The sequence below is a fragment of the Hippocampus guttulatus genome, chromosome 5 (genome assembly GCF_054856545.1).
Source record: "Hippocampus guttulatus isolate MCC_2025c chromosome 5, RoL_Hgut_1.0, whole genome shotgun sequence".
NCBI classification, from domain to species: domain Eukaryota; kingdom Metazoa; phylum Chordata; class Actinopteri; order Syngnathiformes; family Syngnathidae; genus Hippocampus; species Hippocampus guttulatus.
This window is the reverse complement of record NC_141265.1, coordinates 1723156-1852554: the sequence shown is the minus strand read 5'-3', so window position 1 is coordinate 1852554 and position 129399 is coordinate 1723156. Positions and strand designations below refer to the sequence as shown.

At 44.3% G+C, this 129399-nt stretch overlaps 1 protein-coding gene across 1 annotated transcript; it reads left to right on the top strand.

Moving 5' to 3' along the window:
- The first annotated feature begins 15989 nt into the window (after window positions 1–15989).
- LOC147204607 (transmembrane protein 132B) lies at window positions 15990–116491 on the top strand. The gene is made up of 16 exons (XM_086111740.1): window positions 15990–16616; window positions 56202–56617; window positions 57305–57873; window positions 74876–75019; window positions 94503–94689; window positions 99826–99969; window positions 109173–109390; window positions 110152–110215; window positions 110297–110428; window positions 110753–110830; window positions 111077–111139; window positions 111336–111464; window positions 112811–112939; window positions 113572–113871; window positions 113941–114191; window positions 114352–116491. Exons 1-16 carry the CDS (start codon window positions 16532–16534, stop codon window positions 114938–114940), a joined length of 3498 nt encoding a protein of 1165 aa, XP_085967866.1. The 5' UTR covers window positions 15990–16531; the 3' UTR covers window positions 114941–116491.
- The last annotated feature ends 12908 nt before the right edge of the window (window positions 116492–129399 follow it).

Sequence of the window (129399 nt, the reverse complement as noted above, 5' to 3'; positions counted from 1 at the left end):
AATACATAAAATCGGTGTAATACATTTAAATGTGCCCTTTAACGACATTTTTCTTTCGCGGGGGAGGTCATGATTAATATAATTTATTAATAATTAATAATAAAAAAATAATAAAAATTAATATTTTCTTGGTGGAGGTAATAAGTTTTGTCCTGGAAGGTTGACAAGAACATAAGTTGTGTCTGAAAGGACCTTGACAGCTTTTTCTCTCCTGGTCTTCTCCATGTCTCTGAATGGCGACATTTTGTGTGCGTGCGTGCATGTGTGATTGCCAGCCACTCATTTTGATTGACATGCGATTTGCCTTCAAGCGAGCTCTGAGAAACTCCCACTAACCTTTAGAAGCCCGGGTGCTAACACCTGTCAATCACCAAGGGAAAAAGGACTTTGGGAAAGAAGAAAAAAGACTGTTCAATGTGTACTTTGGGATGTTTGCATTTTGTTTCGGAATGCAACAAATTAAAGGAGCTCGCGTTGAAAGTGTCGCGATGGAATAACGCACTTTTATGAGGGTATGAAATTGTACAATAATGACTAATGACGCCTCGGTTGGATGTGGGAAATCGAGAGGCTCGTTGAGCGCCCTCATTACGCCGCCATTGGAAGACAACCTGAGCACTTTAACGCGCTGGCTGTTTTGGGAATCGCTATACTTTATTGTAAGTTGGCCAGTTTTGAGTACTGTTAGTTAGTCTTCGTAGTTAGTAGAGGTTATACGCGATATAATTTCATTGTCCAATGTATCAAAATTCCTTAATCGTTTCAGCCCTTGGGTCAAGTGTATGTGTGTAAAATCCCTACATAGTCCACTCAATACAAATCCCTACGTAGCATTTTGAGACGACTTCCATGAATCGTTTTTGCCTTAGTCAACTATAAAGTCCACTATGTAAAAATTATTTTGTGGTCATTCGGGAGTACAGTCGCAAGTTAGTTTTTTTTAGCGGTAACTACCTAGCTAACTTGGTAGTCACTAAATTAGTTTGTTAAGTTTGTTAGTGTACTAGATAGCTAACTAGCGGATTAATTTCTTATAGTATGGTAGCTAGCTGTTGTAAGTCTAGTGTTTGTTGTTTTGTGAGATGAAAGGAGTTTAATGATTATCAGTTTTTATACATTTTTCCTTATTTTTTTTGCTCTAGCAAACGGTTTGGCCCATTTTTCTGGGGGGGGGGGTTGTTTGGGCTCTCGTTTGCTTGTCAGATAGCTAGCTAATTTGTACGTTTTTCTTTTATACAGTTAGTCTGCTTGCTGTTGCTAGTTTTTGTGGTTTTATTTTTTGGGTTTCATTTGCTAAGTAGGTTGCTAGCTCGAAAGCCAATTTGGGTTGTTAATTTGCTAGCTAGTAACTGGAGGTAGCTAAATAACATGATAATGAGAGCAATAGTCAGTCAGTATGTGATTAGATGGCTTGTAACATGGTGATGGTGGGCACATCTTCAGAATTGGTCTGTAATGATGTTACAGAGGAAATAAAACTGTATTTCATAACAAATCCAGCTCCTAAAATGATACATTTACTTTCATTTTTAAATGTAAAAAATATATTAAAACATCTCGCAAATGGAGGTTAATATTAATCCTAAATTTCAAATGGGTTTAAAACATTTTATTGAGTTTTTTAAAATAGTTATCATTAATTTTGTTTTATAGAAGATATCAGTATATTTATTACAAATATGTCTATAAAGAACTGACAAAACAATTTGTTTTGATGTTATCCATTGGAACTTTTAGATCTGAAAAATACACTTTCACAAATATAATTAACCTATTAAAACTCCACGACAACCCTTTTTTTAACCAATTCCACATGTCAATCACGTCTTTCTTTTTATGGATTACGTCTCAGCGGGAGGCAACACCTCACACTCCCACTGTCACAGTTTGATTTTTGTCCTGTTTGCGTCGACACGTTCTTACTTTGCCAACTGTCAAAACCTCAAAGTTGACTCTTGCAAGGATATATATCTATATCTATATATAGATGTAGATATATATCTCCATTGGCATTGACATATCAAAGCCAATTGAAACGAATTAGGTTGGACAAGCCAACTAGTTAATTAGTTGGTCAGCACAATCTAATATGTTTTTACCTGCAAGTGGTCAACAGCAAGCGCTGTTGCTGTTTCAGTGTGTGAACTCGATTGATTTTGGAGTGTGTGTGTGCGGGGGGGGGGGGGGGGGGGGTTGACTATTTTCAATGTGTTTATTCAAACAAAATGTTTGTCCTTGATGGAATCAAATCCTCTGCCTGCTATATTTACTTCTTATGACTTCTCCTTACTTACTTCAATCTTTCCCACGCTCGCACTCCATTAGCGCGCTAACACATCGATCCGCGCGCACGCACGCAAACACACACCGATATGAGCTGGGCTTCCCCTCTTGCTATTGACCCACTGACTAAACTAAATAGACGCACAGTCTAAATTTGCTCACTCCAGTGTCTACACACAAACAAACACAGACACACACACAAATACAAAGTTGCCAGTCGCGTACGCATGCACCCGCACGCACGCACACGAGTTTGTGTGGTCTGTCCTTGCGTGACCTCTCGTTTCGTCCACTAATGTAGGCTCACCGGTCACTTCATTAGGTACACACCCTAATCCCATCCAACACACAAACAAGTTTTGAATGACAGTGTCAGAGAAGGATGAATGTGAAATAATGAAAGCATTTCAATTGTATTTATTTCTTTTCAACTTGTATTGTTTGCCGGTGTTTGTGAAAATCATTTACAAGCCTTTGATTTTGTTATTTTGTGAAAGAAATCAAAATATCTTGCGGCAAAACAGTATACAACAGATATGATAGATAGATTGAGAATATGATAATTGACAAGACAACATTTGTATTTCAGTTATCCCTTATAACTTTTTCATATCTGAATAATACACTTCCACAAATATTTTATTCTATATTTTCACGGGACAAGACAAAATGAATGACACTTTACAAAGTAGTAGCTTTTAAAATGGTGTACATTTACCACTGCCATCAAGGTCTAAACTGTTGGCAAAAAGTGAGTACACTCCTAGGTGAAAATGTCCAACTTGGGCCAAAACGCGATGTGCTGACAGTGTTGTCCCGCGATAATATCGATTCAAATATTTACAACAACAAAAAAAAAAGTGATGGCTGCGCACACATTAGTGAACTTGCAAAAGAAAAAAAAAATCCGCAACACACAACATGTTGGTGCTTCAAAAAACAGACAGACTGGTAATAAGAATTGAATCCATACGTGATAATAACATCGGTGATCCCTCTTGTGGGAGTTTTCCCCCACAAACGAGCCGCAGAAATCATTAGCGCGTGCGCGTGCGGCGAAATATGTTGGCCATATTAATCCGCTCTGCGTTGTGGGAAGATTTTCACCCCGCCCATCCAGTGTCTGCGATATGAACGTGCATCACCTCTCCCGAGACCTTTCGTCGACCCAGCTCAGATGCTTTCTTCTCCAACTTATTAACAATAACGCACCATAAACGATTGCAGCGACACCGCTAAACTTGATTTTTAATTTGGCCAAATGAGTCTCTTATTACCGACTCAATTATTTTGTCATTTAGAACACCTTTTATATTATTTGTAGAGGGGAAGTCAAGTCCAAAACTTTCTTGATGGTTGGATTCATTGACGAACGTTTGCATTGTTAGCGCTGTCAGAGCTGTTCATATTTTTCAAGCTAGGATAGCAAATTTACGCCACGTAAGGTCAAGGTGAGCGCTGCTTATGATATAGTTATTATTGTTATTAGTTACAATATGCTAGCATTAGCATTAGGATGGGCACGTACCGATACAAGTTATCGGTATTAGGCCGATTCCTGCCTTGTGCGTGTGTGTGTGCTGAGTGGTGAGAATAATGCCTTTGCTGTTTATTTTCTAATTTGTGTCATATACACACACACACACACACACACACTCACGCACGGACACGTTCACGGTTTGATCCAGACCAGGAGTGCAACAGCTTGCTATGAATATTCAGTGAAGGTGTGTGTGTGTGTGTGTTTGTGTGTGCGTGTGTGTGTATGCGTGCGCGTGTCAGTGTCTTTAGATTTGTGTAATCCTACTCAACAGGAAACATACACTCCTGGGACGGGACATTTTGTTTGCCGCGTGTGTGCGCACGTGCGCGCCTCAGGGATACACAAGGATGTGAATTAAGCAGGAAATGTGTGTCGCATCAACCACACACACACACTCACACACACAGATGTGAAGCATTTGGCTTGTAGCAGCTTGTCAAAAACAAAAGACAATAACAGAGGGGACATGCTAACACATACGTGATGAATTCTAAGTGTGTGTGTGCATATTTGTGTGTGTGTGTGTGTGCGTGTGTGTGTTTCGCAACTTGGACTCACACTGATAATGAAATTCTGCATGAAAAATTTGAGATTCTGCACTGAAAAAAGCAAAATGATGCAGCAACCCAAAGCATACGACTGTTTCCCCAGCAAAAGAAGTTTTAAATGTACTTTGTGGACCAAAAAGTGATGGCTACGTGACCCAAAACGTTTGTATTTCTTATTTATCCCCATATGTAGTGATGGCAAAATCACACGTGGGTCATGTTCTATTTGATATCATACCACACAATCGAATTTTTGCTATTTAGCTTAACATGCTAAATGACTAAGAATGTATTAACCGTCTAATTCTAATTTTTGAATGGTGGACGAGATCATCCATCCATCGTCATATTGTTGATATTCAGATGACACGCTAATGCTGGAAATTGGTATTGTTTGGTTCACCATCATTTACTTGTTGTCATTTTTAAACAGTGTAAAATTGTTGTTCTGTGATGATTGCTAAAAGTGCTTCCAGTGCTCATGCTGTTTCACCTTTGAATTTTTATGGGCCCCCTCACACCCACCCCAAAAATCTTGTAAGGTGCAACCACGGAGCTAAAACCGATGATGTCACGACATGGCCAATGGTCAAAGCGCTTTTTTAAAAAATACATTTCATTGTATCTCTAATGCTAATACCATTACTTGCTAATGCTATTCATTTTACGTTTTAGTTTTACCGATATATAATTTATTTATTTTTTTATCTGCTCAAACTAAGGATTTTCTTTTACTTGAACATTTTTAAACAGACTCGAACCATCGGTCTAACTATATGGTTTTGTTCTGCGTGTTCTTAGAGGTGGCAGCTTGACGGCCACAGCTGCGGAGGTTTAGCCGTTCTTTGCCGGAGGATTAGCGGCGACTTGGTGACGGCTGGCAGATGACGACAAATAATCAGCCCCCCAAAAAGCAACACAAAAAAGAGCCCTCTTATTTAGAAATGGCAAGTTTTAGCTGCAAAGTTTTTCCCCAACTTCTGGTGCGAGCTGTGTTAGCAGCATAGTTAGCATGACATAGCCTACTCACCTTTGGTAACCTGCTCAGCCTTTTGGTACCCTAGCACTCTGCTAATATGTCAAATAATTATTTAAAAAAAAAAGGGGGTAAGTAAATAATAATCAAAATGGGAATATAATAAATGTGTTAATAATAAAAAAAATGGATCAACACTATTTTGTATAGTTATGGAATGTAATTATAATATAAAATATATTATTACATCTACAAATGTAAAGACGGGTAAAATGTATAAAAAATACTTTGAAAAAAGCAAAACAGAATGATATAAAAATGTAAAAAATTTAATTGAGGTTATTGTCGACAATGTAAATAGTAAAATAAAATGGTAATTGAAATACTAAAAAATACAAATCGATGAAGTATTTTAAAAATGAGTCAAAACTGCACAGTAGTAGTTACACATTTCCCTCCACTTTGCATTTGTTGTTGGTGGAATGTAAATAATCAAAATTGTTTGCCAAGCATAGCTGACTAGCATAATTGCCCGTATCATTTTTTTTTTAAACTTAATGTGCTCGCTAAATTATTTTCTTTGTCCGTGTGGACACTGTCAAGTATTGTTGTCGATTTTTTTTTTCTCGAATTTTCCGATTACCTTTCCATCACAACAGCCTATGCTATTAGGCTAGCATTTATTTATTTATTTTTTGTCCATGAAGTACACTTGAGCGTTCGGCGTCGTGTAGATTGCGCGACGGACTCCAACTTGTCGTCGCCGTGCGAACGCGTAGGACGTTAACGCGAATGTAAATAAATCCTCAAAGTAGGATTTAATAGCAACACAACGCTCATTAGCCTCCACAATGGAAGAGAACGTGCACGCAAACGGCCTGCCTGACTTTGTTGTCCTCTAACGTTGTTTGCGCGCAAGTGCACTCTGTTTGCGTGTGTGTGTGCGTGTGTGAACGTTAGTTTCCACTTTGATTGTGTTCACAGTGTCAAGCACTCAGTCTGTAATTAGCACACAGCAGCCATCTGTCCAAACAAGCGCTGTCCCGCTCGCTTCGGCGCCATCATCCCCGACGCCGACGCGACGCTATTTGCCGTTCGCTCGCTCGCTGTCTCCATCTGCCCGTCTGCTTCTGTTGACAAGCACACCCACTGCCATTTTTACCTTTTTTTTTTTTAAACACGCACACCTCACTTTTTATTGCTGTTTTATGTTTTCATAATTAGTTTTTAGATTTTTTTGCGACAGATTTTTTTGTAATTACAAGCCAGATTTATCACATTTATTTTCATTTGTATGTATATATTTTTTAATGTTTTTGTCATTTAAAAAAAATTTTATTGCGTGAATGTTTGTTTTATTGAATTTGTCATTTTGAAATGTTTTGGTATTTATTCATATTATTTTATGTTCTCTCAAATTTTACCCCAAAAATATTTCCTCTTTTTTTTTTTTTTTTACTCTTTATGAAATATTTTTCGTGATTCTTTTTTATTTCTTTTATTTTCAAAATATATGTTTTGTTTATTAGATTGATGGATTCACTACCTTTAAAGGCTTTTTGTCTCCTGCTTTTTTCTCAGTTTGTGTTGAAATCTCTGTTTCTTAAAGGATTACACGACCACACCACCGGAGCAAAACTTTAGCCTCTCTATGGCATTTCCCATTCTGAGTTAGCATTACGCTAGCAGGCATGAAGGCACAACGATGTGGTGCTTTTGTATACACAACGTCTCATTCTTTTTTTTTTTTGGACAGTTACCCTTCAACTGGAATTTGCCAGCGACAGCGACAAGTCTTTTTTTTTTTTTTGAAGAATTGCACCCGCATCCTCAATGCGAGTGTTGCCTCATGTTGTGCCTGTTTTGGGTTCGAACTGAAAAGAAGGAGCTCAAAATTGCAAACGGAAAGATGACATCTGCGACAGTGACTCAATGATTAGCTGCGACGACTAATTGTCGCCTTTGGTCCTCGCGGTGGTGGTGGTGGTGGTGGTGGGGGGGGGAGGGTCGGTGGGGGTGGGAGGGGTTGATCCGCGATGGCAATATCCTTAATTCAGCATTTGGGCCAAAGAGCACTTAGGTGTGTGCTCGCTTCAGTGCATATATGCGTGTGTACGTCTGTGGTTTTTGCACTCCTGTGGGGCACAATCACAGTGAAATTAGTGTAATTAAGTTGCCAGTCGCAACGGGCTTCTGTGGAGAATTAATATTTACGGCCGTGTGTGTGTATGTGGAATTTTTTTATTAGCATCTCGCTGATGAGTCACCTCCCACCTCCTCTCAGCGAGGCCTCGCGGGTAATCCGCCCGGCAAATTGGATGTTTGTTTGAATCGTTATCCCGCCCAGGACACTTTGTCTGCTTGCGTGTTTGGTAATAAAGACAGATTGACTAACACTCTTTGGTGATTAGTTTTACTTTTACAGAGGGGACGTGTCGTCGAGAAAACGGCGCCCCGATGTATGAAGTGTTTATTTAATGTCATCACAGAGTCTATTATGTTTATTTGCATTTGTTTGTCGATTGAAGAAGCTATCGGAAACAACACGCCTAATTCAAATAAATCTGCCACGTGAGCATTCAGGAGATGAAATGGACTCGCTGACACTTTGCCAAAGTAGCGCAAGTAAGCGTGTCAACCAGTAGGGGGAGCAGCCACCATTTTTTTTTTCCTGGTCGTTTTGGTTTGACTGTCAGAATACACCATGCGACCAGAATCTGCCATTTTACTTTATTCACTATTTAAAAGTGTAAAAAATGTTGACTTTATTGATGTATCTCATCCGTCGTGGAAACGACACCCCTGATGTTTGGACGTAAACGTGGCCTCTCACAACAACTGGACTTCATCTTTAATGTCAGAACTAAATTTATTCCATTCACCCGCATACGTCGTTTCTGTCGTGGTGGCAACAGGACTTTGTCATGACCGACTCCGATTTCTCACCCAATCAAAAACGAAAATATTACTCTGCTGGCACGGTAATGATAAAGTCATGAAATGGATTCTGACACCTTCAAATTGGCCTCACCGGTTAAGAAAATAATTGAAATGGTTGCGCGTGGATCAATCCATATTTATCTAATAAGACGAACACAAAAACAAACACAACGAGAAATCAAATCATATTTACCCAAAGCCTGATTGATGAAATATGCTCATTTGATGAGGGTAGTTCGAGCGTGGGTTTTTTTTTCTCCCCCTCTCCCTCCCTTGTTTCTTTCTGACTTTCGGGTTGAGTGAACGCTGGCGCGTTTTGGCTGCCGCTGCTCAACCCGTATTGTTTTGTGTTTTTTGTTATTGTAAAGTGTCCTTGGGTGTCTTGAAAGGCGCTTATAAATAAAATCTATTATTATTATTATTATTATTTGTAGCAGATGCGCCTTGCGAGTTGAGCGCTTTTGCTCCAGGCGACCGACCAGAGGGTGGAAAAACGCTGACGTCATTGAGGGTGAGCGCTCTGGCCCTCCGAGGATAGATTTGTAATCTGATTATTTATACTGTATGTAGCAGAACACCCCAACAGGCGATTGGGACCACGTTGATATCATTTCAGTTTCAGACATTCAAATTTCAATTGTCAATGTAGTTGAGAGCTTGAGATCCACTGCCCAGGCCAGCAGAGGCTGATGTCAATCGGAATAAATCGAGTGCGGTATTCCACACACGATGCCGTCGTATGCCCGCATACCCCCCCCCCACCCCCACCCCCCACCGTGCCAAAGCTGGAACACTTTGCGGTTCTCCTCATCTCGTTTTTGCCTTCTCCTCCGTGCTTGTGCACGCGGCGCGGCAATCCCCGCAGATTCACTTTTTCACAGCTCGCAGCGTCGCAGCCTCTCAGCAACGCTTGACATTCCCGGGAAAAAAAAAGCTCACGGGACGGCTTAAGCCGAGCCTCCACCTGTGCGAGCCCGCCGTGCGAACGCGCAAAGCACCCCCCAGACCCCAACTGCCACCGCAGACCCCCATGGTCTGACTGACGAGGGCCTCATGCTGGTATCGCGAGCGCAGCGCAAGGAGGAGCAAGATGGTGGAGCCAATTTCAATCGTTGAGCGCCGTCAACCTTCTTGAATGTCATGCAAGCAGAAACTTGATCAGATGAAAATTGAAAAACCAAAACAGGAGTGAAAAACGGCTTTTGGGTGTCCGGGATTGAGTCCGTTTTTTTTGTTGTTGTTTTTTTTTTTTTTTTGACAGGACAGTCCGAATTGGTATTTTCTTTTGATTTGATCTAAAAAAATAAATAAAAATCTTAGATCCCCCCTCCCCCATTTTTTTCATCTTTTAAATTTTTTTCCCATTATTTTTGAACAGACAGTGCTGTATTATAAATTTGACCCAAGTAAATAAATTAAATACAGACTTTTATGTTTAGATTTTGTTCATTTTTCATTTCTAAAAAAATAAGCATTCCAATCAAGTTTTCATCTTCTAATAAACATTTTTTATTCCTCAAATTTGATGTCATTTAATAAAATGGTTGGATTATATATTTGTGAAAGTGTTTAATTAATCTTTTAAAATTTTTTTGTCATGATTCGGTTTGGGACCAACAGGTGGCACTGTAGGGCTCCCCCCTGCAGCTGCACACCTGTTGGTCATTAGGTAATTAGTGCTTTAAAAGGACTCCCAGCCCGACCGCTCATTGTCGGGTCATTGTTTGCTCTTGCTACTGTCATGTTCGTTTGTTTGCTGTTCCTTTGCTGCTGTCATGTTTGTTGCTGTCATGGTTCTGTTCCTGTTAGTTTTTTGCTGCGGTCATGGTTTTGTTTTGCTACTTTGGATTAGTTTTGGTTGTTAGCACTTTGTTTTGGATTTAGTTTTCTGTGTTTTATCAATACACTTCTTCAAGTTCACCCTGCTCCTCCCTCCTGCCTGCTTTTTGGGGTCCACCACCACCACGCAAACGTGACATTTGTAAAGTTTGTTCCGTTCATGTTTTCATCTTCCTGTTAAATAGAATACTGTCTAAAGGATTTCTTTTTTTCAGTCAAGTTAAATTTCTTTTAAAAATTTGGGCCCATATTTTTTTTGTCTTAGGCTTTCGTTTATTAATTAGTCAAAGTAATTTGTTAGTATTTTTCATCTTTAATTTTTTAATACGATGCTTGTTTTACTTTTGATAATTGTCTTTTTAAAAAAAATATTTTTACTTTTTTTTTTTTTTTCATCTTTCTATGGAGGGTTTCATTTATGGATGTTTCATCAAAATGTCAAACAGGATGTGCTTTATAAATACGCAGTCAAAATTGCTGTCAAAACCAAAAAAAGAAAAAAAAGTGCACTTTCTGAACGGCAAGGATTGGGTTGAGTGAGGAATTTCAGGTGACGAGCACTCTGACGCTGGCTACGTTGCCGTGGTGATCAGTGTTGCAATAGGAACCTGCTCAAAGGATAAAAATAATGCTCTAATTTAGAATCGCAACCACAGAATGGTCTCCATGGCAAGATGGCCTGTTTTGGAAATCATCATCATCATCATCATCATCAGCCTGTAATTGGTTTGCTGACTGTAATTGAATCATTTGAGAAGCAATATAAGAGTGCTCTGAGGGCTTTTCGAAACGGTCTCATTACAATCTTCTGAAAATTCAGCCCCCGAAACCGGTTGCACTTAGCAAAGTGAAACCTGGTAAATGTGTATCATGTATTTGAAAATTCATCCGCTGAAGCTCCTATATAGGTGTGCTAGTCATGGGAAGACTGACAAAAATACTCTCAAGAAACCGTGGCTGAAAACACAGCAAGTCAGCCATTTTGGTTCAAGGTGTCCCTCACAAACTAACTCCTCCTGGAAAAATTGGGAAACCTCTGCCCCTGAAGCCAATCGCACTTATAACGGTTCAATGTGGTCGACATCTTCTATCGGCTCTCAAGAAGCTAATCGAAATGTTCTTTTATTGTTAATTCTTGCTATGCTAATAGTAACTACCAGAAGTAACCTATTGAATTCTTAAGAGGCCCAATGGAACAAAGCTAAACTGGAAAACACACCGGAAGTCAGCCATTTTGGATGGAAATGGACATTTTCTTGGAGAGGGGGGGGGGGGAAATAAATAAATATATATATATATATATATATATATATATATATATACATACATACACACACACACACTTTCTTTTTCTCCAACCAATCTGCTGTCCTCCCCCATCCTTCGCCCTCCCTTGAACCCCCCTGCAGCACCAGCCATGCGAAATGGCTCTTGTAATTGATAGCCAGCGTGACTGTTATTTCATCCAGACGCTCTTGTAAACAAAATGTCCCCTGACAGAACCAATATGGAAATCTGCATCAGTGGGGGCAAGACTTATGGCCAATGTCGCGACTCTGTGTGTGTGTGTGTGTGTGTGTGTGTGTGTGTGTGTGATACCAAACATTCACAAGAGCCTCCGAAGATTAGATGTCCTCCACACCTGCAGATGGTCGACCGCGTGGAGGATCTTAATTTACATCTACAAGATTCAGTCAGGTGCACTCTCAACCTGCAGAGGGCGATCTCACAATTAAGAGTCGATGGGAGCTCAATTATCCCGAAGTGCTTAAGTTCGTTCATTCATTCCGTTCTGTTTTTGTTGAGGTTTAATTTGGTTTTGCTCCCTCATGTGCCCTTTTTTGTCTCCACCTGTTCTCTCATCCGTGTCCCTCGCGTTGAACCAATCAGCTCCCTCAAGCCTTCGGGTCTTGTCCAGGTGTTCCTCGTTGCCTCGTCACTTTGCTTGCATTTAGTTCCCCGAGTGCCGTCTGTCTTTGTTGAGTCATTGTGAGCTCTGAGTGTCAGTGTGCTCCTGTCACGTTTTGTTTTTTGTGTGTTAAATACATCTCGGTCAGCCAACTCTGCCCCTCCCTGCTTTTTGGGGTCCTCCAACTAACCACAACTTGAAACTTGACGCATTCATTTTCAGATTCCCTTTATCCTCACAAGGGTCGCCTATCCCATCTGTCTTCGGGCAGTAGGCGGGGGACACCCTGAACCGGTTGCCAGCCAATCGCAGGGCACACAGAGACAAACAATCACAATGAAAGACAATTTTCGAGTGTTCAATCAACCAGCCGTGCATGTTTTTGGAATGTGGGAGGAAACTGGAGTACCCGGAGAAAACCCACGCACGCACGGGGAGAACATGCAAACTCCACACAGGAAGGGCGCAGCTGGAATCGAACCTCTGCACTGCGAAGCGCCAACCACTGGATCACCGCGCCGCCAGTGCTTAAGTTGACCTGCGCAAATGTGCAGGCAATGAAAAGCATGTCACGTGTGAAATGTTTGGATTTTTGGACGTAGCTCCGTTACCCCGATCACCTGCTCGCTCACGGAAACCCCGACACACGCGAACCGCAGCTTGTCGTGAATCACAGGATGCAACCGGTAAGAAAAACAAACTTTAAAAGTGAATGTTGTGTTCTTCGTGGCTTCTTTGTTGAATTAGGAAGAGAAACACAAATGAGGGGGATGATTGTGGGTGTGCGGATTTGATTTCATGAATCATTTAGAAATCCTTGCTTAATTGTGAATGACTTTGCTTTGAGAATCCCGTGACTTTCATATTTATTCCTGGGTAGAATTTTGTGAAAAAGTGTTGTACAGTTCAACAGTTGTATAAATAAATAAAATGCATACCAGGTATGCCAACCTAGCTAAACGCGAAGCTCACGTTTATTTTTGTTGCGGTACAGGTTGACGAGCCGAATTGTATGGGTGGGCATGTCCGCAACAATCATCTCTTCCTATGTGGTCACAAATCCCGCCGAGTGTACAGGACGCTGTGCGTGACGCAGCACAACCCGTAGCCTAATTAGCTGCCGCGAGGCGAAGCGCGTACAAAGTTTCACTTTGGCGAAAAAAACAATACTCGCATGATGACGTTTCTGTTTAACTCATTCAGTACCAGCCAATTCTAGACCAAGTCTGAAAAGACGTCTAAAAACGTCTTTGGGAGTGATTGAGTTAATTACAATCATTGAATCATTTTTTAAAAAATCCAATATTTTAAGTTAGTTTGACAGGTATATTCGTATTAATCTGCAAAAAAATGAATGGCATGATTAAAATAAAAATGTCAAGCCCAGTGAGCAGTCTGAGAACTTGATAACGATTTGCGTTGTTTCATTCGTGGCTATCAGAGGAAGCCTGCATCCCAGAATGCTCATTCATTACGCGTCGCAAAAAGAAGCCATCCATCACTGTCGCCGGTCATAACCCGGCATAGATTTGTGATAAGAGATGACGGCGCACTTTTCAAGTCATCTAAAACCCAAACTCTGCGTCTGGCCCATTCGAAACGGCTGTTCTCCTTTTTACGGTGCAATCAGGCGCGGCGATATAAGGCCGACCGTTGGAGGCACAAATTGAAATGAAACCTCCGCCAAGGTCCAAGGTTTTATTTGAACGGCAGATGCTCCATCTCGGTCCTCTGGGTCGTTTGGAAAGGTTCAGGTTGCCGTGGTAACAGATCAAAAGGAGAGCCGGGTCCCGAAGCCCAAAAGCCAAAACAAAGAAAAGAACAGCATATCGTAGCAAGGAACGAGACCGGGGACCCCGCAGATGGCTCCGATATAGGCCAGAAATTGCTAACTCACTTCAGATCTGGAGGGAATTTACAGCATCCCATGGAAAACGGTGCAACGGCCGATTCCACGTTGTCAGAACCTGACTGAAGGTTACACTTGGCTGCTTGAAATTCTACTTGTCTTTTATGAGCAGACCCACAAAAAAGTTACAAGAAGACACACCTAAAAATACACATCATGTCCGCCATGCTGATTTGATTTGCCATGTTTACAACACTTTTACAAAGATAAACCTGTCCCTTGATTTTTCTTTTTTCTTTTAAACGTTGCCCTCGAAGCTCACTTTGAATCATGAAATTTGCTTGATATGAAAATCATGAGAAGACACACAAAAAGTCTCAAGAAGACATGCCTGAAAAAAACCCCAACCGATTCGGTTTGAAATGGCCATTTTAGGGAGATTTTGGTCCTGTCCAGGTGCTTTAAGACAAATTTCTCCAAGAGGTTCTGAAAATCCAGCTGCTGAAAGATGATAAAAACATTTTAAAGATGTTTTTCCTCCTCCCACATGCTTTCAACACATAAACTCATGAAAACATACTTTTTAAGATGAGCTAATAAAGTAACATAAAGGTGGCGTTTAGCTATCGTCTGAAATCTGTAAAAAAAAAAAAAAAAGTTAGATCGACTAGCATAAGCAACATTAGCCCGCTAAATGAGAACACTGGCAAGGAGAAGACGCTCACACCAAAATGACTGGTCGCGCCCCCTAAAAATAAAATCCAAATCCAGCACAGCAATCCTTCACTAGCTGGGTTATTTATAAAAAACAACTACAACAAAAAACTTCCTTGTGACAAATTAAAGACAAGACGAAGGATGCATGCATACCTGATGGCCACCAGAGGGTGCACTTGCTCCTCCCCAAAAGGTTCCCCAGAGTCTCTCAAACACACACTCACACACACACACGCACACACACGCACGCACGCGCGCACGCGCGCGCGCTTGTGAGAGTCAATCGAAAGTGGATGCGTTTTATTACAAAGTGGTTCACCGAGGCGCGGTCACGTGGTGCACGCTCGCCTGTAGAGCCGATCGATTACACGGAGAACAGGTGTCGCGCGTGTCAGCTGATGAATAATACAGGGAAGGCACGCGCGCTGCTCACGCACGCGCACGCGTTCCCGAAGACTCGATCATCTTATTGATCGTTAATGGGCACGTGACTGGCTATATGTTTTGACTTTTAAAATGGATTAAGAAAAGATTGCAATGGATTATTCAAAGATACGACGACGAAATACTGTACATCTTGGTAAAATATGAACAATGATGATGTCATTGACATTTATTCATAAGTAGATGTGTAATCAAAGAATGCAAATACTTTAAAAAGTCAGTCCTGTACATGCCATAATACCAATCGAAAAATTATTCAAATAAAGTATCGTTAAAATAAGAGTCAAAATAAAAATACAATTAAATGCCTGTACCAATGGAAAAGTGATTTGTTTTCAAAGTAAACTTATGAGCATAATAGCAAAGATCGAGAATACATAAAGTATTTCAAAGAGTTAATTAAATAAAAACCCATATAAATGAAAGTAAATCTAAAGTTCCAAAACCAGTAAAATATACATTTGTTATAGTATCCACAAATGAAATGTTTTTTTTAAGATTAACTACCTGTAAAAAATGTGTAAAATGCATTTCATTTCCTTTAATTATTTTAAAAAGGACTTGCCACAATTAATCAACATTATACAATGTAAATGCGCCCGAGCGAGCTCAATCAAGCTGAATTTCATCGGCAGTCCCTTGGGCAGATGTAAAAGTCAACCTAAAATGAAAAGCATTCAAAACAAAAAACCCGCATGATGCATCTTCAAAATATTAAAATTAAATAAACCTACAGGGACAATAAAGTCATGCTGAGTAAGGAAGAAAACAATTAGACAGGTTTCTCTCTCTTCAAGCTAAATGAACAATGTGTGTGCGGAGTGGGGGGGGGGGGGTGACACTCGCGCCCCCCTGTCTGAAATGTCAGTCAAACTGCCAAATTCCCCCCCCCCCCCCTTCATCACCACATGGACCCTCCTCTTCCTCCTCCTTCCATCCCGCGTCCGAGCCACGCTCGACTCGATAGACGCGCGCGCACGCACACGAGCACGCACTCGCTTTCGAACACGCACACGCACGCACAGAGTTATAGTCGGAGCCCCGCGCTGGAGCAGCACAGTGTTAGTTGGGTGGCGAGGAGGAGCGCACCATCTTCTTCTTCTTCTTCTTCATCGTCGTCGTCGTCATTGTAAACCCTTTCGGATGTATTCCAATCACGTGACTCACTTTTTGCGCGAGTTGAAGACCGGACTTGTGATTTTCATTGTTGTTTTTTGGTCTTGTCAACTTGCCGGCAGGTGTCTCAACTCTGGATTGTAAGCGCGAGGAAGGAGCTTCGCGCGTCTTCCCTTTGTCGGATCCGGTTCCGCTGCCGTTTCCCGAATTCGGAGCGTCAGCACTTTGGACTCGAGTCCGCCATGAGGTCGCCGACGGCTCCACGCAGCTCGCCGTAGTCGGCCACCGAGGAGACGCGCTGCCATCACCCCCGGGATCGAGGAGCCTCAGCCGGCCGTGCGCGCCGAGCTTCCCCGCCCGAGGAAGGATGGAGGCTCCGGGGGCGAGAGGAACGGGAGCGCCCCGGGGACGCGCGCGCTTCTGGAGGACGCTGCTGCTCGTGCTGTGGGAAGGTAGGGAAAAGTTGATCCCGATTATTTACGCGTCGCACGCACGGCGGTTGGACGCTTTATTTTGGTGTTGCTTTTTTTTTTTTTTTTCGGTGCACGCATTTTACGGTGCACGCCGGCGAGTGATCGCATTGAAACGAAGCCCTCAAATGCAACACGTGCCATTGTGGGGATGCATTTCACAAGTGTCTTTCGTAGTCACCGCGCGTTGGCGGAAAAAAGTCACTCGCGTGCGCGCGAAAGGCACTTTTTTCGCCGTCACGTGACCATTTGGCGACGATTGAAGCTTTGCCGTCGCGCGTCCGACGAAACGTCTCGGGCGTCAAAAGGTTTCAGTTGGACTTTTCGTGTCAAAATGTTCAACGCGCAAATACTTGAATTCACATGAATCGTAACATTTAAAATGCACGATTGCGTCATGACGCACGCCTTCACTGGGGGGGGGGGGGTTTACGCCAAATTAGCACGTGCACGTTCTAATGACGTGTTTGTAGTGTAGCCGTCAGATGTGACGTTGGCGTGTATTTATTTGTGTGCGTGTGTGTGTGCGCGCGCGCGCAACGTGCACTTTGCCCCAAGAACAGAGAATTGGTTGCAGGTTTTTGCGCGTGCTCTTTGCAGGGTGAAGGGTTCAGTTGTGTTCATGTGAGTCAGTGGTGGGAAGTAATCGAGTACAAGTACTTTGTGTTGCCACCTCCTGTAATTGACGCAACAAATTACATTGTGCATTTGTGATTATACAAAGCTTATAATGTACTTCTTTGACTTTTCTTGAAGGAAAGGAATTGACTCAGTTTGTATTATTATTATTATTTTTTTTACACTTAAGTGCAGTGTATGACATCTTTTGCCACCTCTGTTGTGTTTGCGCGAGCGTGTTAATGAAACCCGGTTCATGGTCCGGTGGAGACTTAACGGGACGTGCTGATGTGCACTGGCTCGAGACCGGAAAAAAAATGCAGCGATTAGATTGGGTGGGGGGGGGGGGGGGTTGTTGAACAGAACAGCTGGGGCTGAGTTGCATGAAGAAAAAAAAATTGAGCGCCCCCCTCCCACCCCAAAAAAAGAACATCTGAGGTCCGGTTTGGCTTTGGTGCTTGTTTGGATTGGCTAATTTGTCATTTCCAATCCACTTCATCTTCACGAGGTTCGCAGGCGTGCTGGAGCCTTTGCCAGCCGTCATTGGGCAGTGGGGTAGGGGGGCATACCTTGAACCGATTGCCAGCCAATCGCACGGCACGCATAGAGGAACAACCATTCACACTGAAGGACTGAAGGACAATTTAGAGGGTTCAATTAGACCGTCAGGCATGTTTTTGGAATGTGGGACGAAACTTTGGTTGCAGCGTATAAACACGACAAACCAAGTTGAACAAGGTTCAGAATCAGATTTGCTGTTGAGCGTAAACACCCCATGCAGTCGGCGTCAAACCAAGTTGAATCAAACCGGAAACGGATTTTTGCTCTTGACCGCAATGACGGTGCTACATGTAATGTCAATCCAGGTTGAATCCAGTTCCGAACCAGATGCAGTGCCTGTGAGCTTTCAGGCTGTGTTCATCAGCAACACATTTCCCTTAACATTAGCTTCACTTGGCTGACTGCGTGCGTGTGCGTGCGGGCGCATGCACGGTCGATCATTATCAGGACACGATGACTCAGACGGGGCTCGGAATGGATTCACGTTTAATTTTAATCGGTCGTTTATCAGCGTGTGCGACTCTTGACCGTGTGCGCGCGTTTAAGGGAGGTAACGGCTTTGTTGATTAAACGCTCAATCTCTCAATTTGAATTATTCTTATTTATTTCTTCATTTTTGGTCAGACGCCAAGAACAAGTGCCGTGTATGAACGGTTATGACTGACTCAAATGTCAGCTTTGAATGACTTCCTCTTAGATTTAATGCCGGTGGTGTTTATCCAGCGTATAAAACACAAATGGTGCAGCAACAAATGTACCCAGCAATTGACACCCCCCCACCCCTCACCCCAGCATATTGGCATTGCAGGTTTGCATATTTTTGATAATTTTTTTTCCAATGTTTTTTTTGGGGGGGTATTTTTATTTATTTATTATTATATTTTATCCCATTTACCTCCCGTTTTTCTCAGGAGACATATATGGAATGTTTATCAGCCTTTTTTTCCCCAGAATTTTGAGTGATTTTAATATTCCCTTTATTTATTCTCCCCCCCCCACAAATGTATTTCAAATATACGTGACTTTTCACTCGGCATGCCCCTCCCCGCGAATCGCGGCGCTTTATTGCACACCTGTATTAGTGCCGTACCAATGTGCTGAGAGAGGAGTTGAGGTGTTATGAGTCCCCGCCCCACTGCGATCCGATTGGCTGCTGCATCCAGACTGTGCTGCATTCAGGCCCCAAACTTGACCCGTGAATTTCAGCGTGAGAGTCCAGCAGCCCAAACTCTGGCGTTCCTCCTGCCTTTGGCATATCGATGTGGCAGCAAGTTGCCTCTGTAGGGCGTCGATTCTATCTGGATTTTGGCTCTTGATGGGTCGGCCGATAGCCGCGTTTATTTCTGTTTTCATGACTTTCTGTAGGAAGAAATCCGAGCGTCTCATATTGGACACTTGTTTACGATGAGCACAAAACAGCAGACTATTGATTTTTGTTGTTTTTTTTTTTTACTACACACATGTGCGCACGTAAAAAAAAAAAAGAGAGGCGCTTACATGGTTGCGAGGCGTTTGTCCGGCGAGATGAAGGTTTTCAATTTGATTAGCGTGATCAAATGGAGCGCTGTTAACAGGCGCAGGCTCTAATAGAAAATCATTTGGCTGTGGCGCACACTCACTCGCAGGAATGCCGCCGCCAGAGGGGCGAGGAGGCGGACGGTGCCTGCGAGAGGCGGGAGCCCCTCACAAAATGGATGGATGAGAAGAAGCGGGATGAAGGCCTTTTTTTTTTTTTTTTTTTTTTTTTTCTTGTTTGACGAGAAAAATACAAAGATAAAAGACGCCATGGCAAAAGGTGCAAGATGAGGACGGATGACCTTTTCCTCCACAAAGTTAACATCAAAGTATGCAAAAGGTGCAAGACTGTCACAGATGGTGTCTTCCCCCTTTGAGGGTGGCACAGTGGCATCCAACCCCTAAAAAAAAAAAATCCAAAGAAAAAGCACATCAAACACCTTCCATCAGAGTAAAAAGAAGTCACGCAGGCGGAATGTGAGGAAAAACATCCCCACTAAAGCAAAAGCATAAAAGTAGTGGACAAAAAAAAAAAAAAAGCGCAAAATATAGACCATCAGGAAAAAAAAACATTACAAGATAAGCCGACAAAATTTCACAAAGTGAAGTTGATGAAAATATGAAAGACAACTAAAATATTCGAATACGTGAAAAATCAAAGTGGGGGTTTAAAACATTTGAAAGTAATTCCAAACATTCGCAGAAGACCACAAAATGACAACAACTGAGGTCAAATCCACAAGTACCAGACAAACGGCTTGACCTGAACAAGCAAGCCACCGTGACACCCCCCCCCCCCCCCCCCCGGTCAGCAAGTCTGCAAAATGGGGGGGAAATGCGCAAGCGAAGCATAAACTAATCCCATTTGGGAAGTGGCCACGCCGTGTGATGTCATTCAGCTCCTTGTATTGAAGTGTGTGTGGTGGGGATCGGGGGGGGGGGCTGTAGCCAGGGGCCACAGGACAACACTCAACGGCATCCGCGACATTCCCGCAGCGCCCGAAGAGGAAGTAGAAGAAGAGCATTCGGGGGACATTAAAAGGCCAGACGTGGCCAACGAGAGCGAGCGGAAGAAAAAAAAATGGGATGAAGGGAGATGATGTTGTGGTGTGAAATGAGAATCGGGGCGGCGGAGGGGACGAGCCAAAAACTGGAATTAAAAAAAAAAAAAAAAAAAAAAAAAAAGAAGATTGAGGAGGAGGTTTTGAATGAGAAGCGAGGAGGATGTAGAAAAACAAAGGCAACGAGAGCAGCAGCCGGCGGCCCGCGCGTTTAAACTCGCGTCATCTCCTTCCGGACAACGAGGCACACGCACAGGCGGACAATTGTGAAGGAGGACGACTTGAATTTATCCACGTGGTCTGGCACGTTGCGGCGGTTGCCGTGTTGCGTTCGGCCACCTTGCTCAGTGGAAATGCGGACGTCGTTTTGCGCAAAACGCCAAGCCAACTTTTAATCCGAGCCAGCACCTCACACAATCGAAATGCTAAGCCAGCACTTGGTGACCAACAACCAAACGGTCCCAAACTGTGCAACTCACTTATTGCGCAATCAAAGTTCTCATTGATGAAAACGACCGGTTTTCTACGACAGATATTCTTACCCAGCCATCATTGAGCGCCACAAAAATGCAGTTGCAGTTAATGACCACCATCTTGCGCAATAGAAATCACCAGCCGGTTGCAAGTAATCACCATTTGGCACGATAACGATGATCTGTCAGCGAATGATAGCTGCCTCATATCACCCGTGGAGTCTCCGATGTGATTTGAAATTGGACCGGCAAATCGGTGCCGCCGTTGAATCCGGCTTCTTTCCTCGACGGCAGCTGGCTAGAGTCGGGCAATCCTCCATCAAGCGTCTCCAGCGGGTCCAGAATGCCGCCGCTTGCTGAGCGGCGGCTTATCATTCCATTCATTCCAGGTCGGGCCAACTACTCCTCGTTCTTTTCCATTTTGCGAAGAGACTCCAGCACCGCATCCACTTGTGATTGAGTTCGGTCAACACAAATGACGGAATATGTATTTCGTGATGACGAGCACCAACAATAGAAATTCTTCGCCTGCTCCTAACAACCGCCTTTAACATTAGAAATGACAGCCTAGTTGTTACTAACGACCCCCTGGCGCAATCCACGCTCTTTGCCGTTTCTAAATGATAACGGCTACCCAGAAATGCGTCGCCAGTTCTTAACGACAGCGATGACTTTGCACAACAGAAATGCGTACGCGGAACGGGGAGTGGGGGGGGGGGGGTGGGGGCGGGGTGTTTTCCTTCGCGCTCGTTTGTCAAGGAAGCCGAAAAGTGATTAGCATCCCGCTAACCGCGCGCACGTCCTCCTTAACCAATTAGGAAAGCCCGAGGGCGCGGCGGCGGGGCCCTCCTAATTAGATGCGCAAATAGGGGAGCTCGTTATGCAAATAGGGGAGGGAGCTCGTTAGCCCAAACGCTGGCGGCTTCACCTGAGACGGAAGTTCAAGCGCTATGCGCGCCGCTTAGCGCGCCGGCTATAAATAAACAACGCGGACTTTAGCAGGTCGTCCAGAAGTCCGTTGTCAAGTGTGTGTGTCTGTGTGTGTGTGTGTGTGTGTGTGTGTGTCCGTACGCGCGCCTGTGTTTGACTGCTTTTGGCTCAAGTGTTTCGCTCTTAAGCGTATGTGAGTGTGGTTCTGACGGCCTCGGCTGAGGTTGATGGTTTTGACCTCAGCGTGGCAGTGTGGCCGCTGATGGATCACCACTGCCCTCTCCAACACACACACGCACACACACACGCACACACACACACACCAGATATGCCACACGTTTATGGCCCCCTGCTGGACAGGGTGTTCCTTAAGTTGCTAGGTGAGAAAGGATAGAAGGATGGATGTCAGAAGAAAGGATGGAAGGAAGATGACATGGTTGGCTATGAAAGGACAGAAGGCAACAAAGAGGAAGGTGGGGATGGAGGAAGGGAGGAAACGACACTGCATGAAAGGAAAGGAGGATGCAAGGAAGGAAACGAGGAAGGGTGTAAAAAGAAATGAAAAGGATGTTAGTAAGAGGAAGTAGAAAAGGGAGGAAAGATGAACGGAAGGAAGCGTGGTCGCAAAGAACAAAGGCGAGGAGAGATGCAAGCAAATAAGGGTGATGTCAGGAAGGTGACGAGCGAACGAGTTAGGATGCTCGTGATGGAGGATGGAAGGAAGAAAGCCGGGGGAGGAAACGACCACCTGTCAAAGGAAGCGGGGAAGGGTGGCATGGAAGGAAGGAGGAAAAGGGAGGAAGGATGAGGGAAGGAAACGAGGGCGGGATGAAAGGAAGGAAAGAGGGAAGGGGTGAGGATGTTGTGAGGGGCAGGAAGGAAGGAAGGATGGAGGGAGGAAGCCAAACAAGGATGATATAAAAGGAAGAAGGAAGGAAGCTAAAATTGTGCATTGTGTGTGTGCTCAGCAAGCTGAAGAATGTTCTGAAAGAGTGGAAATGACTCGAGTGCGCGTGCGCGTCTGAGTCATTAGCGTGCTGATTATTTACCGTCTTGTCTGCTGAGTTGCGCCGCCGTCGGCAGCCTTTTTCATCCCCCTTTTTGAAAGCACACACACACACACACACATACACTTTCTAGGCAAATGGCAATGAATGTTGCACACTCAACTAGATTTTCCTCATGGAAATGGAAAAACTCCCATTTAAATGAATAAAATCTTCAAAACATGTCAACTTTTTTCAACTTGACCCACATATATTTTTCCTCCATCAGTAAAGTGAACAGCGAGTGTATTTTAGTTACCCATCCATCCATCCATTTTCCGAACCGCTCGATCCTCACCAGGGTCGCGGGGGGTCGCTGGAGCCTATCCCAGCCGTCTTCGGGCAGTAGGCGGGGGACACCCTGAATCAGTTGCCAGCCAATCGCAGGGCACACAGAGACGAACAACCATCCACGCCCACACTCACACCTAGGGACAATTTAGAGCGTCCAATCAGCCTGCCATGCATGTTTTTGGAATATGGGAGGAAACCGGAGCACCCGGAGAAAACCCACGCAGGCCCGGGGAGAACATGCAAACTCCACACAGGGAGGCCGGAGCTGGAATCGAACCCGGTACCTCTGCACTGTGAAGCCGACGTGCTAAGCACTGGACTACCGGGCCGCCGTATTTTAGTTACGTTTTTGTTTATTAATTTATTTTTCCAGATATTTTTCATCTCAAATGACATCTCAAATTTTTTTTTTTTTTAACCTTGTAATTCTCCCCACCAACTATAATTTACCCTGCAAAAACGATTATTTTCCTCATAAAAGTTCAGTAGAAAGTGCCAGTAGTTCAAATAAAATAAAATAAAAAATTCAAAAAGCAAGCAAGCCTTCTTAAGTGTCATGAGTGCGTCGTATCAGCGGGACACGTGGCCTGGCGTCGCCGGCTCCCATTTTGAGCAACAGCTGACATTTGCCTCTCCATCAGATGCATTACTGGACACGGGCGGCTGACATTTGCACGCGCATTCGCGCGCCCGCGCCCGCGCGCTCTTTGGGCTGCCCACTGTCCTCCCGTCTGACATTTTGTTGGATGTGAATGCTTATTCACGGCCTCAAAATGACACCTCTTGCTCACCCGCTTGGTTGTGTGTGTATGCGCGTGCGTACGTGCGTGCATTTGTTTTCCTGTTTTGTTGATGACCCAGGCGGGCGGGGCTCAGCCAAACATCCGTTTACCCAAGGTATAAATTCCACTCAACACGTGACACGGTTTGTTCGAATTTTAGCTGTGAGAAATGCAAATCCGTTACATGTTTTTCGGAAAACAGAAGTTAGCATCGACGTTGGGCTACGCGTAAACCGTCAACAACTGCGACTTCACACGCACGATGCGGCAGCGCGTACAAACGGCATAAAACATAATGCAATATTTTACATTTCAAAACCAAAATGTTTTGTCAAATGAAAGTCGGCTAGCTTCATGGCAACATATGATGCGAAGACGGGCTAATGTAAACTAAGCGTCGCTGTTTCGGTAACTTTAAACCTTTGAACTTTACACAACGAGCATCAACACATCCAAAAGGCCGCATACAAAAAAAAATCCTCGCGGGTATTTCTTGCGCGCTCAGTGCTGCCGGACGTGTTGTGGCACAACGCGGTACTGCACTGAAGACTTGTACGTGTCCCAATACTTTTGACTTTGAGTTGGGGATGTTTTCGTGCTATTATGTGGCTAATGGCTAACGCTCAGCGGTGTCACGCTGATGACTTGGTGCGTGTCTGCGTGCGTGCGTGTGTGACTGGGGGGCAGGCAGATAAAGGTGTCTGCTTTTTTCCGATAAGGACTCCCACCTCCACCTCTTCATCACTCCGGCGTTTTCCCCCGCGTCCTCTTCCTCCCTTTCCTTCGTCTTCAACCAGCCGCCATTTGCTCCTCGAGCTTCACCTTTGCTTCTTCCGTTTTTTTTAAATTTCACAATTTAGTATTTTCGGCGGATTGGTTAATTTTTTCTTTCCTCGCTACTTAGTTTGCATTCAACCACAAAGATGAAGGAAAATATTGAAACCGTCATCCGTTTTATTCAAATATTTTGAAATCAAAGCAATTTTTGGGCAATATTATGAATTTTTTTGGACTTCAATGTTGTTCCTGATTTGTTTGTATTGAATTTCATGACGATTGACATTTACACTTTCATTCAAGTTGAAATATGACATACGTATGTAGAAGAACAATACACAAATTAATATAGCGACCGTTTTTAAAAATAAAATTGAGCCAAGTGTACAAATGTTATAAAAAGGAAACGATTTTTAAAGTATTTAATATCGTTTCTAATGATTAAACAGACTGATAGAGCGCTTTCACAACCGCTGCAGCTATGCAAAAAAAAAAAAAAGAGGTGACATTTTGATGTAATTGAAAATTTTAGTCCTTTAACGTGATTAATATATTTTCTTGTAATTTTCAATTATTCCGTTTGTACTGAAAGGAACTATTTTTAAATGTAATAACTGTGAAAATGAAATTCCCTTTTGGGTAATGGAATCATCCGTCATTTTATTGTATGAGACACATTTTCATTTTGTAATTTGATTTCATGCTTTGAAATGATGGCGCCTCTTGAACAGAAAAAAAAAAAAGAATATCAATAATTACTTTTTATACATTGTTTTCTAATATGGCTTTCCTTCATTTTGTTCCGGTTCAAATAATGTAATTTCAGGTGGGGGAGGGGGGGGGGGGGTGAAAGAAAACCCCCAAAACCTTTTTTATTCATCACTAAGCCCAAAATGACTTCTCAAGCTCAGGATTGCTGTGCTACTCAACTGCAGAGGGTACAAGGCGTCAAGACCATCCCGCGTGACCTCTTTTGTCCCTCTCGCCGCATTCTTCCCTTTCTTTCCATTTTCCTTTCAGTGTTCTCTCCTTCCTTCCGCCATCCCTCCTCTTCCTCCTCCTCTTCATCCCAGCTGGCTGTTTAAGAGCCGTTTGCCATCGGATATTCCTGGGAGAGGTAATTAAAGCCTGACTCGCGTGCGCCACGCGCGCACGTGTGTGTGTGTGTGTGTGTATTCTTGTGGTTTTTCCTTGTCTGCTCCCTGAGGTGAATGACTTTGTTGTTGTGGTCGGTGCCTCGAAGACTCTCAAAGAGGTTTTGGTCACATGACCCGATTGCATCTCGTCTTGTCGGCCCGCCGCCGCGCTTGTTGTTATTAGTTGTGTTGCAGCCACGCCCACGCAGACGCTCATCCATCACAGGCGTGCGCGCGTGTGCGATTCTCCTTTCAGCTGTTGTCCTGCCGCCGCCGCCGCCGCCGCCGCCGCTGCGGTTTGCTCTGCCGAGATGAGAAAGCAAAAAATCAAAATAGAACCCAAAACCAGGCAACCGTTTGCGTTAGCATGGCGGCTCGTATTCTCTCCTTTTCTTCCCAAATACCACTTGTATAAATGTTATTGTGTAATGCTATTGTGAAAGGATTCGGAACCTGGCCAGCCCGCAAAGAGTGAAGATCTGAATTCACGAATCGGATGGAATACACTGCCAAGAAGCATTTTTGACCAAAAAGTTACAGCGTTTCGACGAGGTTCGGACACATACTACGTTCCCCCAAATTCCACTTAAAACGGCCCAAAACTGTTCGAGGCTAACTCAATGCAATGGAATAGAACTAATTGTGTTTTGGCACCTGTAAACCATGTGACGCGGACCGAACCTTTTGCACAGCAGCGCTGCGTTCAAAGAGAGTCCAGATTTCGCAGCCTTAGCTTCCGAGCTACCTAGCTAGCAAGACTGCGACTGATCTACCTACGCTCTACCTACCCAGTTAGCATCCCACCAAGCTAGCTATCTAGCTACTCGGGCCGTGCGATATATTTTTATTGTATCGAAATCGAGATATAAACGCACACGATATTACAGATATCAGTCACGTGACCTTGCCGTGCTCATGTGCAAATGTCAGTTCAACCAACCAGACCGTTGTTTTGGTCTGTGTTTAGTCCACAGTAGCATGTTGTTTTTTTTTTTGTTTGTTTGTTTTTGCATTCGTCCCCCACAAAGGCAAGATGAGGCGTTAGGTCCCTGTTGTTGTCGTCAACGTGCAGATTGGAGAAATGAGACGGCTAACAAGACGAATGGCTCCAGCGATATTAGCCGGGGTGAGCGCGAGGACAAGCGCTTATTCTTTTCCCTTTTTTTTTTTCTTTTTCTATCCGCACTTCTGTTGTCGTCTTGGCAGGCTGCGCCGCCGCTCATCCTTTTTTTTAATTTTTGTCTTCCTCTCCACTGATATCCACTCGGTGTGTTCGTGTTAGCCTTTCAAAAGCACCTGCGCTAGCTAATCCTCCTTTAGCGCGCGATGACATCTGTTGATTAGCATTCCGAACGCGTGAGACAAAGTGGCAGCTTAACCCGCTTGAAAAGTTCATCATGTAATGCTGTTTTAACACGAGCCACAAACGGCAAAATGGACTTTTGGAGTCTTGCGACTGGATTTGACTCATTTGTCACCATCAAGAGTTATTGCGTCGATTTACCAAGGGCTCAGTTGAAGTCCAGATTTGCACTCAAGTGGCAACGGTTGCAGTAACTGAAGTAGCTTGTAACTGAAGTAGCACAAAATGTTTTGGGGGGGGGGGGGGTTTGGGCCAATTTGGATCTCAGTTCTAGTCACTACCGATTCGTGCTTTATTCGGAACGAGGGTGACTGAGCTATTTTGTTGTTCTTCGATTCCTTGTGAGTTAAATCCCCACATTCCGATTTGGTGATTTAATTTTTTTTGGGGTGGGGAGGGTGTGCGGTTAGTCGGCATCGATTTGTGCACAGCCTAGAATGTAATAATGCACGCCGAATGGGGGACCATGACTGCGTATCGTTCGGTTTATTTCTCGACTGGAAAACGTTTCATAGTTGTTGCGCAAAACTAGGTCAGCATGAGCATTTGAATAATGTCCACAAATCTGTGGCTCGGATAATATTAAAACATTCGAAAATTGCATCGTCAATATAAATATAAGAATTTAAAAAATAGATATTGTGGCGCATGAGTAATAGAAAAAAAAAAATCCATTTGCTGAAACGGCGGCGCTAAATGAGCATCAAGGCACGCCGTGCCCACGAGTGCTGGCGCATATCTGCGTGCGCACGTTTGGACAGCAAACATCTGGCTCAAGTCGCGGGGGGCGGGGGGGGGGGGGGGCGCGGCAAGCGAACACGCAGTCCCGACGACCCGTTTTTGATGCGTCATGAATTCTTCATGGGCCCAAATTTCAAGAGGACAGTCGGCGGCTTTTTGCGGCCGCCGTAATCCTTTTAGCATCCGTCAGGCCGCTAATGCTGTGTGGCGCCTTTTCAAAGTGCTCCTTGAAATTACTTCTGCAACCGTCACACACACACACACACACACACACACACGCACACACACACACACACGGGCATTCTCGTCATCTTTCTATATCTAACAGATGTCCACACACTGATGTTATGTGACATTTTGATCATTGTAATCAAACTCAACATTGTGTCTCAAGCTAATCTAAATTCATGCGAGCGTGTGTGAGAGACTTCAGACCAACTTTTAGTGAACAAAAAGTTACCAGGCTGGTAAACGTTGACGGCAACCATTCATCCAAGTTAACACGCATACGCACGCACACACGCACGTGCATATTTGAAAAATTCTTAGCATGACGAGCTCGTGTTCACCTTTTGTTAACAACTGACAGGCATCGTTTTGGCAAACTTTACAATCCGCGCCTCTCGTCTGCGCTCCATCTTGTCAAATGCCACCAACAGATAAAACTCACACGCACCACGCCGGTCACGGAAAGGACCAATCGGAAGCCTTTGTTTATAAAAAAAGCCGCTGACATGACATCATCTGCAACTATTATGACACCGAAATGCTTTGGACAAAAGAATTCGGACATCTCTCAGTTTTTCTTTGCTTGGGGAGGTTGCTGCTACTTTGCACTTGTGCCACATTTGAAGATTTTTTTTTTTTTTTTTTTTTGTGCGCATTCAGCACCTGCCAGGCTGAATTGTTCTGCCTGGTGTCAGCCGCTGACACTTTACTAGGAACAGGCTGAGATACACTGTGTGTGTGTGTGTGTGTGTGTGTGTGTGTGTGTGTGTGTGTGTGTGTGTGTGTGTGTGTGTGTGTAAGTCCGAGAGAGAAAGTAAATCTGTCTTCCCGCTTCTGCCGACAGCCTGGGGAGAGGATGAAAAAGATTTAATACCTCTGCCAAGGTGATGCCCTACAGTGCTGCCTGTCTTTCACATGATCGCACTTACCCACGCAGACAGATAGACGCGCACACACACACACACACACACACACACACACACACACACTTGCACTCTTTTGCCGAGTACAGTTAGGAAGCAAAATGCAAAAAACAAACAAAAAGCAAATCAACTTTTCTGTGACTTCCTGATATATTTTTTCAGTTTTAACATTTGACAAAAGAAAAAAAAAAGTTTTTTTTCAGTGACGAGTGAGCCAACTGTGCGCTGCCATCTTTTATCCGCAATTAGGAAGCTTCTCTGACAGACGAGACGTACAGTCACACACTCAAACACACACACAAGATGATACATTGGCATGATTACGCCACAACATTCCCTCGCCAGCTGTGCAACAGCACACACACACACACACACACGCACTCAATCCCCGACACCCTGATGTGCGTGCGGACGTAACACCGCTCGAGGTGAAATTCATGAAAAGAAAAAGTAAGCAGGTGGCAAAGGCGCCTTGGCGGCCATCTTGCTTTCCTGTGACCTTCCGGTCAAATTGACACGCCAACCAAATCGTATCGCAAGCCTGCTTTCTTTTAAATATTCTTTAAAATGAGCATGAATATAAATTCCACCCCCAACCCACATCCATTGTGGTTATTATTTTTTCTGAACGCAGTCTTTCACACTGCATTCCGTGCATCTTCTCACAATTTGGGCCACTCTTTCTTGCGAGCACAACGTCACCTGTTGCCGTTTGCCGGCGTTTTATCGCAGCAATGTGGAACCAATTGCGGGTGGAGCGTGATGTTTGGCGTTTTTGCAGCTAGTGGGCGAGGAAGATGAGGAGGAAGATGAAAGAAAAGCTTCTTCCACCTGCTGGTCTGCGTTGTCCCTTATCAGAGCTCCTGGCTTTCTTCTTTTCTTCCTCATTTCCTTTGGTGGCTGACTGACCGGCTCTCGTTCATTGACTCTCATTTCCTCGTGTTATTGTGGCGACGGGCCGGCTTTTTGGCTCGCTCGCGCCTTCGCCTCCCCGGGCGGCAAAAGGGAACAAAGAAGGTGGAGGATGTTCCTGGAAAAACAACATCTGACGCCGCGTCTGCTCTGTCACTTTGCCCAATGCTAACTTGTTAGCCCGCGCCACGTTTCGTCTGCTCGTCTGGCCAAAAGACAAATTTGTCGCCTGATGTCGGCAAAGAGAGATTCAAATCACCGCCCTTCTCGTTTGCGTAGAGATTTTGTTTATTTGATGGTTTGTCAAAAAAGCGGATCCATTTTTTTTTTTTTTGAAATGGATACTTTCCCAATTTTGCCATTTTCGGCAGGAAAATTTTTCCCAATCATGAATTTGGTAGCTTCATTATTTTTCATGGACAATGAACAACTTCAAAAACGCATATTGCCACTTGCCGTCGACTAAAAATGACATCACAGAAAACAAATCGAACACGTAACAAATGGAATGAAATTTCGAAATAGAAAAAAATTTTAAAAAAAGGAGCGCCACCTGATGGTCATCCGGGCTCCGTCCAAAAGGTCAACACGGGCCCCCCTTCCCATGGGCTCGCTTAATGTGAGGGGGCCCATCGGGGTTTATGCGTCGTGAGCTGGGCGGTGGGAGGGGGGGGGCGGGGCTCCAGAAACTGCCTCTGCGGACTTGAACTGTCACCTCTCTGTCAGGGAAGCGCGAACAGGAAGTCCAAGTCGGTCGGACTGGAGTGCTGTCATCGCGTACCTCCGTGGACACCCCCGCTGGTGAGGCATGTTCTTAGCGTGTCCCGTGTTTACACCACACTACTGCGTGATTGTTGGTGTGTGTGTGTGTGTGTTTTAGTTCCACGTGCATGCGTGTGCACATCGATATTTTTAGCCGCGGCGACCAAGCCGGGCGCATCTGGTCCCCACTGCCCCGAGGGAGGCCAGGCGCACGCACACCCTCAGACCAGTGCCCTCCAAAAGCATCCTCCTTTGTTGCCGTGGTAACAATGAGACATCAAAGCCACTCTCGGTTGTTGTGAATTCCGATCTCTTTCCGACGCCACGTCAACTCCGGCTGAACTTTTCCGCCACAAAGTGTCGGGGAAAAAGTTGTCGGAGTCGGATGTGATAAAAATAAGACTAGTTCACAGGAAGTGGTTTGAAAGCACACACGCATTTGCCGACTCCTCCTTGTTAGTGCGGAAAGAGCAGCTGTCTTTTTCTTTCTTTCTTACTTTTTTTTTTTTTTTTTTTTTTAAACAAAAACAAGAAATTTGTCACGTCTTCTCCTCCCTGTTCTACTTTTCCGGATTTGTTGTTGGGATTGACAGGAGAACTTTGTTTATGCTGATTGGATATTGCGGAAAATCCTATCACACAAGTTGGATCGGCGTTTGGCATTTTTACAAGACAGGAAGTGAGCTCCTCTTAACTCCCAAGTGCATCGAATGAATCGAAATGGCTTCAATTCTGTCAAAAGGACACCGAAAAAAAATCTGCCATATGGTCATGTCTCCAGTTTAGTACAAAAGTAAAATCTGGTCTTATGCTCACTTTTTTTTTTTTAATTTAAGATTTCAGAATTTTAGACTTGTTGGACAAAAAGACTTAAATTTCAGATCGTTTAATTTCATTTTTGCATCAATAAAAAGTAAACGGACCTCCTTAGAAAACAGGTTAGTTAAATTTTAAGTTAAATTTTGTTGACATCCTGTACACATTTCATTCGTTTTTGACAAACAAAGTCCGATTGACACAATTTGCAGTCAAATGTCATTTTTCCCCCTATTTCTATCAAAATAGAAATTTCTTTTCTGTGTTTGAAGTTTCGTAAAATGACTTGACATTTTTAAAAGTTCAACCTCTTTGGAGACAGTAACAACCAAAAGTTTTGGAAAAAAAGATGTGCCGAGAGACATTTCTTAAATGTAATTGGATTTTCAGAGGAAAAAAAAAACATTCTTATTTTGTGGCCCCAAAAATGATTTGCCAAATGATCCACATGGCCACCGAGCACAGTTAGCATGACAAGCTAGCAACACGTCAGCTAGCGCGTCGTAACCCGATTCCACACACAAAAAAAAAATGCATCGCCACCAAACAGGAAGTGACAAGGACGGATCGACTTCCCTCCTCGGCAGCCATGTTGAAAGGCGTCAAATTGTCAAGATGGTTGTTTAAGAACATTTTATTCCCTGCTTTGTACATTCTTGGTTCCTCATTGTTTTTTTTTTTTGTTTTTTTCCCTTCCTGTCCTGGTTTTGCCACCTCCGCCTCCCTTTGCAGCTTGTGTGTCGGCATGTCTGTGTTTTGGCTGCGTGGGCACCATCCTGTCAAAGCCCTGCTGTGTGTGTGCTTATTTTCAATTGCTGTGCGAGAGTGTGTTTTGTTTCAATTGCTGTGTGTGAGTGTGTGTGTGTGGCTGTCAGGTTTGATAAAAAGCCTCTTCTTCTTCTAATTTTTTATTTTTTTTTTAAACACACCAGCTTTTCCCGCCCCACGCGGCGGAGCCCCTTTGATCGATTGCCTTCCTCCAATCCCGTCTTTGATTGCACGGTGCGCTGATCAATGGCTGCTCGCACGCTTTTGTGCGCACGCTCGTTCGAGCGGCGCAAAAGTCAAGCGGCGCCGCGCCGGGTTTCCTTCGACGGGCGAGACGGAAGCGAACTATTCCCCCTAATCCAAAGGCGAAAACCTTTGGATTAGCTTTCGTTTTGCCTGCGGATAAGGCGCGGTGGGGGTGTACGGCGGCGCCTCGAGATGCACGTGACTCCGGCTTCAAAATCTTTTGGGAGATACAGACCGTCGTTGGGTAAACTCCCATTTGGAGTGCAAATGTTGAGTTAAAACAACTGCATCGCTTTGCCTTAGGAAACTTTCTTCAATGCCAAAGACAAGCTAATGAATTTAGCATTAGCGCTTTGATAAATGTAAGCCCTCAAACGCCGGCGATTCGAACCGAAACGGTGTTAAACAAAAGCCAGTATTCTCGAGTCTTTTGTGACCACTGAGTCATACTCTAATTGCCCCACGGGGATCAATAACGTTTTCTGAATCTGAATTTGAATATCACTGCGGCTTACTGAGCAATTGTGACCGTCTCTTTTATGTCAACGTGTGTATGTATTATACTGCCCCCAGGTGGCCAAGGTGCATACATCAGAAAAAGCATCCCCATGTCTATTGGGGGGAATAAAAACCCCAAAACAAACAAAACCCCCCCCCCCCCCCCCCCACCTCCTGACTTTCTGTTTCATTATCTCATTACTGTACTGTATGTTTTTATATTATTGGAGAGCGCTATTGTTTGTACTCAAACGGCAAAACAACTTTTTTTGTTGGTTTGTTTTGGCAGGAAGGAGTGGCTGAGGGGCATTTTTATTCCTTTTAGTGCGGGAGCACGGGTGGAATAAAGTAAACAAGCATGAAAGAGATGGTTACCATTGCTCAGTAAGATGCGCTAATATTAGTCGTCCTTTATGGGGGATAAAGAATACGTGCCTGTGAATAATGTGAATTTGTTATATTGTCTTTTACATTTCTTGATCCATCGGAGGGGAGGGGGTGGGGGACAAACATTGCTTGCAGGGACGCAATGTGGTGTTGATGCTAGTTTCATTAGCCTGTCCATGGTGTTTTGCGTTGTGTGTTAGCATAAAGCTTAAGGCAAAGTTGTGGGGTTGCTTTAGGTGCGTAGTTCTTTTTCATATGTTTAAACAGCTTCAAGCATTTTTTTGGTGAAATGTTCAATGTCTGCTAAACTACTGCTTGATTTGAAGTTCGCCGGCCCTATTGAATACCTGCAACTCAAATGTTTGCTTGCCACTCAAGACAAAAAAAAATAAAAAAATTGACCTCTAAAAAAAACTAAGAAGTCAAGTGACACATCAATAAAGGGACCTCTAAACATTTAACCTGCAGTGTTCAACCTAAAAGTTTGCTAGCTTAATGCTAACACATAACGGAAAGTATCATAGACAGGCTAATGGAAATTTGCATCAATGTTAATCTTTAACAGTACAAATTTTTTGTGTGTGTGTGAACAAAATCTGCCAATGTAGGCAACACAAACGTGAAGCAACTTTGATGGAAGTGCTCTTGAAGAACTGGGTATTTATTCCAAGACTGAGTTGGGCGAGCGTGTGGCGGTTTGACCCGGCAACAGACCCGCGGTGTGAAAATGCAGCGAAAGTGTGAATGAACGCGAGCCCGCGTGAGCCGGTCACATTAACAATTCACAACGGTGTGTGTGTGTGTGTGTGTGTGTGCGCGCGTCTTATTTGAGACCAGCAGGAACACTTTGCTAAGCTCTCCGTAAAGTGAAGGAAAGGAAGGAGCAAAGGGGAAGTGACAACATCTCTCAGCATTCTTCTAGCTTGCTAGCTTGGTTTCTCTGACTTGGCTTCGTTTTTTTTAAATTTTTTTAGCATCTTTGTATCTTGGTTGCGTCATGAGAATATTAGTATGTTGGTGTCTTAGGCGGATTTATGTCTTTGCGTGGCAGCGTCTTTGTATCTCAGCCTCTTCGTATGGCTGCGGCTCGACAACCTCGCATCTTCGAATGTGGACTTAGTGTTTCGCCATCGTCGCATCTCTGTATCTCGGCGTGTTTTGATCTCGGCATTGTGGCATTTGTATCTCAGCGTCTGGGGATTTGTATGGACGCACCTACGGCGTACTCATTTGTTTCTCAGCATCTTAGAATCTCGTCACGTTCTGGATGCGCATTTATTTCTCGATCTCTGTATGTATCAGCATCTTTGGATCTCAGCACGTTAGAACATTTGTCACTCTGCTAATTTCTATCTTAGCACCTTTTACATCGTGGCTTTTTTTTTTTTTTTTGTGTGTCTTTGTAGCTCTGAATTGCGACATTCTTATCCGGGCATCTTTGAATCTCAGCACTGATGCGGATTTGTAACTGTAGCAGCTTCGCATCTTTACAACTTGGTATCTCTGGGCAACATATTTAGCTTATCAAGGTTGTACATCTGCATTTCAGCATCTCGGAATCTCTGTGTCTTGGCACCTTTGTGTTTCACCATCTTCAGATTCCCGCATCTTCCCATCTTAGCACATTTGTACCCTAGCATGGCTACATCTTCGTATCATCTTCAGCAGCGTTGTGCCTTTGCACCTCAGCTTTGCTTCGCTGTAGCTCCGCATCAAGGCACCCTGGCATCTCAGCATGGCCGTGCATCTTTATATCTTAGCATGGTCCTCTCTTTGCATAATTGGCAAGTGTGTGTGTGTGTGTGTATGTGTGTGTGTGTGTGTGTGTGTGTGTGTGTCTCTATCTATAAATAAATCCAGCTGAGCAATTAAATGAAGCTAACAACGGGAAGTATGGCTGGCCATATATATATATATATATATATATATATACACATGTGTGTGTAGCGGGGAGTCTTTTAAAAAGCATATTAGCGAGCGCCTTGAAAGCCAAGTGGCAGCTTTAATACTACCTCATAACCTCATGTGCACAAATGCACATTTTTAATCACACTGTGTGTGTGTGTGCGCGTGCGTGCGTGCACACGTGAAAGGCTGCTTGATGTTGATAACGCTGGCGTAATAGATGTGTCACTCTGCACAATTAAAGCAGCGCACTGACTATACAATTTCAAGAAGCAATATGAGTGCACACGCGCGCACACACACAGCTTATTTAGAGTTGTAAAAATGTGGTGCTTCAATGAAGGATTAGGTCACTGCCTGTCACATTTGCTCCTCGCTTGTAATTAAGCCTGAAGTGATGTCTTTTACACACACACACACACACACAGAATGTCCAACCAATCCAAGTAACCAATAAAGTCCTGTAGCTTTATGCTAACACATAATGTGAAACGACTTGGAGAGGCTAATGGAAATTAGCATCAATGTCGCAGCAATCGTAAATCTTCAAACAATGCTAGCTACCGAGCCATCTCATCATGAACACGCACAAATGTACACGCACGCATCCGTACACGAGCGGTCGCAACACTTCTCAAGCATTCAATCAGATCGTTCCGATTTTGTAACCATTTTTGCCGCCGTCAGAAATGATCTGTTCCTGGGTCAAGCTGTCCTGCAAGTGTTCTCAACTCAACTGTATTTCTCGAACAACGTTATTGCTACAACAACAAAGACACTAAATTAAAATCGCAGACAGTAGAAAGCACGAAAACGGTCCAACTAAAATTCAACTCATGCTGAGTCAAAAGCTAAAGAGTAAAAAGGACGAGTTTTAAAGATGGGCAGCGAGGGGGCAGGAAGCAGCAACCCAAAAGGCTCCCATCCCCTTCGGAGTCTCCGCTCAGGTCTCGCGACCGCTAATCGTGTCTGGTTGGCAGACCCGACTGAGCCACAGGGGCGGAGGAACTTTGAGAGGTCAGGTGGGGCCGGGCCATTTCAACATTTGGAAACGAATAAGAGGATCTTCAAAAGAACTCTCAAATGTAGCCAGTGAAGGGATGCCAGAGTAGCGGTTCTGTGCTCCCTCTTACGAGCACCAGTCAGCGGCATTTTGGACCAACTGCAGACGCTTTGTGGAGGAAAAGGAAAAAGAACAAAAGCTGTGAAAATAAACAAACTCCTTTCCGAACAAGTGCCACAACGAAGAACGTGGAAAAGAACAAAAAAAAGTGATGATGTCATACCATGGATGGATCACGCGGCCAATCAGACGACGGCAGTTGGGATTTCTGTGATCTAAAAATGAACGGCACAAAAAAAAAAAAAACAGCCCTCCATTAAAAGCTCTCCCTGGGCTGGCCGCCTTTTTTTTGTGTAAGAAAGACCAAAGTTGGATCGAAACGTGGCCACACAACACTTTTTCCAAAACATTTACAAATGAATGACTTTGCTCTCTTAATTTTGTGTTTTGTCTCGAAAATTCCTTGTTCTGACCTTGTTTTTACCCCCCGCCAAAGAGTTTCCATAATTTTGGTGTAATTTATCAGCTCCAATCTGCTCTCGGCCGCTACTGGGGATGCTTTTGCCTGGAAGTCAACTCGCTTTTGGCAAAACCGCAAACGACCTCGCCGTGGTTGAAGCTGACTTTGGTCCGCAAACTTTTCCATCTGATGACTCGTTTGTCCTGCCAGCTTTCGTTTGCCAGGTCAGCAACTGTGTTTGTGTGTGTGTGTGTGTGTGTGTGTTAGTGCGCGGTTAGCGACGTAGAGGACAGCCAATATCAACGCTGCAGGAGGGGACCCCCCCCCCCCCAAAAAAAAAAATTAGAACGATCCAGAGTCAGTTAGGCATGCAAGCCATTTAAAGAAAAAAAAAAGAAAAAATATTATCGGGTCTACTTTGAAGAAAGCGCTTTCGATTTGCATCAAAAAAGAGAAATAACAGCTTTTCAATCATTTAGTGGAAACAAAGACTAAGCATCCTTTTCTCGTAGCCTCACTCTCAATAATTTAGTGTCGTCTGTGTGTGTGTGTGTGTGTGATCTGCTTTGGCATTTGGCGTCAAAGATCAAATGGAGTCGTCACGCTCGCTTTGTGAAACAAATCAAGCATTTTTGAGGACGCATCGCGGCATATCGTAGCATGTCGGATGCCCAGTCAAGGTCATTGTTAGCATTAGCATCTTGTATATGAAAACAGAGCACCGTGGCATTTATGCTTCGCTTAAAATTAGCACCCAAAAATCATTTGCAGCAATAAAATATATTGATGTTTCAGAAAATGAGCAACATTTTTTTTTCACCATGTAGAAACACAGCAAAATCTAGAAATCATGAAATAAAATGCATCGAGAATGAGAGATGCATTGTCGGGCATGCTAGCACGTACATTGGTGGACTTAAAACAAAGATGATTGATCAATTAAAGTGGATATAAACGAAAAAAAAAATGGACTATGAGATATTTCCTCACATTCATTCGTGAAATTTCTACTGGGGGGGGCCATCGGGCCACTGTTTATGTCGGACCTGGATGGAGTTAGCCCGGAGTTGTTGCTGGAGGCTGCAGCACGTTTGCGTTTCGTCGCCATCCACTCCAAATAACGTCAGCCTTGATTCATCATCTTGCATCATTTGCACGGCTCATTAAAACCCGAAAAATAGCCAGCATTCTCTTCAATAGGCTCCGTTTACTATTGTTGCAGGGTTTAGTGTGTGTGCGCGTGCGTGTGTGTGTGCGTGTGTGTGTGTGTGTGTGTGTGTGCCTCAGCATGCCACTATGTGCCTTTGTTTGTAACCTAGTGTGTGTGTGGGGGGGGGGAGGTAGGATTACCGGTTTGTTGTTGCGAGATAGGTTTGGATTACGTGAGGTGCACACACAGGAAGGAGGCGGGACATGTGACACGAGCAATACGCACGCACACATATGCGGAGATGTGAGGTGCGAGCAAAAGAACGACACCACGAGGTCGTCGAAGGACATCCCAGTCGGGCTCAAGGCCCGAGCACCGTCTTGCTCTCTCGCGAATTTCGCTTTGTTGTTCATGATACACACACACACACACTTGGAAACAGTCAGGTTAGTTACCTGGTCAATAGGTTGAGCTTTTTATTGCGCGTAAGTTGTTGCGAGCCAACAGCAAAGCCGGAGATTTCGGAAGCATCCGCGATTGGTTGCACAGGGAAGCCACATTTGGATTTGACTGCCACGTGCGGACTGATGTTGTGTACCTGCTTGGTAAGGGTTACCGAGTTGAGTGGTTGCATCGTTGTCCAGCGAGTTGCTCTGTGAAGTAGTTGGTTGATTAGTCGCGTTTTGCATAGGGGGGGGGGGGGGGGAGTCCGCGGGACGTTTGCGGTCTTGAGGCAGAAGAAAGGTTCCCTGCAAAGAATGTCATTATGAAAATGTGGCGACCTGCAGCTTCTTATTAATGTTTGTTTATATTTGTCTGCAAAGTGACACGAATGCAGAGCCCGGCGCTAAAGGTGCGCCGCGGGTCGGCCCGCTGTTTTGCTAATACGCGCGCGCGCGCATGTTGTCTGTTTAATGTCATCCAAAAACGTGCACTTTTTGGCACGTCGTTTCGCAGTTCCAAGGCATTCCCACAGGAACTGAAACGATCAACATTAATCCATAATGATGAGTATCAATATTATTGATAGTATTTACAGTTATCCAGATAATGTTTCACTAATTCTAATAACAACAATGTCTGTGTTTTGAGACATTCTCTACTTTTAACCATGTGTGTGTTTGGTTAATCCGCAAACGGGTTCGTGTGTCATTTGCTAGCTCGGTTCGTCAGTTAGCAAGATGATCATTTTGTTTGTCGTCCGTTTGGTGGGTTTGAAAGACGGTCTGTCGCGTTACAAGGTGGTGATGGACCCCAAAACGCGTTCTGCAAAACAGAGACCCCAAAAAGCAGGCAAGAGGGACAACTTGACAAGTTGTATTGATAAAATCACGGAAAATTAAATCCTAAACAAACAAAGTCCTAAAAACAAAAAGAATCCAAAGCAGCAAACCAACTAACCAACCAAATCAGGTGGTTGGTTAGTTGGCTAGTTGCTTGATTGGTTGGTTCATTATTTGGTAGGATGGTTAGTTAGCCACTGAGTCGATAATGTGCTTGATGGGTTTTGTTGCGAACTGCCCAGTTGGTTGCTTTTTTTGGATAGTCTGCAAATTGTTGGGTTGCTAGCCTTGCTAGTTGCTTCGTTGGTCGGTTCATAGTTTGGCGGCTAGGTTGGTTAGTTATTAGGGGCGCTTCTGGATCAATTTCACTGAGGGGGCCGGGCTGGGGCCGGGGGTTTTGATGGGGGGGGGGGCACATTCAACCCAGGGCTAAAAAGACAGATTCGAAATCTTATTTGACTTTTTATTTCTTCAGACTTTGAAATTGTAGTCATAACATTACAGTGATGAGAAAAAAACAGTATTAGGAGGGCTAAAATGTCTGCAAGCGTAACAATACGTCTGTTGAGAATATTCAAGCCAGGGGATGATATGGTACCAGCCTGCCGGGGACAAAAATTGCAAATACACTGAAGCTAGATGTTTTACATGCATATAATTATCCAAATTTTAAAAGGCAATGTCTTATATATTGATCCTGTTAAATAAAAAGGGAGACTAAAAAAGTTACACACACACACACACGCGCGCGCACACACACACACTCACACGCGCACACACACGCGCGCTCACGCACGCACACGCACACACACGCGCGCGCACGCACGCACGTACACACACACACACGCAAATAGCACTCGTGTCGTGGTAATTTCCTTCTCTGCGGACTGCTTCTCATTTTCCCGCTCATTTTTAAATGGCGCAGCGCACTAAAGGGTCCGACTAGAATGTTAAATCACGTACTTTGGTTCCACCTTTCGCGTCGGCGACTCGGCACGAATGCGTAATCTGCGCTCGGAGGGGGTGCCACAGGGGGGGGCCAGAATCGGTGCTACAGGGGCACTGGCTCCCGTTGCCCCCCCCCCCCCAGAACCGCCACTGTTAGTTATTCAGTGAGTTATTGGTTTGTTAGTGGCGAGCTTGTTAGGCTGCTTGGTGTGCTTGTTTGTTTGTTTGAATGGGTAGTCTGGGAATTGGTTGCTTGGTACGTTCGATACTTACTTTAGCTGATTGGTTGGTTGGTTGGCTGGCGCAAGACTTCAAGATTTTGTGAAATAGTTTCACATTCCAATGATTGATTGAGAACGACGCCAAAAGCCCATCTTCCGAACACACGTTTTTCTTCATGTGACGATACTGATTTGGGGTTGTTGCCGTAGCCATGGAAACAAATGATGGGTTAGCATTTCCCGCCTACCAAATTTCACCGCACCAGTGTGTCATTTTGCATTATTTAGTGGGGGGGGGGGGGTTGTCTTTTAGACATACATCCGCCCACACGTGCACACACACGCACGTCACACCTGCAGGTGATACACCGACATGACAAGCGAGAGTAATCCCAGCCTCTGTCACACTTGGGGAAAGGTGAGATTTATAAAAAAAAAAAAAAAAAAGAGCAACATGTGACGAAAAGTGTTTTTGTTTGTGTGCGCGGGTGCATGCATTGCGTTTGAAATTGGAATGCGATTTTCTTCCCCAAAGGAAATAATAGAAATAGAAATTGAAAATGAGCCCAGAATAGAGCAAGATGAGACAGAATTTTCGACATTGGATCACGGCTGGTGTATTAAATGGAAAAGATATGTTTCGTCACCACGGTGATGATTAATGCACCCACCGCTGGCTATTTTGGCTGACCTTTTGCAACCCGCATAATATTGTGCTGTGAGACAATACAGGTACTAAAAGGAAGAATGGACTCGCCAAAAAAAAAAACATTAAATTCTCTCCCTTACCGATTTTGAGTAATCGGCACTCAGAATGTGGGTCGTGTTTGCCAAAAACATTGCTATTTTTTTTTGTAAAACACGTTCTGCAAAACAGAGACCTAAACATGATCATGATTTGTGATCCAAGACTGCAATGCTGGCTGCCACGTGGCTCCGGGTGAATGTCGATGCCTTTTTTTTTACATGGCGGTGCCCATTCACTCCAAGGATCGGTTGTCACCATCATGACACACTTTCTGTTAGCTCGATACCGAATATATACATACTGTACTTAATTTGCAAGCGAGATGCCAAGGTTGTTTGCATTCCGTGTTGGCATTTGGCTTCCTCATCAGTGACGTGACAGGTTGAGACTACCTTCCTAATCTTTATCTTCTTCTCAAAAGCTGTGCTGATCTCAAATCCAAAGCGATGGCACGTGCTGTTCATTACATTGGGTTGAAAACTGGATTGTCATACACAAGCTGTGCGAGACCCCTCATCGTGGCCTACCCGGTGAAAAACGATGAATATCAACAGCGGTGGCAGTAAACTGTTGGATTCCGGTGGACGAAAATAAACGTCCACGGCAGTGAATTAATTAAGGGACTGATGACAATGGTCATAAATAAATAAATGATCTCATTTATGAGATCATTTATTTATTTATGACCATTGTCATCATCATTATTCATTCATCAATTGTTGAGCTTTTTACTTTTTTTTTTTTTTTTTTTTTTTTAAACAAGTACTGACTGTAAAAGGTGAGCCTCTTAATTACCGTGGCAACCTTGCATCTTTGCGCCATCCTGCCCCGTTTAAAGGCACACACGTGTATTTTTAACACCCGTTATCTGAGCGACTGTGCTGACTGCTGTAAAGTCCAAGTGGCACCCCATCTTTCACACCAACCCCCATCCTACACATGCACACACACACACACACACACACACACACACACAGAGTTCTGCGTAAGCACCAACTGTCCCGCTAATGAAGTTTAATGAGCACAATGCCGGACCTATGCACTTTTTTTTTTTTTAAGGCCAAGATGCCCACCTGCCTTCCACTTCCAAGCTGCTATTACTTGCAAGGCAGTGCAGCAAAGACTCAACAATGATTTCCCCTGTAACACGCCTGAAAAATGGGCGAGAAGTCGCCATCGATGGTGCACGCTCCAGACCGCTGGGAAATGCTGTGCTATGAGTTATTGGAGTTTGCCATTTTACGGTGAATCATCAAAATTTTGCCCTTGTGGTCTGCTCACCCGGAATGACTCAAAGCCAATCCTTTGTAATTTGGTGTGGTCCGTCCGTTTTGGATACGTGGTAGAAAAGACTAACGAGACGAAAGCTTTCTAAGTTTGTCTTTGACGGATCCTTGGGAATAGTCAAGATGACTCAAAATGGCTTCTTCAAAGCTAAGGTAGACTTGTTGTGTCTTTTTGGTGAAACGCCCACCAAATATCACTCAGATAAGCTATACTGTACAGGCTTTGAGCAGTGCAGTTTCAAAAACCTCCCATAGGAGGAGCTCATCTTAAGGCATTCTACCTTAAAATGGCCACTTCATGTTTTTGTGGGTTTGCTCATGATAAACATGCCTACCAAATTTCGGGTTTCCATGTAAAATGGAACAGGATTTTGGGGCAGAACCCCCCCCCCCCCCCCCCCCCCCCCATCAGAAGCCTATTTTTGAAGGAAGTGGCCTCAAGAGAATAAAATGTCCTCTTCGAGCCCAAATGGCAGATTTCAAGTCACGTCAAGTACAACTTTATAAAATAAGATAACATTTATTTGTCCCACACTTTATACAGCACATTTGTAAACCTGATGCTAAACATAATATCTTGCAGATGTAAGATTGCTAATTTCAAAACCTCTTTATTTGCTTCAGTGACTTTTGGAAATGGGCTAAAACGGCCCCTTCAAACTAAAATGCTGGCCTTCCTGTGTCTTTTCAGACATGGCTTCTTGAGACTTCTTTGTGGGTCTTTTTATTTTTGATGATGTCTACCAAATTTGAATTTCAAAAAGTCTCAAAGTGGAGTTCATTTTTGTATTGTGGTAAATGATTGCAAAATGTCTGCTTCAAAGCCAAAATGGCACACTTCCTGCACCTGTCAAACCTTTTTGTGGGTACACCGATGCAAGACATGTCTACCAAACACGTTGCGAAATGAAACAGGCTTTGTGGCTGAATTTCAAAAACTTTGAAGTTTGTCTCTGCAGGACCCTGGTTGTTTCAAACCAAAAGGACAGACTTCCTGTACGCTTTTGGAGGTCATTATTTCTCCAGACTTTTGTTGGTCTCGTCACAATTGATAACCCCACCATGTTGCTCTGTGACTTAAGAGGCAGAATTTTCAAAAACTCGGAAGGACTTTGTCTCTATCGAACCTCAGGAAATTACCCTAAAATATTCACTTCAGACCAAAATGACTGAATCTCAAGCTCATTTCTTGCATGGCTTTGAGTCTTTTTGTGGGTCTACCAAGATCGACGTGCCTACCTAATTTCATGCGGTTCAGTTAAACAGCCTCTGGCGGGTGAATTTTCAGAGGATACATTCTGCTGTCGTGTGAGCAACCATAACAATAACAAAAACGGAGTCCTGGCATGCATAGTGATTACATTAATAAATATAATATACTGTATAATAAATTTTTTTTTTTTTTTTTGCTTTCCGAAAAGACAAATTGCGTCACATCATGGCATCTCTTTAGGGACTCGCTGACTCTGATACTAATTAACGCTGCCGCCGTGGTTGAAAGCATCCATCAACATCAGCGCTGCCTGTCGACACGTCTCGGCCATTTTTGAGGGATTAGTCGCAAATGAGCGCACGCACGCACACACGCACACACACACTTACGTAGTAGTCATCGCTGTGCATTAACGGGTGGGACGCACCAGTGTGGAATACAAATCATAACCTCTGCTGCCACTTAGAAAAGCACGCCAGCAAAATAAAACGGACTGCAGTACAATGCATATGTTCAATTTCATAGTCGTGATTCGCATGGCGTTGTGATTCATATATCTAAAATGTCTGCCTAGCAACAAGTGACTGAGAAAATAGTTGCATTCCATTCAATTGTTTAGTAGTTACTCAAATGTGGACTCTGTTTCCAAAACTTGTCTTGTGAGAATTGTGCTTGATTTGGCGTCATTTCCTGAACAGGATTTCTGCCTAGCAACAAGTGACTCTGATCAGAATTTGTCCGATTCTGTTGGTCTATGTTGATAAATCGTTTCTGTTTATTACAGCGTAGTGATTCAAATCTGGACTTGGTCTCTTAAATGTGTCGAAACACTTTTATCGTGCTTTATAGAAAAGATATAATCATTAATTTTCCATGCATGGTTTCCTGCTTGGCAACAGGTGAGGTTGATTCAACAGTTCTGTTGGTCTGCGTGGATGCTTTCCTGATAATAATACCAAGTCGAGATTTTTAACGGGGACTCATCTGAATATTTCATATTTTGGGGAAGATTGTACTAATTCTAACTGGCAATCAGTGGCGGGCGACCGATTTCAAACAATCCTGTTTATCTGTGTTGCTGCACCCTTGATATTTTCACTGTCATTCTGTTTAAATAAGTAGAGCTGAACTACATCACACATCCAACTTGTTTTTTTTTTTTCTCACAATGTCAATCAGCAGACTAATTATAAGTGCCGTCTTGTCATGTCTGTTTAGTTGCCGCGACGCTTGAAGGGAGGCAAACAAATCTACCCGAGCCGTGGCTAATGTGACGTGTAAGCTCACACCTCATGTGTGAAGAAAATTGCCCGTGGGCCACTCATGTCATTGTGCAGGCTAAATGTAAAATCTTGAAATCAATGCGGCAGATTTTTTTTTTTTCGGGGGGGAGGGTGGCATGGGGTAAAGGTCGGGATTGATTGGGTATGAATGCCGTTGTCGGGGCAAATGTCAATCTGTCGAAGTCAATGCGATGTCCTCTGTGTGCTTTTGCAAATACGCTGACAAAAAGGCCACGATGAGCGCTTGTGAGACAAATAATAATAATAATAATACATTTTATTTACAAGCGCCTTTCAAGACACCCAAGGACACTTTACAATAACAAAAAACACAAAACAATACAGGTTGAGCAGCGGCAGCCAAATTGACTTCCCTACGAAGATGGGCTGCCTGTGATGCACATTACCACCATTCGCAGGACCCGAATGGAACAGTATCGCCCGCTACGTCATGAGTGGTCAATCAAACAGACAAGTTTTGGTGAGCAGATACGAAACTGACATTTTCAGTGAGTGACCTGCTCAGACTGGCTACGTGCGATGTGTATTACAGCCACCCGCAGGACTGGAATGAAACTGCATCGCCTGCTGTGTCATGATTCGGCAATCGAAATGGCTGTTTAAGTGATGTTTCTGCTCAGACGGGCTGCCGTTAGCGCCACCCGCCAAAGTGGACTGGAACAAAATTGCCCGCTAGGTCATGATTTGTCAATCAAACAACACAAACATGTTTAACTAAGCTGGCATTTTAAATGACGTGCGGGCTTAGACGGGCTGCGTTGAATCTGCATTATCGCTACCTGCAAGACTCTAATGCGGCGGTATTGTCTTTCGCGGCGTGATATGTCAATCAAATGGACAGGTTTGGCTAAGCAGACGCCAAGCTGACATTTTAAGTAATGTAACCACTTGGACGGGCTGCGTTATGACGCACATCACTGCTACCGGCAGGAAATGAGTGGGACAGTACTGCCTGCGTGATTTTGTTCATCAAACGAGGCAAAGTGACGTTTTAGCCATGAAGTTGAAAATCGGACATTTTAAGTGACATACACGCTTCGACGGGCTGCGTTTAAAGCGCATTACCCTCACCTGCTATTGCACGTCATCATTTGTCAAGCTAATGAACATGTTTTGCTGAGCAGATGCAGAGTTGATATCTTAAGCGTTGTACGTGCTTAGACGGGCTGCATTTAATGTGCATTACCGCCACCTGTAAGACTGCAGTGGAGCAGTCTGTCTTGATTTGTCCATCAAACAGACGTGTTTTGCTGCGCAGACGCTAAGCTGTCGTCTTACCTGGGTATGATGTATCGGCTTAGACGGGTTGCATTCGATGCTAATATCTGCCACGTTAATTTGTTTGCTAGCGTCCCGTGGATTTTCATAGAGAGTTCAGCCCTCCACGTCAATTTCGGTTTGCAACTTCACATCCGTTCGACGTGTATAAGAACTACTGGTCAACCCACCAAAAAAATTCCCCGGAAAAGACACCGGGAGGTCTGCAATTTTGGTTGATAGTGACCATTTAGGTTTATTTCCAGAGGTCCTACAAAAATTCCGCGGAGAGAGTAGTTGAAAATTCGGGCCCGAAAGCTGGTTTCAGTTTGTAATGAAAAAAAAATTGGTAGACATGTCTGTCATGAGCAGACCTCCCAAAAAGTCAACAAATGTTTATGCACGAAAACACACAAGAAGTCTGCCATTTTTGGCTGAAAGTGTACCTTAAAATTTTTTTCCCCTCTCATCCTGAGATGAACTCCTCCTTGACAGTATTTGAAAATTCAGCCCCAGTTGAATCGGTTCAACTCAGGAACATGAAATTATAAGTAGACCCACAAAAAGTCCCAGAAAGCCAAGATGGAAAGTGATGGAAAATCTGCGGTTTTGCTTTGAAGCGGCCCTTTCAGAGTGACTTCCCGGGGTCCTACTTAGCGACGTGAAACTTTGTAGATGTATATCTTTAATCAGCAGACCCACAAAAAAGGTTCAGGATGCTATACACGAAAATGCACAGGAAGTCTGCCTTTCGGTTTCAAGTGGCCCGCTCACGTTATTTTAATGCCGAATGAATATGGATGTCTTGTAAATAGCGACCCGATCAAATCTCAGTCTCAGACTAGGCTATGACTCAAAATTCAACAACTTGTCGTTCAAGATGAGCAGATGTGAGATGACGGTTCTCCAAATGTTTTCTGATGAACAGGTAGCGTGAACTTCTCCTTGAGAGTGTTTGGCAATTCAATTTGGTCAACCTCTCCATGACGAGTAGACCCACAAAAAAAAAAAAAAAAAAAAAAGTCTGCCGTATTGCTTTGAACAGGTGTTTTTTAAGTGGGGCTTTTTGGATTTTTCTCAAGCGCTCCCGAGACAAAATCGACTTTTGTCTGATTGCGACCAAATTAAAACCATGTCAACATGCAAAACAGGCAGCCGACACTAATTTGCTAATAATGTTCATTTTCACCCTTTTATTGGTGATCTTATTCCGCTACCTTTTGTCCAAGTGCGACGATGGTGTTTAGCTCGAGAACCTGAATGGGATTATTCCAACCGGATTAGGTTTGTAAAACAAAGTACCATTATAGCGGGATGACCAGTCGACTTTGCATAATGTTGGCAACAATTTTGTCGATTCAGCTCTTTCAAAGTCTTGGTGGTCGTGAATGCGCAAGTGGTCGCCATCACTTCCTCCTCCTCTGATTGGCTCGCTTCCTGTTGGTCCATTAAATCGGTCCAGGCTGCGAGTCCTTTTTTTGGAATTTTTTTTTTTTTTTAAACAACCAACTTTTACAAGTTGGCGCTCTCCATTGGAGATGAATGCTGGGTGTTTTTTCATTTTTTTTTTTCCTTCCACGTAATTCGCGGCCAGCCAGGTGACGCCGGGCCTGACCCACCGCGCTCAGCTTGAGAGGTTCTTTCTCGAGCCGCTGCGTCGGCTGTCATGTTTGCTGAGCCTGAGGTGCTGTTGACTCGATTTATTACACATCCCGCTCCCTCCATCTGAAATCCTCCAGAGCATCTCGGTGAGCATGTTTTCCAAAACGCAGCCTGTCTGATGTGGCAACGTGACATTTGGTTAGCATGTCTGTCATGTGGAGACTCACAAAAAAAAAAAAAAAGTCTCAAGAAGCCATGCCCGACAAGTCACGTTGCCTAACATTTTGGTTTGAAGCAAACCCTTTTTTCGCTCATCTGATGAAATTCGTATCTTGAGATGCACACGTTGTACGTTGACAGATAGTTCCCAATGTTGCTGTATCGTGGCAGTCTTGTTAAAAAAAAACAAAAAAACTAACCCCCCCAAAAAATTTGAGTGACCAAAAATGCCACATTTTATTTTCGTTTGGTCTTCGTTGCTTTTTTTGGACGTGTGGATGTTGGCTGTGCGATTGTTGAGAGCGCACCGCCCAAATTTGTCTGCGATTGGTTTGTTCAAACAAAGTAAACACGTTCTAGTGATCTCGTGATAGGACACAAAAATGATTGATTAAAAAAAAAAGCAAAAAAAAAAAGCAAGATTTGATATTTACGCTTCATTTTGTATTGTTCCTTTAGTTGTTGAAAGGACAATTTGGGGGGGAATTTTCTGGCACGCCGACCCTTGGACGACGCGCGTGTTCTCGCCCTTGAGCAGCGTTTCGTCTCGCTCTCGTATGGCGAGCGAGTCGCCCACATGACACTTAAGTGATGGCGAGCGTGATCGCTGATGACACCTCGCACCCCCGCGCACACACATGAAAGCGCCCCCCCGCCGTGTAAAGGTCCTGCCGGGGCACACTGGGAAGCAGTGTGTGTGTGTGTGTGTGTGTGTGCGGGTAGCCGGACCGAGTCCGGGGAAATGTGACTGCACGGACCCACTGACAGGCGCATCAATCAACAAATGTAGTGTTTACGCCGCACGTAGATAAACATAAAGGAGTCGGGTCGGACGCGCACCCCCCCGCGTCCCTCATCCTCAGACTTCAAAATGTAATTTTAGACACACACGTTCCGATTCAAGTTTATTTTTCGCAAAAATACCCGAGACGCTTGCACCACCTTTGACATCTTCGATTGAAATGGCGCACCAACCCACCACCCCCTTCCCTCGCGCATGCTCACTTTGTGTGTGTTTTTGAGTGAAAAGGAAATGTTCTCATTTTGCAATTTTCTTTCGGGGGGGAAAATACGCTTTCATCGCACGCACACCTCTTAAAGGGCACACCCGGCATTGATGGCGCGCCTCCACTTTCAGTTTGTAATTTGGAATTAAAAACGTCACATGACGGCAACTGCTCCGAGTTCCCGGTCAATCTTTTTATTTGGGATCAATTCGAGAAGCGTGTCAGCCTGTCTGACACGTTTTAAGCCACGCATCATCGCCTTTCGCAACTTTGACCGAGTTGGCGCACCACCCGAAATATTTGTGTTTCAACTTTTTATTTGGGGGTGGGAGGTGCACACTGAATTCAGTTTATTTTCCACTCCCCTTGAAGGACGCTCCTGGGGACGTGCAAGTGTGTCACCGGCCGACATTTTAGCCGCAGCCCCCCCCCCGCCCCCCCCCCGCCCCCCCCCCCTCAAACATCTGAAGAATTTCAATGGCAAAAATTCAATTCCCCAATTCAGCACGACGGAGCTCTCGGCCACGCTTTCAGCAATTATCTCTAAACGTTGAGAAACAAAGGTTGAAATTCACTTGGCAGGCTCTCTTAAAATTTGGCCCTTTTTTTTTTTTTAATTGTTCCGATGCCCTTCTGAAAGGATGGTCGAGCAGGGCGCGGCACTTGGAAAGTTTGTCCGGTTGACACGTTTGTCCTGCCTGGCAAAAAAAAAAAAAAAGGCGCTGTGGATTATTTTGCACGGCCCTGCCCTGCCTTCTTACTTAACTTCTTCTTACATAAGATCTCATTTGCGGCCTTTCAAGCCCGGAAACCGAGCGGCCGTTTCCACAGGCTAACATTTAGCTTCCTCTTTGACGCGTTGCCATTCGTCACGTGAGTAGCGAGCGCAAAGAGAGGAAGAGGACGGCTGAGGAGACGGGAGACGGCCAAAATAAACCCCCTGATAAATGCCGGGGCTCCGAAATAGAAAGTCCATCCTTCTCTCCATCGCTCTATTATCTTTTTTTTTTTTTTTTCTTCCCTTGCTCTCACGTGGAACGCCGCTGCCTCCGCCGCCTCCGCGGTTGGAAGTTTCGCAGACAGCGCGCCATCTGCGTGATCAATGGAGTTCATTCTTTCAAAGAACATTGCGCCGTGATGGATCTTTTTCGGTGGCCGTTGTGAGCGTGGCGTAAACTCTTATTTCCTGGGCCAAGGTGATGCTTTGCGTCTGGCGTGCGTCGCTCTTCCGGTTTCAGAAGGCCACAATTTAACCCGAAAAAGGGGAGACTATTGAGGTACTTGTACGGGGCGTTCCCTCCATCACTTAACTGTTTTGCTGAATCCGGCACAGCGCACTCACCAAAGATTGGAACGGTAAAATCAAAACTAAAAAATAGCACCATTTTTGTGAACGAGCGGCATTTTATTTTGGACTTATTCGTTTCCTTGAATCCGGCACCAGATATCCAATCGGATATTTCAAAAGAAGGGAACCTAATGATTTGAAAATCACCCCCTCAGCACCTATAAAAATATTCTCGTTTTACTTGAGTTTGGCCAAAGATCCCAAGTAAGCATCCGAAGAGAAGTCAATGTAGAGGAAGGTCTGATAAACGGGTTGTTAAATGGATTTCGTTAGATAGCTTGGGCTAGTGTAGCTAGTGTGTGTGTGTGTGTGCGTGCGCGCGTACAATTGGACAAGAACACAGCCAGATGTACAGATACGACGAGGCCCATCTGTTATTCTTCTCCACACACACACACACACACACACACAATATCTGTTCTGTTTTCCAAGGATACGCACACACACACACACACACAAATACACACACACCACACAGGCGGCAGATAGCGAGAGGAGGCACAAAGTGCTACTCGATGCTGTGTTGGTTAAATATTGACACTTGGTTCTTTGACATGACATTATACGCAAGCACAAACACAAACACAAACAATAATACACCAGTGACGGGAAAATCCGAAGGAACGTTAGATTCAGTGATATATTTTTATTTCTTTCTTTATTTTTGCAACCGTGCGCCCATCAACAATCAACAGCCGCCATCTGTCGGTGTGGTGTCCTCGTGCTCCGCCCCCCCCCCCCCCATTATTTTGTTGTTGCTTTTGTTTGCCGGGAAACCACGCCCATGCAGGAGACGCCGTCTTGTGAATCCAAACCAATCCGCCGACGGGAAGGGGACGATGATGATAATTCTGATATTCTGGTAGATTCCGAAAACTTTATTCATCTCATGGGACCTTAAGCCCATTCACCGCCATGGACTGTTACGTTCGTCAAAATGAATCTTGTTTATTGCCGGCGACGAATCTCGCCCAGCATGTTTGGATAATTCTGCTTTGTAAACCAGTGTAATGACGGAGAGATCTCTTTGCGGTGTCAAATCGTTTGGATTAGAGCTGAGCACAGTTTTGGAGTAGAATAGTTTGGTTGTCACTGCAATTTTGAAATATGAAATTCGGACAATTCTTGGCACCCGACACTCCAGCAGAGTTTGTGTTTGTAGGGTGTAAACAGAATATGTGTGTGGGTAGTTAGTTGAAAGTGTGTGTTGGAGTGGTGGGAAAAGATGACGGTTCATGGAGTGAATGGCGGACACCGTGGAAAAAAAAAACACCCTCAAAAAAGCCACTGAGGTTCAAGTCGAGTCATGTGGCGAGTCAGCTTCACTCGCGGCGCTTTTGTTACTTGTTTACAGTGGCACCTTGACTTACAAACTCAACTGTGCCGTGACCCCGTTTGCAACGTGAAACGTTCATAAATCAAGGTAATGTTTCTCACTGGAATGGATGGAAATGTCAATAATCCGTTCCAGTCCCAAAATTAAGTGACACTTTTTTTTTTAACCAATGTGTAGTTAAAAAATTCGAATATAATAAAACACAACAAAACGTAAAAACAAACAAATAAACAAATCAAAAGCGATCAAAGGAAAACGCCAAATTCGATCAACAAGCCCAAATTGTGTCCATCCCGTGCTGACCCAAGATCAGATTTGTCGCTATCTTGCAAGATATGTAGCCTCATAAAGAGGGATGCTACGACTTTATCGCACTCACGTGCGCTGGTGTGCCTTATGTTCCGTCTGCTTAAAAAATAAATAAAATAACGAGTAGGACAAGTGAATATTGTGGCCTTTCAAGTGTTGAGTATTGTTGAGTGCCATCGCCATCAAGTGTGAGCAGCGACTCGTTTCAAAATGCCACCAAAAACTTGGGCAAGGGGTGGGTATGGGGTGGGGGGGGGAACAAATTTCCGCACTGGTGGATCCAAACCAGACACGCACACACACACACACACACACACACACACACACACACTCGCGCGCTTGTGCGTGTGCGTCCTCCGCAATGTGCCAGTGTAGCAGAGTGTGAAAATATAATGAGGGTGGGACAGTGCGGCGCCGTCTTGGGCAAACCATTCCAACGCGTCTTACACACATGCGCATACATACACATGCGCGCACACACACAAATAATAATAATACGAGAGATACCTCAGAGCACCGCAGGGCGGGTGCACGAGCTCGGATGGTGCGAGGGCGACGGTGAGTTAGTTGTATTGACAGCAAGAAAACAGAAGATGAGAAACTAGCCGGAATACGATTCGGATGTTTTTTCATGACATCCAGCACGGCGGAATACAAACGGCACTCAAAGAGTCTGTCTTGGATCCGTGCTTCAAAAATCCGAGTCATCTCCAGGACAATTTTGGCCTTGAAGAACCGCTTCGGACAAAACTGGGAGACGTCATGTGTCTTTTCAGGCATGGCTTCTTGAGACTTTTTTTTTTTTTTGTGGGTCTACTCATGATAGACATGCGTACCAGATTTCATGTTGCTACATGCGCCTTGACAGAACCCTGAAATGACCGGTCCAAGTGAAATGGCCAAGTGTCTGTACATTTTCAGGCTTTTATTTATCTATTTATTTTATACTCATATCCGACATTGCCACCAAATTTCACGTTCCTTCGTAAACAGAATACAACAATTCGCTAGGCGACACTCGCTTTTGCGGCTAAATTTGGAGGCGAAGTGATCGCTGGGAAAATGATCCCGAAATGGCTGCTTCACAGCAAAATGGCAGTTCTATTTCGGGATCTTTTCAGACTTTTTAAGACTTTATTTGCGTCTACTCATATTCTCAAATGTCATTTTGCTCAGCAAAACAGATTTTGGAGCCCGAATCTTCAGAAAGGGGTTAGTTGCAGTTTCTAGAATCGCTTTCACACCAAAATGGCGGACTTCCTTGTACGTTCCACTCATGATCGACGTTGCCTGCGAAATAATCATTTTGCTGAGTGAATCTGCCTGTGGGGGCGCACTTTTTAAACCCTGTGGTGTACTTTTTCAGTTAATGCCAGCTGTTTTTCTCAAATTGAGAAAGACAAATTCTGAGAAAAAGCTTTTTGTGAAAGAATGCATTTCAAGCGCAACTTTCACTTTGATGCTATTATTCTGATTAGTTTTTTGCATATGTGATACCTTAAACAATCTAAAAAACAACAAACACAAAAGAGGGCACCGTGATTCCAAAAAAACGACACCGATGCATGAACTTTTCATAAATGTTGAACGACAGCATATCCATGTTCTCACCACCACACTCCTTTTGCACGCCACCTCGCCACGTGCGATCGCGTACTGTACAGTAACCTTGATAATTACTGAGGAGCTGTGCGAAGCCCATTCTGATTTTATTTTGAAAATAAAAAAACCTAATTTTATGTTTTGGCACAAAATGAGCGAAGCATCTTGCCTTCTGTGGCGAGTCCTAAAACGTCACCAAGCGCGCTAAACCCACACGCGTAACCAACGCTCAAACCCCTGCGCCATTTACCGTCATCCATCTGCCTGTGGAGCATCTGAGGTAGCAATCGGAAAAGGAGGACTTTGTCTGTTGTGAAGGACCCCTTGGAAAACGGAACAAAATCCCCCGAAAATGGCTGCTTCAAACCAAAACCTGTTTGTGTGTGTGCGCTCGTGCGCGTTTGTGTCGGTGGGGATTTCATGAAGCATATGTCATACTCCCGTACAAGGAATGAGAGCAGCTGACACACACACACGCACACAGTAGCTTCACTGTGACCCCGGGAGGGAAGCATTAGCGCCGCACGAGCTAACGCAGAGTAGCGCCGAAAACCCCAATATTTTTTTACAAGCATTGGCCTTGAATGACATGCTTAAATATGGGCTTATTTTTTTTGGGTACTGTTCCTTTTGTGGAGCGGCAGATTGGTGTCACCTCAGCAGGTGGCGCTACGCCTGATGTCACAGCTTTGCGAGCTGGCAGCGCGATTGGCCGCCATCAAGGCTGGCATCGAATGCCGTCACTGGCACCAGAACGGCTCGAGCGATGACCCGCCGCGATACGTGCGGGTGCGAGTTGAATGGGCAGCAGCTACCACGGCTTTTACGACCGGTAAATACTTGTGAATGGATGCGCCCATCCACCATTTTATGGACGCTGCTAATTACAGTCGATAATCAATGATTCTGGGCTTATTTGGACCAAGAATGCATTTCACCTTCTGCTTCAAGCCAAAATGGCCGACTCGATGTTGATTTTTGGCCATGGCCTTTTCGTGGGTACGGTTCTGATCAACATCTCATTTTTCACGATAATACTCAAGAAGAGATCCAAAGTTGATCTCCCGGCAGAACGCTGTCACCTTGTCTTCTTTTGATAAGAAATAGGGCAGAAAAAGCCGCAGTAATCCTCCCTCGCAACCTTCCTGAATTGTATCGTAAATACTGGCGGAATTGGATAATAAAGTGCACAGGAATATATTGTGCGGGAGCGCCGTGTGTCATTTTGCCCGCGCGCCGCTGTAAATCCTTTTGGAATTGGGGATGGAAAAAAGCCACGAGTTGGGGGCCCCCCGCGCGATGCCGACGCCCGTGTCCCCACGGGAGCAATTTCCCCAGGACTGCGCCGCGACGTGGCGGAATGACGCAAAACGCGTTGGGTGACATGCATTTTTCGGCAACAAACACAGCTAGCAATGACAATGTGACACTTTTTACCGAGTGTCTGGTCTGCATGAAACTTTCATGGCTTTTGTCTTTGCTCCCCACTCAACGCGATGAGAAAGGTTCGAGGAATCGGACATTTTTGCATAATACTGCCAAATATGAACGAAGATCGGCGAAGACGGAGCAATCCCCCATCCGAGCGAATTCTAAAGGGCTAAAATTAGCTAGTATGGTTGGTATGGCAAAGTTAGCTTGTCGCCAAGAGAAATATGCTAATCGGGGGCTTAGTTTTCATAAACCTTCTTGGAGCAGGTTGGATTCTTGATGAGAACTCAAGACAAACAAATTTGTAGGCGATCAGATGAATTCCCTTGGAAGTTTTTGTTTTGCTCCAACTCCTGAAATGGCCCAATTCAAAATGTCTTTTCATTTAAACACGCTTCAATTAAATGTGCTTCTGATTGTGAGTCCTAGTAGCTTATTAAACCGGCTTAATGTTCTTACTGTCAATGAGACGTGCGTTTTTTTTTTTTAATTTCCCGTCATTTCAAGCTCAGTGCTAATGCGCTAACGCTAATGCAACTCTCCTCACTCCCTCTGTGCAGAATCGTTTGGCGTTTCTGAATGTCGTGTTGCTTGGTGAAACATTTGGCCAAGATCTGACCATGTGGAGTTATTAGATGTTCGTGTTTGATGGCGACTCATCACACGTTGCCACCATAAACTGCCCACACTGAAAGATGTTTTCAAATTTTATTTTGCAGTAATTCCACAAAATCGCGAGGACACGTTTTTGTTGGGGTTTTTTTTTTTTTTTTTTTGGTAAAATGATCATAAAATGGCGATCCTGAACCAAAATGGCTGCCTTCTTGTGTCTTCTTTTTTGCTCTGCTTACAATAGTGATTCCTACCAATTCTCATTTTGCTCCATGTCTTGAAATGCGGAATTTTCAAACAAGTCTTGTTTTCTTTGTTCCAGTTTTGGGCTTTATGGCCCGGTCGTCAAATTCACAACCATGCTTAATGTTCAAAATGATCCTTGAATGGCCTTCTTTCACTGAGCTTCTTTTCATCTTCTTTCAGTAAGCAGCAGTCACTCCGGATCATCTGGTCCCGGTCAGGCAGCACCGGACTTGGCCCAGCCTCATTTCTCTGCCTCACTGCCCACCTTCCTGCCGGCGCAGTGCCAGCTTAGCGGCGTCGACTCGGCCTTTTTCCTGCGCGACGCCAACCAGGACGTGATGCGAAACGGGAGCTTGGCATCACGCGCCGAGCCCTTCTTACTCCACCGGCTGGAAGCCGGAGTGGCCGCGCCGCACGCCCTGCCCGCCGTGGCGTGCGGCTACGGCAACCTGACCGCTGAGCGGCAGATCCCCGTGGAGCTGCTGCAGGGGCCGCCGCCCAGTCTGCAGCCCACCGCCAGTCACGTCACCCTCAACTGGAAGGTGAAGGGCCACGTGGTCGTGCCGAAAGTGGGGTCCACGCAGCCCTGGATACAGGTATTGCTTTTCAGAAGCGGACATTTTGAGGGCCTTTCGGTCGTCAAATATTCAACCCCTGAAGCCCTTTTCGCCTGGCAACAGGACATTTGGTTGATTTGTCACTTATGAGTAGGGCCACTAAAAGTCTTCCGAAGCTATGCCGGGAAACGATAAAGGAAGTCAGCCATTTTGCTCTAAATCGAGCATTTTTGGGTCATTTCCAGCGTACGACAAAGATGAAGCCCTCCTCGAAACTGGAAAATTCTGCCCCAAAATGTTATTTTGTTCCACTAAAAGTCTTCCGAAGCTATGCCGGGAAACGATAAAGGAAGTCAGCCATTTTGCTCTAAATCGAGCATTTTTGGGTCATTTCCAGCGTACGACAAAGATGAAGCCCTCCTCGAAACTGGAAAATTCTGTCCCAAAATGTTATTTTGCTTAGCAACATGAAATTAGGTTTACATACAAAACATCTCAAGAGTCCTTAGCTGAAAAACCCCCGCAGGAAGTCTGCCATTGTCATTTGATGCCGTCATTTTAGGGTCATCTTACCAATTTGCAAAGCTTGCCCGATTGCTGCCAAATTTGAACCGTAAACGAACGTGAAATGATCACGCTTCTTTGTCAACTTTGAGATCCCGTTCCAATCTTGGTGGATGTTGATTTTTTTTTTCCCCTCGTTCCATCATTTCATTTGGCTTTCAGGTTCTCTTTTACTTGGTGGGCCGGCGTTGGGACGAGCCTGACCCGCCTCCTCCAGGCCTCCTCCCGTGCGTCCGAGCCTTGGCGGTGCGAGACCCCAGCGAGGCGGCCCCCTCTGCCGGCTGCCGACTGATGGGGCCGTCGGGCATCTGCGTGGTCCGCTTGGAAATCCCCCCCGCCTGGTTTGTACCCTTGCAGGCCAAAAGACGGCCGGCGGAGGGGGCGTTGCCCTCCCTGGATGTGTACTACTCCATCATACCAGTGGAGGGAGCTGGAGTGGAATGCCCTTCTATTGTCAATGAACCGTGGAAGAGTCCGAATGCGAACGTCGGACCTCTGGGAGGACTGGGCCTGAACCCGTGGAGCCCCCTGGTGGAAGGAGGCCTTGAGGACATGCAGAAAGCCGGTTCGGTGGCCATGAGCGTGGGGCCGGTGGCACCCAAAGGGGAGATGCTGACTCTGGACCACAACGTGGACGTCCTGGTGCCCCCCAGTCCGGTCCGCCTGGGGAAGACGGTGACGTTCGCAGTCTACATGAAGACAGAGTCGCATGTTGAGCAGTTCACCCTGAGGTAGGATTGCAAAGGCTTCCGTTCTTTGTTGATTGAACTTCTTTCATCAGGAACATGAAATTTAGTGGACGTGTCTTTCATGAGCAGACCCACAAAAAAAAAAGTTTCAAGAAGTCAGGCCAGAAAAAAAAAAGTAAGTAAGTTGGCCATTTTGTTCTGGGGTAGCCATGCTGTCTTTCATAAGTAGACCCACCAAAAAAAGTCACAAGAAGTCAGACCTTGAAAAAAAAAAAAATGACAGGAAGTCGGCCATTTTGTTTTGCCGTGCCCATGCTCTGGGTCCTTCGACTTGTTGACTGATTTATCTGCGCAACATCAAATGTGTTCTATAGCAGATCCACAAAAAGTCTCTAAAAGCCATACCGTGTAAAAACACAGCAAGTCTTCCGTTTTGGTTTGACGGGCCTTTTTCATTGAGGTCATTTCGTTTCCTCCAAAGGTGAAAATTCAGTTCAATCTGAGGAAGGATTGCAAATCCTCCATCTCAGCTGGCTTTTTTATTTCCTCTCTCGTTGTTTTGATTTCTTTCCTTGACTCCCCCCCCCCCCCCCCCCCCCATCCACCTTTTTTCTGTCATCGCTCAATGCCACTGCCGCCGCCTCCTGAGCTTGATGGCTGTCACCTTTGTGTACTCGGCCTCTTTTCAGGAGCTCATGAATATGCATGCCGGGAGACCGGGAAAACAGAAAATGAGAGCGAGGCGAGGGAGACACTGACAGAGGAACATTTACGATGCGAACGGCTCGTACAGGACAATGCGAACATTTGAACGGCCATCTCAGATGGCGGCGTGGCGCGCTTGGCGTCGGTTTGCCGACCGATGGGCGGGCGGCATTTGGAGCGCCACTCCACACAAGCGACCCAGAGCCACGGCGTAGGCAACAAAAGCGCCGTGAACAACAACGGCGCGAGCAAGAAGTGGGACTGTTCAAAGAAGCTCCTTCAGGGACCACTTCTGTTGGAAATGTCAAAACATGTGTACAGAACTGCTCAGGGGATGTGAGGCTAGTGTGTGCAGCCAAAGAAATGTAAATGACAAAAAAAATAAAAATCTGAGAGACACACACGCAGGAAGAAATTAATACAGCAAAAACAAGAAATAAAGAAAATGTCGATAATGAGCATATATGAAAATAAAGCTGAGGGAAATTGGAAAATTAAGTTTAATTTCAAATGGATGAAAACGTAAATACAGAAACTACTGAAAATATAAGCACTGAAATGAATAAGTACCGCAAATATTGCAAATACTGATTTTTCTTCTCGAATAAATACATAAAAATCGAATAAACCACAACAAGAAAATACTGGCAATAAAGAAAACAAAGATGATGCAGAAAATAAATCTCCAAACTAAGCAAATGTTCAAAATGGTTTCATCTCACATACCTGTGTGTGTGTGTATTTAATATATCTATATACAGTACATACTATATAAACTTGCAAAATACTTCCTGCAAACAAAATAAATCCTGAAGTCATATAAATATGTCATCATCAACTTGTATGATGAAGTGACATCGCCAACTAGTGGCCTGGCCTGCGCATGGCACGCCACCCCCCCCTCCCCCACCCCCCAGCCCCTCTGATTTTGACCTTTGAAAAAGGTTGGCGCAGTTTTGTCGGGGGGGGGGGGAAACTGGCCTCCAATGGAGCCTTGGTGAAATGGCTTGTCAGGTGAGCTTTCGAGGGCTCATCTACGCGCTTGCCGTCCGTCATTATCCCGAGAAACAAATGTGTTCTCGCTCGGCCGCCTGAAAATAATCCACTCGGGGCGGCGCGTCGTATCGGCCGCTCTCGGCGTGACAAATGGCGCGCGTGTGCAAACAAACAACCAAAGAGATATTTCCATAACAATCAACTCTGATGCAGGAGGGCTTGGGAGGTCAGCGTCATTATCCAAGTGGAATCGCTTCCTTTTTAGGACGATTTTTTTTTTTCCCTTGGGGTGAGGCTGATAGAAGGTTCGGTTCATGGCAAAGGGCAATTTAATGTAACAACAGAAAATACAGTTAAAAAAAATGCATACAAATTTTAAACAGACAAGTAAAGCATCAATCGTACAGAAAACAAAAATTATTGATAAATTGCAGGAGGGAAACATACAGAAAATATCGTTTGTTTGTTTTTCAATTCCAGACAAAAACAAATCAATCAAATAAATCCAGAAAATAGAGACGTCAAATACACACCAAATAAATCATTGCAGACAACACCGATCAAATAAAAAAAAAATAACGAAAGCACCGATGACACTGAAAAATGTATCAAGACGAAGAAACGACTTCAAAAACCCAAAAGTACGAAAAAGAGAAAACCAAACCCTAACCAAAGAAGAGAAATGCAGGCAAACATCAAAGGCATGTCCTCTCCACTCCTCAATCTCCACTTTGCTGCAGTTTGCCCGAGTTTTCATCCGCACACTTGAGACTCACGCTAACACTTAGCTTAGCCTTGGCCTATTGCTGTGCCTTAGCGTCGAACGCTACGCCAACCTTCTCCTCTGCCCTCGGTCTCCTCTTGGATCAAAGCGTGTCTCGTCACGACGGCGCAATTGCAAGACGTCCTCGCCAGCCGGCCGGGCGAGCGCTTCGCTTTCCCGCTGGTGCCTTCCACGCGTCGTCTTTCTTCGTAGTAGTCCGCTTCCCGCTTCGGCTCCACAAGTGGATAATCGGACATGCTAGAAACACAGTCGCATATGTAATAAGGCTTAAGTGGAGCCCACCTTTTGTGTGTGCGTGCGCGTGCGGGTGTGCGTGTGTGTCCTAATCGGGCCTAAGTGTGCTCCATCACAGCGATGTGGATGTGATTATGCTAAACTGCCGCGGAGATGGAAGAGCACGCCGGAGCCGGCGTGGACGATGGCCAGGGAGCGCCATGAAAGACTCAAAAAAAAAACAAAAAAACCCCCATAAATAAATCTTTTTTTATGACACACGTGCTGCTGTCCATAAAACGTTATCATGCTGTTGAAATGTGAAAATCCATCACTTTGATGTCGGTTTGATATCAACAAATACGATAAAAAATGTTTGTTTCCTTTTGGGCAGCAGCGCCAAAACAAATCCGCAGCACAGTGGAGAGTTCTGGGGTTCGATTGCGGGCTTTTCAACTAAAATTGAACAATTTTCGTCAATGAAATCAAATGAAAATGCTTAAAAAAAAACAAAGTAACTGAAACTACATCTTACGTTGATGAAACCAACTCCATCCGCTTTGTTTTCATCCTTATCAATTAGTATCGTATCTGAGCTTGAAAGGCGATTTCTTTTGGTTTTGCTGTACGACCATTGCTACAGAAGAAGGAAGGGCAGTCCGTCGAGAATTGGAAAAAAAAAAAAAATCCGGAGATATGAAAACCAAAACAAAGATGCGATGATTTGGTTTTAAATGAGTCCGCTAGCTTAATGCTAACACAAGTGGAACCTCCATTTTCATATGCTGTCTTTTTCATGTAGTTTCATATTTAAAAGTAGAAATATTCGCCTCTTTATTCTCTTTCACTGTAAGCCTGTCTGTTACCGAGGACCAGGAAATACGTTAAAAAAAACACCCAAAACACAGTGTTTGAAAAACACTCAGTTAAACAACAAAAGCGCGATTTTTAGCAGGGTTCACTAGTACACAGCATACAGTACAGTATGTACGGGACAACCTAAACCATCATTACGAGCTTGTATGCTTTATTCTGAGCCCCGAGAGCCCATTTTCGTTGATCAACGTAATCCCGCGCTCCCGTCATGCTAGCCGTCATCGAGTGAATATTCATGATGCTCTTATTTGCTTCACGGTAGGACAAAAAAAAAAAAAAAAAAAAGCAAAAAGAGTGGGTGGCAGGCAAAGACGCAGCGTTCCTGCCGTCAGGTCAGATATTAGTGATTGTAATTAGGACGTCCACGAGTGCATTGACTTGTTGTTGTTGTTGTTGACGATAATTATATTTGATCGGGGCCTTTGGACACACAAGTTTACTTTGATTGATAGCGGGTGGGCTAACCGGCAATCTTTTAATTGGTGTTCTTGATATGAGAAATATGACCCCGCCTCCCTCCAAAAATAAAAAGTGAAAAATTGTTACTTTGCAGCCATAGCAAAGTGTTCATTGAAAATAGTGTTTCTCAATGAATTATTCTTAAAACAACAACACCAAATCATGAAAGCCGCCATAGAAAGTCATGAATTTTATTTATTAAAGATTTTGATGAGGCAAGTGTACTTTGTTAGACTTGCTCTGACTGTGTGGCGTTTTTTGTTTTATGGCGAGTCAACAAACCTCGCCACGAGCACTTAAAAAAAAAACAACAAACAGATTTTTTTTTTTCTTCACAGTTTATCATATCAGCTAGCTAGCTCTGTAAATAACCCTAAATGGGCCAATTCAAACCCAAATGACAGCCTAATTGTGACTTTTCAAGCATGGCTTCTGGAGACTTTTTTTATGGGTTTATTCATGACAGACATGTCTCCCAAATTTCATATTTCTACTTGAAGTGGGCTTTGGGGGTGGAGGGTGGTTTGAACAACTCTCATTCCTGCCAATGAGGTCGTCATTGAAAGAAACCCAGACAATGAATCTAAAATGGCTGCCTCAAACCCAAATGGAAGACTTCCTGTGAGAGAATTTTTACTCATGAGAGACACCAAAATTCATCTTTCGACATGAAACGGACTTTGGGGGCTGCATTAAAAAAAAATAAACCTCTCAAGGAGAAATTTGTTTTTAATTTTTTTTAAGTCTAAAAATCATCGCTTCGAACCAAAATGGCCGTCATCATGTGTCTTTTTGGTTTGAGATTCCTCAGACTTTTTGGGTGGTGTGGTTGTGATGGACATGTCCCAAAGTTCATGTTTCTACACATAACGGGCTCCGGGGGCCACATTTTTAAAAACTCTCAGGAGAATTTTGTGGCAAAAAGCCTAAAAAGGCTCTCTCTCCACACTGTGACGAAACTTCAATTCTTTGCGAGTGAGTGTTGCTCTTTGGTCTGGTATACATATTTGAAATGTTCAAGCAATAAGGCAGGAAAATAAATTCCCGTGTTTAACCGCGCATGTTCTGAACATATACCATCGTGTACGAAGGCTGGAGTGGAAGCCTCGACTTGTTCTTTCAGGGGGAGGGCGGGGGTGGGGGGGGGGGCTCCCCGATGTGCCGAGTGAGCGGCGGGATGCACAAAGAGAGAAAACGATTTGGCGAATTGCGTTTTACTTTTTTTTCCTCTCTGCCGTGAATTAAAGCGGAAAGAAGGCCATTGTGAGGAAATGGAACGGAAAGAAAAGAGTCGAGAGGAAAAAAACCCACGTGGAAGCCTGCGAGCAGATAAAGGCGCTACTTATAGAAACATGGCTGATGGAGATGAGCAAAAGCCTCAAGCACTTTTCTTTTTTTTGTTTTTTTGTATATCCTGGAGGGGCCGCGTTCGACACGGGCTCCATTCAGCCGTCAATGCACTAAATGGAATGTGGTCTTTATTCAATAAGCGCCATCACGAGCACATTTAACGTCTACGCGCGTTTCCCCAAAATATTCCCACAGTGCCAGTGCCAACGTTTTTGTGACTTTTTGCGCCAAAATGTGCCGGTGATATTTTTATCTGAAAATTTGGTGGATTTGCTCATTCTCACTCGGAGAATACCAAATTCAAGAAAAAAACCAACAACTTAATTGGCCTTTTTGGGAGGACGGGGTGGATTTGGCAACTTTAGATGTGTATTTTTCTCCCCAAAAATTTTAGCTAATGTTGATGGTAATTCTGAGTGACTTGCGAGGCAGATTTTGCATATTTTTTTTTGGGGGGGGGGTAACATTTGGTAGTTCTTTTTTTTCCTCTCTCAAACGTTCAGCAAAATGTGGCAGTGATTTGTGCTGCTTTTGTGAAAATTTGGACACATTTCGTGGATGATTTTTATTGGCCTATTTGTCAAACTATTGGAGACAATTCTTCCTGTTCTTTTTCCCATGTTTTGTGCAACTTCTGTTACGAAAAATGTTCGCCTAAAATGGTAGCTGGAAGTTTTATAAGAATGTTTTTGGCCAAATATTTTTGCCAAATATAAAGTTGAACTGTGGTATATGTCGTTTAAATTTTGTAGTCCAGGCGTTGCAAATTTTTGTCGCTTTTTTTTCCTGAAAATTGTTGATGTAATGGATAGTTTGAAGCCCTCGGACATCAGTGATAGCATTTGTATTCTTTGATTCCCTCACCGAATGGGAATCGAGAAAAGAATTGATTCGGAAGTGGATCGTTGATCACTAGTCAGGGATTCGGAGTGGCGTGAATTCTGTTCACTTCTCATTCCCGCCAGGCATGGTGAAGCAGCATGTGGCTCAGCATCGAAGGGGCTTCAAAATTCCACTCAACCTGTTCAGGACTTACTGTACCGTCTTGCTGAGGTTATTTCAGTTTGCGACTTGCTGGCAGCCACAGCAAAGAAAGAAAGGAAAAAAAAACACATTTGGAGATGGTGGCACGGCTTTAAACAAACTTCCATTTCAGACGCTTTGGGCCTTTGTGGCGCTTTCAAGAGGACTTTAATCGGCGGGGGAATTAAAGGCGAGCCGAGGTCCAAACAGCTTGCATCACGCTGCTAAGCTTGCTCACTCCCTTTCTTTTTTTTTTCCGTTTTGACTTTTTTTGAACAAAAAAAGCAAAAGGGCAAAACGGAGGCGCCCATCTGACGCCAACGGAGCCGGTCAGCAGTCAATTGCAGCGCGCACAACGGCGGGAATATTTCCACAGGCCGAATGGCAATCATGAAAGGGACCACGTGCTGGTGGAGCGAATTGGGCCGCAAGAAGGCGACAAAGACGACGAGTGGCTTTTGTTGCGACTTGCAAAATGTATTTGTGAATACTATTTGAGCATTTTAAAAACATTGTCAATATTTTGTAAATACATATGTTTCAAAAGTAGATATTTGAAAAAAAAAAATTCCGACGACTTCCATTTTGCGAATTTTGCACATTCCACAAGTACTTTTGCTAATTTTAAACCTATTCAAAGTCAGCAAATTATTGGAACATATTTGTAAATATATCAAAGTATTTTTGACATACTTATGTAATTAAATGAAAGACAAAAAATAAACATTTGTAAAATAGTTCTTTGTAAAAAAAATGATAGAATCTAATTTTTAAAAATAATTGTAATTTTATGTATCCCTGTTTTTTTTAAAATAAACATATTTTCAAAAACTAAAATATTTATCAAATCCCCTTATTTTTATTTAAAATTATTTTGGGAATAAACTTATTTGATTTTAAAAAACACTTTATGTATTAGAAAATTATATAATACTGTTTATAAAGTTAATTTAAAGTTGCTGCATTTAATTGAAAATATTGAATATAGATTTTTAACATTTTTGGAAATGCTTTAAACACATTTATAACGTTTTTGAACTATTTGATACACCGAAACAAAAAAGATGTAAAATTCTTGAACATCTCTTAGAACCATTTCTTCTCAATAGCCTGAAGAATGACTTGCAACATTTGCAAAATTCTGTATGGGGGGGGGGGGGGGCGGGGATCTAATCCCCAAAGTATGTTTCCTAGCTTCTAGGGTAACTTCGAGGTAAGGGCGGAACAAAAGCACACACAGACACATGCAAGGAGTAAAACGTGGCACGGCTTCAAGCAGCAGCAGAGTCCCCCCTGCCCCCCCCCCCCCCCCAAAAAAGGACGGGAGCACAGAGGCACGCCTGTGTTAAAATGGAGCGCTCTTCTGTAGTGCAACAAGCAGCCAGGCGCGTACACAATCAAAAGCGGACACACATTTGCATTTCAAGCGCACCCCAAACAAGCACAAGCGCTCTGGAAAAGCCGGAGGCAGCCGCCGGCTGACACGCACGCGCACGACAACGCACGCGCGCGCACGACAACGCACGCGCGCGACAACACAATGCGTGCGACGATGCTACGCGCGCGACGATGCTACGCGCGCGACGACGCTACGTGCGCGACACTGTAGAGTGTCATGCCCATTCGGCATTTTAAAAATATATATATATTGATTTTAAACTTGACTTTTAAAAAGGATTTAAAAATGAGAATCATAAAAAAAACAAAATTTAAATAAAAATTGCAGCGATTAAAAAAATTAAACACTTTCACTCATATTTTGAAATTCTAAATATCTTTTTCTCTCAATCTAAACATGTCAAATATAGTATCATAAAGTCATTTTAAACTGTTTTAAATTTAATTTTACAATATTAAATATTATTTTTGTTTGTCTTGCTCATGCCACCATCTGCCATTGCAGACAGCATCCAAATTTGCCGCATCTTTCAACTTTCACTCTGTTCACATTGGGCAGTGGAACTTCTTCATGCGCATGCGTCTTTGCATTCTCATCGAGCGTGTTCCTTGACGAGAAGTCGCTTGCCACTCGCCACGCGCCAAATTCGATGTCGTCTCTGTGGATCAGAGTCGAACCTTAGTGAGTGACATTAATTAGTGCGTTGAAGACAAGGCTGCAAGTGCCTGGAGGGGGCGAAGTGTGTGTGTGCGCGTGTGTGAGAACGTGTGATGAGTGTGTGTGTTGAGAGCGTGTTAAGGGGTGTTGATTGTCGTTGTTTTGTTGTTTTTTCTCACTGTCTTCAAGTCTTGCACTAATCCTGTGGCAATTTTTCCTCGACTTGCCTTTCTAGTTTATATTCAACCACCGTCTATGGCAGGGGTTACGTTTCACCCCCCCCTCCATAAGCGGAATCCACTAAATACAAATTCCCTATTTAGAGACTCCGTAGGCATTTACAGTCTTTGAAAAGAATTTAAACGCGTGTCATTGAGCGAAAGCAAGAGCAATGGATGAGAAAAGCGTATTGTACCGATCCCTTACTGAGTTTACAGTAAACAAATCCCATTTTTTAAAATCAAAACTCAAGTTATCATCTGGCAATCTACATCAATAATCAAGCCTAAAGGTGTACACTTTAAAATTAACCCACAACTGTTGCTTCTGTAGCTGTAAAAAGCAGGATTCAAGAGGACTTGGGATTCAATGATCCCCAGAGGAAAAACAAGGCTTCTTGTTTTCACTCTTCTTCTTTCAAATGGACCACTTCAAGCACAATAGTGTGCTGCCATCTTGTGGCCGACAGTGAAATTACACGCAAAGTAGACGGAAGGCAGAACAAAATAGCTATGAATAAGCATTTAGTGTATCCCATGCCAGAATGAGTAGAGCTTGCACAAGTTTCCAGAATTCCTGGTGAAATTTACTCTAAAATTGACACATGAAACAAAATTTGATGTTGTTTTTAAACACCAACATTTCGAGAAAATCATTTTCTAACATCAAGCCTCAGGATTTGACTTAGCGAATTAGGTGGACATTTTGAACTAACTGAAGAGATTAAGTCACCAATTCAAATAATTCTTTTTTTTTTTTTTGTGGGAAAAAAAACTAGTCCAGGTCCAACAAAGCGCCTAATCTGAATTTTCAAGAAAATTAGACCTAAAAAGTCAAGATGAGTCACTCAGGAACCCTGAGGTACACCAGTGAACTCTCACTGTACAGTGTGTACACTTTTATAGAGATGGAAAACCTGCAAACCTTAGAAGCAGCCCTATTGGAGTACCTGGTAATGATCCCTGAGGGACGCCGTTGGCATGTACAAATTTTCCCTAGATTGAAAGCTGTCACTGGTACTTTTTCTCAGTTGTGCTCATGTTTCTATTTATTCTCATTATGGGCTGTATTGCCTTTGCCAACAGGGGTGTAAAACCGTTGATCTCGAACCGGAAGCTTATTTGAAACAGCCGCTCGTCTCGCCTCCGTTACCAAACAAGTGACCCACCACCTTGATTCCTGCTGGCTGGTTCGTTGAAGCTAATTAGCCGCACTAATGTACCCATTAGGTTCGGTGAGGAGAGGACATTAGCTCGGCTGTTATGACTGACTAATGGGCCGAGATGGGAAGAAAAAAAAAATTGCGGTTACGCTTTATTTGGGTTTCATCCTCCTGCTTACATTTTCGGCCCTTTTATCGGATGTCACCCGCCGGACGTCAACAATGGAAATCAACAGAACAGTTAATCGTAATATTCCACAGTGTTTGGTAACTGTGTTCGCCAAAGCTAGGCTAATTCGCTACGAGCTTCAATCCAATATGCAACCTGATAATCACCAAGGTGCTTCCTTCGCTTTGACGACTGCGCAAAATGTAGCATCTGCATGCATCGGAATCGGAACACTTCGTGCGCGTATCTAACGAAGCGCGTAAAATGGCGACATGCTAACATCAAGGCGACATGAAAGAATGTGACGGTCGTGGGATGATAACAACTCCGCCTTTGAGGTTCCGATGCTACGGCTTTTGTTTTGGTGAACACAGGCGTGAAACCCTCGCGCCTACCTCTGCCGTGCTAATCTTAGATTCACGCGTCAAGTCCTTTGACGCCGTCTTTGTCGTCCTTTCTGTTGAAAGAAGATGGCTGGTGGCTATTGTCCGTGTCTATATGCGCCACTAAGCTCATTTATCCCGTCTTTATTTGGCTTCTCGCATTCTTTGCTTCCCTCAACCCCCCACACCCCCCACACACGCGCCCACCTCCTCCAATTAGCCTGATTAGTGTTTATTAGGGATGCGGTTAATTCATTAACGTAAGTACTGTACTGTCGTCATTTTGTGATTAGTAGGAAGGAGTCATCTCCGCGGAACATGATCCCGATACTTTACACACGCGCACAAAATGGAACACACACTCACATTGATGCATGCAAGCAAATGTACACTTCAACACACACACACACGCGCAACCCAAAACAAAGAGACACTCACGGATGTGCGCACACGTACACACGTTCACACCCTCAGGCACACGCTGCATTATTTGTAGTCATCGTTTTCGTCTATTTGTACAGCTCACGTCAGTGGTTAGCATGAGCGGCGCCTGGATAAGCGCAACCATGCAGCTCGGCAACTTTTTTGTCACTCTAAACGGGACGAGATTATTTCCTGCCGCCACGGTCCGTTTCTTCTTCTTTTTGTCCCGGTTCTTGCTCTGCTTCCTCGCGGCCCCGCCCTAGCAGGTTGCGCGGCCACGCTGTCGTCGCGGCTGATCAGCGTCCGCCAAATGTTCACTTACGGTCCCTGAGACCACAAAACGGAGGTTTGATCTGGCTGTACAGCTGCGTGTGTTGTAGTGTGTGTGTGTGTGTGTGTGTGTGTGTGTGTGTGCCATTAGTCAGAGATTAGAGCTGAAGAAGAAGAAGAATGTGATAATGAGTCCTCCAGTGGAGAGCGATAAGAGGCAGGCCGCTTTAATGAGCTGTCTGGCATGGCGGGACGCCACCCGACACGACTGGACGACATCGCGGGCCACAAACTGGAAGATTGGCTCGCAAGCCACAGGAGATTATTTTTTTTTCCTGCCTCAAAAGCACATGTAGTTGTTGTTAGTTGATCTTGCAGCTGCAGTTTTAGACTCCAGAGTCTCCACTTGGCTGCAGTGCGTCGCTTCCTTCCTCATGGGCCAAACTCATGAGGGCGCTCCGCTATTCATGTGTCTTGTTCTGATAGCTTAGCCGTCATATCAGCAGTATTATGATCCACAGTCTCCATTTTGCTGCATTATTCTGGTGCGTGGTTGCCCTTTGTCTTCTCTGTTAGTCTCAGTGCACTCTTGTTCCATTTCCTTGTTGTTTTTCAGCCCGGTTAACTGACATCTGCACGTTTATACACCACAGTCTCCACTTTCTCAGCAGTCCTCCTTTTTCTTCTTGCCCTCAGTCTCCTCTTTGGTAAAACTCAAGAGACCCTCGTTCTCTTTGACGTGTTCTTATGTTAGCTTACCATGTTATTATCAGCATTTGATTTGTGCCACAGTCCCCAATTTGCCGCAGTTTTCTGCTGCCTTGCTGCTCTTCTGGTTTTTGGTCCAATTCAGAAGGCCCGCATTCTCCTCCATTGTTTGTTTTGTTACCACTCTTCACCTTGCTGTGTTGTTCCTCTTTGGTAAAACTCAGGAGACCCTCGTTTCCGCCTCCATTGTTCTTTTGCTGGCCTGTCTTCTTTTTGTGTTGGTCTGCACTATTACCTGCAGTGTTGTTAGACAGAGTCTCCTCGTTGCTGCCCTTAGTCTCCTCTTGGAGTGTGTCATGCTCCTCCATTGTTTTATTTTTTATTTTTGGGGAGCGGGGCTCATGCTTTGTTTCAACACATGCTAATATCGGTTCACTTGTCAGCTGCGGTGTTACACTCCACAGTCTCCACCTTGCTGCAGTGTTCCTTTCTACCCTTAAGCTCCTCTCAGATAAAACTCTTCGTCCTCCTCCATTGTTGCTGTTTTAAGTACATCTCATTGCTAAAATTAGCACAGGTTTTTTGTTTTTTTTCCCCGACTTGAGAAAAGCGTCAAATGTCTTCCTGGTCCAAAGGGAAGGCCCGATACCAGCTGCGTGTGAAAGGGGATGTCCGGGCACGTCCAGAAAACCCCGTCAGAAAAGTCATTGCTTTGTCAGCCTGTCAGACTGAGCGGCGACAGGATCGGGAAGCGTCTGTGCGGCGGTTACGTAAGAGCAGCGCAGCGGGAGGAAGCAAGAGTTACGGGGGATGAAGAAGAGGAAGAAGAAATAGAAGTGAGGGACTCAGAGGGAAGGGAGGAGGAAAGGAGATGAGAGCAGCGAGTAGGTGTCTGTTGAAAGGAATCCGGAGGAGCGGCGAGAGGACGCCAAGTGCACCTTCCAGGAGGAGACGGCTCCCAACTCTGGAGACGGAACACTTTGCCTCAAATGCACATCTGTTCCTTCGATATCTTGAATTGAAGATGGAACAGTGAACAGGATCTGAAAAGCGCCTCCGAGAAAGTCCAACCAGGCCTAAATGTCAACCCGACCTGGTCGTCATAGCGGTCCCAAAAATTCCTTGAAAAATCCGAACAAGATTACCTTTTTGTTCGGGTTGGAATTAGGGCTCATAATTTGGTTTTTAACCAATCCACTTGAAAAACGATGACTCGATTCAGACCACCATTGGAGCAGTTAGCATTTAGCTTCCCGAGCATGTACACGACATGTGGCTAACAGACCGCGGAGGTCCACTGTGCTCATGTACTCATCTGCGTTTCGAGTAATAGAGTGGAGAAAACGTTAGCATGGCAACAAGACGTGCGTTATCACGGCGCGGCACCTGGACGGCAGGCGGACGGACGGACGGCGGGAGGAGGGACCGGCCCGTCCGTCAAACGCAATCGCCGGCGTGCAGAGCTAAAAGCAGCGAGTCAATTTGTTTAGCCGCCGCTGGTGCATCTGGGAAAGGTCGCCGCTGCCGCCGGGCTGTCATATTCTCTTCTGTCGCCGTTCGTCTCGCTGTCACTTGCCGCCCTCTTCACGCGAGAAGGCTTCTTTTGGCCTTGCGCGCTTTCACAAAGTGCTTCGTGGCCGCAGGGTGGGCACAGCTGATGGCACTTGTTTCAGACGTTTGTCACTACCATGCGAGCTAATGTTGTTGCCCATAGTCTCCTCTTGGCTAAAACTCAGCAGACCTTCATTTTCAGATTGCGTGCATCTGTCGGTCTCACAGTGCTAACTTTAGTCTCGGGATCAGACTGTCCATTCTCCACTTTTCTGTTACACTGATGTTGTGCAAATGCAATTAGTCTCCTCTAGGATCAAACTCAGGAGATCTTCATTCTCATCTATTGCGACTTTGTATTCGTTTGCCGACAAATTCGGATCTTACCGTGTTAGTAGCAGTATTATACTCTTTAGTCTCCGCCTTGCTGACCTCAATCTCCTCTTCGATCAAAGACATTCTCCTGCGTGATTGTTTTTAGCACTTTTCTGAAAAGCTCTGTTGTCTTGCCACCCTCATTCTCCTCTGGGATAACCCCTTACTCCTCCTGAATATTGTCTGCATGTCTCGCTTTGACACGTTGTCATTAGCCGCAGTAATACACGGTGTAGTCACAGCATTCCTGCAGTGTTTCATTGTCTTACTGCCCTCAGTCTCCTCGTGGATAAGCGCTATCTTGTCAGCTGTCGTTTTTTTGTTAGTGCATCGCTTTAGCCTCCACTTTTAGCTTCAGTATTATACTTCCAAGTCTCGGCTCTGCTGAATTGCTCCATGCCCTTACTGCCCTCAATCTCTTCTTGGATATATCCGAGGCAAACCTCATACTCGAGTGGTGTTTTTTTTTCTTTTTTTTTTTTCGTTAATGTGTCTTATGCCAATGCATGATAAAGTTTGCTTTCCCCGTTAGGTGCACGCCAATGGCGTTTTACTCTTTTTCTGCCCGTAGTCTCAGCTTGGATTAAAAAATAAAAATCACGACTAACCCTCTTTCTCTCCAAATATTGATTTTTTAAAATTTTTTTATTTGTTTGTTTGGTTGAGCATTTACAATATCTCATGCCGATCCAGGCACTCTCCTCTTCACCGAATCTTGACTTATTGCTCTTGTTCTCCTATTGGATAAATATCTTCAGACCCTGGATGTTCACCATTGTCGTTCTTGTTAGCATTTTGCTTTGCGACTGGGGCCTTGTCTGCGGTGTGCTCTCGGCAGTTTCTGAGGTCTTATTTTTCTCGTCAGCGTCCCATCGGATCGCTCGCATCTCACCCAAGTGCCTTTGGCGGCGTCTACTCGACTGCTCTGATGTGTTGCGAGGCTTTGGCTGGCGTTACTTTCAGTCGCCGTGATGCTTTTTTCTTTGCATGGAAAACGGAGGATGTGTTATTTGAGTTCTGTACATCTTCCAGCCTTTTGAAGTACGCCACTTACGCACGTGTCGTGCGCCTGTTAAGGGCACGCTCGTCGCCAGCTGCCAGGCGACGTGTGCGAGCGCATAAGCAAATTTCAAGTGTCGTTGAAGAACAGCCACCGAATGAGAGAATTTGCGGCTTTTTCGATTTTTGATTTTTTACTTTAAATGACTGAAATGGAACCTCGATGCGCTGCATCGTTTCCCGCAGGCGGCGACTGTTTTAACCTTTGAGCTGCGCTTTGGATTAGCGGTGTCGCATTAGCATACAGAGCAACTCACAAAGACTCGTGCTTTTACTTTTTTTTCCCCCCGTTTTTTTTTCTTCTTTGTATTAGTGAGAGCTATTGGTATGATATGACAATGAAGTACAACTAGAGCAGTAAACTTTTCTTTAAATGAACACGTCATGTTATTCGGCCCCACCGAAACAACAACAAAAAAATCCTTTAAATGTGACCATTTTTGCATCTACATGGACGTTTTTTGATAGGTTAGCCCAGGGGTGGGCCAACTTTTTGGCTCGGGGGCTGCATTGACTTTTAAAATTTGACAGAAGGGCCAGGTCAGCACGAGCTATGGTACATTAAAACAAAAACTGCATTTGTTGACAGTCCATATCAAACATCAACAGAACAAAAGCATGAAAGTACGGTATTAATATACTTTTTTAAAATGACAAGTGTTGTTGATGACCTATTTTAGCCTGTGCATCGCTGCAGATGGGTTGTGATCAGACCAGTAAAAGTAGAGCGATACAGAGGTACTAGGTGGTCGAAAAGATTGCCCCCCCCCCCCCCGTGTTCTGCAACTTCAAGTCAATGCGCCACCTGGCCTGTGAATGCCTGTCATTACAAGTCCAATTGAAATGAATGCAATCATTCACATCGAACCTTAATTGTGGACCAACCTTCGGTGGGCCGGATTAAAAAGACCAACGGGCCGGATTCGGCCCGCGGGCCGTAGTTTGCCCACCACTGGGTTAGCCTGTAAACGGACAAAACAACCCAACAAAAGGCCCCTTCAAAGCATGATGGCAGAATTCTGTTGTCTTTTTGGGTTTTGGAGACTTTTTGGTGGGTTTTCTCATGATAGACATGCCCACCAAATTCCATGTTGTGAAGTGGAATTGGCTTTGCGCATTGAATTAAAAACAAAACAAAACAGTGAGAGGAGTTGGTTTTTCAATTACCGGTGGAGATAAAAATGACTCTTCAAATCAAAATGGCAGACTTTCTGGGGGGGGGGTTGCGGGGGGGGGGGGCGACATGGCTTTTTGAGTCTAGTCATGATGGATGAGCCCAGCAAATAACACATTGCTAAGCGAAAGTGGCTTTGAGGCCTGGAATTTCAAAATCTCCAGGACGAATTTGTCTTTTTTTTGATTCCTTGAAATGACACAAATGGCCCAAAAATGGCGGCTTCGGACCCAAATGACAGACTTGCTACAACTCCATTTTTTTTTTGTTTTTGTTTTAACTCCAAGTAGGAGGGAGACGGCGCGCCTGTGATATATTTGGCAAGACTTGAATCAACAAGCGCGTAAAAATAACAACAAGAAGAGGAAGAATAATGATGACATTGTTTTGCCTTTTCTTGTCTTGAATCCAAATCAAGTCCCGAGTCGGTGGAGGCATTCCGTCTTTGCCAGCAACGTCCAAGTTGAGATGTTTGACGCAGATATGTAAAGATGCCTTCAGCTTGCTCGGAGCCCCAATTTGAAACCCCATTCCTATGTGGAAACCTAACCTTAAATATTTTCTTGACAGATACACAGATACAACACAGATACCTTTACTTTGGGACCCCGACCGTTGCTTCAAAGCAGAACCCTGGCTTGAAGCATGAAATGAGAAACCCTCATTTGAAACCCTAACCCTACCTTCAAACCTTACTTTGAAAGCTTAACCCAGAATTGAAATCCTTAACTTGGTCTGAAACTTCAATTGTTGTTTCAAATCCTACTTTGAAAGCCAAAAGCGGTCTTGAAAGCATCGTGGTGATTTGAACCCCTCATTTGGAAGCATAACTCTGCCTTTAAGCCTTACTTTGAAAGCCTATCCCAGCCCCTACCTTGAAACCATCATTTGGAAAGCCAATGTTTGCTTGAAGCCCTTATTTTGAAACTTCGATCCCTTCTTAAGGGCCATCTTTGAAGCCCGGACCCTGTCTTCACACTTTGATTTGAAAGCCTGACCCTGGCTCGAGATGCTAATTTTAAAACCCAGTCGCATTAGCGTTGCATTAGCATGAGCAGTGACTAGCATGTGTTTTGTTTGCGTGCGCAGGGTGTGGTTCCAGTCGGGCATCGGCTTCCTAGCGGTAAAGCCCAGCGAACTGGTGGCCTGGGAGATCAAACAGGAAATGGCGCCCGGCGGAGGCTCGCTGGCCGTCACGTGCCAGAGGAAGTCATCGTCTACCGCCACCGCCAGGTAGGAAACCCGCAACGACCGTCGTGTTCTTGCCTCGCTGTCGCCAAATGTTGCAAACAGGCCGCTTGGATCTTCAGCCTGTGCCACAAGAGAGTCCGGGATTTAGATCGATTCTCGGGTTCTGAAAGGTGGGCCAAATTAGGATGTGGATGGGAAAATGTGCATCAAGCGTGGGGCCCAAGAATGTGAAACTGGCACGCGGATCTTCGACTGGTTTCAGATCTGCATTCTTGATCCGACGGTTCATTCCCGGCAATCGAAGATTGACACATACAACACAATAGAACAGATACAAATTGCTCATTATTCCGAGAGCTTGATGACAAGGTGGGAGGGTACACACACACACACACACACACACACACACACACACACACACACACACACACACACACACACGCGCGCACACAAGCAGCCAAGCACACATGCAACAGATCAGATCCACGTTCGTAATTATTACGAGAGCTTGACGAGGAGGTAGGAGTGAAACACGCGCGCACAGCAACCCGCACACCCAGTGAGTGCGATCGTGTGGGCTGGCTGGCTCATTAAATGGATCTGATGGGTATTAATCTCTAATGAGATATTAGCACATTTTTTTTTATGAATGAGTGTGGGGAATTGATCAAATGCCTCCATCCCCGCTAGGAAAAAAATCCTACGCCACGCACCGACTTGTTGACGCGCACAATGGAGCCGCTTTCCGCTAATTAGTGCGAGCGCCGCGTAGGCTTGGCTGCTGACATGCGAACGTGCATATGAACATAAATAGATGTCGACAAATATGTACTTATATACATACTTAAATATATCTGTATCTCTCTCTCAATATATATATATATACTGTATATATATATATATATATATATATATATATATAAAAAATTCATATCTTTCACGGTTTCGCTGTTTCTCAGATTTTTTTTTCATGCTTTTTTCTGCATCCTGATTGGCTAAGGGACTTAAATGATGTCTAGAGAGAGAGAGAGAGAGCGAGATCGGCCGGATGATCCATGGGTTAGTGCGTCGGCCTCACAGTGCAGAGGTCGTGGGTTCTCCCCGGGCCTGCGTGGGTTTTCTCCGGGTACTCCGGTTTCCTCCCACATTCCAAAAATATGCATGCCAACCGGTTGGGGGTGTCTCCTGCCTACTGCCCAAAGACAGCTGGGATAGGCTCCAGCACCCACCCCCCCAGCCCCCCCGGGACCCTTTAGAAGATAAAGCGGTTCGGAAAATGGATGGATTCGGGTTCTATTTTGAACGTAACCCCCGCGATAAATGAGGGATTACTGTGTGTGTCCATGTGAGAAGACTCTGAAAAGCATACTCCGATTTTGGAACCTTCATTTTGGTTTGAAACCACAGTTCTGGCCCACCCTTGTTTAACTCATTCAGTACCAGCCAATTCTGGACCAAGTCTGAAAAGACGTTTAAAAACGTCTTTGGGAGTGAATGAGTTAAGAAATGTCCTCAACCAGATCAAGCTTTGAACCTGATTTGTTGCTTTGCGTTGGCAAAAAATATCGCCCCGACTGAAAGCGAATCGTTTCTTGCCAGCTGACACGTGCGCGCGTCTACATGAAGCAAACCCTCCGCGGTCGCCTCTTTTATAAATAAGTGATGATAAATCCATGTAAGATTCATGAAACGTACGGCAGGACGCGATGACTCAGCCGTGTCGTCACACTGAGCCCGAGACGTCATGTTGATTCGCGTTCGACCAAATATTTATTTGCACTTTGAAAACGTCTCAATCGTCTCCAAAGTAAAGCCTACCCGCAGACCTCTTCAAGTAAACACCTCCTTCGATTATCCAAATCGTATGGCAAGGAAACGAACCGGAAAATTAGACCTGCCTTGAACTGCTGGCATTGTTGATCGCAACCGAGCATAAAACAATCCTCAAATCGTCTCTCCCCTTCACGTGTGCATTTGTGCTTTGAAAATAAAGCCCTCCCTCAATTATCCAAGTCTGACGGCAAGGAAACAAACTTGTCATTTCGTCCCACCTTTGACTGCGGCGCGTATATTGAAAGGAACCGAGATTCAAATGCCACTCCCATGTTCTCTGCCCTCGCAAGTGCATTTGTGTTATTCAAACATCAAAAGCCTCACTTGGGCGATTGAAGTCAACGGCCCTCACGAATACCAAAACGTGACTGAGAATAATGAAAAGGGGTCATTAGTCCCGCATTTAACTGGACCACATTGACCACATCGGAATAAAATCATACGCAGACTCTCTACCCTTGTGTGCATCGGGTCGATTCAAATGAACGCCTCCCTCAAATAAATTCTTTTTCTGTTTATTCCTGTAAATCTTCTTTCTCATCCTTCTTTTTGTGCTTTTGTTTTTTTTTTTTCGGGTGGGCGTGTGTTCTCCGGCGTGCTTGCCGGAGAGGTCCCGTCGCTGCTGTTTAATTGATTCTTTTCATCACGTTAATCAAAAAGCCGAGCTCCGGCGTCCTTGAGCGGAGAGCGCCTCGACATGCATGAACGCCGGCAAACAAGCCAGCCGGCCTCTCCCGGGACGGCGCCCGCCTCAAAGGCTCAAAGGGGGAAAACGCCGTGAAAAACAAACTCGCGGCGCCGAGCCAGAGGGCGGCTGGAGGGCGGTGGCGTCGAGCCGCCTGCCAGGGGGATGTCGCGACGATCCCAGGCATCCTATCGCCGTGACGCTCGAGCCCGAGCGCCTAACGCCCGCCCGCGTGTCGCATCGATTTGCCAGGAGATTTGTGAACATTTGGAGTCGGTCTTCGTTTTTGTAGCATCCAAGTATGCTCGACTTGATTGACATGTGATGCGATATCGACGGATATCGCCCCTGTTTGGCAGTGCAGCATAATCATGCACTTTCTTGACTTAAAAAAAAATAATTTTAAAATTTATTTAATTTATTTATTTCTAATTTATTTCCCCTTTGGATCTTTTTTTTGGGGGGGAGGAGGTCCTTCCTGAGTTGCGCGGTAGCATTTCATGCACTTGATTGATTACAGACTAGTGCTGTCAGTTTAACGCGTTATTATCGGCATTAATTGAAATCAACTTTAACGAGATTTATGTTCATGTAAAATTGAAAATCGAAATTGTTGTTTCAGTAAATAGTTGCATTTTGCACAAAGAAAACGGACCCACGATTCCATGTTGCTGAGAGCATTAAAATGGGGAAAAATAGGACAAAAAGAAATCAGAATACATAAAATGTGCGATTAGTTGTGATTAATTATGAGTTAACTATGCCATTTATACATTGAAGCGCGATTAAATATTTTAATCGTTTGACAGCACAATTACAGACGCTTGTTTCTTGGCCTCCAACAGCCCGCCCCGCGTCGCTGTCACTTGCCGGTGGCCGGTGTCACTAAAAGGCGCCGTTGGGCGCCGTCGACAACACCTGTGCTCATGTCTCGTCGCTTCTTCCCCTCCCCGGACGTCACATCTCTTCTTCCCTCCCTCCCTGCCTCCATTTCCATTTCATTTCTTGCTGTTCCAACGCCGTCTCTCTCGTTATCTATTTCCATCTCCGCTTGGCTTTCCTAACAAGCTGCTTCCTGTGTGTCTGTCTGGCGCATCTGTTGATTACCTAATTACCTCACTAGCTCGGGTGTGCGCACACCCGCACGCGCACACACACACACACACTCGGCAACAAGGGAGAGCAGCAAGATGAACCAGGCCGCGTTCCGTATCTACTGTTTGCAATCAGTAGCCGGGTGGGACGTGCCATCGCTTTAATATCTATTTTACGCCAAAGAAAAAGTGCCCAAAAAAAAAAGAAATGAAGTCTCAAGAGATTTGCCAAGGCCTTGCAGAGCAGAGACGTCGCTATAACTTCTGTTTGCTCGTCGTCGCAACTTTGCTCTTTGCCGTTGCGAGTAGCCCGTTAATAAAATACAATGAAAAGTCTCAAGATATTGTCGGAACGGGAACATGTATTTCTTTTTTTCACGTGGTTTGTATTCCTTCGCTTCCACTTTGTTGTTTTGTTTTCTTTCCTGAATTGATGTGTTGATGTGTTTTGTTTGCATCTTTCCCGCGTTTGCAGCATTTTTTGTCTCTTCTTTTTGTGTTTGTTTGCAACGTTTGGCCACTTGCGGTGCGTTTGCCGATGTCAGTCACCGTCACGACTTAATTTGGAAAACAATCAGTCGCTTTGTACATTTCCTGCAATTTCAATTTGAAATAAAGTCCTCTTTTTGTATAGGGTGAAAAAATATATATATCATTCCGATTCATCGATGAATCGAAAAATAATAGATTAACTGATGACGAAAGTAATGGTTCATAGCAGCCTTAATTGGAAGACTTTTACATGTCTACACTAATTTTTGAATTGACATTTGTGTATTTTTTTTTTTACCCCAATATTTTTTTTAAGAATAGCATGAAAACTTTAGTTTGTTCTTCGTTGCTCTTTAAAAAAATTCCATACGACGTGAGCTGACGTTGCGTAAAATCCACAATTTTTTTGGGGGGGGGGGGGATTTCTCGATGTGGATAAGGGTGGGAGTCTTGGTGGTGGGGTCTGCGGCGCTCATGAGGGTCGCTCATTAACCCCACTGACTGATGTGTCCCATTTTAGCCTTTTGGACCGCTATTGACTTTTGTAAAGCGGGCGCAGTTCGAACCGCCGGTGATTAACGGCGTGATTATGTGTGCCAGGATGCCCATTAGCCTCCGCGCGCACACGCACACACAGGTGGCACTCTGTATGTGTGTGTGTGTGTGCGCTGACAGCCCGAAAGCTCCCGAGACTAATTATCAGTCAGGTGTGTCATCTTGCGTTTATTTGGGCCGCTAGGGCGCTAACAAGCGTTTCTGTTGGCTTTTTTTTTTTTCCTTCTTCCCTGTTTTGCCATCTGTCTGCCGTCTTTGGTGCGTGGCGACGGCGTCGAATGAGAAAGCGGAAGCGAGCGAAGCGGCGGCGGAGGGTGGCGAATTCGCAAACGAAGGTGGCGCGGCGCATTCCAATGAGGAGGGAACAGAGGCGCTGTTTTGTTTGCGGCAAGCAAACAAAACAGGCCGAGAGCGGCGTGACCAACATGAATAAGCAACAAGTCGCGCGTCGGCCATGTTTTGCGTCAGCACTCGATGGAGTCGCTGAGCGCGGCCTGACTTGTTGCGAAGTGACCGCGTCATCTGCCAACCTCACTTGGGGGTCTCGCCTCATATGTTGGAATTTTTTTTTCGTCCAGCGTATTTTGCATCCTGTACTTTTGCACTTTTTATTTTATTTTTTGGGGAATTTTTTTGGGTCACATTTTTTTTTCAAATATTCACAATATTTTTTTTCGATATTTCCCCGACTATTTTTTTTTTTTTTTTTTGTATGTACTGTAGCTCTCCTTGAAATCTGCAAATTTTGGATCATCTTTTCAATTACCCATGCGCCAAATGGTTTTGCCACTCCAGTCACGATTTGAAACTTTCGGGCCGTTTCGTTCCACCATTTGTAATCTGAAAGGCGTTCTTCCACGCCAAACCCATCCAGGCTTGCCTTCACAGCCCTCGCTTTGCGCACCGGCAACACCCAGCAATCTCTCTGCTCCCTACTTGTTTCTTTGAAGATTCCGTCAAACTTCATCCGCTCGATTCATTTTGCTTGCATGTAAAAAACATTCACACGAGAGCAGCCAGATGTGCAACGCAAGTATCTTAACAACGAGGTCATTTATCGTTAACCCTCCGGCGTCGGCATCGCTTCCGTGTCATGACACAATGTGTTTGTGTGTGTGTGAGTGGGCGGGGCGGGGCGGGATGGGGCGGGGGGGGGGGGGATGGTGTCCCTGACATGTGCGGGTGTGCAGATGTGTACGTGTGTATGAGCTTGAATAATTTTACATAGACGTAGCGTCACGGTCCGCCAGATGTCTGGCCAAGGTCCGAGCATTTTCATCTGTCATGGCGAAGCATCAAACTTTGCCGCTATGCTCCGCCCACATACATTGATGGAACATTGGAATCCTTGCAATCAAGCATCGGCCATCTGTCGAGTGTACTCGGTTCTAATCTGGTAGGAATTGGGACAAAATCAGGAGCCATCCACCTGCAAGTGGACAAATTGACTCGAAAATGGCTATTCAACCATTTTGGTTGAAGCGTGTGTGTGTGTGTGTGTGTGTGTGTTTTTCCGAGGCATGGCTTATTGAGACTTTTTGTGTCCTACTCGCAATCGCCAAGTAAGCCAAGTTTCATGTTATTGAGTGAATTGGGCGTTTGGGGCTGAATTTTCATTGTGGCACCTCTTGAAACATCTGTAAAACGACGTCTTCTCAGGCGTTTTTGGTGCTCTATGCATGAGAAACAGGCCTCCCAATTCTCGTGTTGCCGAGTGAAATCGGATGGCTGAATTCCCCCTCTACCCCAAAGGAACTGCACAGGTTTGTTTTTCGCCGGAAATGGCCCAAAAATTGCCAAACATCGCATGTCTTTTAGGGCTCGACTTTTTGAGACGTTTTTGTGGCTTCACTCGTAGAAGATATGCCTAGCAGATATCATGTCACTAAATAAATGGTATACTGTACATTCTTTAAAACAGTAGAAATGGCCGTTTCAGAGCCAAATGACTGACTTGGGGCCCTTTAGGGCACGTCTTCCGGTGACTTTTTTTAGGGTGTTTATTCATAATCGACATGTCTACGAAATTGCATGTTGCTAAGTGACCCTGGCACCAGAGGCTGAATTTCCTCTGACAAAATACCCCCCCCCCCCCTCCCCTTTTCGCTCCTCGATGACATTGTTTGTGAAGATCCATTAAAATGTATGACCAGCGCTAGCTGGCCGCGAGCCGGAGCGGGGCCAAAAAGTGAGACCCCAAGGCTCAATGTTGCTTACGCTCTGATTAGCAAATTAGCATGTCCCGACAAATGGCGGAGGACATGAGCATGGGAGCTAACGGAAAAAGGCCATCGAGAAGGGGCACGCGGCGACATTTTGCGCCACGGCATCGTTAATCAATGCGATGCTAAGCGCCGCTAAGTGGCTGATAATGTGCTTTTAGGAAAGCGCCCGCCCCCAGGTCACGCAGGAACTGAGTGGGGCCGTGTCATTGCAGGGGGTGACCTTCGCGTTGTGACTTGATGCTAGCATTTGCACTTTTTGTCTTTAAACTTTGTTGTTGATGCGCGCACGCACCCTGCCTAATGCGTGACTAAAAATGTTGTGGTGTTCGTTTAATTAGCGTCTTTACATGACTCAACATAAAAGGCTACGTTTGTATTGATTTCTTTTTTTTTTTTGTGTGCATGTAGGCGTTGTCCTGCACCCCACGGAAGAGCGTCATGCACCCCTCATTGGCTCCTGCCTTTGTTTCCAAGGTGTGTGCAGGAAAGAGGGATGCGCTGCCAATGTTGGGATAGTAAAGGGGGTGCACGGCTCAACATTGTTGTTGTTGTTTTTCAAATGACAATGTCTCCCTTCAATTTAGTTTAGGACACTTCTTTGGGTTGTTTGCCAGGAAATGCAGCTCTGAGATACGAAAGTTAGCACGCAATTTCACAGTTAGCGGGTGCGCCAAACTGCGGGGCAGCAGATGCAAACCCTCTGTAATTTCCGCAACTCATTCCGCCTTTCCTGCTCATTTTCTTCTTGTCGTCAGCCCCACTTGGGCTTGCCGCGATGCTCAGTTTTCATCAACGATAATCTTTGTGAGTTGTCATAATTCAATCCAAAGTGACTACTGGGCCAATGTTCCCTTTTGTTGTTAATTGCTGGCAGCATCGTTTTGACTTTCTGGGAAGGCAGACGAGCCAGGATGTACAAAGTACAAACTCTATGTAAGAATTGGCCTGGACCTGCCTGGCTAGCATAATGCTAACGTACAGCAGCAATGCTGCGGTTTTGTCGTGCTTTTTTTTGGGCACCAGACCTTTGAATACAAATGGTGGAGCAACACATAAGATTCACGGTAATAAATTCTGTATCCTCTGTGAAGAAAGACAAATATTTGTGAAGTTGTGACATTCGTCTTTGTGTGTGTCTGTGGTGGTGAAGGCACGCACGCCAGAAGGAGCAGTGCAATGTCCATTGAAATAGTTTTGTTTTGGTTTTTTTAATGTGGAAGAAAATGGATTGTTTCTTGACATCCTTTGAACGTGTCATCATGTTTTTGTAAAGAACCCGATTACAGAGACTGATCCTAGAGTGTAAACTGCGACTTGACCCTCAACTCAAAATTCCAACTTGCCCGCTGTCTTATTTAAAAATCCATCCGAAACAATTGTTTTATTCAGAGTCTTTCTTCGCCACCTCGCTCCTTGCATCGTTTCTCATGTTGGATTCCCGCTGTCATCTGGAAATGCCGCTTTGACACAAATGACCCGAACGCATCTCCACCGTTCCAGTCTCGTTGCAGAAAATATCCCGCCGGGCCCACGGCGGGCCGTATTAAAAGCCCGTTTACGGTCTCGGCTGGCTGTCGTAAAAGGATGTACAGTAAAATTTTATGGACACGCGGCGAGCTCGCATTCATTAGCCGCCGGGATTCTTTGCATTTAATAAAGACGCGGAAAAGAATGGAATGTTGTCGAAGGGCGACGCCTTCTTTTAAGACCTCATCCAGGGAAGCGCACACGAGTAATGTCGACACGCAGGCGGCGGCGGCGGCGGCGGCTCCGCAACAACGGGACAAATGGCGAGACATTACGGCGGCGGGTGACCCTGAGCGGGAGAACTCTCCCGGGGAACGTAACATTTATAACCTCGGCGAAGGAAGCGGCCCGCGGACGTAAAGTGATAAAAAAGAGAAACTTTGTCAAGGCGGATACCTCGAATTGGTCCATATTTGACAAGAGTGAGATGAAAGTCACGCTGTCACTTCAAGCATCAACGACCGTTTCGAGTCTTCGCCAACCTTTGCCATTCCGCTTTTCTCGAAGACAAACCCAACAGAAGTGCGACAATTTTCCATGCCGGTCATGCGTTTTCCAAAACCGATAAATTGATCAGAAATACTTCTAAATTACAAGCCTTGTCATTTTCCGTTGTAAAAACGTCTTTGATAGGTTTGAACAGGGAATTCAAATACCGATATCAGGTTGTCGGGTCGATACCGGCCTTATTTCAATGTATTGACTACTTGTGAAGACTTTTGATACCAGCCACTGAAACATAAGCCCCCCCCTAAAAAAAAAAAATCACTTGTGTCCACCAGTTGGCGCACCACTGCAGTGTTTTGACACACCGGCAAGTAAGATAAGAAAACCGTTATTTGTCTCACAATGGAGAAATTCCCAATTTACAGCAGCAAAATTATGAAATATAATCCATCCATCCATCCATCCATCCATTTTCCGAACCGCTTGATCCTCACTAGGGTCGCGGGGGGTGCTGGAGCCTATCCCAGCTGTCTTCGGGCAGTAAGCGGGGGACACCCTGAATCGGTTGCCAGCCAATCGCAGGGCACACAGAGACGAACAACCATCCACGCTCACATTCACACCTAGGGACAATGTAGAGCATTCAATCAGCCTGCCATGCATGTTTTTGGAATGTGGGAGGAAACCGGAGTACCCGGAGAAAACCCACGCAGGCCCGGGGAGAACATGCAAACTCCACACAGGGAGGCCGGAGCTGGAATTGAACCCGGTACCTCTGCACTGTGAAGTCGACGTGCTAACCACTGGACTACCGGGCCGCCCATGAAATATAATAATAATAATAATAATAATAATAAATATATTTATATAATAAATAAATAATAATACAAATAAAATAATCGTGTGCGTCAGAAAAAAGGAAATGTTTTGTCATGATGTTTGAAATGTTGTGCCATCAAAAGTAGTCGCGTATCTGGACACGTCAGGGCACCCTGACGTCAAGTTGAGTCGACGGCAGGTGGCAGCGGTGGACAAAATGGCCGCCTCCTCCGATTTTAAACATTAAGAATGAGGCAGAGTTTTTCCACGAGGTTTTGACGAATGCGCATGCGTCTAAACCTCAAGGGGCACCATTATCCTTCATGTTTTGGATGTTTTCCTTTACTGGAATCATCTCAAACATGCGAGAGAGGGGCCCTTGAGGACCGGATTTCGACACTCCTTTGATCCAAAATCCTGTTCCTTTTTCCTTTGTTTTCTTTTGTTGCGTCGACATGATCTCTTGGATTGCTAAGATAAACGTTCGCCCTCAAACCAGACTTGAAATCCACCCTGGACTTGTTTTATTTATTTATTTATTTGAACATTTTGCTTTTTTTTTTCTGCTTTGTGGTCTGAATCCTCTTGCCAGGCGCCCTGGATAGCCGTGATTGACGGGGTCACCGGCGCTTCACATTGCGACCGCTCCGCTTACCATCTGACATGTGCGCATCTTGAGGGGCTTGACGCTGAACTTTTGGGGCATGTTCCCCACCTTGCCATGTTTCCTTCCTTAGCCAGGCATTAGCATGAAGGTACCAAACTCCGCCTCCTTCCTTGCTGTCAGCTAGCGAGCGAGCGAAGCAGGCAGTACGAGGCCTTGCGGGAGTTGGACTTGATTTATTTATCTTTTTAAAGGGCCGGCCGGGGCGGTCGGCATGGCTGACAGGCCAGGCTTGATACCTGGCCTGATTCAGTCACTCCCGGCCCAGCGCGGCGCCGTGCGCTATTAGCGGCTAAATATACGCCGGGCCAAGTCCCAGCGCTTCAAAGGTTACCACAGACGATGACACGTTCATATTTAAAAACATCAAAAGTGCCCAAGAAGACCAAAACTCTGTACAGCGCTACCTTGACTTCCAAGCGTCACAACTTCGACCTTTTTCAGTCTCACATTTTAATGCGACGACCACGACCTTGAGCAAATATTTATTACGCTGGCCCGACTGCAAAGAGTGAAAATCAGCGAGTGATTGATGTCCATGGTAATTGTCGGGGCTACTTCTGCTGTTTGCCGCTTTGTCAAGTCAAAGCAGAGCAGAAATGAAACTCGCCGGCTATGCTAGCTTGCGAGGAAGTTACTTAGCGGCGCCGTAGTGAGTCTCTGCCATTTATTTCACTGAGTTTAGACTTACTCTCCTATTTGGTTAGCAAACATTGATTTCAAGACAGCAGTAAAAGTACTATTTCCATTTCTTGGTGTTTAAATGCTCAGTTTTTGGAATAGGAATTTTGCTAAATGTACACATTTTTCCAAACAATGAGTTGTGAGAAAGTGAATACTGACAAGTGGGTTTTGAATTCAACTTGGCATCAAAGAAAAAAAAAACCCCAGCGGGAAGACCATCAACCGATTACATATCTCCAGATACACACACACACACACACACACACACACACACACACACACACATGCGCGCACACATGTACTGTATCTTGTCTTTTAGTGGCTCTTTGTGGAGCCACTAAAAGCTTTTTAGGTGGTCCCCGAGAAGCTCCTCATTGTCTCTTGTGGCTGCTCGTTTTCACGTCTTTAGCATATTTGAATAATATTTTAATAATGTGCTGCCGTCTTTTGTGTGAAAACGGCTTCTTGGCTAACTGCTGTTTTTCACTCTATTTGTTGTGATAAATGACTGTTAGATGTAATTTCCCCAGGATCGTATCTCTCTCAGGGACACACACACACACGCACACGCACACACACACACACAAACACGCCATAATTAGACTGTCTGATTAATAATTCATTATTACCTTCTCCTTTTTTTTGACACCTTTTGAAATTGCTCTGTCTTTCGGAGAAAAAATAATAATGAAACGCTGAAAGCGATTTTTTTTTTCTCCCCAAGCATGTATCCAATAGTAACCTAGTGTCCCAGAGTAAATAAATAAATACTGAAAAGTTACACAACCAGTGACACGAATATACAATTTTGCATGGATTCATCCTCGTGAAAAATAACTTTTGGTCGGCCTGGTGGCTGAAAATTCTAATAAATTCAAGCCCCAAATCCAGTTTCACAGTTTGTCCGTTTATAGTGGACCTTCAAATTGTTTGAAAATTCTGATCCCGAAAAAAAGTTTGATTGAGGGGCAGAACATTTGATAGGCATATCTATCATGAAGGAAGCCACAAAAAAAAGTCTCAAAAAGCGATGCCTGAAAAGACGTTGGGAGTTTGAATCGGCCATTTTCTGATCATTTCCAGAGGTGGCGACGGTTTCTCTCAGTGTCATGAGACGACCCACAAAAATGTTTGGACCAATTCTGCCTTTCAAGACTCAGAGCGTCCACCATTTGAGTTTTTATCAGCCATTTTAAGGTCATTTCCAAATGTCAGATAGCTCATTCCACTTTTAAGCTTTTGAAAATTCAGCCCTTGAGGCCAGTTTCACTGACTCATGGGAAATTTGGTAGTCACGACAATATTGTGCAGTGTCAGACCAACAAAAAAGTCTCAATAATCCATACATGAAGACACAGCAAATACAAACTCCTCTTGGGTTTTGGAAATTCAGCCCCCCCCAAAGCCATTTTCGCTTGGCTCCATTCAATTTGGTGGGCATGTCTATCATGAGTAGGAACCCATCCCCCCAAAAAACTTGAAAAGCCATGCCAGGAAAGAAACACGTCCGCCTTTTTAGGTTGATTTCTATCCGTCCTACAAGCACAAATTGCACTGAGAGTGTTTTTAAAAACTTGAGCCCACAAAGACAATTTGGTTGTATATCATGCATAGACCAACAAAAAAATCTCAAGAAGCTGTGCCTGAAGAAACATGGGAAGTCAGCCATTTTGGTTCAAGGTTCCAGTGGTCATTCCAATCGGTTGAAAATCCAGCTCCCCCAAACCCAGATTGATTTCAGAGCCGACGATTTGGTTGCCATATCTGCCATGAGCGAGCCAACAAAAACATCACGCGGGGCGGTGCTCAAAAAGACACAAGAAGCCTGCTATTTTGGTCTGAATGGGACACTGTGGAGTTAGTTTGGCCATTTCCAAGGTGACCACTAGACAAACTCCACTTCGAGATTTTCAAACTCTGATTTGCTTTAAGCTCAACCTGCATAGAATAATCATCATAGTCAGTGTAGCCTATCCGTGACGCTGCTGCTGCTGGAGGACATTGGTGATAATGAAAGATATACAATTATAGGGATGGGTGGGGGGGGGGGGTGGGGGGGGGTAAGTAAATGTGTTCCCCGCAGCAAGGCAAACAAAAATGATAAAAATGAAATGCGTAGTAGTAAAAGCTTGCTCTCATCTCACCATAATGACCTTTTTCCCCGCGTGCAGATGTCGCCGCGCCCGCCGCGTGCGTCTTGGAAAGAACACGTTGAAAAAGACGAGGAAAAAAAAAGTGGGGGGCCTGGAAAGTGACTTTTCGTTTTCTTTGTTTTGTTTTGTTTTCCAGACTGCAGCCGCGAATCTGTGGCGCTCACTCAAAAATAGATTTCAACCCCAAAAACTGAGAGACGAGAGGAAACACGGCTCGCACAACTTTTTGACACGTTTGCAACTTTTGAAGACCAAAGTTGCCTGTCGGACAAAGTCGACTGAAAAAATGTTGTTTGTCGCGGTCGGGGTTAAATGGCAACCATCTTGGCCGTTTGTTGCTCATTTCTTCTGCAAGCCCTCGTTAGCTATATGCTATTTGTATTAGCATCTGCTCTGTGAAATCATTTTGCGCCGATTTGAATTGACTGCGGAGAAAAACAAAAAAAAATCTGCCAAGCAGGCTTTATTCTCGAAAGATCTAAGTTCTCCGAAACAATATTCTGGATGTAACATGTTTTTATTCAAAATCAAGTTTTTGAGAAAAGGAGGGGGGGGGAAGACTTTTTCTAAAGTTTTTTTACACCTATTAATGTAAACGCATCAAACATTATTCTTTGAAATATTGCCTTCTTCAAACATTAAATCATTGTTTTCTAGAAAGTATCTGAAAAATATCTGGAGAAATGTGACTGCCGGTTTTCCCTCAAAATAACATTATTCTTGATTTAAAAAAAATCATAAAAACATCCTTTTAAAAAGATATATTATTCTGGATATAACATGATATTGTTTTGAGGATTTTTGGGTGTATTTTTGCCTTGATTAAAAGCGTTACATTTTCTAAAACGGATTAAATGACGATAAATTCCAAATTTATTCTTGAATGTGTTGTATTTGTTTTTTTATTTTTTTTAAAAATATGGATTATCTGAGAAAAAAACGTTTTTGACGTCCAACAAAAAAATAGTTTCCTCAAAAATGTAGCCTTTATAAAATCTAATAAAAAATCCTTCCACAAGTCAGAATTTCTTCAGGAAAAAAATCTGCCTTTTCATCCAAAAATAGGACATTCTAAAACAACACCAACAACAAATAAATCAGAAGTCATTCTGAAAACTGTCACTTCTTTCTGGACTTTATCCTTGAAGTATATGACCTGACGTAATCCTGTTCGAAACACGACTTTGCACAACGCAGTGAGCCCGGCCAAAGTTGTCTTTCGCTTTGGCTCCCGTTTTGACTTTTTTTTGCCTTCACCAATTTGGAATGCCGCGAATAGGTCACAACATCCACATTAGCATCCGTCACGCATACACACACACACACACACACACACACACACAGGTAAACTGTAACCCCCCCCCCCATCGCCCCGTTTCAGTGCGTGTAATCAGATATTGATTTAATGCGCCACTCGCTGTGACATCCATCTCTGCTTTTTCTCCATCTTCTCTGATGCCTCCCTGCTTTTATGATATTACGCGCACACACACACACGCACACAAAGCGTGAGCTATGGGCCTCTGGCCGGGACAAAAATGGGATTTCTTTCTTTAATTTATTTGAACAAAGGCTATTTCTCCTGGAAGGAAAATGCTCGTCTCTTGGAGGCGCGCGGGGATGCGGGCCGTTGCGCCGCCATTGCGACGCTGGCGAATCCGGCCCGCGCCCGACCCGCTACTTTTAGCCCATATTTACAAACTTCGCGTGCGGCCAGAGGTGGAAAAATGTCTCGCTGAGATGACACCTGGAAAATCTCTTCCTGTAGCAAAATAGCATCAAGTTTGTCTTGATGATGTTGTGCCAGTACATGAGGCAACTGTCCACTAAGTTTGATTTTGTTATTACATTTTGTTCAAGAAAAATGGCATTTTAAAACAAGAAAAGTCCCAAAGGGGAAAAGAAATAAATAAGTCCCCTGTTGATTTTCTGTGCTTCTATCGATCTACATATCAAGTTTTTTGGGGGCACAAAAATGGCGTCATCATTGGAGCAAAACTTTCCTTTCTCCTCCCCGTTTGAAATCCTAACAAGTAAACCAGCGCACATTTTTCCAATTTCACCATCTCCTGCCATTGTTTCTCTGCTTTTTTTTTTCTCCTCCCCCTTCTACAATTTCATCTTTGCTACGCAGGCACCCCGCCGCGCTCGTGAAAGCTTTCGTCTGCATTTAAAGAAAAATAAAGAAAAAACAAATCTCAGTGGGAGATGTTTGATGCATGCACACGCACGCGGCGGCCTCCCCCTAAAAGCATTTACATGTTGCGTGTGCGGGGGGTGGGGGGGGTGCTGCTTGTCTAAGTTTGTGTCACACTTGCTAACGTGTACGGTGGTGGTGGGGGGGGGGGGTGGGGTGGGGGGGTGCTTCTCCATAGGCTGGATGATGCAAGGAGACAACCTTTGCGCGCTTGGGGGTTTCTGCGGGTTGGGGGGCGGGGGGGATGCGCATGTCGTAGCATGTGTGATGTGCAATAAGATGGTGATAGTGGAGGGTGAAGAGGACATTCGAGGCTCTCCCACGACTACATTTACTCGCTAGTCCTCTCGTGGGCTACAGCAACACAAGAGGAGAAATTGGAGGCCGGCAATCACAACGGAACACAACAAGGACAACATTATTTCACTTAGATCGTTGGCTCGTCAATTAGCTAGTTCGTTGACTTGGTCGCTAAGTCAGTTGTTTAACTCATTCAGTACCAGCCAATTCTAGCCCAAGTCTGAAAAGACGTTTAAAAACGTCTTTGGGAGTGAATGAGTTAATATGTTACTTGATTAGTGAGTTGCTTCGTTGGTAAGTAGATATCGGTGGCTAGTTGCTTAATCCATCTGTTTGCTTGAAGTTTAGTTAATTATGTAGATAAGAAGGTAGTCATCAACTTGGTGAGGTTTAGTGATTAAATCCATAGCTAGTTGGTTGGGTGATTAGCGACAGAAGATATATATATATATTTTTTTTAAGTCATTCGAGCACGGTCATGTACTTCTGTTACCAGTGCCCCCTTCCACTGATTTTCTAGTGTGTGCGTGCATGTGCATCCGCGTGGGTGCATGTCCTTCCTCTTCTGCAAGATCATTCCTCCAATGTCCACGCTGTCTTTTACGTGCAAGCTGACTGACAGCTTGGACTCCCGCACGCACACGCGCACACACACACACACACACTCACACACACACAATGTAATATATGCGCGTATATATTTTACATACATGCTGATTTCATTTCCATGTAAAGCGGCTGCTGTGACACCTCTGCTGTGTGTGTGTAACATCTCCTCACACACACACACACACACACGCACGTAACTCAACACGGCATGTGTCAGCCACTCAGTTGTGTTAAAGAATGCGCAACATGGTGAGTGTGTGTTTGTGTGCGCGCGTCCTTTCACCCTGACGAGCTTGCGTTAGCACAAACTGACAGGAGGCGCGGCATGGCTGTGACCAGCTATGTCGCGCGTAAAAACACAAACTCACGCATGCGCACACGCACTTTGTTGTGCGACGGTGCTGTCGACTTGTGGTTCTGCCTGATGTCATTTTACCGTCTTTCCTTGTTCATGTCACAGACACACTTCTGACAGCCCTGTGTGCGTGCGTGCTTGTGTGCGTGTGTGCCTGTGTGAGACTGGTAGGTGGACTGGTCCTTGCTTCCAACTCCTCCTACCACAAATTGTGTGTGTGTGTGTGTGTGTGTGTGTGTGTGTCTCAGCCTGTTTTTAGGGATTAGTGACACGTTTTAAATCTGTTTTTTTTAACGTGGCCATTTAAAAGAAATTATTTGCTTGCCACGTTCACATTTATTCATTTGAAATATCTGCTACGATTATAGTTTGCAATTTTGTTTCATTTTTTTTCTTATCTTTTTCAGCTTCATTGATTTTTTTTTATATATTTCAATTTTATTTGTAATTGTCTTATTTTGTACAAGAAAATTGTGCATTTGTATTTATTAATATATTATTAATTTATTTGATGGCTATTTTTTCACACGTTACTTGACAACGTATTTTTACTTTCTTTTTTCATCTATGTTTTAGTTATGGCCAAAGTTACATTTTTATTTCTGTATTTATTTGCCAAGTAGTGTCTATTTTTTTTTCTTCAGTTTCTGTGTATGTCGTATTTGCCAAAGTTTTTATGTTTTACAGTAACAACAATACATATAACTTAAGTGTTGATACGAATTAAATGCTCAGAAATCTGGGAGGGTGTATTTATTTTTTATTTTTTATTTTTATGGCAAGCGCTTTCCTCTGCGAGTCCATTTTCTCAGTTTTTAATTATTGGTATGTCATTAAAGAAGTGATGGGAATGCTGAAAAGCTATTAAAATTAACATTTTAAAAATGCCGTCAGCTCCTTTTGCTAATTATGATGATAATATAGTTTAAAAAGCAACACTTGTATTTCTGCCATCTGATCACTGTGGGTTGGGGGGGGGGGTGTACTAATCATCAAGGCAAATTGTCTCGATAAATGTGAGCCGTAAAATTAATTTGTGCTAATGGACATATAAATATAAAAAATATTGTCTGCCACTTTTGTTGTAATGGAGATGGAAACGTAAATTAAAGGCATCAAAAAGGCATTAAAATGTAAATTGTCATCTGCCGTCAGAGCTGTCAGTCAAAAGTGATCATCATTCATGGGCACGATTTTCTTTTTCTTTTTTTTTTCCAGAATAATAAGCTTCGAAAAACAGGCTGTTGTGTCGCTAACCATGCTAAACTAACCATCGCATGTTAGCTGGTCAAGCTGTGCTCGGTGTCAAGTGACGTTGGCTCCTGCATGCAATATTTTATGATGTTTTGTTTCATAAAACTATTAAAAGAGAGCCTGCAGTTTTTTCTAACCTCTACATCACCTGTTGTGGATGCCAATTTTTTTTTTTTAAACTAGGCTATATTTTATTAGATAACTTTTGAGCTATATATATATATATATATCTCGGTGATGTGCACAACGCATTAAGCGAACTGTAATATAACGAGGGACATTTGTCCTTTACTTTGTGCTAATGATCGTATTACCAACTGTGAGCTAGCAATGTTATGCTAGCAACTGAGTACTCGACTCCGTGCTTGTAACTGCAAGCTAATTATGCTACGCAAACAGCAGTCTGCCAAGCTGTGTTCCCTTGAAAGATTTCATTTCGTTTTTTTGTTTTTGTTGTAAAAGTGTTGTTTTGTAGACATGGCGAACACCTGGATGCAGCTGTCAGTGTGGACACATTGCTTTTTTCGCTCCAGCGATTACAGCTCCCCCGCAGACGCGCGTTTAACACGCTGCCTCTCCTTTTAGCTTTTCTTATGCGTGGAAATGACGGGGACAGATTGTAACCATCTATCATTTTTCAACATTTTTTTAAACTGATACATAAAGTCACAGTTAAAGCGAAGCGGGTTTTTTGTTGTTGTTTTTTTGCTAGCGATATAACAATAAAGGCTGTGATTACGCTTGTGACGCTGCTCAAATGTGCCGTTAAGTTATTTGACTCCTACTCCTGCCCCTGCCATGCCCACGCGCGCGCACACACACAATACACTCACACGCTATATGGATATCCAGCTGTGTTTTCATCAATGTTCTTGTCACTTTCTGAATACGATGACTTGACTTGAGGCTGCGGAGCACTGAGGCGCAGCTGCGAGAACCAATCAATGAAAGAGTTTACGCTCTTTATTTTCTCTCCTTAATTTTAATGACACAAGAAGAAAGAAAGTTGATGAAAGTCTTCTCGAGATGCCTAAAAACTGTTAAAAGGTGGGGAAAATTGCCTAGGTGCGCATGTTAGCAGGACAAGACTTGGAAGATGACGTAAGATGCACAAGAATGTATCGTTTTTGATTGTTGGGAAGTTATTGTTACTGAAATGAGAAAAAAGGGAAAATAAATATTGTAATTTCGTTTGTATGTTGAATTGTAAAACGCTTTGTTAGCTTGTATTTTAGCTAGCAGGTTACTTCCTGGTTGACTGAGGAGAACGGAGTGTACTTTTTTGATCATTATTGATATTATTATTGTTGTTCTTTGACAATTCAGACATGTCTACGGTTATCTAAACAACAAAAAGCATCCCCCACAAACATTTTTTTGTGGATTTATACGTATGTTAGGAGGTTACTTCCTGTTTCTCGGGATCCTGCAATTCGAATGTACCAATTTTGTTTTGTTTTATCATCTTGGGCAGGAGACATGCAATATATATATATATACAGTATATATGCAAGAAATAAAACTACTGACAAAAAAAACCCCAAAACAAAACAAGTCTGTGTTTTAGTTAACAGGCAGGATCCTGGTTGCATGATAATTTCTAATTGCACCGTGCCATTTTCCCTCCCCCAGGTTGGAAAGTCCGTCTTACGAGGTGATGCAGTTGGACTTCGAGGTGGACAACGTGATCACCTTGGCTCCCACCCAAACTTTGCACTGGAGCGTGGAATACGCGTCGGGAGCGCCGGCCTCCGCCGAGAGAGTCTCGCACCTCTACGTCAGCAACGCCGACATCCGGGGCATCGTACCGCTCGCGCAGGTAAACTTCCCTTCTTTATCTACCCGGTTGTTAGTCTTCCAAACTTACTCCTTTGTCCTCCTCTTCCTCTTCCACACCCACTGAATCGATCTTCTTCACCTAATCTCCTCATCTCCACCCGAATCATTCCTTCTTTTTCTGTACCAGATGGCCTACTTTTCATTTTCTTTTTCCATACCTGGCTGACTTTATTATAGAGCAAACTATTCTTTCTTCTTCTGTACGTAGTTTTTCCCTTTCTTCTTCCATATCTTGCAATAGTGTTTCAACAAACAGGAAGAAGTGAATCCTTACATTTTCGTGGATTAAAAGGGGACCTATCCTGTCTGCCCAAAGCAAAAAAAAAATCGTCACCGAGAGGTAAAAAAAAAAAACAAAAAACAAGAGAATGAAATGGGGCATCGAGCTGCTGCAGATGCTTTTGAAAGCTCTCTCGCTTCCATTAGCGGCAAGCTAATCTGGCCTGATAGTCCCTCCTTCAGACAGCAAAGCCCCGGTGAGAAAAGCCAATTTGGCGTGGTGGGGCATCTGCCGTCGCGACACACCACACAGACAAAAAACATCACTGCAGCCTGCACTCCAAAACAATCAGAAACGTGAATCTCCTGTTTTTGTCCCATTTGGGGGGAGGGTTTGGTTTTGTTTTGTTTTTGTTCAAATGTGACACACAAAATGTGATAAGACTTCAAATGACAATGAAAGTTCTGTCTCCTGATCATGTTGGTCATCAGTCGATCGGTTGGTCAGTTTGTCTTTCGCTGGGTCTGTTGATATGTTCGTGTGATTCGTTTGGGTTTTAAAATAGCTCCCCCCCCCCCCCCCCCTCCCAGAGGAAGTACATCATCCAAATAGACATAATGGAAAAGTGCTCCTCTTCTTTAAAGGGAATGGTCAGGATGTGCCTCTGAGTGGCTGAAGCTAAAACAAGGTAAAGAGCATTCCACTTGTTAGCTTGTTAGCAGGGGGCTGGGAGGGGGGGGGGGGGCTACGCTACATCAAAGCCAAGGGAGGTCCGGAAAGGATCTGTTATGGTGTTTTAGCACATAAACTGGATGAGTAATAACGTTCTATCGCGTCTCCGACCGCCGCCATTATGCGTCCTCGCTCGCTCCCCCGCCGCTAAAAGTAAAAGCCCAAGCGTCCCACAGGGGGGTCTGAGAGGGAAAGAATGAATGCTGTTCTTGTCGGCCATCTTTTATTTATTCAACGTTGCCTAACCCGTTCCTGCTTCTTCGCCGCGCTTCAAACAAAAGTGACCTCGCAAAAGTTACAATCTAGTTCTGTCTCGATCCCGCTCCTTGCAAAAAGCTGAGGATCTCGGACTTTGGGCGCGTAAATTCCCGATGTCCTCTTTGACCAAAGGGAGCGCAAAGCGAAGACTGTTTCGCTCGCTTCTTGCACGAGCAACACGATTGACATTCAGGACAAAGGTTTGCGGACACCGCCCGTTCTTTTGGGCTTAAAAAGTGTCCCGTTAGTTTTGTCCAAGTGGTGGTGATTCATTTGGAGTCTGACAGATCACAAGCAGGCAGCGTGTCACTGTTTGCTCCAACTAATTACTCTGTCCAACAACACACTTGATGACAGCACACACACACACACACACACACACACACCGCCGCCGCCAACTCAACAAGCCTGAGGTTTAATAATCTGATGGTAATGAACATTGTCGTCGTGATAATAGGCATTCATCCCTGACAGATCGCACAGCGTTTTCTGGCATTTTCTTACTTGGTCGCTGAACGATACAAACAAAGTCATCGTTTAAAATGGGAATATTGGGCGATGGGTGCGCAGCGGGGTTCGAGTTTCGCATTTTCCTTGTGAGCACAAAGCGGCACTTCTTTCGAGGTTTTAAATTACAGCCACCGCAATAGTAATTTGTGTCTTTTGTGTGACAAGTTAGCTCACTGTGCTACTGATGAGGAGGATGATGATGATGATGATGATGATGGTGGTGGGCATCGATTTTAAACATCATTTAATTTCTTGTCAATTCAAATTTGTGTTATTTTCCAACCCAAATGTGACCCAATCCACCACGAGGGCGCTGCGCCCAAGGATCACGGCAATGCTCCGTTCCCATTGGCTACCTTCCGCCCACAGTCAAATCATCTTCGTACGCCGCCGTGCACTTGCAGTGAATTGTTACTACAATGAAAAAAAAAAAAAAAAACATTCGTGGTAACGGGTTTCGTACTGGTGTACCTAATGAAGCGACTGCCGAGCATGCGCGCTCGGCCGCCCGTGAATCACACGTTTGACATCTCGACATTTCCGTGCTCATTAAAAAAAAAATTGCAATTGGTCCTTTAACAAGCTGCACATCAGATTTGCACGCGCGTGCCCCTCCGCTGACTTTACTGCTTATTAATGCCATGTCACGCCGTAAACAACAAACACACTCACACACACACACGTCCCCACAAGGAGGTAGGAGGCGTGAGGCGCCATATGTTTCAGATGGCTTCACATCTTTCCGCATGGCCGCGCACAAATTAAAGCACTTTTGATTTGATTCTTATTATTGTCCTTTTACGAGCATCTCGACCGGTGCGAGCGGCAAATATGAGAGGAGGAGCGAGAGCGAGCGAGCGCGCACGGCAAGTGGACGGTAAATCACGCAAACGAATCGACGGGATAAAAGGCCGTGAGACGGTCTCACGGTTGTGTGATAAAACAACATTTAAGAGGCTGCTTTTTATGTGGGCTACCGGAAGACCGAGCAGATACATTTTCAAGGATGTAAAAGTCGACACACCCCTGGTCAATTGCCAGTTTTTTTTTTTAATAATTAAAAAAAAACAAAACAAGCTCAATCCTGTCGTGAATTATATTGTGATCGGCAACTGGGGGGAATTCTAAACAGTTGCAAACAGCACTCGGGGTTAGCAAAAATAATCCAAAAACTTCAGACTTCTTTGACTCCTCTTGATGGCACATTGGGCTAAAAGCACACCGCCATTTCTCAACCCCCTTATGTAAAGCAACGGTGCCATCAAGAGGAGTAAAAAACATTTACAATTGGTTCATGAAGCAAATTTGAAGCTTCATTTTCCCATCACACTCATTTAGCTTGCTTTTGAAATAACCACCATAATTTAAATGGGGTATTATTCTGTCTCTGTCGAAACTTTGTTTGTCCAACTTATTCCGCAGTCAATCGGACCATAATTACTTGAAATTCAAATTCAAGTTTGTATACTTAACAAGACTTTGACAGTCTTTTAATTGGGACCAAATGAGTTTAGATCGCTACCTTCAACAGTCACTTTTCTCAGCAGCACGCACACACACACACACACACACACACGCACGCATGGGCGCGCAGGCATGCTAACGGTTGTGTGCGCCGTCTTTCTCAGACTCACTCAAGTGCGTACACGCATGCACCTGAATACATTTGAGACATTTTTCCGAGAGAAAAAAAAAGATCTCAACCGGCGATGCTTGTCAACAACGCACTGATCGTGTGTGTTGCTAATCTGGTGCATCAGTGTGTCTGGGGACACAACAACAACAACAACAAAAACAACGAGAACCGACGCCTTGAGTAGCCACTGGGTGACATCACGGTGCACTTGCAGCCCGCAGTCAAGATAGCGACGATGCGGATGTGATCTTATCGACACATTTCATCACATGACGCACGCACGGCGGGTAAACATTTCTCTTCCCACTCAGCCTGCAGGCAGAACCTTTTCCTTGATATCTTCTTTCACCCCCCCCCCCCCCCACACACACACCCCTCGCCCACCTTCTTTTTTTAATTGTCTTTGTCATGCTTTTAATCCTCTTTATTCCCTCCTGGCCGCCTCCTCCTCACCTGTTCCTCATCTGCTTGTAGCGTGCCAAACATTTCGCCGTTGTTTTTCCACGGGATTCAAGTGTGTACTTTGGGGTCATGAAATGACTAAATGATCTTTGACGTGCCCAAAAGCACATATTTTGGGGTATTTGCATTGGTATTGACGTCACAACAAACGTACACTCGGGTCTTTGAAGATATCGGGGTTTTTTCCAGCGTTAAATGGTTAGTGATGTACACACACACACACACACACACACGCACAGAAAAAAGGTTCTACATAATGTTTAGAAATACATCGTCTGCAATGCTATGCGACGCACTGCTATGCTAAGCTATGCTAAGCTATGCCGCACGCTAACCCTGTAAAACGAAGCAGGACTATTTTGTGGAAGCAGTGCAGTTCATTTTCTGTATTTTTATGGTTATTTATAATGGCTGAGTTGCCCTGGCGGGTCTAATAACACTCACAAAGCTGCCATCCACAAACAATAACCCATAATCATGAGTGCGCGCGTGTGTGTTTGCGTGTGGATAAATGCCCCCTTTTGAAAGAGTGGCGGCGTCTAATCGAGATGGACGCCGGCAGGTCGGCCAGCGTCTAATCGCACTCCAGCACTCTGATTATAATCATCAGCGTTTGATCCTCTCGTGTTGAGCAAAACATGTGCCCGAGGTCTAGCGATGGAACCGCCAACTGATTCATCGACAGCTAATCAATCATGAAATGAACTGAAAGCTATTTTGATCATCAATTCATTTTTGTCGGGACCTTGTTTCACGTCAAATGATCCAAATCCTCAGAGTGACAGCCATTTGACACGAAGAAACCCGAATCCTGCCATTCACCATGAAACCAGACCAGGCTGAATATTTGGTGTTTTTCAAAATAAGGCCTTTGCAAGCATCTGCTTTTACTTCGGAAAGCAACTAGCAACATTTTTGCTGATTTCATGACGTTAAACCAAGTCAGTCACAGAACACATTCGCTCTTTATAATTGTGCCTTCTCTCCACTGTCGATTTGAAATAATGTCACGTTTTGAAGAAACCGATTCATCACTGACGACACAATAATTGCCTGATGTTTAAAAATATTTATTCGATGAAAAATCGTTTGTTGCAGCTCAGCTCGAGTTCAGGCTGTCGAACGTGCCTCGACTTACCAAGCGACTGCTAGGAAATTCAGAGTATTCAATTTGCAAGCTCGGTTCCAGTCACCTGAAAAAAATGGAGCCAGAGCGCAGAATGACGACACACGCAAGGTCTCGTCGTAGTTTGTAACATATGCGTGTGTGTGTGTGTGTGTGTGTGTGTGTGTGATAGGACACGGAGGTGTTGAACACGGCCATCCTGACTGGTCGCCGGGTGTCTCTGCCCGTCAAGTTGGTGACGGTGGGGACGGACGGCCAGGTGAGGGAAGTGGACGACTCGCTCAGCTGCAGCTCGGCCGACGTCCACGTGCTCAAAGTAAGTGTCTTTGATGTCCAGCCGAATAGCTTCATCATAGACTCCGTTTTTGAAATTAGAAGCCACGTTCTTTGACTCTGATCCGTCTTTGATATTTCGGAAAATGCCCGCAGTATTTTCATCAAAGGCTGCGACGTTGAGAAAAAGAACATTTGGGTTCTTTCATGCACGTCTGCTCGTTTTGTCGACGACGAACAAAAGTGGTTCGCGGAAATCAATGACATTTTCTTCAATGTTTACAAAACGTGGAAAAAGTGGAAGACTAAATTGTCTTTGATGTTTCCCAAAAACACAGGACGGGTTCATCAAAGACTGCACTTTTGTCATTTTTCCAAAGATGTAAGTTATGTTGTATGATTGACTCGATTAAATAAAAAATAAAAAAATTGAAGACTAAATGGTTCAAGTTCAGGACAACGTATTTTGCAACTCTCAATTAATTGACTTTGTTGTTGACAAAAACGTCGCATCAGTGCCTTTGACGGTGGCGAAAAGCTAACTCAAACTCATTCAGTACCAACCAATTCTGGACCAAGTCTGAAAAGACGTTTAAAAACGTCTTTGGGAGTGAATGAGTTTTAATTGAAGCTTGAATTCTCTTCAAACTTTCGTAAGGCTTGCGATGGAAGAAAAAAAACAAAAAAACAGATGTAACATCAGCTTGTGAAGGACGGGCTTGTTGGCCAAGTGTTTTTATTTTCAGGTTTTTTTATTGTCCTTGTGCCATGTAGACCAGGTCTCAACTTTTACTGGGCTAAGAGCTGTGTGGTTTTAATTCATTTTGAGCAGCGGAGCCTCTAATGACTCCATTCATTACGTTACTGGCCTCCTCGGTAATGATGATGATGACGACGACGACGATGGCGGAAATTTCCAAAGCTTGGTTAAAAATGGCCTCTTTTGACAAGTTTCCAACGGCGCTGCTTGTTTTTGGCTCATTTTTCCGACTGATGGCTCCTGACTGATTCACATTTCCGAGATTGAACTCCGGCAAGTATTGGAGCGCGTGCAATCGCTTCGTTAGGTTCAGTCAAAACTCGGAACTTGTCTTTGTATGACTCAACTCTTTCAAAGAATAAAATAAAATAAAAATAACACAACTATCGGTGCATACAAAGTGCTGTCGATGGAGTAAAAATGAAAGACTTCTTGGATGTTGACAAAAACACGGATGCTGATTACGCATTCTTTGACATTGACAAAACTGCATCTTTGTTGCAGACAAAGAAAAACTTACATTTAATCTAAATTGTCTTTTATACACAAAAACATGGACTAAATTATCTTTGCTTACCGAAACATCAACATTGCTTTGGTGTTTATTAAAAAAAAAAAAATTTTTTTACATTGATTCTGAATTGTCTTTGATATTTTCAGCAATGTTAATTTGTAAGACTAAAAAGTGCCTCTGTTTGCAAAAACAAAACAAAAAATAATCTGAATTTTGTAAAGACAAAAATGTTTGGGGCATTTATTAAGACTCGAAAGCATCTTTGCCATGTTCCTTGAAGATCAAAACAACAAATGTATGCCAGCTTTGTTAGCATAGTCAGCGTTTGAAAGCACCGACGTTGACACTACTTTTTTTTTTTTGCATCCAAAAAAAAAAAAAACATGTCCATTAGGTCAATTCAAGACTTGAAATTGTCAATCACCGACCGCAACATGTCTTCACAAAACAAATGATGCCGACTCAACAATTGTCTGTGATGCTTCAGACTGCAAATTGTCTTTGATATTTCGAAACATTACACATTGGGATTGTCATCGCCCTCCCCCCCCCCGCCCCCACCCCCACATGCCCGATTTTGATCATCTTGAGTCAACTGCCTTTGAACGTTTACCAAATCAAGTATGCAGCATTTCTCTTCATTGATGTGTACAAAAATAAAAAAAAGTGCGCTCACTTCCAAGAGTGGCTCAATTGAAAACAGGCTCTCTTTTCAAATCCAATGAAAGAATTCGAGTGTGCACAAAGACAACAAAGTTAAAAATCTATACGCGCGGTAAAGCCGTCGTGTTTATGGCGCCCAAATGTGGCAAATTCATCCGGCCGTAAAAACTTTAAAGTGGCGGCGGGCCACGCTAACGCTCGCGCTAGCCGCCGCCGCCGTAGCGGAGGAATGTGCCGGTGCGGCCAAAGTTAGAAGATTGATTCCCCCGACGCGGCGTCGCCTTTGTCCTCGGGAAGCGCAAATGAAACGCGCGCTCGCTGTGACACTTTCAATGCCGAAATGATTTCCTCGCGCCGTCCGACAGGAGCCCCGCTCTTTAAGTGCGATCAATAACGCCGGCAACAGAGGACACTCATTTCAATGCGCGTCTTTGAGTGTGCGCTTGCTGCTAAAGATTGAGTCCATGTTTTCCTCACGCCCGCAAAAACATGAAGCCTGTTCTCGCTCCTGATTGGACTTCCGAGTTATTCGAGGGGAGCCAAATTGTCTTTGATGTCGAGAATAAAACGTTCTTGACAGTCTATATGGTGACTTCAAATACCTTTAACTCATTCACTCCCAGTGACGTTTTTAAACGTCTTTTCAGACTTGGTCTAGAATTGGCTGGTACTAAGGTGGAGGAAAAAAACTAATGAACCAAAAAAAAAAAAAACATGCCAGTTTTGCAGAGGACTGAAACGTGTTGGTTTACTTCAACACTTTGGTTTGTTTTTTTGGAGGACTCAGAAGTGGCTTTGATGTGGACAAAAACACCGTCCGGTGGCTTTCTTTTTTTGAAGACTCCCCAAAAAAATCGGCGGCAAAGTCGCGTACCCCGGGTTGATTTTGAAGTGAAGAGGTATCGTGGCGTGAATTTCAAGAGTGACGCGCAGCAAGCTCGACATTTGGGCGTCCTTGTGCTAATTACTCGTTTGCTTGTATTTCCTCTCGCGTTGTCGTGACTAATTTGCTTGGATGACGTTGATGCGTGCGCGCGCGCGCTTTAAGAGAGCTGTTTGTGCACGGATGGACACGCGGGTGATTAAGAATTGATCTGAGCGACTTTTAATAAGGCACTCGCCCGCTTTGACACGCGTGATCTTTACACGCGCGCGTGTCCTTGGAAAGTGCGTGCGTGCGTGCGTGTGCGTGCGCGCGTCTGCACACACCTTTCACCTACTGGAACAGTCCTCGTCACTTTCGCACCCCCGCCCAATAAATGCAATGCAAGTTGAAAGGAAGCCTCATCATCATTCCACGACTTGCACCCCCCCCCCCCCCCCTCCTTGTTTGACATCGTTTTTGTTTTTGTGCAAGGTGGCAGTTGTGAGGAAAATTACAAGGGCTCATTAAAGACCTGATGGTTACACGAGAGGTTGGTGACAATTTCCAATTGTAACCTTACCCCCCCCCCCCCATGGCCACCTTCCCCCATAAAATAACAACATAGGAGAAGTCATTTCAAGAAAATCATTTGCTGCTTTCTCTTCCTTTTATTTTATTTTTTTGCAATTGTGCTCTTGATGGCGTCGACTTTTTCCTCTCCACGATAAATAACGTTGACAATTCCGTCAGTCCCCGAGAAACGGCCGCCCTACGTCTTTGCTACACTAGGAGGCGCAAATTCCCTTTTATTGGGTCTCGTGGGCAGGCTAATCTTGGATCTTTTCCGCGCTGCAACCACGTGGCACTCTAAAGCACCTGCAGTGGTACGTCGTCCCAGTTCACACGTTGGATGTCAAGTCAGATGTTAAAGAAAAAAAAAAAAAGATTCTCCCTCATCGCTCGCTCTTCCATCTTTCTTTGCATGATGCAAAAGCACTCAGAGCCAACAACGAGGCACCCCGAAGCATTCAAGCCAGTGCGTTTTTTTTTCTCCTTGCGCTGGTCCACAAAAATTAAAAAAAATTAAAAGAAAGAAAAAAAATAAAGTTCATACCAACAGCATTGAACGTTTAAGAGCATTTCTTTTGGGCTACTTTTTGAAGTATGCCTTCCTCATCGCTGATTGTCACGCTCGTGTTTTCAGTCAATGCGGATAATCATATAACCTCACTAAAAAAGAAAACCTCACTGGTGCAGTTCTTCACCTGAGAGGGTGCTCGCTTCAGATTTTTTGATAGTCACTCTTAGTTGGAGTTCACGTCATGCCGCACATGTGCAGAAGTTTTGAAAATCTGTGAAGATGAGGTGGCTCGGGCATCGGATTACGATGCTTCCCGGACGCCCCCCCCCCCGGTGACGTGTTCCGGGCATATCCGGACCGACAACAATATTTCAAGTTGTTCGGATCATTTGTATTGTGGCCCGCCTTCCTCTCCTGTGGAACTTTTCCCAGCCCGCTCGCCTATTGAACATTTTGACTTTGTTTTGACTCTCGCCGGTCGGCTCGAAGCGGCAACGCAATGAGCTCATAACTCCTCACTAAAGTGCGGCGGGAGTGCTGACAGCTTTTTTTTTTTTTTCTAAGCGCGCATCAAACGCCGCTTTTAAGTCCGCCGAGCGGACGCACGCAATGTCAGGCTGGTCGCCGACTGTCAGCGTGACCCAAAAGTTTCACTCCCGGTGGTGCCGCGCACTCATTGTGTCCACGCACGCGCGGTCCTCACGGAAAAATGTACAATACAATAGAGGTGTCAAGAACCCGAAATGGGATAGAAATTCGTACATTGGGAGTGTCGACTGTGTACATTACAGTCTGTGACATAATTATGTACATTCGAGATCATCAAGTGAAAACAAATGCCTTGCAAAGGTGACAAACCACCAACAAGAGTGTTGTTAACCAACCCGCCGTATTTCGAATGACGAAAAAAATTGTCACGTATATATAGTAGCTAGCCCCAGCTCACACGTTCGGTGTCACGATGTTAAAAGACAAAAATAATAATCAAATAAAAGATTCTCCCTCATCACTCTTTGGTCCATCTTAGCATGACGTAAGAACATTTGCAGCCAACGACGAGGCACTCTAAAATGTTCAAACCAATGTGAAGCGAGCTGTCACCCCCAGTTTTTGTCCGCTTGCCCCGGTCTACATACTAGCTCCCAAGTCGGATTTTGAACCCCACTCCTTGCTTCGCCCCCACATGCTATTCCACCGGTTTCTCTGTGACATGCACGCACTCACAGCAGACAGTGAGACACTCTCAAGCGGCCACCAGTGCCAAGCCCCCGTCCACGTGCTGGCTGTCACGGCGGATAAAATAGATGAATAAATAAAACAACAAAAAAAAATCCCCCTCCTTGCTCTTCCATTTCTCTGTGCGCGCACTCAGGGCTGACAACGGGGCGCTCTAAAACAGCCATGCCAACAGACTGTTTGAAATGAAGACGCATTCTGGTGGTCGAAGTAGGGCTCCACTGCTCACTGTATGTTGCAATCGTGCCAGACAAATGCTGACGCGAAAGAAAGCAACTTTCATGATTACATTGTGGGGGCGTGGCTAGTTGTGTGACTGGACAGTGTTTTAGCCACTCCCAAAAATCTGAAACGGTGAAAAGCACTATTCATGCTCCACATCGGAGTCCCGAATGTTCACATTGTCAAAATATATCTTCCAACATGTGTCATGGCATCTCTGAAATGACCTGACAAGATGATGTAAAGATGCTACGTTAGCGACGATCCACATGAAATCTGCCGTCAAGACGGTACCGTTAAAAGCGTTCACTATCCGTAAATGTGTGCGCGTGTGAAGTCCGGTCTGGCCGCCGAGTGTGATCCCTGTCACGGTCCATTAAACATGGTCGCCTGGGTCGATAACTAATTAGCTGCAAATTAGCCTGCTAGCTTACGCAGCCAGCAGTAGTCATCAACACTAAACAAATTGAATAAAGGGCCGTAAAATATAATTTCCTTTTTTTTCCTTTTTGGAATTTACCGAACTTTCCTCCAATTTTGCCCAGCGTTTGCAAACTTCCTAGCTCGGGTGTCTTATTTTCCCTCAGTTGCCTCAAAAGGGACGCGAGTGTTCGCGGCCACGCAAGCACGCTTCAACTCTCCCAACTTGTATGACGACAAAAGTCCGCTTGGACCGGCTTCAACTCGGACGATTCCGTATTCTTTGATCTCTTTGTCTCATTTAAATAACGCCGCGTGACAAATCAACAGACACACGTGTAAAGTTAAAACTGAACACGCGCACACACACTCTGAGGCCACGCAAACAGACATATTGGGGCCAGCGTTGACTTATATCCCTATGCTAATAAGGCTGCTAAATCACACGCGCCCGCGCGTGCATGCGCACGCGCACACGCACACACACACACGCGCACACACACACACATAGACACACACCTTTTATTATTTAAGCCCACTTGACAGGTCTGAGAAAGAGCCAAACGAGAGGAAGTGTTTGAAGCTAATACCAAGAAGTAGATTGTATTTTTGCCGACTTCACACAAAAGGAGAAGAGGGAGAGTTGGGCGATTTTTTTTTTCCTTCTCTCCGCTCAGCATGCAACAGTGCAGCACAGTCCCAAACAATTAAGCGAGTCCCCCAACTGCAATTGGATTCAAGTTGGGACAAGAGCTGACGTTCGAGTCCACTTCACGGTGGCTGTGCTTGGTGTCAGGAGTGAGTTTTCAACCTCAGGCTCATTTTTTTTTCTCTTTTTTTTATTTTTATTTTTTATCCGGTTAAAGGAGAGATGTATTTTTCCGGTTCTTATTGTTCCGGAAACAAAGTTTGGAACCATTTTAAGAAAAATCCTATGAAGGCTAAAAAAACTTTTTTTTCTACCTTTCAGATTTTACAAAAGGCTTTTAGGCATTGACGCTGACATTTGGTGTCAGAAAAAGGATTCAAAAAGCATTTTTTGTTCAGCGCAATGCACATGGGAAATTGTTTTTCCTTATTTGATATCAGAAGTGGGATTGAAAACCGTACACATCCTTCAAAAAAGTGACACAAAAACTTTTCTTGTTCAGAAATCAGTTTTAGGTGTTTCACAAAAATTGGGGGGGGGGGGGGTCATGTGACTTGCTTTAAAAACATTTTCTTGTTCAGGTAAAAGTCACACTTTCATTATTGGAGTCCCAAAGAGGAATGTTTTTGATGTCGGAAATGGGATTGAACCCCCACATCCAGTTATGAAAACACAGAAGACATAATGTCAAATATTTTTTTTACCAGGGGGGGTTAATGTTAAGGAAATGTGAAAGCCACTGTGCGCGAAGTGGGATTCAAACCTCACACCGTTTTTATTCATCTTATTTAATGCAAATCGAAATGGAAAAAGAGATTTGGTTTCAAGTGTCTTGATGACGACTGCCTCAAGGATTAAGAATATTTGGTGTCTGAAGTGGGATTCCAAAATTGTTGTCATTTTAATCTGAAAAATACAACAAAAAAGGGTTCCATTTGAAGCCGTTTTGGGGTGGTCGCCTCAAGGGTAAAGCTATTTGGTGTCAGAAGCGGAACTGATCGATTCCTCTCTTTGAATACGACACGGCGGCTCGGAGGCGATTGGCCTCGGCGTGGCCCCTCTCAAGTGACGGACAGGTGAGAGGCGAAATCTCATCAGCGGGCCTGTTATCCAGCCCCCCTGAGGGCCCGCCCCCTTTCCGAGCGACGGGGCTCCCTGATTGGATGAGAGCCTCCCCGAAGTCTGATGGATGGGCTTTACCGCCGGCGCCGGCCAAACGGATGAGCGGCGAGAGCAAATGCAGACGGATGCGCGGCCTCGCGGAGAGGACAGACGTTTTTTTTGTTTTTTTTTTGCAAAACGCGCAGTTCGCCCACATTGAGTCAAAACGGGGCAGCCTGACTTTGGCTTTGGTCGACATTTTTGGGAGAAAAGTCAAGTGAATGTGCTCATCAAATTATGTGCTAATTGCCGCCATACCAGAAAAAAACCCCAATAACATTTCAACGTCACACATTCGAGCTTTGGTTTTGTATTCAATGAAAGGCGATTTTGAACACTGTTTCAAAAGGTTCGATAAGACGCTACATCAAATTGGCTTTTACTTGATCCTTTTTATTCTTAGGAATAAAATGTTCAAAAATTATTTAACATTGGTCATTGTATGCCCATGTACTTTCTTTAACTATGTATAGACACGAGAGTTTATCTTTTTAACATTTTAATGTTATACTTTTTTTTTTAATTAAATTTTTTTTAAATAATTTAAAAAGTGGAAATGATTTTCAAAATGTTTTATAAAATTTACTTGAACAATATTTTGGGGTAGAATAAAATGTTCACAAAATATTTAAAATTGGTTTTATTTGACCGTTGGATTCCCATTGGCTTTCTTGAAGTAAATAATTTCACGTTTTAATATTTGTTTTTTCATTAAATAATAATAAAGATTTTAAAACAAACCACAAAATGGATACGATTTTCAAATTGTTCACGTTTGTGAAATTTGCATTTCCGTTCTATTTTCACCAAGTTTTTTTCGTTAAATGATTTTTTTGGGCTTTTTTCTTTTTGCATCTAGTCCTTGTGTCCCTAATGAAGTGGCCCACCCACGCAGGGAGCGAATCGGCGTCGCATCTAATTAGCATATCGCGCTAATTGTATAGCATGCCACAGGAAACAACCCACACGTGTGATTGGACGTTTCTATTTCAATTCAGCGAAAGTAAGTTGCTCTCTTTTGAGGGGTGGCGAAAAAAAAAAAATGACAACGAAGCAAACGTGTTGTTTTGAAGCGGTCGAAAAGTTAGCCAAAAGTTTTCCCGCGATCGCTTTTGCGGCGCCGCCGGATGGAGTTTGACAGTTTGTTTTTTTTTTTCTTCTTCTCTTTCCCCCACCGCACACTTGTTGAACTGCTGAGGCCGCCGCTTTTCGCCTCGCGATTCCTCACATCTCGCTTTTGTCGTGGCGGTTGCTGTGGCAAAGCAACCCAGATTAAATCCATTCTTCAGTGTCCTCAAAACTCACACTCAGCACGCGGGCACACGATCACCGTGTGTGTGTGTGAGTGAGTGGCTTCTATTGGACGGAGGTTTTTAACTTGATTTCTGTTCACTATCTTAGTGCTGACTCTGCAAAAGTCACTCAACCTGCTCGGTATGAAAGTAGTGCTTCAAATCAACGGTTCGCAATTATATGTTCATCATATGTTTATCATCAACATGTTCAAAATAAAAGTACATGGAAAAGTAACTGCACAGCAAAGCAGGCACGTGCACACATAAACCCCAAGTGACTTAAAAGTGCCCACAGGCTCGCATGGCGAGCATCACGTAACCAAAAAGTTTTTTTTGTTGAGTTCCCCTTCAAGCGTCCATGTTGTTTTTTTGCGGCTCAGGTGTCCGGCAACTGCGACGAGGTTCTGGTGAACGGCAAAGAGATGCGCGGACGTCAGGGCGTGTCGGTGGCCTTCGCGTACATGCACCTGACGGCCAGCCTGTCGCTCAACGTTTGGGTGCCCAAGCTGCCTCTGCAGATCCACGTGTCCGACACCGAGCTCAGCCAGGTCAAAGGCTGGCGGGTGCCTATCGCCCCCAGCGCCGCCAACAGCAGGAGGTAACCGCCGCATTTTAACACGCGAGGACTTCGGTTCGGAAACGTTCGCACCCTCGGCGTCATTATCAAGGGAGCCGCTTAACATTCTCAAAATATTAAAATGCTGTCTTTGGTCGAAGGTGGCGGCGATTTTAGTTGTCATGCAAAAGTACATTTTTAAAAGTTGCAATTTTTGTGGAAAAAACATTGTGTGGGGGAAAAGGGTCTTAGCTCCAAGGTCAAATGACAAACATGAGATCTGTATTTAATAAAAGAAAAAGAGAGAGCGAGAGATTATTGTTATTGGGGAAAGAAAATGCTTGTTTTTGTGAAAACGTCTTTTTTTTTTTGGACAAAAAAAATCTCAGGTACCTTTTAGGGTCCTTTGGAAAACACTTTTCATGAAGAAATAAGATGCATTTTTAAAATTATTTCTTCATCCAGGTAAGGTAGCTTTTCATGAAAAAAAGACTTTGGTGAAACTGTTAAAAATAAAAAATTTTGTGTGTGTGGGCGGGGACTCTTTTTTTTTTAAAAAAATGCGTTATTCATGTCTTCAACAATTTGTTCACGAGAATAAATTTTTTGTGATACAAGCGTTGAAAAAAAATCAATTTTGGATGGAAAAAAAAGGTAAAAATCTTTCCAACGTTGTTTTTGGTGCAAAAATGACCCAAATGTGTGTTTTAACACCGTGTTATGATGCGAGCTTCAAGTACCATTGACATTGCAATGATAATCGATAATTTTTTTGTTTGTTTGTTTGTTTATTTTTTGGTCAGGCCGACGAGAGACAGCGACGACGACGAGGATGACGAGAGGAAGGGCAAAGGATGCGCCCTGCAGGTTCTCCTCTTTGCTTGCTTTTCACGACGTTACGCGTGAGAAAACAACGTTAAGCGCTGACACGTCTTTTTTTTTCTACAGTACCAGTACGCCCTGGTGAAAGTGCTTACGCACTTTGTGGCCGAGCCGTCCGACCCGGGAGGGGAGGTGGTCCGCATGCTGGGCGCCGACTGGCAGGCCGACATCACTCACTTGGTCCTTGATCAGCTCAAGGTCGACTGCAGTCGGACAACCGTTCTTTTTCAAAGAAATTAACTACATTTATATTTGGTTTTAACTCATTCAGTACCAGCCAAATCTAGACCAAGTCTGAAAAGACGTTTAAAAACGTCTTTGGGAGTGAATGAGTTCATTGTCAGTTTTATTATTGTTTTCGGATTATGGCTAAAAACTGCAGAGATTTTTCTGGGATTTAAAAAAAAAAAAATCTAAAGGTATCGACGTATGGTGGATATACCTGTCCACTCAACTGGCCACTTCATTAGGTACCAAATGAAATTGGGTTTACCTTCTAAAGTGACCGTTGTTTTTACATAGGTGGAAGATGAACGCATCGCCAGGCTGGTCGACGGGCGCGTTCTGATTGGCCGAGACCTCGGCATCACCACCATCCAAGTACGTGCCGCCAAGAATTTCGCCAGCGTTTGTACCTGTTGACATTTGTGAGCCTGACATTTCCATTTTCCATTTATACGTCGGCTCTCGTGTCACTCTTTGCTCATCCCGTCCATTTGTGAAGATACATATCACGCTTGGCATTCTCCCACTTTGGAGTTTGGCATTGAATCCAAGTGATCTGAAACGCGGACCTTCCGTTACAAAACCCCCCCCAAAAAAGTTGTCCTGTCTTTTGCTCGGCAGGTGTTGTCGCCTCTGTCTGACTCCATCCTCGCAGAGAAGACGGTGACGGTGTTGGACGACAAGGTAACAAAATGATCGCGAGAGAAGTGTTCCTGTGATAGCTGATGATCTGTAATATTGACTGGGACACCAACGTCATAATGACGGCAGTCAGCCCAGTGGTCTGCGTGACCTCGGGCCCGACAAGCCGGTGCAGAAATCAAAATAGAAGGCAGGGTTTTGGGCGGTCGGAATAAGCGGCGGTTCCTCCTGTGCGTAGGTGACCATCGTCGACATGGGAGTCCAGCTGGTGGCCTCGCTGTCGCTCAGCGTGGCGCCCGCCGGCGGCAATTGCCAAGCCATCCTGATGACCGCCACCGCCAGCCAACTGATGCGGGCGCCCAAACAGGTAGGAAGACGCACACTATGCTAGTGATGGACAACCGAAGCTTCATGAAGCACTTGATTGTTTTTCACTCCTCTAGAGGGCGCTCTTGGTTTAAAGATGCCGTGGAAATTTGAATACGTTTCCAATGCACTAACCTTTATATGTAAACCAAGAGCACTATCTGGTGGAGTCAAAAAATATCCCAAGTGCTTCATGAAGCTTCGTTTTCCCATCACTGCACGACGCATTCACTTCTTTTGAATTACAAATGATCCCAATATGTTTTTTTACTTTCTTTATGGAGAAAGTTAACAAAAATATATCTTTTTTTTTCACGCTACAAATAATAAACCTTTTAGAGAGTCTAATAATATGATTATAAGATGTTTTTTTTAATTGTGTGGAAAAGTAAAAAATATTTTTCCATAATGAAAAAAAATGCATTTTTTTAACATTAAAAACATGATTTCAGGCAAGAAAATATATTTTTGTGATTTGGGGAAATAAAACACATCATTTCTTAGATCATGTTTTTCCAGAGCAAAGCGCTATTGTGTGAAAAAAGTAAAAAATTCTTGGGGGAGGAAATTTTTCACAATCTCATGACAAAGTTGTATTTTCTTCACTGATAAAAGTCATTCAAGTCAAAAACATCTTGATTTTCCATGAGAATAACCCTTACAAATGTGTCTCCTGTGCACTTCGTACGGCTCTCGCGATCGGATTATTGCAGTTCTGTTGTTTTTATATCAAGGGGGGGGACAAAAAAAAAACGGAAGAGCTGACTTCTCCTACGGCGCTTTTCATATCTTTCCAGCAAAACACACAAACACAGACGCTCACACACGAGTAGATGGCAGGTTGGTGTGGAAGAAAAAGGCCCGAGGTCGCAATCAGCCAATCCGAAGAGTAATCCTCCACTGTGAACATCTCACGCTGCTTATCTGCCTTACATGCTAATCACGTCCTAATTAGCCGCATGCCTAACTTGCAGCCGCGAACACACTCAACTACTCAACTCACTGCGTGAGAGTGTAACGTGTACGTACTTATTTACCTGTGTGTGTGTGTGTGTGTGTGTGTGTGTGTGTGTTCAAGCAATGCCAAATTTGCGCTCCTATCTTGTTCCCATCTGTGCTATGATTTGAGGCGACATGCGCTTACCTCAATAGGAGGCAGGAAGGAGCTTGCCGCCATGACAAACCACGTCTGCATTTGTATTATTATGGATGGTTCGTTAGTTCGTTCGTTCGACACCATGTTGGTTTGCATCGGGTCCAAGTGGGACGAGCGAGGTGATATCTCCAGCAGGTGGCGCTGCGGTGAAAACGGTCAATGTTTTTCAAGCGCTCGGGACTCCATTTCAGGAAGCGGCCATCAGCGCTTGGATCCACTACAGCGACGGCTCCGTTACGCCGCTCGACATCTACGACCCCAAAGACTTCCTGCTGTCTGTGGTGTCATTGGACAACGACGTCGTCTCCGTAACCAATCAGGTGGGAGCTTCTCTTTGCGCTCTTTGCCCCGCAACCGCTCGAATTGTTGTTGCACCACGGGTCCGTCGGGGTGGCTCTGTTGGTTAGCCACTTTGCTATTTAGTTAGCTCATCACTCAGCCAGTCAGTGTGCTTGTTAGTCAGTGGCTCAATGAGTTATTTAGCTAGTTCATCACTTAATTTAATTGTTAGTTCAGTCAACGATTGGGCAAATAAGATGTTGGCTTGGCTCTTAGCGAGCGAGTGAATCGAAGGTTGCTTATTTCGGTAGTAAATGGATAGTAGCTATTCAGTTGGTGGATCATCCAATTATTTACAGCAACTCAGTGAGTCACTCATCTGTTTCGTCAGTAAGTTAGTTAGTCAATTAGGTCAGTAGTGAATTGTCAACAACTACTTTGTTTGTTAGTCAGTCAGCCCGTCAAGTTGCTTACTCAGCCAGCCTGTTAGTGAGTCAGCAATTTAGTCCATCTGTTACTTACACACATAGCTAGCAACAGCAACCAGTTAGTTTATCGGTCAACTTGTGAGTTAGCTCAAGCAGCCAACTGGCTCGTCAATCGGTAAGCTTATGAGTCAGGAAGGGAAACACCTTTCCCTTACGCTCTCTCATTGGCGGCGCGGCACCGGCAGGAGCAACACTGGCCCGTGGTGGTGGCAGAAGGTGAAGGCCAGGGGGCGCTGGTGCGCGTGGAGATGGTGATCTCGGAGACGTGCCAGAAGTCCAAGAGGAAGAGCGTGTTGGCGTCTGGCGTCGGCAACGTGGCGGTCAAGTTTGGAGCCGCCCGCAGCGACGGCGACGAGGGCGGGGCCCCGGCGGAAGGGGGAGTGGCGGACAACGACACCGAGCAGCTGAGAGTCGCAGACGGAGCCGAGCGGGAGTCCAAAAGTGTGGCGGTGGCCGTGGAGCGTGAGGAAGGCGCCATGAGGAAGGTGGGACGACGACAAAAAATGCGTCCTGAAATGGAAAAGGTCAAAGCTGACTTGCCGCTACATCGTCAGGTGAGCTTAACGACCAAGAGCACCGTCACCCATCGGGCGTCGGCCGGCAAACCCGGCGGCGGAGGTCCGAGCCGGGCGGAGGACAACGCCGGCAACCCGGCCCAAGTGGAGGTGCCCGGACCCTCCGACGGCGAGCTGAGCCAGACGACCAGGGGACTCTCGGACCTGGAGATCGGGATGTACGCCCTCCTGGGGGTCTTCTGTCTGGCCATCCTCGTCTTCCTCATCAACTGCGTCAGCTTTGCCTTCAGGTAACCTTTTCCTTTCCGACAAGGAGGAATACATGAAAAAGTGCTCGGCGTCGAGGACGACAGAAGGTCTTTGTGAACGCCTCCAAAGTGCCAACGATGCCCGATCCCATTCGAGTGTGCTTCTTTTTTCTCGTTGCCTTTCTGGCACGGGGACCCTCAGGTACCGCCACAAGCAGGTGCCCGTGCTGGAGGCGGGCGGCAACATGAACCACGCCCACGACTGGGTTTGGCTGGGCAATGAGGCCGACCTCCTGGGGGACCACCCGGACCACGCCGACCCCTGTCCGGCGGCACCGCCCGACGAATGCACCACCATCATCGACCGCGGTGAGGACGCCTACGAGGAGAGCAAGTACCTCCTGAACGGGGCGGGCACCGCCTCGGCCGTGGCCGCCGGCAGGGGAGGCGCGGGCCACCGGGGCGTTTCCCACAGCCAGACCTTACCCCGGGCCCTCCCGGACCCCCACCAGTGCCTTTCTGCCATCACCGCCGCCCGACGCGACGCCGAGCATCTCAACAATTCGCCCAGGGCGTCCGGCAAACGCAAGCGAGTCAAATTCACCTCGTTTGCCACCGTGCTGCCCAACGACCGCCACCAGGGCGGGGCCGGGGCCGGCGGCCCCTACGCCGACCCCTCGGTCCTGCTCGGCAAGGGCGGCGAGGACGACATCAAGTGGGTCTGCCACGACGTAGACATGGGCCAGTCGGAAATCAGGAGCTACATGGAGAGGCTACAAGACAATTTGTGACTGCACGGCGGACTTGGGTGGGGGGCTGAGAAAGGTCTGGGGGGCGGGGGGGTAGGGCGCCCAAGAAAATCTTCCACAATTTGAACACGGGCCAGTCGGAAATCAGGAGCGACATGGAAAGGCCACGAAACAATTGGTGACTGTCTGTTGTCGGATGGGGGGGGACGAGCGGTCACATTGTGGTCAGTGAGATGACTATTTGTAGGGGGGGTTGGAAGGGGGGGCGCAAGTGGTTCTGGTGCCCAGCAGGAACCAGGCATGTGGGTCTGGGTGAACCCATGAAGACAGCTCGCCTGTGATGCTTTCTGAATGAAAGCGCGATAGATGAAGGACGGACACAAAGGACTGACCAAGAATGTTGCGCCACACAAACAGGAAGTCGAAGGCAAGTTCATGCAATAAGAGACCCGAATTCAAAATGAATCAGTCAAACAAAACCATGTCCGTGGCCGCTGCCAGGAAACCATTGTGCTTTTCACAATAAAACCAATTAGATTTTGTACATTTATTTATTGTCACTTTCAAGAGGTCGGGTTCTGGTTCTATGTTTCATATTCCCTCTCTCCACAGTTTTTGAATGGAGTCATTTCCTGACTACAAAGTAAAAGCCTTGGGCGTCAAAAGTGGGGAAATGCGACACAACAGGCACTTGCACAACTCGCGAAGGAAGTGAAAGTAAAACTAAATCATGACAAGCTTTTATTTTGTAGGCAGTGGTGGGTAATGTGTACCAAGCAACCATCGATTGGCTTTTTTGTTGCCATTCCAATGAAGAGTTGCCACCTCCATTCGAAGGCTTTATTTTCTAACTGTATTTATTTCTCTGTACAAGAGGTCGGGTTTCATATCTACATATGAACATGTTTGTGTGTGTGTGTGTGTGTGTGTGTGTGTGTGTGTGTGTGTGTGTGTGTGTGTGTGTGTGTGTGTGTGTGTGTTTGTTTGCTTTTGTCATTTCCTGTCCACAAAATTGTTGAATGGGATCATTTCCTGTCTACAAAGTAAAAGACTATGGAAAAGAGTTGGAAGAAAATGAGCCTGGACTCAAACTTGCACAATTAGCAACAGGAAATGATTTTACTTCGTATTGTTTCAAACTTTACAAAAAAAAAAAACAACCTTTCAGCCAATGACAGGTCTTTCTGTCGACTCCTCCCATTGGGCGGAAAGACTTCCTGGTTCCTGTAGACAAGACATTGGACTACGGCCCATTAGAATTCTTTTTAGTTTATTTTGAAGTATAGTCTGGTTTTTCCCTTTGTTCTTTGCAAGTGTGTTCGACTTTTCTTTTAGGAATGAATTCTGATTATTTATTGAAATGAAGCACAGAGGTGACGGGCTTGAGGGGCGGGGCTAAGCACATGGGGGGAGGGGCTCACCTTTGTTGTTTTGTGTTAAAAGCTCAGGTGATGACGTGGAGAACAACGACAATAAAAAGCGATGACCACATTGTTGAAGAAGGCAATATTTATTATTTGTAAACTTTATTGAGTCAGAGTGCTATGTAATCAATCAGATGTTGTAAATAAATAAACAGGATCTTCAAAGAGATCATGAGTCGGACCTTTTTCAGAACAATCAACATTTCCACAATGTGTGAAATCAGCTGCCTGTTTAACAACAGAGACTCTGCAAGCATTTCACACGGTGAACCTGCGTGTCAGTAAGGAATTTTCATGCAAATATGCTGCAAAATAGCAAACTATCTATCGATTGATCAATGGATAGATGGATGGATGGATCGATCGATCAATAGATAGATATAGATGTGTGTGCTCGTGTGTGCGTGTACAAGGATCATGAAATGCACATGCGCACGCACACACTTACGAAGCAGGTCAGAGCACAAGGTGAGCTGCACGGGCTTATTATTTCCACAACACGCTTGCAAACACATATATGAACACGTGTACGCACGCACACTTTATGTAAATCCCAGTTGATTTCCACGATCAGCTCCGCCTTCGCCATTAAGAGTCCAGCAAAGCCCATCGTGATTTATGACTCTGTGTGTGTGTGTGTGTGTGTGAGAGAGAGAGAAAATGGCCTTTTTACTTGGTCCTCACTGTATACAAGTACAGGAATGTATGTGTGTGTGTGCGTGTGTGTGTGTGTGTGAGAGAGAGAGAGAGAGAAAATGGATGCCACAATATTTTTAATAACCTATTCCCGGGACTAACTGTTGCCGTGTTCAAACTGGACAGGCAACCTTTTAATACTCTTTTTCAGCAAAAGTGCACATATTTGGTTTTTTGTCAACGACACAAGTTATTTTGTCTATTACAATTTAGTGGTAAAACGTTTTGCCCCCACCCCAAAAAATCCTTGATTTTACATTTTTGTGATGCATGTTTGTTTTGATGATTCAAAAATTTCCCAAAAACGTTGAACCACAGAAGCGCGCTAAATTAATGCCCTCTCCTTGTTTTCCACAAAAAGTATGACTCTCCCTCCTCACCCTTAAAAAATAGTATACATTTCATTTTTTTTAGAAATAATGTAAAACGTTTTCATGAGGAAACAACTTATTTTCCAAATTGAACAAAAACAACTTTTTGGCGTGGACAAAATGGCACCCTTTTTTTTCCCCAGACAAATTTTCTCACGGCCATTAAAACACAGTCACAGACGCAACGCAAATGATCGATTTCGTTGATGTGATTGTTTTTAAACAATGAAGCCGTAGCACATGCAAGCAGCGCCACTCAAACATATTCAGAAACCAAAACGTTTAAAGCGAGCTACAGGCCACGAGCTAAATGCTAACATCCAATGTGCAACGCCATCGAGGAGAAGCGCTTCCGTTAATGGATGGACGGATGGACGACTGTCATAACCAACCTCCGACCAAGTGCTACTTTACAACTTCCAGAAACAGAGCACGGAAAACCACTTCTTCTTTCTCTCACACACGCTGCATGCCTTCCAGTAGAGCTCAGTGCTGCCAGGCATTTTGTGGCACAACGCGGTATTACGTTACAAGTGTGCAACTCCATATTAGGGCTCACCTCTCTCCTGTAAAGACCCTTCAAAAAAAAACAACAACAACAACAACAACAATGCTGACAATCCTGCAACTGTGGTTGACTGTACACCGACTGCAGTAAAGACCATCTGAAAAAAAGTAGTGCCAGGGCGCTTTCAGAGCACCCTTAGACCCCCGCCTGACAGTGCAATGATGGTCCAGTAATTGCTACTGTGCCGCCGTCGGTCCCGGGGAATAAAAAAAAAAAAATCTCAAAGCAGCGCAAGTACTTTTCCGGATGCAAGCACTGGAACTGATGGAACCCCCCTCCCCCGCCCCCTCCTGAAACACACTCCAGCCTAGACCCTCTCGCATGGTGATTTGGCTTTCTACACCGCGCAATTTTGTGTTGTAAACTCAAGTCGGCCGCGGCTGTTTTCCGAGTTAATTGCAGCATAAGTGCGCAGGTGGAGCCGCTCATCAGGCGCACCCGCCCGGGTCGGGCCAAAGTGCCTTTTTATTCTCGCTCATTCCCACATATCCTGTTTCTCCGCTTTTGGGTGGTTTGGCGTCCACACCTTCACATTCTTGTGAAGCGATTCCGTTAATTGCCGAAACTTTCACCTATTTCTGTTTGTGCTCACGTATGTGAATGAATCTCAGTTTGGGTCGAAAAGATGTTCGATTTGGGGAAGAAAGCATTTCTTGCATCTAATTTGGAAAGCGGTGAGAATAACAAAGCAACTTGACTCACTTTTCTCGTTTTAATGTTACACATTTGAACGCTCTAAATGTCATGCTTTAACATGTTAAGCTTCATGTTGTAATGTGATAAGTTTTCCCGTTACATGTTCGGTCACGTGTTAACATGATAAGTTTCCCGGTATTATGTCTTATGTTTCATGCTATCATGTTCAGTGATGAATTTCACGTTTTAAAACATGCCAACAAGTTTGATAGCTGCAATTGCATCGTTTTTTTTTTTCAAAGACAATATTACGGAAAAGCGATATGTAGCCACTAGCTTTGATTGAGAAGGCACAGAAGGAGTTTTTTTTTTAAGGTAATAATTGAAATCACCTTTTTTTTTTCATTTTGATCTTGTTCTGCTCTCAGCTAACCTGAACATGATTGTTTTTATATCACACGAGCTTGATTGTGAAAAAGTAATAATTGGCGACGTTCTCGCACATGTCGCTATGGCAACATGGCAACAGGTCAGCTGAAAAAGGCTCTTTAATGGCGTCGCTTTTCAAATCGAATTGAAAGCGTCATTATGCTCGTTCAACTTCATTAGCGGAAGTGACCTGCATCGTGCACACGTGACAAAACATGTCAAGCGCTCCTGGCGCGACGAGACAAGTTGAACTTGCGGACCCCCGACATGTCCAAAATGGAACGCTATTCCTTTGGAAGACTTTCATGTTTGCGCGTGAAAAAGGAGAAAAAAATTGAATATTTTCTCAATCATGGTGTGAAAAGGTTGCAAGATTATGACTCCAAAATGATTTTTTTTTCTGAAAAAAAATAGAAATGCTTTCCTCCTTTAAGATTCAGATTTTTTTTTTACACAAAAATATGACCTTTTTTTTCGATACCGGTCTTTTCAAATTTGAACATGAATTCTGAATTTGAGAATTGAAAGTCTTGCAAGATGAAAACTTTTTTCACAATTTTTTTTTCTTGAAACTATATTTTTCAGGAAAAAAATTCTTCAAAAAGTAAGGGTTTTTTGTTACTTTGTTGTTTTTTTTCTCTTGAACATGTACTATTTTCTGAAAAAAAAGGCTTGCAAAAACACAGATTACGCCTTATCTTCACAGAAAAAGTGACTTTTTTTTAATCATTTTCCCCCCCTACAAAAATATGACTATTTATGATCAAGAATTTCTCAATCAAGACCTTTTTTATTCAAATTGAACATGAAATTGACATCTGTTGAATGAAACAGTAGCAAGATTGAAACTTATTTTCAGTTTTTTCAAGTTCTTGAGAAATGACCGTTTCTGGGGGTAGAAAAATCACTTTCACCAAAAATGCAATTTTCTCTCTCTTTTTTTTGTCTTGGTCTTCCTTTCCTTCTTTCTCACTTGAGTCTTGATTTTGTTCCGATTCAGTCCCAAAGTCTCGGCACTCTCCATCCTGGCGTCCAGGTGACTAATGGAATGACACAACAACAAAGGGCCATTGTGTTTTATGGAGCCCTTCTCCTCGTCCTCCTCCTCCTCTCTTGACCGCTATTCTCTTTATTTTTCCTGCGCGTGGCCGTAAAGAAGGCCCGATGAATGGAGGGGAACGCACCGTGTGCCGAGCGACAAACGGGAGAGCGCAAATGAAAGAGGGGAAATGTAGAACGAGAAGAAGCGAGGCGGCTGATGATGGATAATGGGATAATGGCGCTAAAAGAATTTCAAAAAAAAAAAAATAGGAGGAGGAGGATGTGATGTAAAAGAAGAGGAGGAAGAGGAGCACATAAAAGGACGTCGAGATGGTGAGTAACGCGCGGACAGTGTTTCGGGGCGGAATCGATGCTCGATACTAATACAAATTCCCTTGCCCCTGGCAGGTGGGCGGGGCTAAAGCCAACACTTCCTGCTCAGATTGATCGGGGCCAGGGCACCAAGGGCGCGCTAACATTGCTCACGCCCAATTACTCATCGGCGCAACGTGTTGACTCCGCTAATGAACTTGACCAAGCTCTGCAAGCATAGCGCAAACGCTCAACGTTTTTCTCGATGCACAAGGAATTCAAATACAATTCATTAAACTGACTTTTTTTTCCCCCTGCAAAGATTAATAATTGAAAATATTGGACTTTTCTTGACAAAATGCGATTAACAAAAAGAAAAAAAACTCCCCCAATATTTTTTTTGCTCACATAATTCTCCTCCACATTTCAGCCCGTTCATCAAAATATAGTAAAAATGATTGGAAATGTGAATTTCTATTTTAAGAATTGATTTGCAATACGCGCCGCTAACTTTTCAACTAGCATCCCTAAAATGTCATGTTAGGGGCCACTGTGCTCCAAGTAAAAAAAAATTAAAAAGCTGGACTCCTGCGGATTGGTTGATATCTGCCAAAAAGGTCCTTCTCCAAGGCTCCGTCTGTGCGGGGTGCCTCAAGGGTCAATTCTGGGTCCGCGTTTATTCATTCACCATCTTCTGGTGAAGCGACGCCAAATCAGACGCGGTCACAATGAACCCCGCCATGCCACTTGAAAGAAACACATTTTCCTCTCATGAAATCATCTGCCATTTTTTTCTCACAATGTTATTGAGACTAGCCAATAAATGACAAATTTTTGTGTTCTCATTCTTGCAGAAGTTTCCACTGTGCCAGATAGCAGAGAAAGGAAAGGAGGACATTTTGTCTGTTTACATTCATTTTGCACTTGAATGGGAATCCTGTCACCAATCACTGGCTCTTGGTTGTGTTGAAGACGTCATCCGGGAAGAGGTGAGTTGTTGTCGGGGGTTTTTTTCCTAGTTAGGATTAAAAAAGTGGACTCTTGTGTGTCTGTGAGTGTGGTTTATGGGATGGATTGTCGCCACGGCTGTTGTGTGTCGATTTGTGCGCTTGTCGCCAGTTTTTATTGTCACAGCAAGTCATCCTGTGTGTGCTCGCTTCTATCTGTTACCTTTACAGCCCCCCCTCCTTTTTTCCCATTTTTTTTTTTAATCAATTGGTACCTTCCTTTGAATTGGTGCCATTCTCTCCTTTCACTGGTTTGCCTTGACATGTCGTTTTTGAAGCGGGCCCACCTGCAACTGTTGCTAGCCTGCAACCTGGCAGATTTGTTGCGAGTTGCTGGACTTGCTCAAGATCTGACCTTGTGGGGTTGACTTATTAAAGTCTCGGGTTTTATGGGATGTCAACAGAAAATATGGCGAAAGTCACGGAGAACATGACTCAGAAAAACCCAAACGGACTCGATAAGACCAATTTAAAGCAACAATGGCGCCCACGTGTCTTTTCAAGCGTAGGTTCTTGAGACCTTTTTTGTGGGTCTATTTATGCTTAACTTCCATCCATCCATCCATTTTCCGAACCGCTTGATCCTCACCAGGGTCGCGGGGGGTGCTGGAGCCTATCCCAGCCATCTCCGGGCAGTAGGCGGGGGACACCCTGAATCAGTTGCCAGCCAATCGCAGGGCACACAGAGACGAACAACCATCCACGCCCACACTCACACCTAGGGACAATTTAGAGCGTCCAATCAGCCTGACATGCATGTTTTTGGAATGTGGGAGGAAACCGGAGCACCCGGAGAAAACCCACGCAGGCCCGGGGAGAACATGCAAACTCCACACAGGGAGGCCGGAGCTGGAATCGAACCCGGAACCTCTGCACTGTGAAGCCGACGTGCTAACCACTGGACTACCGGGCCGCCTATTTATGCTTAACTTGTCTACCAAATTTAATGTTGTTAATGAAAGTGACATTGGCTTTGCGGGACTAAGTTTCCAAAAACAATCTGTTGGAGGAGTTTGTCTTTGGGAGGAATGCTGCCAACGACCCAAATGATCTTTTCAAATGGCCAATTCAAACCTCGAGGACAACACTTCCTCCAACATTTCTGATGTAGCTTCTTGAGATTTTTTTTTTTGTGGGACTACTCACGAAAGACATGTCCACCAGATTTAATGTTCTCAAGAGATATAGGCTTCATCTGAGTCATCTTCAAAAACTGTCACATGCACACACAGACGCAAGCGCTCACGGGACAGCAAAATGCTAGCAGTGAGCTCTCCGTCTTTGTGATGTATTTATTTATTTTATCAGCCGCGTGGAGATTAATGCTGGCGGCACGGCGCTATTAGTTTGCCTTAAACGCGATCACGGGCTAGATAACAGCAGCACACTTGTTTGGGTCACGCGTGTGGTGACTCGTGTTGATCCATCACCGCTCCGGGCGGGAGTAGGGGGGGGGGGGGGGCACAAGAATCAGAGTGCGGCTCTTTTGGTGGCCAGGCAAACTCGTTTCTCAACGGTTGCACCGCTGCCACCGGCCTTTCCAAATTATGAGTGACTCCCTCGACCTCTGTCCCAAATATTACATATTTGCTCCGGTGCAATTTTTGTCAACAGAGCCTGGCAGTAATTTTGCGAGTCAAGCGATAAAACTGTCGTGTTGAATGCGATGGAGAGGAAAATTTGCTGCCTTTGCTATGCGACGCATTGAACACCGTATTCCGCGCAAACGCAGTGAGAGGTGCGTTTGTGTCTTCACTGTTGGATTATGGCACCAACTATTTTTAAGACAACACACACACACACGAAGGGACGGCCGGACGGACGGGGGAGGGAAGGTTGATGCATTCAAAGGTTGGTTTCCATATCACCGTGCAGTCACCTTGAAATCACATCATCCTGCGCTGCCAAACTATACAATCTCGCAAGAAATATGGAATGCATTTTTTTTAAGACCATCTCTGACCTAGAAAAGATTGTATTCATAGAAGAAAGGAAGCGGCCCTAATTGGCTTGACCTGTTACAGGATATTCTATCATGTGCTGTTCGAGGTTGCATATTGCAAGTTAAACGCAAAAGAATGCTTCGCGTGGATCATCCGAATTTAGGGATGAGAGAGAGAGCGAGAGACAGAAACAGACAGAGCCCTATGAGGCTAGGGCTCGATGCTAATGCTACAAAAATACAACAACCCTCAAAAAAAGAGAAAAAACATTTTAAAACCCTTCACCCGACTTCACCCCGCTGTTTTGATTTGGTCCAACCTGCAACATTTATCGGGTAATTTGAACACCTGCGTCAAGAGCTGAAATGTGATCAAGCAAGCAGATGAACATGAGAAATTGCCTCCCTTTCGTCAGCCAAGACCAAATCTTGACATTCATTGCAGAATGACGAGAAAAAGAGCTCCGAGTCCCGCTGATAAATGATCAAGAATAGTTCGGCGGGAACATAACTGATTTCACGACTGTCACGAATTGCTGTCTTTTTCCATTCTAAAGTCCTGACACGGTAACATGACACTGAAGTTAAGATTTAACGAGACTGCGACTGGACGGGCCCACAAAAATCCGCAAATAATAAATAATTGATGACTAATACAATTGCATTGATTAAAAAAAAGTCTGGGGTGCCTCTAGTTTTAATTATTATTTGTTTAAATACTGTTTTTGTTATGGAATTGTCCGTTTAAAAAGTCTCATTTTTTCCAAAGTAAATTCTCTTTTTTTGTTCTGACTTTATGCACAAGCATATCGCCATGAAATATTTTTTTTGTGTGTGAGATTGAAACTTTTTTTCTTATTAAAACATGACTGAAGACCAATTGACCTCATGATGACAACCCAACACCCGCCACCCGCTGAAAAAAAAATCTTGTACAAAAGGCTTCGCTTTCTTTTTTTTTCTTCAAAAATACTATTCTGTGTAAAAAAAAATTACAACAACGAAAATTCTGTTTTATGTATACAACAAAATGTATAATTTTTTGTTGATAAAAATGACTTTCGCAGAGAAACCCATTCCCCCAATTTTTACTTATTTTTTTTGTGGGATGCAACGTGAATCCTAACATTTGACATCTCTGAATAAATCTCTCATTTTTATGATTATTTTTAAAAACATGATACTACACGGCGGCTTCTTAAATTTCCGGCGGTTTGGTGCCCACACAGCCCAAATTTTCGTCACGCGCGACTGCCACCAGCGATTGCTCTCATGACTTTTTGTTTTGCTTAAGTGAGTCGACTTGATGAATAAAACATCGTTGCTTATGTGTGTTTTTGTCAAAACAATGAGGCGCGGTTCGTCGCAAATGTTGATTTCGAACGCAACTCCGCGGCGGTTCGTGCGGGCTGGCAAATGAAGTACCGGGACAATCTGGTGAGTGCAGGGCAACCGCCGAGGCAAAAAAATAAAATAAAATAAAATAGTTACAGACTCTTTTAATCCACCCCCAAAACGTTTTACATACCTTAGCAAACATTTCTTTAAAAATCTTTTTGGAAAAAATTAATAAATAAACGAATAAATAAAAAAAGAATGTGAAAATATATCTGAAAAAAAATATTTGAAAGTACAACAAAAATATTCTGACAAAATACTAAAGTATTACCCCCCAAAAAAAACTAAATTTGGGAAAAAAGTTTTAAAATACTATGGCAAAAATGTTCGACAAAATACAATAACAAAAAGTATGAGAAACATACAGTGTGACAACAAAAATATTGGGAAAATAAATGACCACATGCGATGCGGAAAGCCATAATGCAGCTTTTTTTTTTGTCCAAATCCAGCTCCTCCATGAATATCAGATGAAGTTATTTTGGGGGGCGTTTCTTTTTACCTCGAAATTCGTTCCAGCGGTTGAGTGTCAGTGACATGCTAGCATGGTCCTGTTTACAAGCGATGGTCATGAAACGCCATATAACCCCCCCATGCGACTTCCTTTTAAGATCATCCCACCCAAGCGTGTGCGTGCGGGTGGGTGTGTTTCGACAAGTCCCGGAGGCGAAGCAATCAGCACGACGAAATGAGTCACGCTAAAAGAGAAGTAGGTAGACTCCGCACGTTGGAATCACGGAAGGTGTGTGTGTGTGTGGGGGGGGGGGGCGCTTGACAGATCTAATTACACTGCTGCCCATTAGCTGAGTGTTAATTGGATAATTTATTGTCCCGCGGGAGAAGCTGACAGTCAATTGATGCTGATCGCCTTCAAATGGAGTTGTGCTGCGGATTTATGGACAAAGCACGTGGGGACGACACCACACGTGGCTAATCGCAAACAACCAATACAGTGTGTGTGTGTGTCCAGTGTTTAGCTTGTCGACCTCACAGTGCAGAGGTGTAGTGTTTGATCCTGGCTCCTGCTTTCCTGTGTGGAGTTTGCATGTTCTCCCCGTGCTTGCATGAATTTTCTTTGGGTACTCCGGTTTCCTCCCACATTCCGAAAATATGCGTTGCCGGCTGATTGAACTCTCCAAATTGTCCCTAGTTGTAAGTGTGAATGCGGGTGGTTGCTTGTCTCTGTGTGCCCTGCGATTGGCTGGCAACCAGTTCAGTGTGTCCCCCACCTACTGCCCGAAGACGGCTGGGATAGGCTCCAGCACGCCCCCGCGACCCTTGTGAGGATTAAGTGGATCGGAAAAAGGATGGATATATATATATATATGTACACATATATAATATACACACACATTCTCTGTCTCATCACTATGCAAAATTGCGCTTCTAAAATCAAATTATCTTTTCCCATTGGAAAACTTTTTAAGAAGCACCTCCTGCAAAACTTTTCTTTCTTCCTCTTCCTTCCGGCAGGCAGACATCAAACAAGGGGAGTTAATGTCATCTCCAGACGTGAAATTCAGCTGATTAATTTATCTTTTTGACAATTTTGTATGTGTTGAGCTGCCTGCGGGCAGTGCCTCTGTGTGTGTGTGTGTCACCTGCACTTTCCGCCTTAGCCAATGAGCCAAATTGGATTGTCATTTCGTTTTATATTTATAAAAATAGATCGAAAGAGAAAAAAAAGCAGTTTAGGATGAACAAAAATGCATTTCACACTTCTGGCCACTTGACTTGGACACCTGAACGTTTCTCCAGAACTTCAAAAGTGACAGTCAGGATTTAAAAAAAATCCCTTAAAGTTGATTGCATAGTAGGATAAAGCAGCACATCCACTTATTTTCAATACGGTATATATATATATATATATACAGGTATATATATATATATATATATATATATATACAGGTATATATTATATATCAGATCATATATTATATACATTTTTTTTGAAACTTTATAGGTTCAAGTTGAATTATTTCATAGTAAAAGCGTAAAGCTAGCATGAAACTCGCCGTGTCCCCTTCGCAGTCTTCTCACCCTTGGCCCGGCCAAGCATCCACTGAGTGTCTGAACGTCATCGGGCCTGACGACTTGCAGCCTAAATGGCGCTCAACGGACAGATAGTTGGCAGGCTCGACACTAATGGTAGCCGTCCAGTCTGCTAAATGCTATTTAGCAGATACCTTCATCCAAAACGACTCTGCGCGGCACACTGAGTGCTTTTATTTTTAGACCCCAGGAAGAAATATGCTCCATGATGACTTTTATGCCAAATCACTTAAGTGCACGCGTGGAAACATCACATGACCTTGGAATCAGGCAATCGCAATGTTTAATTGTGATAAGGACTACAAAAAGATTCAATAATCTCATGAATCAACCAACGCGCTCACCAACAAATGAAGTAGCAAACTCAGTAGAAAACAAACAATTAAACAAACTAGCTGTGACAAATAAAAAAAAAACACCTGACTGACAGACTAACTGACAAATAAACTAGTAAATTAACAAACATCACTGTTAAACTTCAGAAAAAGCTTGAAAACTAAATATCTAACTAGCCTACCAACAAGCTAATGGACTACCTAATGAACTAGCAAAGGAACTCGCTAATCAATTAACAAAAAAATAAATAGTTTCAAACTAAAACAAATCAGCGAATTAATAAAGTAGTCAATTAACAAACAAACTTTTTGCTGGTATGTGATAAAAAAGGCAAAAGCTTTTATCTTCTAAATGATCCCAATTTAAAAAAAAAAAATCACAGTCTGCCCATAATTTAAAAAATGTATATACAATAACAATAACAATAATCAGCCCTGGGCTGTTTTGGGTGGTCTCATGTGCTCCCACCCCAGCCCCTCCAGCACACGCACATCATAAAATCGTAATTTGTCTTAAAACATAATTATCAAGCCTCAGAGAATGTAAAAATTGTTGAGTGTTAATTGCTCTAATCTGCGATAAAGCACTTAGGAGGCACACCAAGGATTTAAATTATCACCCCTCTAAGAGTTTGGGATGACTTTTTATGACATTACTTGGAGATAATGACTAAGCTTCTGAGCACACATTGGCATTAGCGCTTGTTTAGAAAGTAGGAGAGGAAAAAAAAATAGTCCCTCCATGTAGAAAGACATACAACATTAAGGACAGAAAAAGCTCAAGTTTTATTTGAAGAAATATTAAAAGGACAAGTTGGCTAACTGACAAACAGAGGAGTTTCGGAGCTAGCGAATGACCCCCCCCCCCCCCCCCCCCCAAACAAACAAACAAAACAAACCCCCCCCAAAAAACAAGGCAATGCGTGAACATATTCACAGGCTAACAAGTGAATCAGTTAATTCGTGGATGAAGCTAACAAAGGAGATGACGAATGGACTTTCCAACTACTCAGTAGCTGGCTAACTAACAAACTAGTGAACTCTAGTCACTATCTAATAATTGACAAACCAGCTAGCTAATGAACTATCTAACAAACAGACTAGCATTCTAACAAATTGACAATGCTAACAAACAACTGAGGAACCAGTTTACTAATGTGAAATCTAAAAACTAACTAAGGAACAATCAAACTAATTAATGAACGAGCTAACGAACTGATAACAGAGACAAAGAATAAAGCAAGCTAAGAAATGAACTAACTAAAGCAATAAATGAAGAGCCCACTAACAAGCTAGCTTAATACTGGAAGTGATGGACTTACTTGCTGGCAATAATAACAAATAAACTAGCGATCTAATAAACTATAGTAATTACCTTAAATGAACTAACTAACAAAGGAGCTAACAAACTAACTGATTAATGGATTCGCTAATTGACAATGTTGGGAGCGAGTGAGCTAACTAAGAAGGATACAAGGCAACTGTATTGCAATATTCAAGAAAATTCATGAGACCTTTTCATGATTGTCATTTATTTGTACTTTGCTGTGGGTCCAGGGAACTGAGATATAAATCAAAAGAAGAGTGAGAATCATCATGCTTTTCGCCTCCATCTTAATCCAATCACAGCTCAAATCAAAAGTTTGTTGAGAAAAGCAAGAGCAGCCAAGGAGCTTCTCACTTTTCAGATCCTTCTTTGCACTCGCCTGCCAACTTGTGATCCGTGGACCGGTCCGGAGCCAAGACAGGGTGTGAGGCATTCCAAAAGTACGGCGACACGAAACAAAGTCGTGAGGCCGGCGTGCCAGAATCAATCGGCATTTGGGCCTGACTTTCCCTCTTGAGAACAAAACTATTCGCTGTCCTCATCTCTACCTCTTGTGTTAATATGACACACTTGTCATTTATTGAGCAGGGCAACAAAGTGGGAGATGCAGCAATCAAATACTTAAAGGTCGCACACACTGTAAACAGAGTAGCGCGGGATTGTAAGGCACGCTGTCATCGCAAGACTAGAATTTCAAAATAGGTTTAGAGTTTCAAAGTATGGGGCTTTAAAGCACGGTTTGGGTTTCAATGTCACAAGTCAACTGTCAAAATGTCTGACCTCAGGTTCCGAAGTAAGGTGAAAGGTTTCAAAGTAAGTTCAGGGTTTCAAAGCAGGGTTAGCATTTCCGAAAAACATTTATTTGAAAATGCTTGAGTCCATAACCCAACAGCCAAAGCCCCAACTCATCACCCTAACGCAGTGACTGTCACCTTTAACCCCTAAGCCAAGGCACTGGCTGAC

Excerpts from the sequence above, each read along its gene's own strand:
- LOC147204607 (XM_086111740.1), top strand. The coding sequence starts at position 16,532 with ATGGAGGCTCCGGGGGCGAGAGGAACGGGAGCGCCCCGGGGACGCGCG. Across the intron at positions 56,618-57,304 it reads CCACGCAGCCCTGGATACAG|GTTCTCTTTTACTTGGTGGG; the intron begins GTATTGCTTTTC and ends TTTGGCTTTCAG. Across the intron at positions 113,872-113,940 it reads AGGAAGGCGCCATGAGGAAG|GTGAGCTTAACGACCAAGAG; the intron begins GTGGGACGACGA and ends CTACATCGTCAG.